We start from the raw sequence: 144,179 nt of genomic DNA, 5'->3' as shown, positions 1-144,179 counted from the left end.
ACACGCCTTTTGTTCTTCTCACCTGCGTGTATACACACTTTCATCAAGGTTAACCTGCGTATATCTCTCTCTTGACCTGCTATACTAAGATATGTCCTCTGATTGAGTTGCCACCAAGGACAACACCTGTATCATACCTTTGAGCGAGTTGCCATCAAGGACAACACCTACCAACACAAAGTAAAGCATAGCGGGCGCTTAAAATTAAGAACACTAGGACTATATGTCATAGTCAAAAGGCACAATCAAAGGGAACTTTGTGAAGCAAAGGGAAAGGGTGCAATGCTTAAGCCGCATGATGGTTATCAGATATGAAGGGATTCATTCCCCATGCTTTTATGTGAATGCCTTCCTTGTTCCATAGTCATGATTGACGCAAATATAAACAATATTAAATCCCACATCTGGGTGAATGAATCACATATGTATAAAACATCTTTGTATATGTAAATACATGTATGTAAATAAAGCTACCAACTTAATGGGAATTTTACTGAGTTCTCACTTTTTTAGAGGTTGCAAAATATCATTCAATTTTGAAAAGTGTTGATTCAAAATCAACCTTTTTTGTTTTGGAGTATATTTTTGACACTTTAAGTTTTCTTATGTATCAAGTATGAACATTTTTTTGAAATGTTAATGATTATCATGTTGATTTTGAAAAGTGTTATGCAACATCAACCCCTTTTTTGGAGGGTTATTTTTGACACTTTAAATTTTCTAATGTATTATGGATAATTATTTTTTAAATGTTGATTATTTAACAACTTTTGAAGTAGTCTTCTTCTTCTTCTTCTTCTTCTTCCCTGGTATGTTTGTTTTTTAAGCATTTTCTAGGTTTGTGTTTTCTTGTTTTTCTTTTCAAATTGTTTTGTAATGAAATCTTCGTTTTTTTTGCATAGTTTAAAAAAAGGGTCAATATTTTAAACTTAGGATTTGTTATATATTTATGTATCTTTAATTAATATTTCAATGCACATCAAATAATTGTCACTTAAAAACCAATAATTTTAAATATTTGACAAAAAATACACATTCTGAATATAGATACAATAAAAAAATACACATTTTGGGACTTTTTTGCTAAAAATGACATGTCAAATAAATGATTTTTATGAGAAAATTTTAACAAAAAAAGTTTAAAAATAGCAGTTTTTATGAATTTTATGTCAAAAAATAATAATATTCACATTTATTTTTTCAAAAAATAATTATTCACATAAAAATTAAAATGAAAATCAGATAATAAAAATATTAAACATATAACAACAATAATTGAATACTTATTCTTATCATAAAATTTCAAAGTCAAAACATTACAAGTATAACTAATGAACAGTTCTCAAAATTAAGCTTGATTTGCAAGCATAACTTAAATTTAATCAACAATATCATATAAGTCATGCTCATCATCTTCTAGAGCTTCATTATTATCTTCTAGAGATTCATTATTGTGTCCTTCCATGGTATTTTGTGCTTCAATTTGGTCATTTTATTTTTATGTTGGATCTTTGATGTCTGCAAATCTCCCAAAGTATCTCTTTCCAATCATTCCATCTAACAATGGTTGAGGTTCATTTGCCATTTTATCACAGGTGAGTCATTAAAATCTCATTTCCTCAAACCAACTTCTTGCATTGCATCTGGAAGAACCTGAATAACAGTAACTCTTTGTTGAATAAAATTGCATTATAGTGAGTCTTTTTCAATGTCTATGCAATTTTCTTCCTTTTCATAGACAATATGCTAGTGTTGCACCTAATCATCAAGTATAAAAAAATAATGAAGTAAATTAGTATAAACGCATAAAAACTAAAAATAAAAATATTGAAATTCAATTTCATATTATAAAACTTACCTGAACACAAGAACAAATCCAAAACCCAATCTCCTTTATTTGAACATAAATCTATAAGATAATTAGTCAATTCTTGTGGTTTTTGATAAATGTTAACTATCTCTCCTTTTGCATCTTTATCCTCATATGTTAGTTTTCTTACAGTAGCATCATGAACTAATACATGGTTATGACTATTTCCATCTACTGCATTCAGAAGAATGGGCTTATAGCTATCATCTTTTGTCCAATATGCAATATGTTTGAACTAACAATAACTTATAATTGGTTGATCTCTGCAACCAATAAGATTTAACTTTTGCCTGTAATATGCAATAGTAAAAAATCAACTAACTTGTACATAAATAATTTATTTAACATTAATCAAACAAACAATTTCAATGACTTACCATGTAAGATGCATCCTTGAGTTTATTTTTCCCTTGAAGCTTGATAATATCAATTCAAATTGTGTATCTAAATGAAGTGTCATAAGAAAACGGAAGATAAAAAATACTAGGAAATCGGTCTCAATATCATTGAGAATTGGCCAAATGGAGCTTCGATCAGGTGTAGCGATGGATTTTGGTTAAGGCTTAGGCTTCGTTTCACTCTCACTGCAGTTGCAGTTATCTCTGCCCTGCCCAATCTACATGGCGATCTCATCGTGATGATCTGCTGCATATTCCATCGACATTGTGATTAGCGCACCCTATGGCCCATTCCTACCGTTTTGTTTTTAGCTGCAGTATTTGTCGGCGATGGAGGAAGATGTTGTCAACTACTTGGAGGAGCCATTCCCCTATGAGCCCATTTGGACATACCCTAGCTCTCTGTCAGATGTGTTGTTTTCTAGGTCCCCAATTCATCCTCATTCGCCATGGTCGGGACTATCGCCTATCCGCTCAAACCCCGGTACCTTCGTGCCCAGCCCGTCGTTTTCATCTCTCTCAATTTCATCGTTGGGTCTCGATAGTCCTTCCTTCTCTCCAGCCTCCTTACAATTTCTTGCCTCCTACATTCCTCCATCTCCATCTTTCAACCATCCGCTCCCTGACCCACCCCTCTTGCCATCCAATTTCGCCCATCCCTTGTCTATGGGTATCGACTCTGGGGTAGATCCCCATTCACACATCTTGGCTTCATCATCATTTCCTACCTCTATTGTTGAACCTGGGTGGTCATCCATTTCATCTAGCTGTTTAGATGTCCCAGCCGTAAACCATAGGTCATATAACATTAGATCACAGGAGACTCCCTTGGGTACCCAGGACCCCCTACAGGATCATCCAATGACCCCTCGTTTGAGCAAAGCTAGAATATCTAAGTGCGTCAAAGCCTCACACAGGGACTTGTCCCTCTGTTTCGGAGGAGTACAAATGGGCGACGTAGTGGACATGACAAACAAGGTTCTGGTGGGAAGGGTCATAGGAAGGTCTTACTTGGTTGCCCAGCTCTGTCTTTGGGTCACTGATATTTGGGGGAACATCCTCAATGAACTCCCATCCGTTACCACTCCGTCTCATGGCTGGTTCGCTCTAACAAAGGGGGGATTATACATCATGGGTCCTCTCATGATATTGGCACATAGAATTGGAACAGGTGCTACTTAAAATATGGAGTCCTCTTTTTGACCCCAAGTGGGAGAAATTGGGTGTTGGGCCGCTTTGGGTCTACCTCCCAGGACTTCCCCTGCATTTCTGGTTTGAGGACATTTTTACTCACATTAGGAATGTATTGGGCACATTCCTTGATTATGATAAATATTTCATTACCTCAGGCAACAAATCGTTGGCACACATCTTGGTGTACCTAGACACCAGAGAAGGACTGGAGGAGAAGATCACTCTTCAGTGGAAAAGATTCACCCACATCTAGATTCTGGATTATGAAGGGGTCACGTTTAGATGTAGGAGGTGTCACAAGGTTGGCCATCTCTACAAGGAATTCCCATTGGTTATTATTGCCTCCTCTCCCATCAAATACACAGATGGCGTCGGCCTTGTGGCACAAGCACCCGCGGATAAGCAGCCTTCTCAGTCCTCTCGTCCAAAGCCACCGAATTAGAGTTCTGCACAAATGACTTCATCGGTGACCCCCTGGCCTCCTTCACCTCCCATGACAAGATCTCTGGAAGCTCCTGTGGCCACCCTTTATGTGAGTATTTCTTAATCTCTTTGCTCTGCATCTTCTTTATCGTTATCTACTTTTGCACCTCAATTGCATGTTGCATTTGCATCCTTTGCATGCATATCCACCACTCATGTTACTTGCCCTCTAAATCCCCCTCCCCCATCCTTTACTACCACCTCGCCATCTATACCTGGGCTGACCACTTTACCTCCCTCTCCTGGTGCATCGGTCTCCTCCTATCACTCTCACCCCTAAAATCTTCGTTCTTGGGCGAAACACCCCTTTGAGCCTTTTGGTATTGGCCTGATCCCTCCCCCCAAGATCTCCAAGCCTCTAAGGGGTTTTCATTCTTTCATTTCTTCCAAGAAGGGGTGGATGTGGCTCAAGGTAAGAAAACTACACTTGATAGGGTTCTTAGAGCATCGGACACCCTCCCCCAGCCTCATACATGAACTAGATCTCTTTCAACTATAGAGGGTTGGTTAGCCCTGCCAAAAAGCTAACCCTCAAAAGACTTCTAGATTCTGAGCAGATTGATATTATCTATCTACAAGAAACCCTTGGATTGGCTGAGTAGGTCATCTCTATGATGAACTCCCTGAAGTCGAGATGGACTTTCCATGCTCTGGATGTCAGTGGACGATTTGGGGGAATTGCACTTGGCATTAACCCCCGCATGATTAAGCTTCTTTCAACTGGAGGGGAGGCTGGTTTTATTGGTATGGATATATACTCCTTGGAGCTAGGCCTGGAATTCAGAATTATCAATGTTTATGCTCCCTGTCATAACAGGGAATAATTTTGGAATCACTTACTCAACCTATCTCTCACAAACTCTGACAATCTTATTCTGGGAGGGGATCTCAATTTCTCAATTGGACATGCGGAATCTTGGGGACACAATGCCCAGTTGGACCCCCTCTCGGACACTATGGAGCATCTTCTGGAGTAGCACCGTCTAGTAGATATCCCTATGAATAAGATGCAGTCGACTTGGCGTAACAAAAGAACTGGAGAGGCATCACTGGCCAGAAGACTAGATCGCTTCTTAATCAAGGAGAATTTGGTAAGGGCCTTGACAAATTTCTGAGAGTGGGTGGGATCTGGAGGCATTTCTAACCACTCCGCTATTTTTTTGGAGTTGTCGGGACCCTTTCAAAAATCAAGAGCTCCCTTTAAATTCAACTCCATCTGGTTGATGGACCTTGATTACATCAAATTGGTAAATGATTATTGGCGGGCTCACCTGTAGAAATTTTGAATAATATAACACTTATTCACAGAGATTATCCTGATTATACACTATTTGCAGAATGCATGCATAATACATGACCTCCTCTATGTTGATCATCAATTTGCAGAATCAAAACATTCGCATGCGCACATTGAAACACATCAATAACACATATCAACACAGTATGTAACCGAGGAAAGCATACAGCTGAAAACCCCCAACTATCTGTATATTATATTGATTGAGAACATGTAACAATACATAGTACAATACTCCTCACAAGTACTCAATACTATCTCCACCTGTTACACAAAAACTAGCTCAGATCTGAATCAATCACAGGTTCAAATCTCCTTCGCTGCTTGCCTGCCTCCACTGCGCAATCCTGCATGAGAATGGATGAGAATGGCTGATCCAAACTCATATTTCCCTTGGCTGAACCACACAATCCTCATTGGCAATACTCAATCCATTGATTGTGCAAATCTCATGCACAGCTATAGTCACAACTGATAGTAGTCTCCACCTCTAACACCTGTCTCCACTGAACTATCCATGCACTGAGTTAACTGATGCATTCTTTGGTTTCTTTATGAGTTAATAATTAGTGAATTAATTAATAATTAATTCACATCACTCATCACTAGTGTATTTGCAGTTAGACTAAATACAACTAGTTCAACTAAGTCAAACTGAACACAACTCCATCAACTCCTCAATCAACTCCACCAAACTCAATCACTTGAGTTCTAACTGAAGTCCATCATGAAATAGCTCAACTAACCCATAAGAAAAGCATATTTCCTTCTAGCAGTTGCATGCGCCACATCCGTAGCTCGAACTGAAGTCCTCCAAGAGGATAAGATAATTTTTATAATCCAAATATTATTAAGAGCTAATAATATTCGACTGTTCTATTTTTAGCCTGGCAGTCTAAAAATAGACTCCGCCCATATGTCTAAAAATAGAAGTCCATCTATTTTTACCAACATGACCAATCATCCACAAATAGCATCTTGCAACTCATAGACCATGATCCATATGTCTAAAAATAGACATAGTCTAAAAATAGACTTTGCGCCAAAAATAGCCTGCGGGCCCACTTAGTGAAGGCGACTCCTTTTCACTAAGCTCCATCATCTTGTTTCATTTTCAACACTCCCTCTCAACAAGATATGGATTATCTACAACCCCTATCCTGCAACTCTGGAATGTTCTGCATGCAACACATTTGCCCGGTCTACTTGCTCCAACAACACTTGGAACAAAAACACTCCCAATTGACCACTCTGTTGGGCTAAGAACATACTCTGATGCTAAAGCTCTACCTGCTGCTGACAAGTGCTCCCTCTCTGACATCTACGCTACTGCAACATCTCCATGCATCTCGCACCATTGCACACCTCTCTGTGCCACCTAGCACTGTGCAAAACACTTGTGCCTCTTGCATTGTTGTAGCCTGTTAGCTATGCGCTGTCCTAGGATTCCCTGCACTGTCGCTCTCTCTGCCGCTCCATCCGCATCTGTCTCTACCCAATCAATCAGTTCCTGCTACTCCACGTCGGGGCTCCCATAGCAAGGTCTCATCCAAGAGGTTGGGTACCTCAAGGATCTTGCCCCTCCTCCTTGGGACGATCAATCCACATCACCCCACCTCCTACTTGGAGGAATGGCTACATGCGATCCCTCGGCCCACCTGGCTTGAAGTTTCCCCCTACTGGAGGTCTCTGCATGAGTAGATGTCTCTACTCGATCTTCTCTTAGCTTCCCTTGTTGTGGCTGCTCCACAACCTCTTGAAGATGCTGCACCAATCGTGGCTCCTCCACAATCGTCTAAGACTTCTTCTGGCTCTGCATGTTGAGAGGTAATATACACTCCCTCTCAACCACCAAGTCTCCATCAGTTTCTTCGTTGCTCAAGGCTTTGCATGCATCTTGAACCTCAAGAGCATACAGGTTCTTGACCCGTGAACCAATCTGCTTCACCTATCTAGTGATGATGTGTCTAAGGAAAACCTTTCCCTTACTGAAAACAACATCATATCCCTTGTCTTCTAACATCGCCACAGAGATAAGATTCTTTTTCAATCCTGGAACATGCATCACTTCCTTCAATACGAAGGGTTTACCAGATTCCCTCTCAAAGGAAATGGTACCGATACTGGTCACACTGTATCTACCATCATTTCCCATCTCGATGTGCACTCCAAGATCTTTCTCATCCAGATCAGAAAACAAATCTCGATCTCCTGTCATGTGAAAAGACGCACCACTGTCCAAGAACCATACCGATCCCATCACACTTGAGACCAAGCATGTGATCAATGAAAAATCCAGCTCAAACTGCGAGACTAAGGCCTCTCCCGCTGCAGATCCAGCAACTTGCTTATTTTTCTTCTTCTGCGAACAATTTGTGGCATACTGTCCCACCTCATGACAACGAAAGCATCGCACTTTCGATTTGTCAACCTTCTTCCCATCATTGGAAGAACTAGATTTGGAAAGAGAAACCTTCTCCTTCCCCTTCTTTGCTTTGGTAGCCAAAGCGCAATTTTCTTCATCAGATGCCTTTGATGAAGATCCGTCCCTGGTATTCCGCCTGATCTCCTCTTGCACAAGATCCAACCAAAGTCTCTCCCATCCTGGCAATTTCTCCCGACCATTAACAGAGTCCTGGTATGAATGCCAACTCTTCAGAAGACCAAGGGGAGCCAAGCTCACCAAGTCCTCATCATCGATAGTCACCCCCACACTTCCCAGCTCATCCTGACATTGGGTGAACTTCGTGAGATACTTGGGCATACCGTATCCATTCTCACACTTAATGTTTCTGAGTTTATCCTTGAGCGCCAACTTCCTCTGGTCACTCTTGCTTTGGAATAAATCTATCAACGCTTTCCACATCAAGTATGGAGAAGCCTTCCCATGCAGGCTGGATACAATGTGATCCTTCATGCCCTCCAACAGAATCCGTCGACATTTTGCTGTCTTCTTTTTCAAAGCCTCAACGTGAGCAGCATCAGTAGGCTTTGGGACCTCAGCCTCTATGAATTCCTTCAGCCCATTGTCATCTAACACCGCCTCCATCATGTCTCTCCATGCAATATAATTCGAGCTGCCTTCAAGAGCATACTCCAATCGCAATCCGTTGAAAGACATTTCAACTTTGACACCAAGAAAACACTCCTACAAATTCGAATTCCACCAGCTCAAAAAACTCAACCGCTTCTAATATAAAATTCGTGAGAACAAGGTATTTCTCATACAGATATTGACTGTATGGGCTTTTACCGGATATCTCACCTTCCAAAAGAAGGATGAATCCAAAGGCTACCTGGCCCAATTACAGACTCTACCTGAAGAAATAAAATGTAATCACTTTCTGAATAATAGATCTGATGATCAACTCTGCTCTGATACCATGTAGAAATTTTGAATAATATAACACTTATTCACAGAGATTATCTTGATTATACACTATTTGCGGAATGCATGCATAATACATAACCTCCTCTACGTTGATCATCAATTTGCAGAATCAAAACATTCGCATGCGCACATTGAAACACATCAATAACACATATCAACACAGTATGTAACCGGGGAAAGCATACAGCTGAAAACCCCCAACTGACTGTATATTATATTGATTGAGAACATGTAACAATACATAGTACAATACTCCTCGCAAGTACTCAGTACTATCTCCACCTGTTACACACAAACTAGCTCAGATCTGAATCAATCACAGGTTCAAATCTCCTCCGCTGCTTGCCTGCCTCCACTGCACAATATTGCATGAGAATGGCTGATCCAAACTCGTATTTCCCTTGGATGAACCACACAATCCTCATTGGCAATACTCAATCCATTGATTGTGCAAATCTCATGCACAGCTATAGTCACAACTGATAGTAGTCTCCACCTCTAACACCTGTCTCCACTAAACTATCCATGCACTGAGTTAACTGATGTATTCTTTAGTTGCTTTATGAGTTAATAATTAGTGAATTAATTAATAATTAATTCACATCACTCATCACTAGTGTATTTGCAGTTAGACTAAGTACAACTAGTTCAACTAAGTCAAACTGAACACAACTCCATCAACTCCTCAATCAACTCCACCAAACTCAATCACTTGAGTTCTAACTGAAGTCCATCATGCAATAGCTCAACTAACCCATAAGAAATGTGTATTTCCTTCTGGCAGTTGCATGTGCCATATCCATAGCTCAAACTGAAGTGCTCCAAGAGGATAAGATAATGTTTATAGTCCAAATATTATTAAGAGCTAATAATATTCGACTGTTCTATTTTTAGCCTGGTAGTCTAAAAATAGACTCCGCCCATATGTCTAAAAATAGAAGTCCATCTATTTTTACCAACATGACCAATCATCCACAAATAGCATCCTGCAACTCATAGACCATGATCCATATGTCTAAAAATAGACATAGTCTAAAAATAGACTTTGTGCCAAAAATAGCCTGCGGGCCCACTTAGTGAAGGCGACTCCTTTTCACTAAGCTCCATCATCTTGTTGCATTTTCAACATCACCCTCCTGCACAGGGGAGGTCTATATCAGAAGGTTTTTTGTCACAATCTGAATGACCTAAAGATATTATCTATACGATGGGCTAAACATAAAAAAGATCGGGATGAGAAGACTCTAAGGCTCATCGAAGAAAAGCTGGCAGATCTGATGGACAAGAATGGGAGGGGGTTCTCCTCTGTAGAAGCTAAAAAAACCCTCATAGACCTGGAGGTACAGTGATTCAAAATTATTAAAGAATGAGAGGAGACTTGGCGCCTTAGAAGTAGGGCTATCTGGTTACAAGCAGGGGATGACAACAACAAATTCTTCCACAATTTTGCAAATGGGAGATGGGAAATTAATACTATCTAGTAGATGCCTAATGAGGATGGCCAACCTACTCACACTTTTCACCAACTGGCTCATCTTGGTACTAACCACTTCCAACATCTTTTCAAGGCTCCTCCCGAGGCCACTCTTGCTGAAATCGTTAGAGTTGCTAGACTATTTCCTCGATTTGTTGATCAGGATGCGGAAGCTGGCCTCATCAAGCTTTTTACAATGGGGGAACTCGAAATCACCCTCAAATGGTTTAAAAAGGATAAAAGCCCTGGCCCGGATGGATGGTCTGTTGAAATCTATTTGGATTTCTTCGAGATCATTGGTCAGGACCTACTTAAGGTTGTGGAGGAATGCAGATCATCTGGTCGAATGTATGAGGCCTTCAATTCCACCTTCATTTCCCTCATCCCCAAAGTGGACTCCCCACTTTCTTTCAATGATTTCAGGCCTATCTCCCTTTGCAATTTCCTCTGCAATATTATTTCCAAAATCATCACTAATCGACTAAAGTCATCCTATCTGCCCACATCCTATCTGAACAATTTTCCTTTCTGCATAAGAGACAAATTCATGAGGCCATTGGCACTGCACAGGAGGTCCTCCACTCCATCAAGACAAGGAATTTAAAACTCTCTATCCTCAATATCAACCTCTCTAAGGATTTTGATCGTGTCAATTGGTTATACTTAAAAATGCTTTTAACACACTTGGGCTTCCCCCTTCCTTTCATTCATTGGATCATGTGTTGTATTACTTTTGTTTCCTTCAGCGTTCTCATAAATGGATCAGCCTCCAATTTCTTCCATGCAGAGTGAGGACTCAGATAGGGATGTCCCCTTTCTCCACTCCTCTTCCTCCTTGTAATGGAAGGTTTGAGCAGATTAATACTGCAGGAAAGAAGAGAAGGGTGACTTCAAGGTATCAAGATTATAGACAGATGTATCATCTCCCACCTACTTTTTGTTGATGATGTCCTCATCTTCCTCAGTGGGGGTATTTGGGACTTCTCTATTTTCTCTGCTATCATGCAACTTTTTTGCCTTGCAACCGGAATGGAATCAAACCAGCTGAAATCCACCATCTCCTTCTCAGAATGATCCCCTCAGGAAATCCGTACCGCTCTTCAAAAGTTCCCTTTTTAGAGACTTTATTTGGAAGATGGACTCAAATATCTTGGGTTCCGCATCAAGCCACACAGTTACAAGATTGCAGATTGGATTTGGCTTGTGGCCAAGGTGGAAAAAAGACTACATAACTGGAATCATAGGTTCTTATCCAGAGCAGGGCATTTATTCTTATCAAATCATTCCTAGAGGCCACCCTGGTATATTAGATGTCCTTGGCTTGGATTCCCAAAGGAATCCTATCTCGGATAAAAAAAATCTATTGTAGATTCTTGTGGAATGGTTTCAAGGAGGGGACTCGGCCTTTTGCTTGGGTGGGCGGGAGTCACATCACCCTTCCAAAGAAATGGGGTGGCTGGGGAGTGAAGGACTATCATCCTTTGCACATCCTCTTACTACTAAGATGGGTTGGCATGTTCTCACGTCATGCAACCTTTAGACTGATGTGGTCCATCACAAATACATATGGCCTCTTCATATTATGGATTGGATTCGACTCCCGTCCTAGCATAGAGATGGTATTTCAATGATCTGGAGGGTTGTTCTCTGCACCCTTCCCACTATCAGAGATGGCCTTGTATGGCGTATTAAATTTGGCATATCAGTGCACATCAGCATGGACCCTTGGACAGGATGCGACAACATGTACAGGCTGCCCCTTGATCTTATTAATTTCCTAAATGATCAAGGCATCAACTCGATTGCCCATATTGTTGATTCAGAGAATTCCACCATATTTGCACAAGCTTGGAAATCAGTTGATCTTCTGGGAATCCCTGTCCAATGGAAACAGGATTGGGTGGGCTATATCTCCGCTTTGACTGAATCACATGTTCGTATCTCGGAGGATGAAGATGAACTCATTTGGGCACCTGCAGCGCATGGAAATTATTCCCCAAAAGAAGGCTATCCTATTATTTATGTTGCACACAAGCCACCTGAGTTGGTTGGGTGGTGGTGCACCCTTTGGAAGCTCAAAGCCCCCCCACGTACCAGGTTGTTTATGTGGAATGTTCTAATGAAAAAAATCCTAGGTTGTTTATGTGGAATGTTCTAATGAAAAAAACTCCTACTGGGGAAAATTTGAAGAAAATGTCTTTTTATGGTCCCTCCTGGTGCGTCCTCTGTCATCAAGCCAAAGAATCAAATGAACACCTCTTTCTTATCTGCCTCGCTACTGTCAATTTATGGGAACAGGTTCTCTCCTCACTAGCTATTACTCAGAGATGGCATGGAGACAACATTTTGGATGCTTGGAATCGTTGGTGGATTGAGTCCTCGAACCAGAAAGCACGCAACCTCCCCCTTCTTATCTGTTGGTCATTCTGGTTGAATAGGAATCGAATCATATTTAGAGATAAAGGTACCCATTGGCCTCTTTCAATCACCCAGATTATAAACTCATTCCACAAAATCCCCAACAAGGAACACACTCCTCCTATCCATGTTGTTACACTTGAAGATATAGACCGATATCACCCCTAGGCATACTTTGATGGATCTGCACAAGATCAAGGATGTGGGGGGTATTTATTGCATCTATCTAACATTCATATTTTCTGTATCCAAATGGGCTTGGGGGTTGGTACAAACAACTATGTTGAACTCATCACTCTTAGACATTTGCTTCATTTTGCTTTGAATCATGATTGCAGACACCTACAGATCTTCGGGGACTCCAAAATCATTATAAACTAGTTCAATAACACAATTATAAGTCATGTGCACTCACTCAGGAACATATTGGATTAAACCATACTTTTAAAATCACAATTTGATTATATTTCTTGCCATCATATTTACAAGGAACATAATCAAATTGTCGACCAGTTACCCAAGGAGTTCACAGTCTAGCCCAGGGGTTTATGGCTAATATAGGAACAATGGGAGGATGATCACTACCAGTATTAGCATCGGCCATACATAGATCAGATATTTCAGGGGGATGATAGGCCCTAATGCAATATTTTTTGCTAATATTATCAGACTCTTATATTATGCTCTTTATTTCCCTGTATATATATATATATATATATATATATATATATATATATATATATATATATATATATATATATATATATATATATATATATATATATATATATATATATATATATAGATATATATTTGATCAGCTACAGTATACCCTCTTGGGTAATTTTGTACAGACATATATATTTTTTGAAGGCTTTCGCCTAACCTTCTGCATATGTCTGGTTGGCATCTACAACATGTAATTTTCTCAAATTAATAGAAAATTACGATTTTTCCTCATGGAAAAAGAAATGTCATAAATCTCCAAAGTGGTGATGTTGTGACTTCTTGAAATCTTGTAACCACTTTATTAAAATCTTGATAACTATAAGGCTCACTATCATATCCAATGTTTGGGAAATTGAAACCATGAGGGATATCTGCAATAACGAGGGAATATTCCCTTTTAGCTATGATATTTGAAATGCCTTCACAATCACCTCGTATTATTTGATATTGGACAGTGTTATTCCCATTCCAAATGCAGTGATTAATGTTAGGATCAAGTTCAACATTCTAAAGATGTTGCTTTCTCTGTCTTTCCAACTTAATTTTTTGAATAAATATTTTGAAAGTATTTGGTACAAAAGTATTTGGTACTCCATCTGCATCCTTCTTCAACATATTTAATGAAATAAACAAATATATGTATAATTAATAAAATAAAAATAGTTTACATGTGAATAAAATGAATGTATTAAATCAATATACATTTTTGAATTCAAGATAAAAACATTTTAGTGTTTTTGTAGAACTTAAGTGTGGGTAGTTGTGTACAACATCATCCCAACTCTCTTCATTCAACATTTTAACCATCTATTCTTGTATTTTCATATAAACCTTATGATTGAATAAATAAGGTAAAAAATGTTAATATAGTGATATGTATAACAAATACTACCAACAATAATATGTTATATTTAAAATATAATTATAATCCAAAAATAAGTAAAAATAATTCAAAAATATTTCAACAAACTTACTTTTGAAATTTCTTTCATATTTCGTCCAATGATAATTCGTCTGAATTCACACAAGATAATAATCATTTGACAAGTCTATCATCCTTCACTCCTTGGATTTCTCTCCAAGGTGTGATAGTCATATCATCTAGAAGATTCTTGATTTCAGGTATTGTCTTACTACTGGTACATATTAAGGGTTTAGACTTTCTAACCTTCTAATTTTTTATGCCAAATTTTTCCCACATGTTGAAAATATCATCAATCAAATCCCATATATCCTCAGTTCTAAATTCCAACTGGAAAATGTTATCCATGCCTCTAATACATCACTTAATCTGCCACTTTTTACAATGATTTTTTCCTCAATTTGATAACTCATTTCCATACAACATTACTTTTGAAATATTTGAGTAACATTTGTCTTATCCCCACCATATTTTTCTTCCAATTCACTATGAATAAATTTGACTCTTTGGATGAAAGTCATAGACATCCTATACTCATTATTTTTATTATGATCTCATGACAATAAATTTTCTTTTGTATCTGTTAAACCAGCACAAATGATACATTTCATTGTTTCAAAAAGTGGGTTATTAGGATTTTCCTACATCAATTATCTCCTAGCCTTTGCAGAATGGTATCCCCTAATTACATAATATTTGCAGTCAAAACATCTTGACCTGTCAAATGCCTCTTTGTTGGGAACTTAAATTGAATCAACATGAACCACATAATCAGCCACATGTGCATATGGATTGTACCTAATCAATGTTTTCAAGTTATGAACATGCAAGTGGCATAGCTTTCTAATTTGATATTTATATTGTTCTTTATTTGTGATCCAAAATTGGATCCTGGATAAACCTCTAAGTCTACAAGACTTCATGAAAGAGGTAAAAGGTGCCAAATGGCACAAATCCTTTGTAAATCAGAGGAAAATGAAAGTTGCAGGCTACTCTTAGAAATAGTCTCATTGCAGAGATCTCCTCATTCTGAATCCAACGCAACTTGAATGGGCCAAAATGGACTCTGAATAAAGGAGTTATTGTAAAATGAAAATTTCCCAATGTCCTCAGAAAAGGAGGCAATTTCATTAAATTTTGAACTACATTGAAAATTTTGATTATAGGCTCACGGGCCAATCCACAGCTGACACATGGCAGGCCAGGATTGGGCCATGTGGCCCACTTGGATTGGTCTAAGAAGCATTGATATCGCATCAGTGGATGGCTATATAAAGGAGGAACCTCAGGTCTTAAGGCATCGCGACATGCGATTGCTGAAATATCGCATCGCTTAAATCCAAAGGAAAAGGACTTACCCACAAGCACGGTGACTTGCCAATGTGCGATCGCCAATATCGGCAGATCGTAATTAGCGTTGGCATAGACCATTATATAAAGAGGCCTCAGACTTGTGCAATCTGCGATTGCGACTTGTTGCATTGCAATATCGCGTCAGCACAACACATGGAGTAGGGCCACATATATATGTATACGGGCGATTCAATGGCTAGACCCGATGGCGATATAAACTAGGTTTTATATATTTTAAAATCCGTTCGAAAGGCATTTCTAATGCATTTTCGTGTATTTCGCTATTAAACGAAAATACAAAGGGGAAGCGATATGCGATGTAAACTAGACCCGAAAGGGTTCCGAAATGAAAATGTATAACATTTGAAATCCGCCAAAGCCATTTTTATGTTAATTTTCATCGTTTCAATGTATTTTAAAATACAAAGGGAAAACCATGGAGCAAGCCAATTGCGATATGCGATAGGGAATCCTAGGCGGACCCGATGAGAGTTTAGGGTGCAATTATGAATATTTCAAGTCCGGATGGACAGTGTTTTGCAGATTTTTCTGTGTATTGTAGCGTTCTCTCTGTAAAACACAGAATGACTGTTACTAGGAATTTCAAGCATCAATTGCCCTCATCTATTGCAGAACCAGGTGGTCGTTTCCCCTGAGTGCGTTATACAATGATTATTGAATGCCAAAGAAGGGATTCAAGCAGACATGGCCAGAAGACAGAGAGCCCAAAAGGGAAAACCAACAGGCAGCGTGATTTGGCTTTTAAGCCATGAATGTCAAAGACACAGAGCTGTTGAGTTATTATTGGTGGCCAAGTTGTTGTTTGTTGTTGAAAGCTAAAAGTAATAGCAGCAGAGAAGCGAAAATAAGTTGAGGGAGCCTTTGGGGTCACTTGAAGTTCAACTGAAAAGCCAGAGAGCGTGAAGGTTGCAGAAGGCAGAAAGAAGCCAGAGCAGGAGAGCCAAAGAGCCAAGAGCCCAAGCCAAAGAGACAAGAGTCAGAGCCAAGAGCCAGAACCAAAGCCAAAGAGCCAGAGCCAAGAGCCAAGAGCCAAAATCCAGAGCTTCAAGAGCCAGAGGTGATTAAATGGCGTCTGGACCCACTGTTTATGTGTAGAACAATAGGAGTTGAGCCAAAGAGCTTGTAAAAAGACTTACACCATAATCCCAGAGAGCCTAGTTGAATTAACTAGAGCTCACGGAGACGTAGCCCAAGAGTTGTGAGTGAAATCCAAATTAATATTATTGTTTCTGTATGTGTTTTATTGCCGCATTATCTCTACTGCTTTATTTATATATATATATATACATATATATATATATATATATATATATATATATACACACACACATATATATATATATATATATATACATATATCTATATATACATATATATATATATACATATATCTATATATATATATATATATATATATATATATATATATATATATATATATATATATATATATATATACATATATATATATATACATATATCTATATATATATATATATATATATATATATATATATATATATATATATATATATATATATATATATATATATATATATATATATATCAGTTTCAACACATTAATTTACAGCACTTAACAGTAAAAAACAAATACAAGCATAGACCCATATTTTCAAGCATTTCTTAATTCCGCATTGGTTAATCATAAAAGACCTGGGAAAATTCAAGCTTTGGTAGTGGGAGAGGTTCTTGTAAGCTAGACAAGAAGCCTAAGAGCCCCATTTTCAGATCAGGTGGTATCAGAGCTTAAGTTTGGTTAACCACACCTTTAAGAAGTATTGTGTCAGAATTCTTGATTGACAGAGCAAAGACTACTTGTCTGAAAGGTGTTTGAACAGCAATAGGCAAATTGTATGCTTGTTTTGCAGACTGACTATTTTTTGAGCTTGTAGAGGTGAAAGGAAAGCTATTGATAGCTCAGTCTAGGGAGGATAAGAGGGAGAAGGGTTGAAAGCTTTCTTCTATCCCAAAGGACCTCAAGGCAACCAAAAGCACAAGAGGTTTGTTGCAAGAGGTTGCTTAAATAAGCTCTTTATTTATCTTGTTGAAGTTTTTTTGTTCATTGGCATAATGACAACTTCTACAAGTGGGTCCTCAAATTTTGCGTTCTTCACAAGATTCCTTGATGAAGACATGAAGCAAGAATTGTCCACCATGATGGATATGGTGAGAGAAATGTATGAGGATGGAAGGAAAAGTAGCATGCTTAGAAAGCAGCTGAATTCCATGAAGGAAGAGAAGCAGTTGCTTGCTGACAAATTGAAAGAAATGGAGAGGCAACTTCATATTGCAAATATGAACCTAAAGAGGATGCATGAATTGGAAACATAGCTCTTTGTTGCCCAAGAAGCCTTAGTCAAGTACCAGCTTGAAGAGAGGTAAGCCATTCCAGTTTGTCTACAAATTTCTCTGAGAATGCTTATATTGGTTCTTTTGAAAAACATACTAAAGGCATAGGTTCCAAATTAATGTCCAAGATGGGCTATGAAGGAAAGGGCTTGGGAAAGCATGCACAAGGTATTGTTGAACCAATAATGGTTGAGGAAAGGCCTAAATATTTGGGTCTTGGCTATGGACAGTCTTATGGAGAGAATTCCAAAGCTGCCATGAAAGCCATTGAAACAGTCCCAAGAAGGATTTTCATTTCATGTCCTCTGCCTCATAAGTGTGAAGGTTGTATCCAAGAGGAATACAATAGCTTAAAACATCAATTGCAGGATGCAGGTGTTCAGAAGCACACACTTGAACCAGAGAGTTGGGGAGACTCTAACAGCCTTGAAGAGTTTGATGGTGTTCCAAAGGGAGCCACTTCTTCATTTGCTTCACCTCCTCATGAAGGCAATAAAGGTGAAAGAGGCAGGTATAAATCTAGTTCTAATTATATTCCTTTTGATTTTGCAAAGCATGATAAATTTCCACATAAGTATGGGGAAAGAGTTGCATGTTCCTTTTGTGGTTTGGATAACCATGATGTTTCTAGATGTTGGAAGAGAATGGCCGCATACAGGAAGCAGAAGAAGGAAAAGAAGCAAGCAACCAAAGGTCCATTGGACAAGGAAAATCATGCTATCAAGAGGATGCACATGCAATGCACTTACTGCCATAAGCAAGGACATCTTGCTACAAAGTGTTGGACACTGAATCCAATAATGCTTCCACCAAAGCTAAAGAAAGTGGAAAGAGAAGATGGCAAAAATGGAAGTGAAGATTCCATGAACGATGTGTCTCAAAATGATTCACATGTTGATGTTGATGTGCAGGCAAGGGTAGTACCTTTGAAAAGAATTAGTAAGGAGCAGTTAGAGTTCTTATCAGATTGAGATAGCATGTCTATTGATGCATCTACATTATATTTCATTTCAGCTTCGAAAGTACAGTGTGCTTAAGTGAAAGTTGAGGGATGAAATTCATGCATTGCATGTGATGCCATGTTGACTTGAAAGAAGTTAACTTGGTCTCCAAATGGAGACAATGATGAAAGTTTCATCTTTTGGAAAAAGATTCCTAATGGTCTTTTTCTACATGCTTGACTTGAAGAGTCATTTGTTTAAAGGCATGTTTTGTGGGCTTGTATCTAGTCCATAATTTGTATGCAGATGTAAGACATGGAGGTGTTCACAAGATGTGAAAATCTGTTTCTTTTGTTGAAGCAGGAGTTTAGTCCATCCAGTTGTTGTCTATATGCCTGTTGTTGTTAACAGTTGTTGTTGGCAGCTTGTCAAATAAGTACAAATGAAAGCTTTGTGGAGAAGATGTACTTCACATTTGTTGAGCCACCTTGGATCAATGATCGAGGCAAAGAAGCTCAAACTACATTCTATGACCATTTCAGTAGAAGTTCTGCAGAAAGGCAAGGAGGAAGACAGTTCTTCTCAAGAAGACCAGCCCATCCAAAGGGAGGAAGTGGTTAGAAACTTTGGCTCAAAGGCACTATGCAAAGGCAAGTGTAGGGAGGCTGAAAGAAGAGAGTGAGTCACTCTCATTTACTGTTCAGATTAGTATATCGGTATTTTGGAAACCAAAAGTTCTTTTAGTGGGAAGGCGTGATCCAAAAATGGATCCTGGATAAACCTCTAAGCCTACAAGACTTCATGCAAGAGTTAAAAGGTTCCAAATGGCACAAATCCTTTTTAAATCAGAGGAAAATGAAAGTCGCAAGCTACTCTAAAAAATAGTCTCATTTTAGAGATCTCCTCATTCTGAATCCAACGCAACTTGAATGGGTGAAAACAAACTCCGGATGAAGGAGTTATTGTAAAATGAAAATTGCCCAATGTCCTTAGAAAAGGAGGAAATTTCATTAAATTTTGAACTATATTGAAAATTTTGATTATAGGCTCATGGGCCAATCCACAGCTGACACATGGCAGGCTAAGATTGGGCCACGTGGCCCACTTGGATTGGTCTAAGAAGCATTGATATCGCATCGACGAATGGTTATATAAAGGAGGAACCTCAGGTTTTAAGGCATTGCGACATGCGATTGCCGAAATATCGCATCGCTTAAATCCAAAGGAAAATGACTTACCCACAGTCATGGTGACTTGCCGATGTGCGATCGTCAATATCGGCGGATCGCAATTGGCGCTGGCATAGACCATTGTATAAAGAGGCCTCAAACTTGTGCGATCTGTGATTGTGACTTGTCGCACCACAGTATCGCATCGGCACAACACATGGAGCGGGACCACATATATGTATAGGGGCGATCCGATGGCTGGACATGACGGCGATATAAACCATGTTTTATATATTTTAAAATCCGTTTGAAAGGCATTTCTAATGCATTTTCGTGTATTTCGCTATTAAACAAAAATACAAAGGGGAAGCGATATGCGATGTAAATCGGACCCAAAAGGGTTCCAGAATGAAAATGTATAACATTTGAAATCCACCAAAGCCATTTTTATGTTAATTTTCACCGTTTCAATGTATTTTAAAATACAAAGGGAAAACCATGGAGCAGGCCAATTGCGATATGCGATAGCGATTCCCAGGTGGACCTCATGGGAGTTTAGGGCAGAGTCATGGATATTTCAAGTCTAGATGGACAGTGCTTTATGGATTTTTCCGTGTATTGCAGCGTTCTCTGTGTAAAACATAGAACGACTGTTACTAGGGATTTCAAGCGCCGATTGCCCTCATCTGTTGCAGAAATAGGTGGTCATTTCCCTTGAGTGTGTTATACAATGCTTATTGAACGCCAAAGCAGGGATTCGAGTAGACATGGCCGGAAGACAGAGAGCCTCAAAAGGGAAAACCAACATGCAGCGCGATTTGGCTTTTAAGATATGAATGTCAAAGACACAAAGCTGTTGAGTTATTGTTGGTGCCAAGTTGTTGTTTGTTGTTGAATGTTGAAAGTAATAGCAGCAGAGAAGCGAAAAGCAGCTGAGGGAGCCCTTGGGGTCACTTGAAGTTCAAGTGAAAAGCTAGAGAGCGTGAAGGTTGCAGAAGGCAGAAAGAAGCTAGAGCAGGAGAGCCAAAGAGCCAAGAGCCCAAGCCAATGAGCCAAGAGTCAGAGCCAAGAGCAGAGCTTTTCACTTAAAGTTCAAGTGAAAAGCTAGAGAGCGTGAAGGTTGCAGAAGGTAGAAAGAAGCTAGAGCAGGAGAGCCAAAGAGCCAAGAGCCCAAGCCAATGAGCCAAGAGTCAGAGCCAAGAGCCAGAACCCAAGCCAATGAGCCAAGAGTCAGAGCCAAGAGCCAGAACCAGAGCCAAAGAGCTAGAGTCAGAGCCAAGAGCCAAGAGCCAAAAGCCAGAGCTTCAAGAGCCAGAGGGGATTAAATGGTGTCTGAACCCACTGTTTATGTGTAGAAAAGCAGGAGTTGAGCCAAAGAGCTTGTAAAAAGACTTACACCATAATCCCAGAGAGCCTAGTTGAGTTAACTAGAGTTCACGGAGACGTAGCCCAAGAGTTGTGGGTGAACTCCAAATTAATATTGTTGTTTTTGTGTGTGTTTTATTGCCGCATTATCTCTGCTACTTTATTTACTGTTATATATATATATATATATATATATATATATATATATATATATATATATATATATATATATATATATTATATATATAGATATATATATATATATATACATATACACCCATATTTTCAAGCATTTCTTAATTCTGCATTGGTTAATCATAAAAAACTTGGGAAAATTCAAGCTTTGGTAGTGGGAGAGGTTCTTGTAAGCTAGACAAGAAGCCTGAGAGCTCCATTTTCAGATCAATTTGGCTTATAAAATTGTCTAACATTAAGTTGAAATGTATGGTCGCCATCAACCAAGTTGTTCTTCATCAACTAATTTTGAATGACAATTTTTTTATTAATAATGTCATCCTCTAAATGAGCACTTGTTATGATTTCCGTGCTACCTGTAGAGATTTCAATATGATATTTACTGGTACCCATGATTTTTTCAAAATGACCAACTTTTGATTTCTTCCTCCTATAATTTAACAATTTTTTTTGTAGATAAGTAATCTCCTCATCATCAACTGGAATAGAGACATTTGTGGGCATTCTTATTTTCTGTCTTTTATATCTCTTCTCATTTTCAATAGGAGATCTAATCTCATTGTCACTAATGGCAACATATTCTTCAACTTCATCTTCCACATCTTCAAAACTAATGTCTACTGTTACTAGTTTGATGCATTTTAGCTATTATTTCTTGATTCCCTATATCTACTCTTGTAGTTTTAGAATCTATTGTTTTTTCTCTTATTTGTATTGTCTTCTTCTATTGTATATATGTGGAAATTATTGATCACGTTCATAATATTTGTCTATGTATAATAAATTCTCTCCAACATAATTGAAAGACTCTTAGCAAAATCCTATCAAACAAAATATAATATGTCAATGATAAATAAGTTATAAAAAATATAATGATTATTACAATAATGCATAACACATAAATATAAATAAGCACACTTACAATGTTATTCACAATGTCGACTATGACTTCATGAAACATCTCTGTAGAATCTTTTGCCATGTCATAATTGGTCTTTGTAAAATGATATCTAACATTCTCATGTATTTTGGGTAGTTTCACATGAACATAAACAATATATGTATTCTGCACTAAACATATGCCTTGTACTTTGCCAACCACCTCATAAATTTTCACCATATTGAATCTTACCACAATATAGATATATGTGTACATATTCGTTTTTTTTTCTATCTTTAATATACCATGAAAATATCATTTTATTTACTTTTTGTGCCATCTTCTATTCTGAAATAATCTTCAATGATTTTAGGGGTTAGTTACTTGACTTTTACCATGTGTCTTAGTTCGGTTTCATTCAACAATATTCATATAGGGTCCAACTACAACTTTAAATGTTGTAATTGCTGCCCTTGATCCAAAAACATTCACAGATACCTTCTTTGATATATATATATATATATATATATATATATATATATATATATATATATATTATATAGGAAATTCTACTATTGTTATATTAAAAAATAAATAAAAATTCTTGACACCATAAATTTAAAAACAATTAATTATATTAGTAATTCTTTTTAAGTAAAGTTAACAAGAAAACATTATAACATCTAAGAAAAAAACATTATAAAAATGTAAATGAAAAATAAGTACAATAACAATAATAATAATTAAAACTAAAACAAAAAAATTAAATACAATAACATAAAAGTTTAATTAAAAACAAAACAAAACAAAACAACAACATCAATTTAAATGATAATAAAAATACCATAAGAGTAAAACAAGGGGTCACAGGTTCACAACCAGAGGGGGGTAGAGTATGTATGCCTTTGTAGACTTAACAGTCAAATCGCTATCCGGAGGTGGGTCCCTTGTCCCACAAACAAGGGGGTCTCATACACCAATTTAGTGTCTAGCTTGGCTGTGACCTTAAAAATAGATATTATTATTATTAAAAAAAAAAAAAAAAATTATATATATATAACTTTGTTTTAAAATGACAATAAAATTTTGAAATTAAAAAAAAAAAAAAACAAAACAAAACAAAATTAAAAATAATAAAAATTAAAAATATAAGTATTGAGAGGTTATTAAATTTTTCAACTAACAAATTTAATTAAAAATAAATAAAAATTTAAATTTAATATTAAAATAAATAAAAAGACATAAAGATATATAAATTTAAAATAAATTAAAATAAAAACAACAAAACTATAATTTAAATTTAAAAATTAAAAACAAATAAATAAAAGATTCAATTCTCCTCAACGCCCTTGGGGTTAGGCTCCGATTAGTTTGGCTAGCGTGTGGTCCCTTCGGATGGTCCTACCCCCTGATTTTTCGCCAGAAAAGAAAAAAAAATGCATTTAAAATTTAATAATAATAATAAATAAATATACTAGCAGTTGCCCCTAAAAGTGCAAAGGTACACTGAAGGAATAGAAATTTGGGAAGATCATCTTGAAAAATAAAATAACTAAAGATAAAAACTCTAATTTCTAATGGAATAAAAAATTTATTTTTAATTAGAAATAAACAACCCATAGGAAAAGAAAAAAAAAAGTAATTAAGAAAAAATAATAAATAATAATAAATAAATATACTAGCAATTGCCCTTAAAAGTTCAAAGGTACATTCAACGAATATAAATTTGGGGAAGATCATCTTGAAAAACAAAATCACTAAATATAAAAGCTCTAATTTCTAATGGAATAAGAAATTACGTTTAACTCGAAATAAATAATCAACAATCAACAACAATATCAGACTGTAATATTGTTAATTTTGTATTATTAATGGAAACTTTCTCCTTTATTGACCAAAACAAAATGCAGCATTAATTGAGATATTAAAGAAATATCCCTTTTTGATAAACCACAAATAATATGCGAGCTGTATATGTTTGTATTCTCTCAAATCATTTCACTGGATAAATTATAACTTATAACCCTAGGTTGGAAAAGAGCCAGATAAGAGTATGTAACAGGTAATGTAAGACACATGCATTACAAAACAACAAAGATACATGACAATTATGCAAGTACTCTACAAAGATCGTGATTGAACCATTATGTATAATAAATTCAATTATGTTGAGAAAGAGTTACCATGTCACTGGTGTTCATGATGACTAGTCTGAATTATGATGTGAGAAGGTATTCATATCTTGGTGCAACATATTTCTAGCTAGTAAGTAGGCTCAAACATCGACTAAACATAGCCACTAAAATAACAAAGTGAAACCTCATTGTTTTGGAGTGTATTTGTTTTAAAATTTTATTTCAAAGAAACGTGCATTATACAATGGCTAAATAGAACATAGAATAAACTTATATATCCCAATCTAGGAAACTCTCATCAAAATTTCTTTCAGGTCAATGGGAAACACAAAGCAAATAAGAAACATTAAAATTTGCTTCGTACTCAAGGATTGGACTCATAGATTTCCAAATCAGTGCAATTGTGGTTGCATTCGAAAAAAGACTATAAATGTCTAAATGCATATCAATATCAAATGATTAGGGAGATTACAATTTTGCAAAAAAATAATTTCAAAACTTTAGCTCAAAATCAACAACTTGAATGTTCCTATAATTTAAACCATGGAGAATTCTTTATATAATTCCATTCCTTTACAATGGAAAAGAAAGCCTTACCTCGTGTATGGTGTCAAAGGGATGTTAAGTGACCAACAGTTTGTGGTCAATTTTTCTAGACTTTCTATTAGAAGGAAGCATGTGGCGGAACCTCCGATGGCGCAGGAGATACAAAACAAAAACCTATGAAATTAATTAAAAGGGTGTGGTATACAAAACTATGGTAGCTATAAACAAAAACATGATAAATATGGTAGTGGTTGATGGATCTCTCCAGCTCATAAGATTTTGAAACCTTTCTCCTTGAGTATTTGTATCTCCCACCACATTTTTTATTCTCTCAACAACACTCTTGACTCAATCGTATCACATTCTCACAATGTCATGGGCTCTTCTAGTGGGGAATGGGTCAAATTCCTCATCCAGTTTGTCTGGGTGAACTAGTCCATCCAGGGAGAGGCGTGTGTTCTATAGGGTGGGTGTCGTGGATGGAAATGAAATTGTCATATGCCAATCAGGGACATGTAGAGGAAGATGGTAGGAAGAATGAGCTATAGGTACCAGATGAGAATGAAGAAGAGAATGTGTGAGAATGTGCACCGAGACAGTGGTTATAGTATTTTTCCAGAGGTATATATTGTTAAACCATTCCCCTACCAATGTAAGAGCAATCAGGACATTCATTATGTAGAAGAAATCCAGCTTACTATGGTGCACGCTCTACACATGTGAATCCATATCCAGCATATATCCACCACTTTGAGACTTAACTCGTCTTAGACGTATTGCCACTATTTGTGTTGCTTGTATTAGACCTTCAAGCTACGCTATAGAAAGGGGATGAAGATAATGCATTCTTGGCAGCAATGGTTGTGGGTAAATATGCATCATGTTCATTAAAAATGAATAGGATAAATTAATAAGCAAATGAATCTTTCCCATATTTTTTTCCTCAGGGGTGAAGCATCAAAAGCGGCAAGGTTGAGGCACACTTCAGGATGTTTGTAGGTTCCACATGTCACCTTTTATTTGGAGGGAGGGTGATGAAAATCCCGCACAAGATTCTTGCAACGTACAATCCGACCACATGATTCAGACTACCAAGTAGTAAAAACTTATTAGATGGAGGACAATGAAAATTGAAAGTTCTCATTAGCTAGATTTGCCTAGCCAAACCCATCCTAGGAACACCTTCGGTGTAATTACAAATTTAATCGCAAACTTTAAATAAAAACAATTATAAAAATAATTGATAAAAAGAATAATAACTATAATTTGTTCTTAGATCAAACTTTTTGACTCAAAAATTTAAAAGCCAAACTACTAAAATAATGGGTATTCAAGAATAAATTATGAGCTAAAGTTAGTCACTCACTTTCAACATAGCCTAATTATAAGGCAGAATTAAAAACCAATTCTTCAACACATTTGATTCTTCGGACTTTAAAATTTGCAGGAAAATACTTAACATTTTTTGTTGTTACCTACCAAAAATTTTCATGCTATCTTTCCCTTTAGACCATGGTGTATAACTCTCAACACTAAAAATTTATTTGTATATAAAGTGGAAGTGGACTTTCGAAAACTAATCACTTCATTTTTTATGGTTTGTTCTGCACTTATATCCCACCACACACCCAACATCCATGATAAGAACTTAGTGATGTGAGTAAGAATTTAATTGTGCTATTAACTATTGTATTAAATGAGAACAATTCACTATTGTATTAAATGAGAACAATTCAGGGCGACCGTGGCAGGATCCTGCGCACCTCGGAAAAATTATCATCGAGCATTCTCTACAAATCAGGGAAATTGGTTCTGACTGCAAGAGTTTATTACTATTTGGTGTTTTTATTCATCTCTCTCTCTCCTTTTTCTTTTATTAAAATTAAACATCGTAGGAACGGTTGGAACCAAAATCATTCGTGCACGAGGTTCTGTAGGAGATCTCCTATCAACCGAGTAGTAGAGAATTTTACTACAATGGCCATAATCAAGCTTGCCTCTCCGTATCTTTTAAAAAGGTGTTTGAGAGATCCTATTGAGCGAGTTACATAGTAGGCCATACAACATTTCCACATGTATTTTCTGTGCCAATTAAATGTTTGAAATCCAATTTTAAGTTCCAATGCTTAATACCTGAGAGTAGTTTATGCTGAAATGTTTCTAACTTGATCCATTTAAACTATAGCAATGACAGCAAGTGTGGGTGGAACGATATACATAGATAGAAAGTTGAGTCCCTAAACTACCTGTAGTGATAAACAAGGTGGAGAGGTGTAGTCTATGCATATTCTCACACCCAATACATTTCCTTTCATGGGTTTTCTTAGTTCTTTTGCAAAAACAAAGAACTAAAAATGTTGATTGCCACAAGGCAAGAAGTATAATTTATTGCATTGGTATCCAAGCTATGGGGAGCCTGGGGTATGTATTTTAATGATGGGAGGTACTAAGGCATTCGTCATATTACAACGACTATGAATTCATAGAGATCAACTTTAGTACAAGTGGATTATGCTATCGAAGATACCAGTGGGAGTTACAACATTTTCTCGAGAGAAAGACATGGAGGTGTCAACAACACAAAAATAGTGGTAAGTCACAACTGTATCATTGTGAACTTATAAGGTTAGGCATTTTGCAGAGTAGACATATTGTAAAGGCTAATCCTCATACTATAATGCAACATATATGAAATGTAACTCATTTTTATTGATTGGTCGGCTTTCTTGAAGTATGATTTGGACTACCCAAGTGAATCGTGACGAAGATTAGCGCTTTTGGACAGCTATCTTGCAGTATGATTTGAACTACTCAAGGGAGATCATGACAAAGATCAGTGGCTTTTACGATACTCATGTATATTGGTTTCAAAGTTGGGTTATAATAAAATCACCCGATGCAATGAGTGCTAAGTGAACTATTCAAAAATCATGAGAAATTAGTCAGTTACGACTACCTCTCATGGAAATGATCATACGTTTGAATGACTTACTTAACGCAGTTGAATCCCAAAAAAATGATATCTATAATAAAATCGTTAACTTTTCATGGGTCAGCTTTTATTTCGAGGGAGGATTTCACGTGTTAGTTTTTATTTGGAGGGAGGATGTCTAAAATCAAAAGATCTCATTCGCGGGATTTACCTAGCCAAACCCATCATACTAACACCTTCGGTTTAATTAATTAAAATGTAATTAAAAAAACAAAAACAAACCAACCGTCGTCGCCAATGTCATGACATGACCAGGGCAGCGACGTGTTCGCTGCTCTGCTAACCATGTCGTAGCCTTTTGATCCCTAGTTGGCCGAGAGTTAGTCTAGGAATCTGAATCTACCCTTCACCAACCGCCCGAGAGTTAGTCCAGGAATCTACCCTCCACCAGCCAGGGCAAAAGGTTGATGCACGTCCAGTGAAGCAGCAATTGAAATCAACCCTCCACTAATCGTGGGTCGAACGGTCGCGGCACAGACAGCAGAGTAACAAACATGTCGCTCTGGTGGTGGCCGTGTCACGGCCTTGTGGCCAAGCCATCATTGATTTTTTGTTTTGTTTTTTTGATTTTTTATTATAAAATTTTAAAATTAATTTCTTAATTTTTTTTAATTGATTTTTTAATTTTTTTTTTTTTAAATTTTTTTTTATTTTTTTAATTAAATTTTTTATTTTTTTAATTAAATTTTTTTATTTTAAATCTAAAAATTTTAATTAATTTATATTTTATTTTTTATTATTTAATTTTTAATTTTGAAAATTCTATTCTCTCTTTTAAATGATTTTTTTCAAAATAACAATTTGAAAACTGGTATTTGCATTTCAAAGCCCTAAAATATATTATTTTTCTTTTTTTTCTCGTAAAAATCCTAGAAATAAGGGTTTTTTTGTATTTTTCCCTATAAAAATCTTTAAAATGTAATTTTTTTTTGTGCTTTTCCTCTTAAAATGTGATATTAAAAAAAAAAAAAAAAAAACTTTGAAAAAAAAAATTAGTTAAAAAATATTTTTCAACATAAACACAATCAAACATATTTTACTAGCCCATGAGGCTTTGGATTGATGGTGAATGGGTGCACTGTTAAGGCACTCCTTGCGATAGGTCATTGTTAAGTTAAGGCACTCCTTCATTGGTTCAAATGTTAAGTTAAGGCACTCCTTCATTGGTTCAAATCCCTCTCCTTGCGATAGGTCATTGTTAAGTTAAGGAGGCACTCCTTGCGATAGGTCATTGTTAAGTTAAGGAGGCACTCCTTGCGATAGGTCGTTGGTTCAAATCCCTCGTGGGTGCTTACCTATAAAAAAAAAACAATTTACCCAAATTTTGGTTCAATTTTTGGTTCAAATCCCTCGTGGGTGCTTACCTATCAAAAAAAAAAACAATTTACCCAAGGGTGCTTGCCTATCAAAAAAAAAACAATTTACCCAAATTCTTTTTTAAATCGTCAATATAGAAAGAAAACTAACCTTTTAAATGTGAAAGCTTTTCAACTAACCTTTTAAATGTGAAAGCTTTTCATTGAATGTCTTCTCCGAAAGTTATTATATAGTGAATATTGTAGGATTACTTTAACATTTGTTGAATGTGGGATTAAAATTAAAATTAAGAAAAAAATAATATATACTTAATATTATAGGTTTAGATTAACTTTTGTGAAATGTGGAATAAAAAATAAATTATAAATTATAAAAATTAACTTAATTAACAAATTGATGTTAAATAATTAAAATAAAAGATTTATTTTATTTTTGAAGGAAAGTATTGAAAGAGAATTTGTGTGAAATTTTTTAATAGAAAGTAAGGTCAAAATTTTCAAAACAAAATTTTAGTTGAATATTTTAAAATAAATTTTGGAGGGAAATTTTTGCGGGGAACTTTGGAGTGATTTTTTTCAAGTGAAATTTTTGGGGAGAAACTTTGGAGGGATGTTTTCATTTTCTAAGTTATAAATTGTCATTGGGAGAGAGTGCATTTGTATCATTCAACATCTTCTATGAAATATCATGGATTTTGTGATAAGGAAGTTTCTCTTTCTTTAGCATCAACATCTTCTTCACACAACAACTCTATTCATATTGATTAATATAACAGGGATTATTCTACTATGAATAGAGAGTTAATTTTTTCACATAAGGAGTTTGATGAGTGTACAAGTAATGATATTGGTCATATTAATCAAGAAAGTCTTAATCCTAAGGATTATGAGAGCACCATTGACAAAGGGAAGGATGAAGAATTTCCTCCAAATGATAATTTTAGAGCCACAGATGAGGATAATTTTTTTTCTCCAAGTCAATATTTCAAAGACACTCATGATGATGATGAATTTCCTACCAGCGAGGATTTCAAAAGAACAAATGAGGATGGTGAATGATTTACCTCCAATAAATTATATGAAAGGCACAAAAAATGATGATGAATTTCTTCCAAGAGAAAATTTTAGAAGCACAGATGATGATGGTGAAAGATTTCTTCTGAGCGAGGATTTCAATGGAAGAAATGAGGATGTGAAGAATTCCCCCGAGTGATGATTTCAAAAGAATTGATGATGATGATGGATTTCCTTTGAGCGAGGGTTACAAAAGCACAGATGATGATAGTGAAGGATTTCCTCTGAGTGAGGATTTCAACAGAAAAAATGAGGATGGTGAAGAATTTCCTCTGAGCAAGAATTTCAAAAGTGCCAATGATGATGATGGATTTCCTCCAAGTGAGGATTTCAAAATCATAGATGAGGATGGTGAAGTATTTCCTCCAAACAAAGATTTCAAAGGCACAAACAATGATGATGAATTTCCTCCAAGCGAAGATTTCAAAAGCACAAATGATAATGGTGAAGGATTTCCTCCGTCAAGGATTTCAATGGAAGAAATGAGGAAGGTGAATAATTTCCCCCGAGTAAGGATTTCAAAAGAACTGATGATGATGATGATTTATTTTCTCCGAGCAAGGATTACAAAAGAAAAACTGATGATGGTGAAGGAATCCCTCAGAGTGAGGATTTCAGCAGAAGAAATGAGGATGGTAAACAATTTCCTCTAAGTGAGGATTTCAAAAGCACCGATGATGATGATGGATTTCCTCCAACTGAGGATTACAAAATCACAAATGATGGTGGTGAAGGATTTCCTCTGAGTGATGATTTCAATGGAAGAGATGATGATGGTGAAGAATTTCCTCCAAGCAAGGATTTCAAAAGCACAGATGAAGATAGTGAAGAATTTCTTCTGAGCAAGGATTTCAAAAGCACAGATGATAATAGTGAAAAAATTCCTACAAGTGACGATGGTAATGAATATTTTCTAAGCAAAGATGGTGACGAATTTCCTGACTATAGAGAGGATAAAGAAATGGTGGAGACGTTGTAGGAAAATTTTGTATCTAGGCCTGTAGGACTAGACCATTTCATATCAATGCAATATATTACAGTTATACAAGGTATAGGACAGAATATCTCACGGGGAGTTCTATCACTGATCTCATTTCAAGTGAATTTTGTCAAAGGGGTTGCTTGAAACACATGGATTTCAAGTTTGGATTGGAGCAAAGGAAGAGATATTTGTCATTGAATAAAATCATGCAAAATTCATATTTAGTGGGGTGCATGCAATCTAATTGGCAGGTTATGATTATCATATTCTGAATTTATTGCTTTAAAGAAAGGTTGTCAAAAAATTTCATTCAATTGGTAATTTCATATATCCTGAATCCAAACAAGATTGGAAAAAGGCCCCACATTTTATTCAAAAGTACATCATAGACGAGAGATTGGGCCATTAGCAAATACTGCAATGTCATGGATGCAAGACTTGTTTTCAAATCATGGAGAGTGTATGCCAAATAAAGGTGCAATACACATTCCAAATAATTTCTCAAAACAAGAAATCTACAACCTATACAAAAAGTATGTGGAAGGTGCTGAAGGAGATGGTAATTTTATTGCATATCCATATTTTATGAGGATATGGAGGAAACTATTCAACAAGGCTCATATTCCTAAGAAGTCAAGGATGGGGTTTTGCAGTACGTGTGTTTCTCCTAAATAAAAAATCGATCAATTTCAAGGGGAAGAAAGGGGTATACATTCATAACATTATTTTTTTTAACTGGATTGTTATCAACTATGAAAATGTGTTTATTAATAGGTTTATTTTATCTTATGTGCGGATTCCATTTTCAAAGCACTTCAAGAGCATTGTAATCACAAACAAGTGAAAGGAAAACATTGTATAAGCATCAAAAGGAGTGTTATGATAATCCAAATAAATATTTGGGTTTGATAATTGATTGTATGGACCAGAAGAAAACACTTCTACCACATGTTGTGTGCACACCGAAAGATTCATAGGAGGAAAATTTTATTCAATTTCACTTGGTCGGTTGTATAGTCTTTAATGGAAAAATATGTCCCAGGTTTTACTTCACAACTCTAAATATTCATAATGATGCAAATTTGACCTTAATCATAATTCATGATGTGCTTTCCCATTGGACCGATAATATTCCTGAAGTTTTGTATTAGCAATTAGACAACACTAGTCATGAAAATAAAAATCAAATTGTTTTTTGATATCTAATCATGCTTATTGAATAGCCAATTTTTCAAAAGGTAAAGGTTGGTGTCCTTTTTGTTGGGCACACACGTGACCATATTGATCAAATGTTCAATAATTTTTTAGTAACATTGAGGAGGAAGGATGTTGGGAGTATGTCATAATGAATTGAATGTATTAAGAAATAATATATTCCAAAGCCTATTTTTCACCTGTTGGAAGAAACTATTGACATGCGAAAGTTTATTTTTGGATCGCATGGTGAAGAGAAATGCATTGAACAACTTAATGGCATTGGCTTCCAACATTAATTTTGTATCCAAAAAATTGATGGAAAAACACTTAAATGGAGAAAGAAGTATTAAATTACTACAGAATGGGGGGTCATCATGAGGTTTAGCATTTTTTAATGTCATTCTAAATAATCCAATATTTGCATCATATTGTTATTTAAATCCATAATGCACGAAGGCATAAGAGAGATATAAATTATTCTAAATGCTTGGAAGAAATAAAAAAATCTATTAGAGATACATATGATTACTTTGATGTTGTTAATTCAATTTGGCGGGATTCTTTTTCCAATAATCAAAGTGATATAATTTCAAGATCAAGAAATGAAGATACACTTTTGAAGACTCCATTTATTTTGCCACAAAAGATGTCAAATGAACATGAAGAAAGAAACATTGTTTAAAAACAACAATCTCAACGTATTAATTAATTCTTCACTGGTAAAGGAAAGAGAAACGTATCTTGGTTCTATAAGATCACGTGCACAATGTGAAGCCATGGAAGACTTTTACAAGGGTTTTTTGCATGATGTTAAGGAGGGTTGCATGATCACAGTGTTAGCAGATGAAGATCAACATGGTTATCCATTCTGGGTTGCTAAGGTTATAAAGGTCATTAAAGAAAATGAAGATGTTATAGTTGTTGAAGTACATTAGTATGCCATAGATAGACACCCATTCAATGTTGTGTACAAGCCAGAGATGGTAGTTGATAAAAAATTTGGTAGAAAGAGAAAAAGAAAGGGTACAAATATAAATCGTCATTGCACATACCTCTTAAAATTGGAGGATGTTGACATACTTGTTTATGACTTCAATTTAACAAAGATAAGAACTCTTCACTTTAGGACCATAGATATTATGAAGAGGTTGCTACCACAAGAAACAATGTTAAGATGGGATTTTGTTGAACCCATACATAGATATAGAATACTTTTGAAACTTGAAATGGCAAGCTTGCATGTTGACTCGTATGGGGTACTAGTTGATAAAAGAGAAGAATATGGATCATATTCATCTGCATCTAGTCATTCATCTGAATATGTTCTAGATTATGATGGTGTGCAAGAACCTATGAGTGATTTTGAATAATTTTTTAAGACATTTTATGTAAATCATGTTTGCATGTTAACTTGAAATAAATATTTTAACTTCCATAGGATCTTACATGGAGTTATGAATCATTTTTATTTTTGTTGGATTATATGTTTAAATTATGAAGAATTTATTTGTTTAAAATATCCACAATGAAATAATGAACTTTGAGAAATAATTTATGTTTCATTCAATCTACTAGTATTGATATTTTGATTAAAAGTAAAAAAACTATTAGAAACTAATGTTGAATTTTTAAATTATATGGTGATATTATCATGATATTATTTACTATTATCATTTCATATACCATAGTTACAAAAAAAATGTTGCAATTTTAATGCCCCATTAAAAAGGGATACTTCGTTTTGATTGTTGATAAGTTTTTGTTGTAATGGGACCAAGTTGTCTTAGGCTAAGATTTGAAAATAGTTATACTTTTAACCTCTAAAATAAAAATTATTCTTGGTATAATGACTCTTTCATTCATATGTTCATTTTTAAAGTTTTTTTAGTCATATAATTTGTCCATAATGCCTTGGTTGAAATATGTTGAAAACTTAAGGTTTTTTATAGTCATAATATTTGGTTTTAATTCCATGGTTGAAAAATTGTCAAAATTTTAAAGTTTTTTTGAGTCATGATATTTTATCTTTAATGCTAAGGTTGAAAACATTAAGAATTTTAGGGCTTTTAGAGTCATGATACTTTATCTTTAATACCATGGATGAAAAATGTTTGAATTTTAAGGCTTTTCAGAGACGTGGTATTTTATCTTTAACATTATGCTTGAAAATTGTTGGAATTTTAAGGTTTTTTCGTGTCCTGATATTTTATCTTTAACGCCATTGCTAAAAAATGTTGAAAATTTACCTCGAAAAAAAATGTTGTTCGAGCATCAACACTTTTTGGTTTCAGGGTGTTTTTTCATGTTTTTTGTGCAACAGAAAATGGTTTTTATTGTCTTTTTTAAAAAATGTTGAAAATTCACCTCAAGAAAAAGAAAAAAAAATTGTTCTAACATCAACACTTTTCGTTTTCGAGATGTTTTTTTGGGGGTTTTTTGGCCAAATTTTTCATTTTGAGGTTACAATTCTCATTAAGTCTGTAAGTTTGTTTCTAAAATACATACACGTGAAAGTTAACCTTCCTGAGCTTGCAAATAATGGAACGAGGCTTAATAGTTGGTTCCATAAACAATATAGTGAATAGAACAGGTATTTACCCCTTCATAATCACTAAGGCCCATGCCCCAAATTTCACCTAGGAAAATATCATTATGTAGGTCAACGGTAAATACTAGTCCTAGTTCAACTCACAGACATGAAACACACACATTTGAGGATTAAATTTAACATCATTACAAGAATTTAGCCCACACAACATTTATAAAACTAACATAAGCAAGAATCAACACTCCTCGACATTAGCGTGCATTATGTTGATGCAATAACAAAGACAGTATAGAATTCATAAGCACAAACATAAGATCATACTTATCTTATAAAAGTTCTAGCAACTGAGAGTGGGACTCTAACTCTCCACCCAAACATAGACAAGTTACAACCAAGTCTTTCTTGCAATTGTCATACCTAAGCCAGATTCCAGTGCTTGAGATGGAGTGATTTTGAGGTCTTTTTACCAACAGAACAGATAAAACAGGATACCATAAGGCCACATTTTCTTCATCCACCGGCTACACACATGATCATTCAAATATTTCAGGCATAATCACATTTAAGCTAGGATACCATAACGTAGATATCTTCAACTTAGTTTTCAAAAGAAGTGATCCCACAATAAGGAACATTCTCAGTGTTTACGATCTTGATGGGTAAAGAAATCACTCTCCATGTGGTTCATCCATGAGTCAAGCACTAGAGCTTTAGCCCCAAGGAAACTCATGGTGGCTCTTTAGCCCTCACAAGCACCTGAGTGAATCTTCCCAGTCTAGCAGGTTCATCAAGCCATAAGCTTCTAGTGGTTTCTTTAGCCTTACAGGCGAGCCACTTCTCTCTCTCTATGATGATGTTTACCCAAAAATCCTCTTGTCAAAGGATTCCTCAGTGGGTATTTTGATCTAGAACTCAAAATTAAAGATAGGGATCACCTCTCCTTCCCTTTAGCTATGCACTCTCTTGTTGATTTCATGTTTTCCCAAGAGAGTGTGTCAGAGACCCCCAAAAAGTCCCCTCCATTGATTTTTCCTTGCCCATTCAACAGCCAACTGCATACCTCTTCTTGAGGTTCCATGCAACCCCCTCCTTAGACAGTGCAACCCATTATATTCCATTAAATTTTTGTCCTATCTTGCTTATTGTTAGAGTTTAAGGACACCTGGGCCTTTCCTTTTCTAGCTGGTTAAACTTATTGCACATTCAGCCCATTTAACACCACTTCAACCAACCCACGACTGTCATTTAAAAATCCATTCCCTCAAGCATTCTCCTACCTCAAGTAATGGAATTTGTGTCCCTTTCTCAATCAATTAACATAATTAAAATTATTTAGATTGAGAGAAATGTTTACCTAGGGGATATCATAGTCCCCTCCCCCTTGAGGGGAACACCGTCCTCAGTGTTCAATATCCATATACAATAAAATATGCTTTAGACCAAGCATTGATGTTTAGGGAGCTTTATATCTACAACTATGTACAAAATTTACAATGTATTTACATTTTCTTTATTCATCAATTAAGAAAGTATATATTGACCTCATCTTGTCAGCCATTCCTAATTTGTTTCCACTCCACTTTGACTTGCTCGATTCCAGAGCATGAGATTCCTCCATTTTAGGATGCGTAGAGGTTCTGACTAGAACTCTCCCTCTGGTTCCACTTGTAGCACAATCCAATCAATAACATGATCAATGTCCTGCACATATGTTTTAATCAATGAAACATCGAAAACATCATGGACTTTCACTGATGGTGGTAAGGCTAATCAATAGGCCACTATGCCTATCTTTTCAAGTATTTCAAAACAACCACAAAACCATGGCACCAACTTAGCACATGACCCAATCTTCAAGGAACTCTTCTTGGGTTTAATCCTCAAATAAACATGTTCCCTAACTTGGAATTCCTTATGCACCCTATGCTAATCCACGTAGTTTTTTTGCATGTCTTGTGCCACCTTTGGATCCTGTTTAATGATATGCATTTGTTGCTCCATTTCTTTTAACTTATCAGGCACAATAAGGACCCTATTCACTAGATCACTCTAGTTGATAGGATTATTGCAACTCCTTCCATAAAGTGCCTCAAATAGGCTCATTTGTAGAGATTCTTGGTATTTTTTTTTGTATGCAAACTCTACAAGTGGAAGATATTTTTCTCACTTCCTTGGCTAGTACATCATATACATCATCAACATATCCTTGAGGATTCTATTTTTCCTCTCTATTTTCCCATCTATCTACGGATGATAAGCTGTACTAAATACCAATTATGTCCCCAAACCTGCAAATAGCTTTTTCCAAAACCTTGAGGTGAACTTGGCATCTCTATCCAAAATTATCTTCTTGGGAACTCCATGCAATCTCACAATCTCCTATATGAATATTTGAGACACCTCACTAACTGAATTGGTGGATTTGACTGCTACAAAATGAGTCACTTTTCTAAGCATATCAATGACCATTATAATGGCATCATGATGTTTGGAGGTTCTTATAAAACCGATAATGAAATCCATGGAGATCACTTCCCACTTCCATTTCGGAATGGGAATAGGTTTCAATAACCATGTTGGTTGATTACACTAAGATTTCACCTACTAGCATTCCATGCATTTAGCAACAAACTCGGCTAATTTTTCATATTCGACCAATAGTAGAACTTTTTAATAGCCATGAGATTCTTTTGGTATCCTAGGTGGCTGGAATATGGATTAGTATGGAACTCTCTCATTATAAGCCTCTTCAACTCGTTATTTTTTGGCACATATATTCTATTCTTGAATCTAACTAGAAAATCATTTGATAGATGATATCCTTCATCCTTTCCACCCTCACCATCTTGTTGTATATTTTTATTTATTTGTTGATATATCTCATCATGTTTCCCTACATGCTTGACCTATTATCCTAGATCTAAACCATTAGAGCTTATGGCTACCAAGTGGTTTACTTGAATCATTTTATTGAGTGCATCGGCAACTCTATTTTCTTTTCCCTTTATGTACTTGATTTCAAATTTGAACTCGCTAAGTATGGCCAACCATCTATCTTGTCTTGCGTTCAACTTAGGTTGATTAAACAAATATTTGAGTCCCCCAAGATCTTTCATCATTGTGAATATCCGTCCGACGAGGTAGTGCCTCCACATTTTTAATGCATGGATAATTGTAGCAAACTCCAAAACATGAGTTACATAGTTTGCCTCATGCTTATTTATCTTTTGTGACTCATAGAAAACTACATGTCCTTCTTGCATCAAGACTCCACCAAACCCCTCCTTGCAATAATTTTTACAAACCATAAAATATTTGTCATGATCTACAATTCTCAACACTGGTGTATTAGTGAGAAATTGTTTCAACTTCTTAAAGCTTGTTGTACATTCAGTTGTCCATTTGAATTTATTCCCTTTCTTCTGCAAGGAAGTTATTAGCTGGCCTATCTTGGAGAAGATTTTGATGAATCTTATGTAGTATCTTTCCAACCCCAAGAATGATCTAAAAATGTTCATTTTTTTCAGTGTTAGCCACTCCATTAAGGCCTTGATATTTTCCAAATCAACTGTTATCCCCTCCTTGGATATGATGTGTCCCAAACAGTGTAATTGTGATTTTAAGAAATTGCACTTGTTGAGATTTGCATAAAACTTGTGTTTCCTTAGCAATTCAAGCATTGCATCTAGGTGCTTCACATGTCCTTCTTCAGCCTTTGAATATACCAAAATGTCATCAATGAAGGCAACCACAAATTTTTCCAAGTAAGGATGCACGACATCATTCACTAAGAACGTGAAGGTGGCAGGGGCATTAGTAAGCCCAAATGGTACCACTACAAAATCGTAATGCTGATACCTCATTTGAAAGGTTGACTTGTGGATATATTCCTCCTTAATGTGCACCTAATGATACCTTGACCTCAAATCAATCTTGGAAAATAACATTTCTCCCCTTAGTTAATCAAACAGGTCATCGATCCTTGGCAAAGGGTATCAGTTCATGGTGGTCGGTTTGTTTAGTTGCATGTATTCGATACATAGTCTGAGTGTACCATCCTTTTTCTTCACAAATAGAAATGGTTCTCCTCACATAGACATGCTCGGCCTTATGTAGCCCTTATCAAGCATTTCCTTGAGTTGTAGCTTCAGCTCAACCAACTCTAGAGTGCTCATTCGATATGGTACTTTTGATGTTAGGGTTACTCCTAATATCAATTCTATGGAGAAATTTTCCTCTTTATGAGGAGGTAATCTAGGAATTTCTTCACGGAAGACATCTTGGAACTACTTCCAAGATAGGATATCTAGTTAATATGTCACTTTCATTACTCTCAACGTTGTTGTTGGCTTCAACACTATTAGAAAATTGCATAGAAAATAAGGTGCATCCCTTCATGTTGCTTCTCTTAGCTTGCATGGTTGATATTAGCATCACGGATATGGGTTTATGCTTTCCATGCAACAATTTATTTCTCCATGCTCATCTAAGCACTCGATTTCCTTTTCAAAGCAATCTATCTTGGTGTGGTGCTTGTACAACCAATCCATTCCTAGTAGTATGCTATATACTCCTAGTGGTAGCACATTAAGTTCTGCCACTGTGGGCATTCCATTTAATTCAACTGGGCAAGCCTTCACCCAACACTCAACCATCTTCTTTACTCTCATGGCTAATTGAACTAACCAGGGTTCTTTGTATGGTTCTTAGTTCAATTGTAATCGTTCCACAAGCATTGGGCTTACATAGTTATAATTATAACCAATAAAAATATAAATAATTTGATAAAAAACCTTACCTTCCATCTCAATTATGGAAGCATGATGGTTTTCCTATCAGTTGTCTAGTGTTGCATAGATATTGAGAATCCCACGTGTCATATCTCCCACATTATGCACTTCCTGTGCATTATAAAGTTTTGGTCCAACGCTCTTATGTTGTGGGAAATCTTGTCTCAAATGATTTTCTCCACACGTCCAACACTTATATGGAACCCTCCCATAACTCTTATCTCCTTCTTGAGTAGAAAAATATTTTCCAACGTGTTAATCATTCATTGACTCTCTTAAGTAGTAGGGGTTGTATGTGATTCATTAATTTCATTATATGTTTCCCCTTTGAACTTAGCACTAATCTTAGACTTCCAATTAGATTTAAACTCAAGCCTATGCTTGGACAATGTTTTGCGCTCGTCAAACTCAATCCTATCCTTGAAGGATGGCTTAGTCCACTGAAATATATTTGAATCTTTGCTTTTTCCTCTTTGAGGTAAGGGACATACCTTAACAGCTCCAGAAATTTGGTGGTATATTCATCATCTAACATGTGACCCAATTTAAGCTCATATAATTCCTTTACCTTAATGTTGAAGTACCTCTCAGATAGATAATTTCTTTGGAAATATTCCTCGAACTCCCTCCAAGATAGCTCTTCTCCTCTTATCCCCTTTACATTCTTTAGGTCCTCCCACCAGATGTCAATGTTTCCCTTTAGGCTAAAGGTAGCGATCTTGGCTTTCATATTTTCTAAATAATCATGAATTTAGAAGAATTTCTTCATCCCCAACAGCTAGACTTATGCATTCTATAACGTATTTAATTCACCATCAAATGTGGGAGGTTTGGCCTTCTTGAACTCTTTTGGCACAATTTATCTTCCTCTCTTGTCTTCATGATGATGATGGTGGTGGTGATGACGATGATGTGGCCTTCTAAACTTATCTTCATACTACAGTGGATGTTTGACTTCCTTTCGAGGGCTTGCAACAAAGTGCCTCCCTTCACTATGTCTTCACTTGACACCATGTGCCTCTTCCTTGACCAACTTTCATATACTCCATTAGTCCTTTCTTCTATGAGTAAGGGACTCTACCTCTCCCCATGACTAGTACCCAAGACTTGGTGCCTTTGTCTTTACAAGTCTAACAAGCTTTGCAATATGACTACTTTAACTTTTGTTTGTTTCTCCTATGCTTGGAAAACCCTCTCACAACTCCTTATTTCTGCCCTCAAACTCCTCACGGTATCCATTAAGTCAGGAGAGTTTTCCCCTTCCCCTTGTTCAATTGATCTTTCTCCTTGCCCATGTTGTGCGTGGTCTAAACTATATTCTACCATCTAGTTGTTCATTTCTTGGTATTAAGGATTTATGTCATACCATCTTTTGTTGTTCTTGGTGATCTTCATGTGTTGACATGCACACACACCCCTGTTAGACTTAATAAGATCCAATATACATATGTAAGGTTAGAACATTGATTACTCTTAGGAGGTTGTTGATATGTGGTTGGATGAGGCCACTCATATCAGGTTAGAACATAAAAACCACAACATATCATTAGCATATATCATAGTAGGTCACACATTGGTATTATGCTACATAATTAAATCAAAAGGTAAGCATATCAACCATACATGCCATCAATTCAATCATTTATGGTCTTTTAACACCTTAACATTAATTTGATCCATTTTCTAAAATTCAATATGAAATCCTCTTGATCTATTAACACTCTTAACAGAATACCAACTGATTACCGATGGTTTTGTAGGAACCTTGCCACTATATTTCCCATGATATATCCCATCCAGTCCAAGTGTTAAACCTATATTCTTTGATACCACTCTGTAACATAACCCCCACTATTCCCCACCCAAGAAGGAGGTAGACACTATGATGATCCAACTCCTATAGTCACATGATGGAAATGGGGTCTAAATTTTTTTTTCACTTTCTTCTACCCTTTCAAAACTCAAAACAAACAATGTCATTGCACTCATCTTATCGAGACAATTTCGGGGATATAAGATTTGTGACAATCCAACTCCTAGATCAACAAATATGACCAATTGAAGCCATGGCCAATTAAATAATGACATGACATCAGGCATGCCACATGATGTCCATGTGGCTAACATAAGCCACCTATCATCCACTGACTTATTCATACTCCAGGTCATGGGTAGACCCATGTCACCGGCTCATACAACCCAATGGATGAATCTCTCTCTCTCTCTCTCTCATACACACACACACACACACACACATGTATATTCACTTAACAAGCACATGCACGGGCCACCCTTTCCACCTCACCCTAGGGCTTCAATCCCGAGCATTACTTTTATGCTCTTCGTCCCAACACGTTGGGATGACGAGGACCCAGATGACATGGACTTGCAGGGGGACGTGGCAGTATTAACAAAAACGCTAGGGTGATGTGCGTAAATATGTTCTAGTAGGTCATTACATCATGGAAACATGACCTTTCTTGTTTCCTGGAGTCTGTCTCCCAACAAGTTCATAGGAGTGCATCAAATGAATGAGCCAGGATGACTTAGCACCATGAGACATGGCATGAGGACCCACTTGAGTATGGGAAGGTAAAAGAACGGACTCCACTTGGATACGGGCCCACATAAATTGATCCAAGAGATATGTCATCCTTGAAGGGAGATCCCCAAGAGAAAATAAAGGGCACACACCAAGAAATAGCCCTAGCTAACGAGGCTCTGGGATTACATGGAGGCAGAATCTGAACACCCAATAAGGACCACCGAGAGCGACCATGTGATTATTGATCTGTCTCGACACTTGAAGGAGTAGTGAGGTCGGGATGACGTGTCCCAGAGGACCATGGTCATAATCCCTCGTCGCATGCAGCGCAATGTAAAGCATAGCAAGCATTGAAATTAAAAACACCATGACTATATGTCGCAGTCAAAAGGCACCATCGAAGGGAACTTTGTGAAGGAAAGGGAAAGGGAATAACGCTTAAGTCGTGCAATGGTTATCATATATGAAGGGATTCCTTCCCCCTGATTTTATGGGAATGCCTTCCCCATTCCAAAATCATGATTGATATAATATAGATGGGATTCAATCCCACAACTAAGCGAAGGAAGCATATATGCATAGAACATTTGTATGTGTAAATACTTGTATGTGACCTACATACACGTGAACACTATCCTTCCTGAGCTTGAAAATAATGGAACACGACTTAATAGTTGGTTCCATAAGCGATATAATGAATAGAACATGGATTTTCCCCTTCATAATCACTAAGGCACATGCCATAAACTTCACCTAGGAAATCAGCATTCTGCACGTAGATAGGAAATCCTAGTCCTAATTCAATTCACAAGCATCAAACACACACATTTGAGCATTAAATTTAACATCGCTACAAGCCTATAGACCAAGCGAGATTTATATAACTGACATATGCAAGAACCAACACTCCTCAACATTAGCCTACCATTATCCTGACTCAGTAATAGAGACAATATAGCAGTTACAAGAAAAAAAAATAAGATCATACTTATCTTATAAAAGTTCAGGCAACTAAGAGTGGGACTCTAACTCTCCACCCAACCATAGACAAGTTACAACCAAGTCTTTCTTGCAACTATCACCCCCAAGCTAGATTCTAGTGGTTGAGGTGGAGTGATTTTGAGGTCTTTTTACCAACAAAACAACTAAAACGGGATGCCATAAGGCCACATTGTCTTCATCCACTAGCCACACACATGATCATTCAAATATTTTAGGCATAATCACATTTAGGATAGGATACCACCATGCAGAGAACTTCAACTTACTTTTTAGGGGAAGAGATCCCACAATAAGGAAGGTTCATCAGTGGTTAAGTTTTTGATGGGTAAATAAATCACTCTCCAAGTGGTTCATTAGTGAGTCAAGCACCATATCTTTAGCCCCAATACAACTCTTGGTGGTTTTTCAACCCTCAAAAGCACCTAAGTGAATCTTCCCAATCCAACAAGTTCATCAAGCCACAAGCTTCTAGTGGTTTCTTTAACCTTACAGGTAAGCCATTTCTCTCTCTTTGTGATGTTTTTTTACCCAACAAGCCTCATGTCATAGGATTCCTCAACTAGTGCTCTGATCCAGAATTCAAACTTAGATATAAGTATCACCTCTCCTTCCCTTCAACTATACACTCTCTTACTACTTTTGCATGCCCCTGAGAGAGTGTGCCAGAGTCCCCCAAAAAGTCCCCTCCACTAATTTTTCCTTTCCTGTTCAACAACCAACTGCATGCCTCTTCCCGAGGTTCCATGCAACCCCCTCCTTGGACAATGCAGCCCATTCTATTCCATTAAATTTTTGTCTTAGCTTGCTTGTTGTTAGAGGCTAAGGACACTTGGGCCTATCCTTTCTTGGTTGCTTAAACTTATTGCACAGTAAACCCATTTAAGACCAATTCATCCAACCCATGCATGCCATTTAAAACATCCATTCCCTCAAGCAATATCCTACCTCAGGTAAGGAATATGTGTCCCTTTCTCAACCAATTAACATAATTACAGTTATTTACATTAAGATAAATATTTACCCAAGGGATATCATAGTGTGAAACATGGCAATCAATGCATAAGACCCTCAACTTCTGGAGTTGAAACCTCTTTCTATATTTATCTCAACTCAGGATTTGAATAACTAGAATTACTCTTCTTGGTCCAATTCATTCAAGATATTTCCTTTCGCGCTTCAATTCATTCGTGAAATTGCATCCCTCATTAGACCTGAAAATCCTAATTTTATAGGTCTGAAGGATGGTGCCTAGCAGGGGAACACAGTAATTTTTGGAATGGAAAAAAGAACCTATAAGAATCAAAATTTCCTTAAAACAACACCCCATATTCGAGCTACAAAACTCAAAATTTCTCTTCATCCCATAGAAATCAAGTATAAATATATGCTTTTCAACACTAATTGCAAAGGCATACCCGAATAGTCCTTTTTTCTTGGAATACAGTTGTAACATAGTTACTGATCAAACGAGAAAATTACCTAGTACCCATTTTTTTGAGGTAGCAAAAAATCACTCGATTTTGAAAAGTGGTAATTCAGAATAAACATATTTTTTTGGAGCATATTTTTGGCAATATAAATTTTCTTATGTATAAAGTATGAACATTTTTTTAAATGTTAGTGATTTTAATGCTGATTTTGAAAAGTGTTGATGCAACATCAACACAAATTTTTTTAGAGGGCTTATTTTTGACACTTTAAATTTGTTTATGTATTTAGTATGAACATTTTTTCTTCTTAGTGATTTACATCTTGATTTTGAAACGTGCTAATGCAATATCAACTTTTTTTACACTTTAAATTTTCTAATGTGTTAAGTGTAGATTTTTTTTTTAATGTTGGTGATTTTCATGTTGATAATAAAACATACAAAAAAAAAACAAAATTAACTTGTAAAAAAACAAAAACAAAAAATAAAAAATAAAAAATATCAAAATATTCAAATATTCAAAAAAGTTATAAACAATAAAAAAACACAAAAAATAATACAAAATAAAACAGATTTTCAAATATTAAAAAAAAATAAAAACAATAAAAAAAACACAAAAAATAATACAAAATAAAACAAATTTTCAAATATTGAAAAAAATAAAAACACCAAATTTTAAAAATAATAATAACAAGTAATAAAACATAAAATTAAAATTAAAAAAGACATGAGCAAAAAAAAATCATATATATATATATATATATAAACAATAAAAACTAAAAACTAAAAAAAAAATCAAAATTTATTCATAAAATTAAAAAAATTTAAACAAAAAATAAAAATAAAATGGAAAATATTTCAAAAATATAACATATTTTAAGAAAAAAAAAAAATTGAAATTAAAATAAATAAATTAAACATTAAAATAAAAAATATTTGAAAAATAAATAAAAATTTAAAATAAAATATTATAATATAAATCATTGAAAAAAAATTGAAAAAAAACACCAAAAAATAAGGCCTCGGAATGGCAAGGGCCAATTCTGGAAATCCGCTTTTACCACCCTAGGCCTGTTGGGCCGCGGAGGTGGCAGGGGCCGACTCCTCTCCACGCACCACTTTTGTATGCAAGATTGACACTCCCACAATAATTTTCATGGTTCATGCATCATCAAGTAAAATACTTGTAGTCATATTACGTCAGCATACATTACATTCATAAAAAGCCTGCTAGTTTTGTAGTCTACGATGCATTCATTCTAAAATGAAACAATGAAAGTGAAGCCAGGTATCATCAACACTAAGGCAGGACTATTTCATTACAGATTATTGTTCCAGTAGCCATCCTTGGTAATTTTGTTGGAAAAATATTGATAGAGTTATTACCAAGGCACAAATTAGGATACAAGCTACCCATAATTTATTGTGCCTTTTAAACTATTGCATTCACAAATGAGAATAAGACACATTCCTCATGCAGTCTTGCATAGAGTTAGAGTTGCATTACTAAAATGGAATTAATCAAAAGCAGAAGTATTAAAAAATAATAGAAAATACAACATGCTTCCACATCATCGAATTTAAAGTCTGTCATGTTGGAGAGAATTTCCATTTTGGGCAGGGAGAACTACACATGCATAGAGTTAGAGTTGCATTACTAAAATGGAATTAATCAAAAGCAGAAGTATTAAAAAATAATAGAAAATACAACATGCTTCCACATCATCGAATTTAAAGTCTGTCATGTTGGAGAGAATTTCCATTTTGGGCAGGGAGAACTACACAAACATATATAGTAGGTCCATTAGATACAATTGTTTGCACATAAGAAAATTAAATTTGTTTCTTCTCTCACATGGCCAAGATGGGAATCGTAGCTTGGGCATTTCAGTAGGTTTATTCAAAAAGTTGAGATTCCACCATATGTAATTGTTAAAATCCAATCTTATCGGCAGTAATTAAAATCCAATACTGTCAGCAAATATATCATCTACCATGCAACCTTCTTTAGTTCTTATATTTGTATTATGCTCTATATTCCCACAAGTTATATTTATAGCTTTGTTAATACTTTTATTTTTAACTCAACCTTTTATATGTTCCAAAAATAAACTATATCCACAACAAGAATACCATTAATCTCAATCCCCACAATCATAATTAGTAGTACATCCTTTATTCCACATGAATTCAAATCTTATAAGTTTGTGATCTTCACATCTACAACCCTTAATAGTTTGCGGTATCCACAATGCAGTCTTTTTTATTCACAAGTCTAATTTGTGGTTCTAAATGACCTTCTAATATGGGATTTATTAGTATTTACCTCGTCGGGGTCTGGCGGTCAAAGTGCTTTGACGATGCATTATTTGGGTGTGTTTTTGCAATTTTAACCAAAGTTTAGGAAAATTGCTTAATGTTTATATTTTCCCTTAAATTCAAAAATGATTTTCTAATTTTCTGAAAATCTTATTTCTAATTTTCAATTGGTTGAGAGAGTATTGATAGGACATAATTCCTTAGGTGGAGAGCATTTTATTTTCGGTATTTATAAGTAATGACAATTCATTTAGTGGTTATTCCATCGATGAATGCTCTGACATTGACACTAAGACTGGCACTATTATGCTACAGCTCTACCCAATGATGCCAAAAATGACTTGGTTGCAAGTCCTTTACCTAGGCGAGGGGTGGGGGATGAACAATTGTGCGAAGCTTCCTTGTGTGAAAGAAGCTTAGAATTCATCACCACTATTCTGCATTCCTCACAGAGAAATTTAAATGTTTCACCATTATCTCCTCCTCTTCCACGCTTTGAAAGGCTGTGAATATTTTTAATTGTAGGCATAACCATCGTCATGGTCGGACCCATGCACCGGTTGGTCATGTCCATGAGAGGAACATGATTTACGATCAGCGAGGCAATGTGAATTACTACTAAGATGACATCAAAATTGGTGAGTAGACTGGATGATAGACAAATGACAGGGGGAGCTCTGCTTGGGTTAATTTCAAACCATTCTCTCTACTTCTGCAAGTGAATCTCAAGATAATCATCGATGACAGACAGATATACCACAATACTAGATTCATCTAGTTATGATACTCAACACCCAATATCACATCAATTTTACTGACCATCCATATATTTAAGATTATTGATATATTCTCTATAAAATCAGCTGTGATACGAGTAGTAGAGTTTTCATCAGGCGAATGAGAAAATGACACTAAATCTATGTTATGCCCGAAAGCAAAAAACTGACAAGCTTTTTCAATTTAACATCTAAAGGAGCAAAGTGCTTGTCTGTTGAGGGCAAGGATTTTAGCTACATGCATAAGTAGAAATAAGGAACTTGCTCTCAAGAGCCAAGATTGTACGAGCTCTTATGAAGTCGTATTCAAGTTACCATCCTCAATTACTACATCTGGTAGTGTGAGTTTAGACACTTCGGTGAAAAATGTTAAGAGCGATTAATGTTGGGCAAAAGTTTTTCGTTTTTTCTTTCCCTTTACATTTTTCAGAAAATTGTACTTTGAAAAGGTGAATAGTGGGGAGTACTAGGTAGAGCTAGTGATTCAACTAATTCGAGATCAACCCCAATGGATTCGGATGCTCACTCTATCATTTTCTTTGTCTCTAGCTTCGACTAACGAATTTCAAATATTTTCTGCATTATACAAAGATTTCAAGATTCCAAGATTTATCAAATGCAAAATCATGTTTGCAACTCATATCTTGATGAACAAGAATTGGTTTAGCGATAGATATGTTTGTATCAAAATTGTCTATAGATGGTAGACCATAGTAAGAAACTATAGATCAATTGTGGAGCTTTGCTTGTGTGGAGCTTTTTGTGTGCAGAAATCTCCGCACAAGCAAAGCTTTGAATGCCTACCCTCTACCTCGGAACTTCTACATGCTTTTGATTCAAAAATATTTAAAAAAAGGTCAAATATTTGCGGTTGTCATTGTGATTTAAAGGTTGCTAGATCAACAGCCTTCAATTTGTTGGAAAGACAGAGGAGACAACATAAATTCACCCAAAACACACAAGTTGCGGCTCTTCTATTGATCACACAAAACATGATCCTTACAATGAACCCGGTGAAGGGTATTTAACCTTTTCCAACTAGCGACTCACCTAAAATATCTTGACATGAACGCACTTAACTCAATTAACTCACACTCTAAATATGGACTGCACTTAACACTTCATCCATCACTCGACTTGACTTAACGCTTAGTTAACTGACTCTCTAATTTTAGCTAACTCCACATGCAGAAGTAATTACAATTTCTAACACTCCCCCTTAATTATGACCGTATGACTTAACTTGACTCAATTATCATTGAAACATGCCTGCTGGTCTATGTCTCAGCTAGGTTTACAATGACTCAAAACTTTTACAGTTTTGCATTTTCTTTTTCTCTTCTTCCAAGATATATATCCTCGATATTGCTTCATTCTCTATTGAACTTTCTTGTTGTAGGCTTTATTTACTTGTTGTAGCTGCAAGTTTTCTTTGACTTTTCTTGAACTTGTTCTGAAAAACAATTGGATCATTTCTTCTACACCTTCTTCTTCAAATATTCGTTCAACTATGGATTGTTTCCATAACATTGCATCTTCAAAATGTCTTATTTGCTCTGCTTCTTGCGCTTCATATTCCTGACTTTCTTTCTACCATATTTCTTGATAGCAAGATCTTCTCTCTTCTTGACTCCATTGTTGAAAAATGGTTTCAATACATTCATCTTTTTCTTTCAAATCATTCTTTTCACTTTCATCATCAGGTACTACTACTTTTTTCCTGTATTCTGCACACTCAAGATCAATATTCACCATTTCATTCAATTATTTATTCTAGCTGTTGTTTTAAGACTTGCATCAATTTTTTCTATTAGTTTCTAAATCCATTCTTCAATGAGCTTCAAATCTGCATCAAATTTATTAACAACCTTGCTTTCAACTTCTTCTCCCATGCTATTCTGAACATCTGCATATTCAAAAACAATGTTAAAAACATATTTAATATTACTCTCTTCAGTGAGAGCTTCTTGCTCTACATTTGCCATCTTTTCAACTGCATTAAGATTGTCTTCCACTGTTATGTTGTTAGTGGATATTCTCATAAAAAAAACTCTTCAATCAATTTATCTTGTTCTTGATCATCCACTGCTGTTAGATGACATGCTACTTCATGAGAAGTTGCAATGTTTCACAGTTATCTCCTCCTCTTCTATGGTTTGAAAGGTTGTGAATATTTTTAATTATAGGCATAACCATCATCATGGTCGAACCCCATGCACCAATTGGTCATGTCCATGAGAGGAACATGATTTCTGATTAGCAAGGCAATGTGAATTATTACTAAGATGACAAAAAAGTTGGTGAGTAGACTAGATGATAGACAAATGACAGGGGGAGCTCTACTTGGGTTAATTTCAAACCATTCTCTCTACTTCTGCAGTTGAAGCTCAAGATAATCACTGATGACAGACAGATATACCACAATACTAGATTCATCCAATTATGACACTCAACACCCAATATCACATCAATTTTATTGACCATCCATCTGTTTAAGATTATTGATATATTCTTTATAAAATCACCTGTGATACAAGTAGCAGAGTTTTCATCAGGTGAATGAGAAAATGACACTGAATCTATGTGATGCCCAAAACCAAAAAACTGACAAGCTCATTCAATTTAGCATCTAAAGGAGCAAAGTTACTTGTCCTTTGAGGGCAAGGACTTTAGCTACATCCATAAGTACAAATAAGAAACTTTCTCTCAAGAGAAAGGATTGTACGAGCTCTTATGAAGTCGTCTTCAAGTTACTATCCTCCTTTCCTGAATCTGGTAGTGTGAGTTTAGACGCTTTGGTGAAAAATGTTGAGAGTGATTGATGTTGGGCCCAAGTTTCTCGTTTTTGCTTTCCCTTTACATTTTTCAAAAGTTGGTACTTTGAAAAGGTGAATAAAGGTGAATAGTAGGGAGCGCTAGGTAGAGCTAGTGATTCAACTAATTTGAGATCAACCCCAATGGATTTGAATGCTCGCCCTATCGTTTTCTTTGTCTCTAGCTTCGACTAACGAATTTCAAATATTTTCTGCATTATACAAAGATTTAAAGATTCCAAGATTTATCAAATGTAAAATCATGTTTGCAACTCACATCTGGATGAACAAGAATTGGTTTAGCGATAGATGTTTTTGTATTGAAATTGTCTATATATGGTAGACCATAGTAAGAAACTATAGATCAATTGTGGAGCTTTGCTTGTGTGGAGCTTTTCGTGTGTGGAAAACTCCACACAAGCAAAGCTTTGCATGCCTACCCTCTATCTCGGAACTTCTACGTGCTTTTGATTCAAAAATATTTTTAAAAAAGGGGTCAAATATTTGTGGTTGTCATTATGATGTAAAGGTTGCTAGATCAACAACCTTCGATTTGTTGGAAAGGCAGAGGAGACAAAACATAAATTCACCCAAAACACACGAATTGTGGCTCTTCTATTGATAACACAAAACTTGATCCTCACAATGAACCCGGTGAAGGGTATTTAACCTTTTCCAACTAGCGATTTGCCTAAAATATCTTAACATGCACACACTTAACTCAGTTAACTCACACTCTAAATATGGACTGCACTTAACACTTCATCCATCACTCAACTTGACTTAACGCTTAGTTAACTGACTCTCTAATTTTAGCTAACTCCACATGCAGAAGTAATTACAATTTTTAACACTCCCCCCTTAATTACGACTGTATGACTTAACTTGACTTAACTTGACTCAATTATCATTGAAACATGCCTGCTGGTCTATGTCTCAGTTAAGCTTACAATGACTCGAAACTTTTACAATTTTGCATTTTCTTTTTCTCTTCTTCCAAGATCTATATCCTCGAAATTGCTTCATTCTTTGTTGAACTTTCTTGTTGTAGCCTTTATTTACTTGTTGCTGCTACAAGTTTTCTTTGACATATCTTGAATTTGTTCTGAAAAACAATTGGATCATTTCTTCTACACCTTCCTCTTCAAATATTCATTCAACTATGCATTGTTGCCATAACATTGCATCTTCAAATTGTTTTATTTGCTCTGCTTCTTGCGCTTCATATTCCTGACTTTATTTCTACCATATTTCTTGATAGAAAAATCTTATCTCTTCTTGAATCCATTGTTGAAAAATGGTTTCAATGCATTCATCTTTGTCTTTCATATTATTCTTTTCACTTTCATCATCAAGTACTACTGCTTTTTTTCTGTATTCTGCACACTCAAGATCAATATTCACCATTTCATTCAATTCTTTTATTCCAGTTGTTGTTTTAAAACTTGTATCAATTTGTTCTATTGGTTTCTTAATCCATTCTTCAATGAGTTTCAAATCTGCATCAAATTTATTAACAACCTTGCTTTCAACTTCTACTCCCATCCTATTCTGAACACCTGCATATTCAAAAACAATGTTAAAAACAAATTTAATATTACTCTCTTCAATGAGAGCTTCCTGCTCTACATTTGCCTTCTTGTCAACTGCATGGAGGTTGTCTTCCACTGCTATGTTGTTAGTGAATATTCTCATCAAAAACTCTTCAATCACTTTATCTTGTTCTTGATCATCAACTGCTGCTAGATGACAAGCTGCTTCATGAACAATTCCAACTGCTTCATATCTTGTTGCTACAGTGGCAGCTTCACCCTTCAATGCTTCATCAAACATTGTGCTTACCATATTGCCACAATCAATTTTTGTTTCAAAAAAGAAACCACACATAATATCAACATAATGTTCATCCACACTATGATGGGATATCCGAGCATTCTTGTGCTCATTGTCAATTTCATTGACAATTTCAACTTCACCAAATCCATCAACTGCGATTGGATTCACCAATTCACATATCACTTTGTAGACATCATCCACATGTGTCTTATCACAGTGGGATTCACAATCATCTGCATCATCCACGTTACAATGGATTCCTTGAGCATTTATATGCTCTTGCTCTGCTTCACATACAGAGGCTATTGCTTCTCTCTTTGCAATCTTTGTTGCATCTTCTTCATCCATATGCATGTTTGCATAATGGGTTTCAATTTTATGGTTTTGACAACCATCATCCACTTTTGAGTGGGATTCTCCAAGCCATGTTGTCCTCTCAAAGTCTTGCTCATCGGCTCTTGGATCTACGACTGACTTCTTTGCTTGTGACATAACCTGTTGTTGCATGTTACTCTCCCTTTCACCAAATTCTTCTTCGTCTTTTGCAAAACTTCTCAATTCCTCAGCTGCGGCCTAAACCTTTCTAAACATGGCAACCATCTCTGCCTCTTCTTTTCGATTCCTTTTCTTAGTCTTCTTCAGTCGCGTTTTGCGACCCATGATTGCGGTCATTCATCTGTTTTATACTTTATTTCCTGATTGCATGAGGTTGTCTTCCATATCACCCCGAAAAAAGTATGATTTTCAATATGTACCCCATGAGGCACAATCTTCTCCCAAAACACTATCATGCTTGATAAAAACCAAATAATTTTATAGACAGAAAATTGTTGACACTTTGTGTTTTTTTTAACCTATAAAAAAACCTTTGTCTCCAAAATTACCCACGCACTTCAAGATCTCTTCGCCATTTACCCAAAAATAAATTCTTTCGCATGCTTTGTTCAAACCATTTCAAAAGAGGCCCCTCTAAAAAATTACACAAGGCCTTTTAAACAATATCTTTGGAGCCCTTTTCAATATATATAAAAACTTTTGAACTAGCCCACGTATTTCTTTAACCTTGCCCACGTGCTCTTTCTTTGTTGACTTCTCATACGCTTTTCTTGCAACAGGGACGACGTCGTTCGATCAAGGCTATGACACCTCCTCAATATGGCAGGCAATCGGTGGCTACTGCAGCTTCTAAGTATAGCTGGCTGCTCTGCAAGCTATTGTTCACCTTCCAAATTAATTGCGATTTTTCAACCAACTCGCGGTGCTGCCTCACTCACGACGGGTTGTTTAAACCTTCGCGTTATGAAAACTTGAATTCGCCGTTCGTCTTATGATGCGCAGCGTGTAACGTTGTCCACAATAATGAAGACTGGCGTTAGCCCATGAGCATTATAACGCTCTGAAAATTTATTTATCTTTTCTCACAGATTATTGTTGATCCGTTCTCTGTGGCTCTTTTTAACTTTCTCTGATATTAATTTGTTGGAAAAGCAGAGGAGACAAAACATAAATTCACCCAAAACATACAAGCTGGGGCTTTTCTATTGATCACACAAAAGTTGATCCTTACAATGAACTGGTTGAAGGGTATTTAACCTTTTCCAACTAGGGACTGGCCTAAAATATCTCGACATACACACACTTAACTCAGTTAACTCACACTCTAAATATAAACTGCAGTTAATACTTCATCCATCACTGATTCTTTAATTTTAGCTAACTGAGTCTTTAATTTTAGCTAACTCCACCTTCCATAGATTACAATTTCTAGCAGATTTTCCCTCTGGACAGCATTTTCTCCCTCTGGACAGCATGACATGGAAATAAGTAGGGGAATAAGGAGGCCACTTTGAGGCATGTTTACACTTTATGGTAGGTGTGGCTTTCTATTTCACCATTGTAATGCAGCCAAGTGACTTCTTCCCACTTTTTGGCATTGTTTCTTATGCCGCCCAAGATAAAAGCTAGTTCAAGTTTCTCTTGCATTCACACTCATCTCTCTGCATTCATACTTTATATGGGTATTAAGAGCTACAGATTTGTTACAAACTTCTTTATCAATGTTCCTTATGCAGCTAGATTGTAGGAACCAATGTTCACAATGCATGATTGTAGGAACCAATGTTCACAATGCATTAAAATTATATTAAGAGGATTGGATTTACCATGAACTTCTTACATTTCTTTACAAATTTAGTTCTTTATATTTGTAAATGAACCAAAATGCTCTTATATTGGCTTTTTGGTACCTGCTTTGTAGTTAATCGCGTTGAATAAAATTCCAACTTTAATGTAACAAAAGCATTTGTGTATGAGAGAACAATGCAGCATCGCATATATGCATAAAAAAATGATCTTAAATGTGTTATTAATAGGAGGAGGTCATTGGTACTTAAATGTAATGTCCAACAGAATCTAACCACCATCCAGCGTGAAGAAATGGCTCTATACAGTTATATTTTCAAATGTTTGATTCTACAGTTCACAAGCTTTGATGACCAGCTAGGAACACTGACTTTCCTCTCTAGCCCGCCTAAGTTTCATAGTCTTTTTCATCCAATCCCACAGAATGGTGGTGCTTCATTTAACTGGAACCTGGCACGCAGTGCACAATCAGAAAGCAGAAAGAAAGAAGTGAGGACCCGGGTATACAATGGTTCATTGTGATACTTTTTGAACGGAGTTTTGCTTTTGTGGAACTTGTGTTCATTTATCACCATTTGTGCAGACGTTCATTGTGCGGAGGTCCTTGTACATAGGTCTTTATGGGAAAGTTTCACACAATAAACTTCCACACAATGCTAATCTAAAATTAAATTATCATTATTGCTTATTATGTAAGCATTATATTTATTTTCTAAATTTAAGCCCCATCCTAGTTGAAATATCGTTGAGGATTTGCACAGGAAATTGTTCTTCCCACGTCACAAGGTATACATCTATTGTAATTGTATGGCCCACCTATACCACAACATGCCCGTAAAACATTCTTCTACAGTCCTGTGTAGTCCACTGCCACTCATGGAAAAGACCACAAAAGAAGTAGAACAGTGACAAAATTATATTTTTGAAAATTCAACAAGAATATTTAAAGTTATCTCCCCTTTCTCTGGCTTACCGTAGGACTCAGGATAGTGTGAGGCTCTGAGAGTTTCTTTAAAAGTGTCTGGAAACACGAACTTAATGCTTCAATGTTGAGCTTGCAATTCCACTTCTCGCCCCCTCAAAAGATGGTTTGCCTTTTGAGCAAAAGTATTAAACCTCGGCATACACCCCATTTTGTCCAGTGGTTCTCCACGACCTGTTGCATATTTTGTTAAATACACCGTAGAACAGTCCATAGGCAAGTGCAAAACAGAAAAGCAAAGCAAGAAGATTACCGGAGTGATAAGTTAGAATTATTAATTTCTTCAATTTAGTTTAGCTTTCACGATACTGTAATCAATGTCTGCAGAAAAGCAAAGCAAGAAGATTACCGGAGTGATAAGTTAGAATTATTAATTTCTTTAATTTAGTTTAGCTTTCACGATACTGTAATCAATGTCTGCAGAAAAGCAAAGCAAGAAGATTACCGGCGTGATAAGTTAGAATTATTAATTTCTTTAATTTAGTTTAGCTTTCATGATACTGTAAGCAATGTTTGCAGAAAAGCAAAGAAATAAGATTACCGGAGTGATAAGTTAGAATTATTAATTTCTTTAATTAAGTTTAGCTTTCACGATACTGTAATCAATGCCTGCAGAAAAGCAAAGCAAGAAGAATAACGGGGCCAGAAGTTAAAATTATTAATTTCTTTAATTTAGTTTAGCTTAGCTCTCACAGGCTATCGTGAAGAAAACCTAAGATTTCAATGTTGTTTTAAGTTAATTTAACCTAGCCTTCATGGAACGCAAATAAAGACTCGCTTACCTTGAGCGCGTTCGATCTTATCAACAATTACAGGGAACAAAAGTTTCGAATTCTTGCAACGGCCGTCGTTGAAAAAATGCATCATTGTAGTAGTTTCCATCAATATCTACCATCAGAAACAATGAATTTGCAAAATTCTCATTACAGTCTGCAATTGAAAGACAAGATCAATGAAAGAGCCAAAAGTTCATAAGAAAGTCAAAGAAGTGAATAAAAGAATTCATAACTATTTTATTAAAAAGCAGAAGACGCACCTCCTCTGTAAGTTGCGCAAAATTTGTGTCTTTTCACTAAAAATCACTGGATCTGCGCGTCCAAAAAAAATGGAGTCATAAGCGGCCCGATCTTCCTGGATGCGAAGAAAAAAGGGTCCGACGTCGTGGCTCCTGCAACTGGGAAGTTTAAACCGCTCCTGAATATTGAATTATTGTTACTGAGATATGGAGCTCAAGCGGCATGCCAGAGGCTTGTGCTATACAATCAAAGGTAAAACAAAAGAAATAATGTAAGTCAGACAGACATTCAAGAACATGTAAAGCATTGGAATTTTTCTATCAATAGGCTTAAAACACATACCGATATAATCGAATACTAGTCGTCCATTCGAAAATTGGCTGGTTGGCTTGTGAAAATATGTAAAAACAATTCCGTTAGATGGGTAGGAGGATGCAGCAGCCGCAATTGTTAAAGAATCATGGACAGTGAGTTCAACGGTTCAAGAATCACTGTCCGCTCGCAAACTTCATTGTGTGATGTTTGCAGATGTTATTTTAATTGTTTCAATGATAAAGTTGCTTGGAGTTGTGCGAGTGTGAAGCAAAGGATGAAGTGCTCTGCCTCCCGGGTATGACAACATTTGCTTGGCCCCAAGGGGAATCGGAATTCGGTGACACTCACTAGCAATAAATACACCTAGTAAATATGTTTCTTAGAAAGGCTCTAAGTATGAATCGTTTTTACATATACAATATTAATATAACAGTGTTATAAATTAAAGCTCTCATTACCTTACCCACATGCCACTAAGATACCAAAGCATTCAATTATTAGCATAGTATTAGGTTAGAAAGATCTTATTGGCAAGATCCGAATTCAAGCTTGTTAGAGATAATGGAGAATATCTTAGAATAGTGAGTTGGTTCACGAGGCCTCGGAATAGGAATTAGTTTCTATTTCTTAGGGTATGGTTCTAACTTCTCTAAATCTGTGATTACTATATAATGTGTGATGTACATGAACAATGTAGAGCGTTCTGCAGAGCCAGACTCTCCTGGTTTAGACTCTCTTTCGTAGAGTTGACCAGTGGGTTTCATTTTATTTAATACAAAACATTGCATTTTTATCATGGTATCAGAGCGTCAAGGCTCAGGAACCTGTACGGTGAATGGAGGGCGTGACTGAACCGAAATCGTCGCAAGTTTTAAGTGCACAAACGCAACAATCCCACTGTAGACCTTTCACACGTTTTCATTTTGTCAATTGTCGCAGATATCAAGTGTACATGCGCGAAGACCTTCGCGAGTCCGTGTTACTAACTCGTGCCTACTGAGCAAAGGCTGCGTGGAAGCTGAGAGAAGGCATCGTCCTGGCAGAGGCTGACTACAGAAGGCTATCTGGAGGCTGTGAAGGAGGCCACGGTGATTTGCGAGTGTGCTGCGAGATCAAACAACATTGGAGATCAACGATCTCTGTCTTTGACACAGATCTGGGGTAAATCTAACATTTTTTTTACTTGTCAAACCTTTTTTTTAAATCGCCAAGATGAATAATCAAATGTTTGAAACATGCTTGAATGAGCATAACAAGCTCGATGGCTCCAATTATGCGAATTGGAAATTCAAGATGCAGACTCTGCTAGAAGTGCAGAGTGCTTAGACGATTGCAAATGGAGATGAGCAGAAGCCAACAGCTGGATCAGCATCAGTCCCAAATTGGCATAAGCATGAGGGTAAAGCAAGGAAACTGCTGAAGATGTCAGTGAAAAACTGCATCACACCACATCAGAGAATGTAAATCAGCAAGCGAAATTTGGGGAATTTTAAAGGATATGTATGAGATCAAGAATACAAATCGTCTTCTGTTCCTGAAGAGCAAGATCTTATCCCTGAAGATGGAGGAGAATGAAACAGTTGTTGCCTTCATAGCAAGGATCAAAGATCTGAAGAACAAATTGGCAGACATTGGTCATACAGTTGAAGATACAGATCTTGTAACAATTACCATGAATGGTGTGACCGATGACTACCAAATGTTCATCACTGGGATAAATGCGAGAGAGAAAATCCTGAAGTTTGAAGAACTGACAGGAATACTGATGCAAGAAGAAGAAAGAAGATCGACTCTGAAGCCCCAGAGTGTCAATCTTGCATTGATGGCGAAAAAGAACTTCTACAAAGGAAAAGGAAATCCACAACAACAAAACGAAGGAAGCTCACAGAAAAGACCAAATCCGACCCAAGGTATGAATCCGAATAGAAACAACTCTGTAATTAAATGTTTTTATTGCGGAAAACTTGGTCATATAGCTAGGGAGTGCAGGAAGAAGAAATATCATGAAGAACAACAGAGGCAGAAATGACATGCAGGTCATCTCATGAATGATAATCATGAGCGAAATTTTAGATTGTTCATGGCAGACCATGATGAGAATGTTGATGCAGACATCTAGTATGTAGATTCAGGAGCATCAACACATATGACAGGGAACAAGCAATGGTTTGAAGATTTTAAAGAAATCAACAACAGAGCACAAATCTACCTAGGTGATGATAGAAGTCATCAGATCAAAGGATGTGGGAAAATTTCTGTCATTTTACCTAATGGTAATGTAAGACAAATTTATAATGTTATGTATGTGCCTGGTATAACAAAGAACTTGATTTATGTATCCATGATTACAGATCAAGATCTTAAAGTTGAATTTTTTAAATCTAACCGCTATATTAAAGATTTGTTAGATGGCATGAAGACTATTGCTACAGGAATTCGAACAAGAGTTCTGTACAAATTGGATGTAAGACTAGCACCAGTTCGAGCTTTAACAGCAGCAGGTTTGACTACAGAAGAGCTATGGCATCAGAGATTTGGTCATATCAACTACAATGACTTGTTATTACTTCAGAAAAAGGAAATGGTAAGAGATCTTCATATGTTAAAACAAGCGCATAAAAATTGTGATGCCTGTACATTAGGAAAGATGCATAGAGAAGAATTCCCTGTTCGAGTAGAGAAGAAACAGAGAGATATACTTGAATTAGTGCACACAAATCTTTGTGGACCCATGCAAACAAAGTCATTAGGAGGTGCACTATATTTTTCACTGTTTATTGATGATTGCACAAAGTTTTCTTGGGTATATTTCTTGAGTAAGAAGAGTCACACATTTGAATACTTTAAGTAGTTCAGAAACATGATTGAAAAGCAAACAAGGAAGCAGATAAAAATTCTCCACTCTGATCAAGGGGGAGAATACAGGAAGGATGAGCTTATCAAGTATTGTAAATACCATGGAATATTACAGCAATTCACAGCACCCCATACTCCTCAGCAGAATGGAGTAACAGAAAGAAAGAATAGAACACTAGTGGAATGCACTAGAAGCATGTTGAAAGGTAAAAATCTGTCAAATGGTTTTTGGGCTGAAGCATTAAATATTGCAGTTTACTTAAAAAATAGGAGTCCTACAAAGAGTCTTGAGTTTAAAACTCCTTATGAAGCACTATATGGATTTAAGCCTGCAGTAAAACATTTAAGAGTATTTGGGTTTAAAGCATTTGCCCATATTCCAAAGGAAGACAGAAGAAAATAGATTCAAAAGCCATCAAATGTACCTTTATAGGGTATTGTTCACAATATAAAGCTTATAGATTATTTAATCCCTCTACTCAGAAGATTTTTCTTAGTAGAGATGTCATATTCCATGAGCAAGATCATGAAGAATTTGATAAGCACAATGAGGAATGGGATATTATGTATCTGGTGGAAGAAGAAAGTGAAGAAACAGGAAACAATCAGGATCAGCAGCAGACAAAGGTAGAAGATGAACAACAATAGATACAACAACAATAGCAGTAGCAGCAGCGGGAAGAAAAAGAAAATTATGATTAGACAAGGTTTGAAGCTACCCCACCACTTAGGAGATCAGGTAGGAATGCTCAATTGCTTACAAGATATAGGGAAAATGCTTTTATGACTAATATGATTAATGTTGTTGAAACTTCTAGTTATAAGGAAGAAAATGAATGTAGTGAATGGAAAACAGCTATGGAATAGGAATATGAATCTATAATCAGGAACAACACTTGGGAACTGGTTGAACTTCCTAGAGGGAAACAAACCATAGGTTGTAAATGGTTGTATAAACCCAAGATTAATGCAGATGGAACCATAGATAAATTAAAAGCTAGATTGGTAGCAAAGGGGTATTCACAAAAAGAAGGCATTGACTATGAAGAAACCTTTGCCCCTGTAGCTAAACTTAATACCATCAAAATGTTGATTGTTTTAGCTACTAAGAAACATTGGATGATTCACCAACTAGATGTAAAATCTGCATTTTTAATTGGAGAATTGAAAGAGGAGGTTTATTTAGAGCAACCTGAAGGGTTTTTCCATAAAGGGAAATAACATTTAGTCTGTAGATTAAAAAAATCCCTTTATGGACTAAAGAAAGCACCCAAGTCTTGGTATGAAAAGATTGATTCATTTTTTCTGCAATTTGGCTACAATAGAAGTAAAAACGACCCTAATCTTTATACCATGCAAGATGAACAAGGGTGCATAGTGTTGATTTCTTTGTATGTAGATGATTTGATTATTACAGGTGATGCTACATATCTAATCAAAGAAATCAAGCAACAGATGTCACAGGTGTTCGAAATGAAACACCTTGGTGAATTAAGATACTGTTTAGGTCTTGAGATCTAGAGAGATTTAGGAAAAACATTTTTGTCCCAAGGAAAGTATGTCAAAGGACTACTAGAAAGATTTAGGATGGATCAGTGTAAGCCTGCAATAGTACCATTATAGCAGAACATCAAACTGCAGAGTGAGGATGGCTTTAAAGAGGTAGATGTGAAACTTTACAGACAATTGGTTGGGAGCCTAATCTACCTAACCACTACTAGACCAGATTTGGCTTATGCAGTCAGTGTGCTAATTCAATACATGTCCAAGCCACTTGAAAGTCATTGGAATGCAGCGAAAAGTGTTTTGAGGTATCTACAAGGTACTGTAGATTATGGTATTATTTATACTGATTCCTCTGATGTTAGATTGACAAGATTTACAGATTCAGACTGGACTAGAATGTAGACAATCACAGATCCATAACAGGCTATGCATTCAGCATTGGATCCGGGGTGATTACATGGAGCAGTAAGAAACAGAACATAGTTTCCTTGTCTTCAGTAGAAGCAGAGTATCAAGCTATGTGTGCAGCAACATGTGAGGCAGTTTGGTTGTGGAGACTTCTCCAGGATGTTGGGGAAGAACAGAAAGATGCAACAACAATCAGATGTGACAATCAGAGTTCAATCAAACTTGCTAATAATCCGATGTTTCACAAAAACAATAAACACATTGATACATAGTTCCAATTTGTCAGGGAAAAAGTGCAATCAAAAGAAATCCATTTGGTATATTGTAATACATGTGATAATGTTGCAGACATTTTCACTAAGCCTCTTGGAAAAATCAAGTTTGAAATGTTTAGGGAGATGTTAGGCATATTTGTGAACCCCTTCTCCATTAAGGGGGAGTGTTAGAGATAATGGAGAATATCTTAGAATAGTGAGTTGGTTCACAAGACCTCGGGATAGGAATTAGTTTCTATTTCTTAGGTTATGGTTCTAACTTCCCTAAATCTGTGATTACTATATAATATGTGATGTACATGAACAATGTAGAGCGTTATATAGAGCCAGAATCTCCTGGTTCAAACTCTCTTTTGTAGAGCTGGCTAGTGGGTTTCATTTTATTTAGTATAGAACATTGCATTTTTATCAAAGCTCTCATTAGATTGGTTTATTTTGTAGTGTTTGTTTACTAACAAACACAATAAAATTAGTCCATTATGTGTTGGGGTAAGAGGTGGAGTTGAAAATGAATAATACAAATAATTGTCTAATCGCCATGGTGTGGTATGGAATGGCTCTCCATCGAGATCTTCAATAATCTACTTTATAAATGAGTGTGTTGTAATCTTTATGTGCACCTCATTTGGTATAAACTATGATATAAATCAAACTTTCAATAGCATGTGTCCAACATTATTTGTAAAAGGAATGTCAGATATTTCTGCAACATAAACTTGTTCTGAGATACTAATTTGTAGATCATTTTAAGTTTACAAAACTGAGGATATTAATAAATTTAAATTCTTCCCTAGTAAAAACATACTTTTAGACAGTGTTGATAATATCGCTGAAATATCAGCGATATTCGTAAATATCGCGATATTTTTGGCAAGCCGAAATATCGCCGAGAAAATATCGTGATATTTTTGGCTCCCACAAATATCGCAATATTTTGGCAAAATATCGCCAATATTTTGGCAAAATATTGCGCGACGATGCAATTTATCGCCGGGAGACAATAGAAAATATATGCGCGGGTTATAAAATTCGGATTTTGGGTTTTTATGAATCATTTTCATTTCTGATTGTTGGAGAAGGAAGGGGAGAGCTATGTGCTTGCTGCCAAGGAGTGTTTGAGCATTCCATAGCTATTATCGCCACCAACAACGAAGATTTCATTGATCTAAGCTTCAAGAACAGTGAGACAATTTCATTTCTTCCATTAACAGGTATGTTCAAATAAACCCCTATTTTAATGAATTTTTTGTTAGTTTTAGGATTGTTCTTGCTTGCCTATTTGCCTACAATCATTTTGCTTGATTTTTTTTTCCATTTGAAAAGATTTTCATGCCCATGAGCAAATGCAAGGGTTTTAAGTTTTTAAGTTTTCAAGTTTTCTCCATATTTGGAGAGCAAACTCCATTTTTTTTTAGTTCATAGCTGCAGAGGCTATTTATTAATTTTATTATATATTAGGGGTTCATCTCTATAAAATTTCTTCACCTTAGAAATTAGTTTCTTATTGTGCAATGTGAACAGTGAGGTAGGTTTACCGTTTGCCTATTTCTATGTATGAATTTATGAAATGATGTGCTCAATATTGGATGTTGTGTAATGCCTTCGAAGTGAAACGTATTCCTCCTCTTATTGACAGTGTTGTTTATTCATGTAGCCATGATTATCTACTTGGTGTTTCCCTTAAAGATTTCTTTGATATTCGAGAGCAAACTGCATTTTTTTTTTAACTTTCAAATACACCCTCTTATTGTCATTTATGGTTTTTCATTGAATTTTCAATTTTCAATTCACATTGCAAAATTGCAAATAATGTAGCAAAAAAACTATTTTGTAAAATGATGTGGTTATTACTTATTAAGTTACTAATTCCAATTTTTTTTTTGGTGCCCTAGGTTTGAGTTAGCCCACTACAAAATACAAATATGCCAAACGCCTTCGACCCATTTTGGGAGTATGGGAACCCTAGTGGTGGGACAAATCGTGCATATCTTACATGCAAATTGTGTGGAACCAAGATGACAGGTGGGGTTACACGACTGAAATACCATCTTTCTAGACTCAGTGGACATGATGTTGGGAATTTTACAGTTTCTAGTCCATAGCTTATACAAAAAGCTCTTGAGACAATTGATGAGAAAGACAGAAAGAAGGAAGAGGCAGAAAGAAACAAAGTTGAACGTGCAGGTAGATCTTTCGGGATATCTTCTCCTGATTTTGATGTTGAGGGTAGTGGGAGGGGCTCCACAGCTGGTACTAGCACATCATCACCTGCTACTACTAGTGCGAGGTCATAATTTTTTGTTCCACGAACAGGACTTGGAGCACAACCTGGCATAAAATCGCTTGTTAGAAAAAAGGAGAAGCAAGAAGCAGATAGAGTCATGGGGAGGTGTATTTTCTGGAGTGACTTACCTCTTAGCATCACCAAAACCAATCCATTTTGGTAGCCAATGTGTGATGCTATCGCTGTTGTGGGCCCAGGGTACAAAAGTGCCACATATGAGGAGTTGCGGGGGCCAATTCTTCAAGCAAAAAAGCAAGACATCAACTCTAAATTGGCGGAGTTAAAAAAGACATGGGAAGTTACTGGATGCACAGTGATGTCTGATGGTTGGACAGATAGGAAGGGTAGGACCCTTCTAATTTTCTTGGTACATTTTCCTAAAGGTACCATGTTTATTAAATCATTGGATGCATCAGAACATATCAAAGATGCAGCAACGATATGTGAGTTGTTAGATGGGTTCATTCAGGATATTGGTGTGCAGAATGTGGTGCAAGTCATAACAGACAATGCAACTAATTATGTGTCTGCCAGCAAGATGCTTATGGAGAGGCATCCCACATTGTTCTGGACTCTGTGTGCAGCACATTGTCTCGATTTGTCTCTTGAGGATATCGGGAAACTCTCCTTTATCAAGGAGGCAGTTGATATGGCTAGGAGTGTCCCCAAGTTTATTTATAACCATGCTTTTGTTCTTAGCCTCATGAGGAGGTTCACTAGAAACAAGGAGTTGCGGCGTCTTGTGATCACACGTATTGCCACAAACTTTATTACTCTTCAGTCTTTTCTTCGATGTCAGTTCGAGTTGAAGAAAATGTTTATGTCTGATGATTGGCATAATTGTAGATACAACAGGAGACAGGACGGGAAAGCCATTGCAAAAATGGTGTACTCTGAGACATTTTGGCATGAAGTAGAAGAAGCATGCGCAGTTAGTGAACCTATAGTAAAGGTTCTCAGATTGTTGGATGGGGAGAAGCTTGCAATGGCTTATTTGTATGAGGGCATGGATAGGGCCAAGGAGGCCATTCATTCTTATTATGCAGACAAGGGTTCTGTTGGCCTTAATAGGCAGATGATATTATGGGATGTGATTGATAGTTGGTCGACAGGGATGCTTCATCGACCCATTCATGCAGTAGCACTCTTCCTCAACCCCGCATTTTCATACAAATGCAACTTTTATTTTGATGGCGAGGTGATGGAAGGGCTCCATTCCTCTATTCAGAGGATGGTACCTGATCCTGAGCTTCGTAGCAAAATCAATCGCGAGATACAGTCTTATCGAGATTTTGTTGGCCTATTTGGCTTTGATGATGCTATTAGGGAAAGGACCCTCTTCATGCCATGTAAGTGACAAGTCATCACTCATTAGAAATTAGAATTTTCAATTTAGAATTTCCTTACTTATAATTCTATTTTTTTTAAATTCAATTACGTAACTTTTATTTGAAAGTTTAATCATGTTTTAAGTTTTTGAATTTTTTCTTTCATTATTTTGTTGTAGATATTTGGTGGCGAAGCTATGGTGCAAGGGCACCAAATTTGCAGAAATTGGCCATACGAATCTTGAGTCAAACATGTAGCTCTTCAGGGTGTGTGCAATTGGAGTGTATTTGAGAAAATACACACAAAAAACGCAACAAGTATAACTTTGAGCTCCAGTCTTCAGTTGAGCAATTACACTTATTGTAATTTTTAATTTTTAATTTATGACCTTCAAGTGTCAAGAGTCAAGAGTCAAGACTCATGACTTTTTTTGACACTCTTACAGGTTGGAGTTCGCATGCCTCAACGATTTGGTGTATGTGCATTATAACATCAGACTTCAAGTGAGGCAAATAGAATCACCAATGGATCCTGATGCCATTTCCTTAGACAATATTGATGTATTGTCTTAGTGGAGGGTGGAGTCTGAGGAGCCCATCTTGGAGGAGTCACCTTCATGGTTAGAGCCAATGGTAGATGATCCATTAGAATAGGGGTAGCAAGAGGAGGAGGACTCGGAGGAGCAGCAACACTCAAAGGAGGAGCAGGAGGAGGACACTGTGGGAGCATCAACATCAACACCATCTGCTATAGATATAGGAGAGCATAGCCCCATACCTAGCACTCATTATTTGACATTAGGTGCAGAGGCAGGGTTAGGACCTACTACTAGGGGCAGGCCTGGCAAACAACCCATCATGTTTTCTCGTAAATGGGGGAGAGGGCAGTGATTTTAGATAGATAGTTGCTAGCCTGCTAGTTTTATTTGTTATGGTACATATAACTCATGGTGATGAGATACTTTTATAAATGTGATGTTATTTTGTATTGGTTCTCCACATTTGAGTCCTTGAATGGACAATTATCAGGGATCAGCAGGATTTGGTATCGCCTTTGATGTATCATTTCTATTTGACATCATATATATCAGTGCTTTCTTCATATTTATGTGTCAATGTGTTTATTTCATGTTGTTATTGCTTTATAACAAAAAAAAAAAAAATGAATACATTATGCATTTTTTAAGCTTGCCGATATTTGCTGATATTTTCGCCAATATTGCCGATAAGATATTTTCTGGACCCTCGCCGATATTTTCAACACTGCTTTTAGATTTAAAATTTCAAAATAGATATATATATATATATATATTTTTTTAGAAAATTGAAGTCTAGTTATTAATTATCATTTTAAAGTTTAGCATCGTTTTCCAATTTCTTTTTGGAAGGATTCGTGTTTGGAATTGAAGAAATCCTTGGTTAAATACAAGTTTAGACATTTTTATCCATTAAAATTTAATTAAAATTTAAAGTTATGATCTACTATGTTTGTGTTGGATTTAGGAATTGACTTATCTTTATCATCATTTTTCCTTTTGTCCATTTTGTTTTTAATAATCACGTTCTTTGTACCTAATATCTCATTTTTTTATTAAGGTATGTAAATTTTTATGTCACTCTAATCTTCTAAGTTATGCTTTCATTTGAAAGGAGAATAACTATTTTGGGTGTTTCACTGATAGTATGCTGAGGAAAATTTCTATACGATGACCCAATTGACCTAAGATGTTGTTACTCCACCATTTTCATGATGTTGTTACTCCATGGTTTCACGATGTTATTACTCCAAAAATTCATTATGTTGCTACTCCAGGGTTTCACGATGTTATTACTCCAAAAATTCATTATGTTGTTACTCTAAGATTTCACAAGGTTGTTACTCTGGGATTCTACTTTATTGTTACTCTGGCAGACCTAGATGTCGTTATTCTACCAGGTCATTACTCTTAAAGTCTCGATATTGTTTTGATTTGTTATTATGAACAATGTCACTCAACATGATAAACACGGTTCGTTGTGACAACAAGGATTCGATTCATCCTAAATGACGTGGTTGACTTGGCCACAATGGTTATGATCCCTATCTTTTCCCTTATTCACTAACTAAAGTGATTGTTCTAGAAACAACTTTATTTGTATACAATATGTTTTAATCGGTTATTAAGAACCCTTAGTTGACTTTATTTGAATAGCTTGAGAATCGAAATATTCTCAAGACTGTTTATGTCTTGATTTATTACTAAGATCATATGTAAGGGAAAAACTTGGGATCTCCCTGCCCCGAGAAGGGGGTTATCATTATTTTTCTCAAACTATGCATTTGTATGTTTCTTTTACCATTAATGCAAGACCCAATAAGTTCGTGGATCATTTTATGATTTTTTGTGTAACCTGTAGGTTGTGACCTTTCCTTTACCTCCCTACTAAGAAGGAAGGGCCTTCCTCTTTAGCAGAGACTGTTGTGACTATATAGGTAGCATAGTTATTTCATTTCATTAGCTTGTGGGTTGTGAATTATATTTATCGAATTGAAGTTGATTGTTGTTACTGAATTCCTGTGTGATTAACACATTGTTGTTACTTATGATAGTTTACATAAATTCCTAAATGCAGGTCACTGTTACTCGACCATAGCCATCATATATTTTTACCAAATCGTATCATTATTATTGATATATATTGTTGTTACATATTGTTGTTATTTGTTATTGTTACAAAGTGTTGATTGGATTGTTGTTATAGATTGATGGTCTTTGCTTGTTGTTACTCGGTTATTTTTATTAATTGTTTCCATAGGTTACTATTATGCAGTGTTGTTAATGATAGTTGATATAGTTTAATAATGTTATCCTTCATTGTTTTAAACCTAAAATTATTAATGCAATTAAGTAGTAATATTTTATTTCTGATCAGTTATGATATTTGAAATTAGTGACCAATTTTTGATTGGTTGTGGTGTTGTTGTGATTTCATTTATGCAAGTGAGGATTTAGTTGCATGTTGAGAGTTATTTTGTTTTGGCAACAATGACTGAATGTTGTTTCCTTCCTACAAAGAGTGATTTATATTTTCAAAATTGTGTGCAAAGTGATTTTTTTTCATTCAAGTGTGGCTTTCAAACAGTGAATTTTTAATCCTAGAATTGAGTGAAGAGTGATTTCAATTCCTGCAATCAAGGAATAATTTATAGTAAGGATTGGGATTTCATTAAGGGTTATTTTATTGTTGAGGAAGTGTTATAGACATTTTTGGGCACTGCAACCCCAAGCATAAAATGTCCATAAACTAAGGGCTCCTAAGTCCCTAAAAGTGTTGTTCCAACCCCTAAAGGAACAAGGTCAACTGATTACAGCTTCTCGTAGAAGTTCCCCATGAAAAACTACTCAGAACTGGTCAAAACTGGATCATTTCACCTGCTTCATAGGCAAAGTGCGTTGCATCTCACCTAAGTACACTCAGTGGGTGCGTTGCATTTCAAAAAGCCCTTCTATGGGGTGGGATGGGCGAGAAGAGACAAATGGCAGTGTTAATCCGTGAGGTGGAGAAGCATGGAATCTTCCAGAAACTTCTCCTGTGACACTTGCCTCTATGAATTCGACCAAGGATGAGTAAGAGATCATCAATCTCCAAGTGTAAGAAAGAACTATCAGAGGGAAGACACTAATCAAATCACAAGCTTACTCATCTCCCTTACAGACATCTATATATGGATCCCTCATCCCAGAGATCCAGAGGCTAGAATTTTGCATCTTGTAAGGAATTGTTGTTGGTTTCTTGAGGCAACATCATAGTGTTGGGTGATCTAATCTTTGCATGAGGTGAAGAAGGGCTTACTTGCTGAGAGGATGATGCTGGGTTAGAACAACTGGTTGTAACTCTCTTGGCTCTTTCTTGATTATCAATAAAGCTATTCAAGTTTTCCTCCATACTCTTGTGTAATTTATGTTTTGTGCATTTGTATGGTCAATTTACATCTGATCCTAGATTGTTTATGATAATAGATCCATGTTCTCGTATAGTGTTATGCTGCTTTGATTCTACAAGTACTCTGTGAAGCTGGGTATACAAGAAAGCAAGTAGCAAAAGGCTATCAGAAGAGAGAGGAATCGAACAAGGAACCAAGCACAAGACAGAGGTTGGTCTCCTTTATTCTTCTTTCATCTATCTTTCATAAAGGAAAAAGAAAGTAGTTTTACTTTGTTTGTTTCTAAGGTAGCTACCCACCTTAGTGGGATTAGCAGTTCTGCATAGACACTTTTCCCTGTAACAAAATGGAGACTCTGCTGGGGAGAGACTAGGTTGTTTATTTATCTACATTTGTTTAATTTATAAACTTACAGACGGAGCCTGAAGTTGAGCCAGGTAGCAACTGCATTTGCTCTGCAAATGCAAAGTAGATAAATATCACTTCAGTCAATCTCCAGGTTTTTTTTATGAATTAAACGACTGATTTACAAACTCTCTAATTGCCCTTGTGGTGGCTCTAGTAACCTCCTTGGATCTACCCCTATGATTGATTTACTGACTACCACTTGCTCGGCCAAAATCCCTGAACTGAACTGAAAATTGTGACCCGGAACCCAAGCAAAGTCTCGTCCCTGGCCCAGCGCACTGTCTGTTCTGTGAATCTCAAATTCAGTGCACTTCCCGAGTGTAGTAGGTGCGCTGCATTTCAAATTCACTGTGTTATAGGTGCGCTGATCAGACTAGGCATTGTTCCTAAATTTTGGTTTCTGTGTTCACTCTTTTCAGATCTATTCAAGAATTTTGCTGCCTGTAGTCAGTACACCTCTGTTTGAAACCCCTTTCCTTGTTGTTATTCCGCCTCCATTGTGCAAAGAACTGTAAATGTTTTTGTGTATTTGTTGAGTCATTTTTAGTTCTCCTTTGCAAAAAAGTAACGTAATTGTACTGTCGTTTCTTGATTTGAAAGTGTCGCAAGTGTCATTTTCAGTCATAGAAGAGAGTCTGATTGCTCTTGATAGTCGATTACCCTGTTACTATTGTATTTGATCTGAATTAGTAGTTTTTCTAGTGTCGAAAGCAAGTTTTCATTTCCAAATCACAAAGTGTCGTCATTGTCTTCATTTTGATTTTGAAAAGAAACTTGTTAGTAATTGTCACTTTGAAAAGTAATTCAGATTTGCGCATTAGCTTTCTTTTTATCATTCACATATTAAGAAGGCTGAAACAAATACATGCATGTGCATTTGCATTTAGACTGTTTGATTGGTTTGATTTAGGACGGTGCATATAGTGTGTGCTCTTTGCTTTTTGGTGAAAGAATATTGTCTCTCTTTCCTTAGTAGCTAGGATTTTCATTGCACAAAGAAGATAAAAAGATTGTTTATCATCTTAGATTGCATTTTAGGAATTGTACATCTACATCACGCGGTGAACCTGAAAGGCAAATTTCTTAAGCAAGATCAACTATAAAATAAATTTAATGAATCTAACAACGCTTTGGAACCTAACGCACAACATCTAGAAGTCTAGGCTAGAGACATATTCCAGCGTCGTAAAGCCTGGTAACTATTGTTCTCACTGTTGGTTGGGTGATTCCTCCACTTTGAGATGATAAGTGCCAGTACGGACTTGTGCTCCCATGTACCGTCGAGTATATTTTGGGAGACCACAATAGGCTTAATCATTTATCCATAGGAAGCCGTGTCTGCCGCCTTATCGATCGCAATGCACTGAACACAACATTCGGGAAGATTGACTACCGTACCGTAAAAAGTATTCTGCAGTTTTGCAATTGGTTTGGTAATCCCTCTACCTAGATTTCCAGATCAGTCCATTTCGTTCCTTTTCAGACTCCTTAACAGAAAAGGTCCATCTGAGCACTTGTCACTTCAGGCTCATTAAAAATCGAAGGCGACTAGAGTCATCTTTTGTTTTTTCTCGACTCTTTAAAATTGAAAAACAAGTTGTGTCAAAGCGTCTAAAATTTATTTTAAATGGAATAATCATCACCTTTCCTATGTTGGTCTTAGGTTGAGAAAATGGAGTCCACCAACCAAGGAGTTCCCCTTGGAGGAAATCCTAGTCCCCTCTCCTCTTGGGGAGATGTTGGTGCACCCCATATGGCCAAATTGTCGCTTCCAAGATTGATAATTGGTTTGCCCGTATGGCTCTTCTCAACCTCCGTCATTTAGAACACCGCAATTCCTGAACAATCAAGTCAGCAACTAGACAATTACAGAGTTACCCTCCAACCCTCTACTTCGTCCAATTCTTCCTTTCTTCCTTCCTCTTCGCTTGATGGGGCTGGTAAAGCCAAAAATCAAGTACCAGAGAAGAAGTAAGAAAAGAAGAAGAAAGAGAAGAAGAAGAAGGAGCCAAAGGCGAAAAGGGGAAACCAAGCGTCGTCTAGCGAAATCCACACACTGCACCGACCAGGCCTAAATCACCATGTGTCATTTGTAAAGGAGACCACTATCATAGAGATTGTCCTTGCATCCCTCGGATCTTGAGGGACTGGTCTCCTCATTTGCACAACCCGGTGTCGTCAACCTCTGATGATCATGTTGAAAGCACACCGTCGACTAGTGAAAGTGAAGCCCCTGGACAAAAAGGAAAGTGCAAATTTCCTTGTAATCTATGTGAAGGCGATCACGCTGTCCACTGTTGTCCCTTCTTAGACGAGGCTAAAACATTTTTGGACAATCGTCCGGTTTCACCGTTACGACTTCCTCCTAGATATAAGAAACTCTTGCCGAGTCTGTCACTAGTTGAAAATCCGGCTGACCCGCCCAGGTGGTCGGTCGAAACATCTATCATTGAAGATAAACCATCTGAACCCATACCAGATGAAAGCCAAAAGGTCGAGGCGGCAGTTGACCCGGTCTTGCCTTCAGAGGTTCCATCTTCAGATGATACAGTCACCGAAGAGAACAAGGATGACACCGTCCAAATTCTTTTCGTAAACGCAGACTCTGATGAACATGGAGGCAATTTACCCATTCCTTTACCGCAAGAAGGAAGTTCGTCATAGTTGTACCCGGCCGTCTATTTGGTCCCACCTCCAAGCAACCTAGTTGTTTCCTTTGACTGGAATCAGCTAGGCAGACCCCGTTTACCAGCTAGTGTACCATTCCGAATCATTGCTCAAGTATATAGAATGGTTATGGCCGGTACCATCATAGATGAAGGGGCTTCTATGAGTATCCTTTCCTCGACTGCTTGGAAAGTGCTTGGTTCACCATCGCTTTTGCCTGAGATGAGAAATCTAACAGGCTTTGACAAAGGAACCAGTCGACAGTTAGGGATCCTTCCCAATGTGCCCATAACATTGAGAGGGAAAACCGTTCACATGAACGTAATGGTAGTCCAAGGACCCCTGGATTATAATCTACTCCTTAGACGAGACTATATTTATTGCATGGGAGCCATTGTCTCATCACTCTTTAGAGTAATGTGTTTTCCGCACGAAGGAAGAGTGGTCAATCTCATAGACCAGCTTTCATTCCCCGGTTCACGCATAGCAAATAGTCGTATACCATCCCTGAATGGTCTTTTCATGCAAGGAATGTCTCGTCAATCTCCAGTCCGTCCACCTGATGAGCGTGAGTAATTCGGGGGACATGACTGAAACCCAGGGGGCATGCACCCTGGTCTACTTCGGCAGGAAAACTTCAGGTATAGGATAGGTTTCCGCAAGAGATATATGACTAGTCTGACACTCCCGTCCGTGATTGGAAAAGGGGGTTAGACTGGAACAAGATTCCCATGTCAAAGTTATGTGGGTGGAGGCATCTGCGCCACTCGCCTTTGTCTATTTCGGTAGGCATCGCTGAAGAAGTGTTTTGTTTGTGGTGCAGATAAAACAATCTTTGGTAACCTAAAAGAGTAAACCTTTCCCGATAAAAAAAATGTTTTGTTGGTAGATTGAAGGGTGACCTTGAAACTCTATTTTATACCTGGGGGCATGCAAACCTTTTGGCGTGCAAGCAAAGAGCGACCATTTATTTTTTAAATTTGTAGGTCCTCTAACCCTTTAAACTCGTAGGATTGGTCGTTTCCTAACTTGCATAAAGAAAGGATGTGGGGCAAAGATTTGAAAAATTGTCGTTTTAATATATGAGACATCCTTATTATACGACTGGATATATCGAGCAGTTTTAACGCGGACTTCATGCTCGTTAAAAAATAAACATAAGCAATGAGCAAATGTTTCCCCCAGCGTTTAAGCTCAATAAAAAATGAACCAATTTTTGGTAAATAACCGTCGTGAATGTAGTACTTCAACCTTTGAAGCCGTGGTCGTGTTCTCATCATCACCTCCACTTGGTATTGGCCGATCATTCACCTCCATTTGATTGTTTACCCCTTTTGAGGAATAGCTGCGAAGAGTGATCCTGTTAGCCATCCTTGTAACACTGCCGTGATTGGAAAATTCCAAACCTTACCTGGAATCAACTGCTACCCAAATTTATCACTCGTTCCTCAAAGACGAGTCTCCTTTAAGCTCTTTTCAACTGACTCGTAAAATATGAAAAGATTGCCGAGACATTGGCCTCTCTAGCTCGTTAAAGGGACCGGAAGTGCTATCCCTCCTTTAGATTTTAATCTTTTTGGACCTGAGGGATTATTACACAAAAAGATCGAGCGCTTGTTTTGTTCGGCTCGTTAAAAGTATCGAAAATTCATCCCTTCTGTATTGTTTTATACTTTTTCGGACTTAAGGGATTAGATGACGAAAAAGGATTTTTTGGAGTCTCCTTTACATCCCTTTTCAGACTCTCTAAAATTGAAAAGGACCGAGTTATCTTTGTTGTTAAACTCGTTAAAACATAATAGCGACAAACTTGTCCATAGCAGACAAGAACGAGTTTCACTATTGCTAGGCTCGTTAAAACATAGCGATGGGTTTGCCCGAAGGAAAAATTATAGAACAAGCATATGTTATCCTCCTCAAGCTTGACAAAAATAAAGAGGTACCGGTCAGCAATGACTGGGGAAAAATTGGGAAGAAAACTTGAAGAAAATTTGTTGGTAACAAGTCGCTCTTGAACATGACACTTTCACTCCGCATCTAAGTCGAGTTGGGTTGTTTCATTCACTGGTCACATCACCATGGTCACATCACACCATCCACATTTGGGGTTAATGCTACCAATCCATCATGTCAGTGTTACCGGTATGTTCAAGAGAAGTCACTCAGAGAATTCACCTGTGTCTCGCCCGCTGCAATACATTTATGCTCCATTCTTTCATGACCGCCACCCTGAACCTTATATCACCAGACTGTTTTCACCTCCATTAAAATCATTTCCTCTGTTCCATGTCATTGATGTGGGATTCATTAAGGCCCTCCTATGACGGATCACTTCTTGTCGACATCAGCTCATTATCCAAGAAGTCGATCTAGGAACACCCATTTCAGTACTTTGAAGCTTGCATGCCTCAATGGCAAGTTTCTCACTTCCGGCAACAGGTTTACATCAATGACCTTCGACCGAAAGATTTTGCGTGGTGTTCGACGCCAAGTCCTTTATTCACACCACGTGAATTGTACTGCAGTACCTTGAGGGTCATTATCATTATCGGTGATTCCTCTCGTGCCTGTTAACAGCTTATATCATTGGCTGGTAATCAGGCGATGTCTTTCCATGTTCGACTCCAGAACATCTCTCACATGGATCGACTTGTACTTTGAGTGAAGATCGAACGAGATTGAAGACCCCGGATCTAGTTTCATCCATTCGGGCTGCGATATATATTCAGGAAAATAAAGACATCAAATGTACATCATTGCTGCACAAATAATCATCCAATCAAAGGGATGATGGCTCTACCAGAATCATCAGTCTACACTCAGACGATTGTCTGTCCTATGTACATGAAAATGAATTTATAAAGTTGAGCATGGGAATGCCCGCCTCAGCTAGATCATGAAAATATTATGAAGATAATGTATTGTATTGTATCTTATTACAGGTCTCCTTCCAGCTTGAAAGAACTTCGGATCCTCATGATAAATCATTTCACCCGACATCAAAAAAGATTAACGACCTCATGCTTTAGGGGGCAACTGTTATAGACATTTTTGGGCACTGCAACCCCAAGCATAAAATTTCCATAAACCAAGGGCTCCTAAGTCCCTAAAAGTGTTTTTCCAACCCCTAAAGGAACAAGGTCAACAGATTACAGCTTCTCCCAGAAGTTCTCCATGAAAAGCTACTCAGAACTGGTCAAAACTGGATCATTTCACCTGCTCCGTAGGCAAAGTGCATTGCATCTCACCTAAGTACACTCAGTGGGTGCATTGCATTTCAAAAATCCCTTCTATGGGGTGCGATGGGCGAGAAGAGACAAATGGCAGTGTCAATCCGTGAGGTGGAGGAGCATGGAATCTTCCAGAAACTTCTCATGTGACACTTACCTCTATGAATTCGACCAAGGATGAGTAAGAGATCATCAATCTCCAAGTGGAAGCAAGAACTATCAGAGGGAAGACACTAATCAAATCACAAGCTGACTCATCTCCCTTACAGACATCTATATATGGATCCCTCATCCCAGAGATCCAGAGGCTGGAATTTTGCATCTTGTAAGGAATTGTTGTTGGTTTCTTGAGGCAACATCATAGTGTTGGGTGATCTAAGCTTTGCATGAGGTGAAGAAGGGCTTACTTGCTGAGAGGATGATGCTAGGTCAGAACAACTGGTTGTAACTCTCTTAGCTCTTTCTTGATTATCATTAAAGCTATTCAAGTTTTCCTCCATACTCTTGTGTAATTTATGTTTTGTGCATTTGTATGGTCAATTTACATATGATCCTAGATTGTTTATGATAATAGATCCATGTTCTCATATAGTGTTATGCTGCTTTGATTCTACAGGCACTCTGTGAAGCTGGGTATACAAGAAAGCAAGTAGCAAAAGACTATCAGAAGAGAGAGGAATCGAATAAGGACCCAAGTGCAAGACAGAGGTTGGTCTCCTTTATTCTTCTTTCATCTATCTTTCATAAAGGAAAACAAAAGTAGTTTTACTTTGTTTGTTTCTAAGGTAGCTACCCGCCTTAGTGGGATTAGCAGTTCTGCGTAGACACTTTTCCCTGTAAAAGGAAGCATAATAGAAGGATGTACATTAGGAATAGTTAATGTCAATTAATTATCGCTACTTGCACATATTTTTCATGATAGCCTTGAAATAAAAAGTTTTATCTTGGTTGAATTTTTTTGTTAGCGTGGATGCATTATTTTTAAAATGGCAGTGAAAATCCCCAACATTTTGGTGTTGTTACCGAGGAGGTTATTAAAGGTGAAAAAACATAATACATTGTTTTTTATTTAAATAAAGGATGCATGAATAAAGAAGAATATAAATGTGGAGCCCCCAAAAATACTAACCATGTGGGAAGAAGGGGACGTGGATGAAGGACAAATAAACACATAAGATGGGTGGCATTTATCTAAGAACTAATTTTGAAAGTGGAAGTTTGGAACATTTTATTAGAGAACAGAATCTCAAGGGTCATATGCCTTGGGAAAAACATTTGGGAGACAAAATCCTATGAACCATCAACCTCAGAGGAAAGTATGAGGATATTTGAGTCATCTGCATCAGTAGTAAAAGGTTAATACCAAGACTTGTCAAATAGATAGGGTGATACAGACGGATAGAATTCAAAAGAACAAGACCCAAGTCCATAAAATGTGCGACCCCTTGATAAGTTTATGTTGGACTTAGGAAGTGGTATAGGGCAGCTTGAGCAACCACCAAAGGACCCTTCACAGTTAGGAAAACTTGTTGGTGGATAGAAAGTTCCTAAAGTAGCTTTACAGAACCTCCGAATTTTGTGGAAAAGCCAAATGGAAAATGAATATATAGTTAGCACATTTGAATTCCCTTTTGGGAACCTTCTAGGACAAGCTCTAATGAATAACATTCCTCTATCGTCCCTCACAAATTTACATGGCATGACTAGTGAAGACCCAGACACTTTTCTCTTTGAATTTGAAATTTTTTTCCAAAGATCTAAATACACCTCAGATGCCCAAAAAATGAAGTTGTTCCCTAATACTTTGAAGGAAGTTATGTTAATATAGTCCATGGGACTTGGTGGTGAGTCTATTTCTTCCTAGGATGGCATGAAGAAAACATTTTTGGAAAAACATCAAGACTATTGCAGGACCAAAGACCAAAGGGAGGAACTCTTTAGGATGTCCTAGAGAGAGGATGAAATTTTGGAAGATTATATTGAATGCCTCCAATACAATTTACAGAGGTTTAGACAGTGTGATTTGGATTAAGACATTTTAAAGACAATTTTGGTCCAGGGAATGAGGCATTAACGTGTGGATATGTTGAACCTAGTGGGAAATGGAGCTATATCAAAGGATCTATGTGATGACAAAGTCACACTCTGCTTGGCGAGCTTGAGAGGATTACCAAGGGGCGGGACTTTAGCTTGAGATGCTTCTACAAGGGTACATAAGTCGGCAATGGAAAAGTAATGAGGGCATAAATTAGTAATTTATTTGAAATTTTTAAATTTGACGTTATTAACCTTTTTTTTCACGTTGGATTTTTTGCAGGCAAAATAGAAGTAGACTAAAGTTGAAAATGCATTGGAAATATTATGCTCCAACTGTAGGAATAAAAATCGCCTCCGGAAGCACCTGCTCAATAATGTGGAAGTTTGTGGTATCTATGAGTAGGGACATTTAACAAAGGATTTCTCATAATTTCCATGGATAAAAGAAATATTCAAAGAATCAAGTGAGGATACCAAGCCAACCTATTATATTGGCTTAGAAAATCCATGGCAAGCCCTACCAAAAGGTATAACTTTAGGCCCATCATCATCTTTCAATACTTGGAGTAACATGTATAACTCTTAGCAGGTTTCATAGAAAATACATTATCCCCCAATCTCGTGGTAGTTTCCTAGCAGTCCTCCAATCTAGTACCCCACACCATGGCCATAATGGACCTCTTCTTAGAGTCAAACATTTCTATGGCCCCAAGGATGGTGTGGAGCCTATTTTCTAGGATAGTTCCCTATCCTAAAGCAGTTGTTTGTATAGCAACAACAGTTGCAATTGCTGTCCAATAGACCACCAAGTAATCCTCCCACGTGACCCTAACTACTTGTGTAACCTAACCCAAAAAAATTAAGGCCCTAACTACTTGTGATCAGGCAGAGTAATAAATTTGGGAACTTCCCCTCTCATTATATAACATGAAGAAGAGAACTCACTTTGGGAAGAAGTTGCAATTTATGTAAGTTTTAACCCTATGCAGAAATTACTTGCAAATGAACTCTTAAAATAGAAAAATAAACAATGGCGAAAACATAAAATGAATATACACAGATATTTTCCCCTGGATCCCAAACCCGAGACTACCAGATTGATTTTTCATTATATTCCTTTCAATGTTATAATACATATATATACATGTTGAAGCATTCATAAACCCCAATCTATTTTTGGAAATAATGATAATACTGAGAGGTAGGGGTGAATCAACATTAAGGCTAATTTTAACATTTTATGCCAATTTACTTTTCTAATTCAAACTTCACAACCATGCATATAATGAGAAGCAATATGAAATCAACAATCAAGCACACACCATGAGCATCATACATATGAGACACAAGGTTTTATGTGGAAACCCTTTTAGGAAAAAACCACCAAAGCATGTTGTTGTTATTGATGTAAATAAGAGCACCTACTCTATTACATTAATCTATTTTGTGAGCACCCACTCACAGGAGGCACTGACTCCCTATGATTGTTTTCTAACACCACCTAGCAAGAAGCACCAACTCCCTCCTTTTGTAGACACATGTCCAACTTACTAGAAGCACCATGTCAGGCACTGGCCTCACAGATTTTTTGCAACCACCAACTTGTATCTCCTTGTATTTTTGCAAGCCAACTTGCAGGAGGCACCAACCCCGAAGCCTTCTCAAGCACCCACTAGAGATGGAAGCACCAACTTCCTGTATGCAGGCACCAACCCACACTTAAATAGGAACCGTATGTTCACTGTAAATGGCAACCACTCTACCTAATCTCATATTTGTTCTTTACTCACTCTGCAGTAGCACCCTGATCTGCTCAATAGTAGTCATTCATCGCAATCCATGCAACTTTTTCCTCTACTCTCCATCAACATGCTCTGAGCTCTTGGCCTTTTAATCTCCTCAACACAGGATTAGCTCTCGGCCTTCTTTCACTTCACATACACCTTCTGCCTTTCTCACAACACAGGCAGTTTCAGCCTTTCTCACACAGCACAGGTGACTACGGCCTTGCTCACAATAGTGCAGAGACAACTTCTGCCTTACACACACACACACAGAAAACTTCCGCCTTTACTCACAATAGTGCATCTCTTGGGTTCTCTTACCTATGCATAGGCACTCTTGGCCTCACTCTACAGAACTGGATCTCACTCAGCCTTACACAGCAATGCACACACTTGGAGATTTTCCACTTAGGTCACTTGCAACTATGTTGCTTTCTCCCACATTGCTCATCTGAGCTCTTGGGTTTTGTTCCTTTGTTTCCCCCCCGACGATGTTGCCTCTTTGTCCAGCATTCAGACTACATGAGTGTACCTTGGCATGGCTCTTCCATTCTGTTGTGGTGTCTGACTTGGTCTCTACCACTGCATTAATCATGAGAATGGGCACCTAATAGTTTCTCCATATTGAATATGAATTCTCAATCCACCAGTTCACACCAACCAGGCACAGTCGTCTCTGTGTGCAACTCTCCCATCACTGAGGGTCTTCATGCTTATTCATGGTTTTGCATGGCTTGGTTGTACTTTGGCATGGCTTCTCAACTATACTCAGGCATGGTCTTCCTTTCCATTGTTGTGTCTCATGTATGTTTCTTGTCACAGTGCAGAAACAGTGATCGACCTTGCAGTCCTTCATCGCCTGACTACATGGAGCTCCATGCTGAGAAATTAATTCTCAAATGACCTCAAGGAAAACCCGACACTCTTTCCTTAAGATTGCGGTCCTTTCTTCCTTGACCCAGTGATCTTTAACCGTCACCATTTACTCCTAAGACCAACTCCTTTGCCTCTGCATTCAATCTCACAACTACCAACCCATACGTCTTTACCTCTCTATACTACAATATAGGAGAAATTCCACATCGCAACTTCATAGTAGTGCAATGTTCCTGTTGGAGCCAATCTTCCTTTGCTACATGTTGTGTGCTTGGCTCTATGGATTTACATGACCAAGATCCTACCCAATATCGGAAACTCCCTCTATCGGAACATTTTCAATAACCAACTATTCTAAAGTTCTGATATCCTAATCCTCTTATTTCCAAGCTCTTTTTGCTTAGCCCTCACATTGCACTTCTCACCATAGAACTACTGCATGTGACCTGTTGCTTTGCATTATGGGGCTTAATCCTTCAAACTCCTATCGAGGGCCATTCTCCTTTTGTTAACTACTCTGTGCCCTTGGTTCTTTGACCTCTCATGACCATGCGTTGGCCCAATATTGGAAGCTTGTCTATATCGGAACTTTTCCAAACTCCAACCATTGTAAATTTTTTATGTCTTCAACCTACGATTTTCGACTTTCGATATGACATCATCGCTCCACCTGGCGACACCTTAGTGGTGACATGTGTCACCCGGTTCTGGCCCATTAGCCTACCCAATAAGGTTGATATGCATGCCATGTGTCCTTTCGTACTGCCACGTTATGATGATGTCAACTGCCACTATACATTATCGAAGTCAATCATATGCTTCCATGTGTCCTTATCAGATCCAACCAGACACTGCCATGTGTCCTTATCGAAGCCAATCACATGCGGTCATGTCTCCTGCTAGAGGAGAGAGAGGAGGACTCGTCAACCTTGGTTTTGCACCGAAATCCTTTACCAATTCTCTTTTGGCATTCCTCGACACTTTGAAAGGCTTATCGACACTTATCTATATGGCAATATTTTAAAGTTTCCTAACTTGAAAAAGTTCTAATATTGCGATCTCTGATATGTCGATGTTCTGATATGCCAATCTCTAGGATTTCGATATCCTCCAACCTCCGATACGGCTTGCTCTGACGTATCGTGTTACTGTCGGTATTTGCATGCTTCCATCAAGGATCAAATTTGCTCTTTGCATTTTCATTTTAGGGGTCCCATACTGAAATTTCTACATCATTTCATTAGGTCATGTCAAACTGATCCACTGATGGTTGTCTTCTCTTCAGAAAATCTACTCTCTCCCTCATAAAGTATACTTGCTGACTCATCTTCAGGTTGTCTTCAGTCATGGTTTCATGGTCAAAATGCAATCATATTTTCATTAAATCATGGGGTATGTTTTCATTAGGTCTTAGGGTTTCATTTCCAAGGTCAAGAGCATGATTTAAAAGTATAAATAAAAGGCAGCAAGGGTATGAGGATGATAAATAAATCAAGAATGATGGCTAGTAAGTCATAGTCGCTATATAATTATCTTTTTAACTAATGTAATTTTCACCTCAAAAAACATGTTTTTGAGGTGAAAATAGAGCATTTTGAGTTAATTTGTATTTCTTATGTAATTTTAAGTCACTTTATGTAATAAATGATCCCGATTGCACCAATGCATCTCTCCTTGCTACAAGACAAAGAAACACTGCAAACATCACTTCAAATTGAGCATCGTCCATCTAAAAGGAACAAAAAAGAAAAGGCATTAAAAATAGAGATTTGAAAAAGGTCAAGAAACATTAGAAAGTGGGTTTTCTAGTGAAAAATCAAAATCTACTCCTATATAAGGTGTCACATTTCATTTTCAAATTCATCATTCTCATTTGGCAAAAAAGGAGTCAAAAAGTGAAGAAAAGAGGAGAGGTTGAGTGAGTTTTGGGCCAAGGAGAAGTGGCACTGCGCTTCTGGAGTTTGGCACTGTGCATTTTAGGCAATGGAGGTGGCACTACGCATTCAGGGGGTGGTGTTGCGCGTAGGGCGTTTTCAGTAGTCCAAAATAACACTGCGCTATGCATTTAGGAGGGCATTGCACGCCTGTTGCAGGTGCTACACGTTGAGCAGCAAAGACCAAAAAGGCCTTCAGCTTCATAAAAACTTCCAAGAGCACCCTCTCATCTCTCAAACAAGTAAGTGCCCTCACTATACCTCATCATTGAGTTTCAATTGAAGTGTTTGAAGGTAATTTACCATGACAAAAGTGAAACCCTAGATTCTCCCTCAATTACACCCTAGAAACCCTAATCCACTCTATTTCTCCCACCATCTATTACTAAAGCCCTGAAACTCTCCCCTATATCATTCCATAACATTCTATACCCCCTCATCCTTCATCTCACAAGTTATGTTTAAAAAAAAGGACCTAAGCCCCTCTCCCCCATTTTCATGATTCATACCCTCCCCTTCATTTTCAAGCCAAACAAAATAACCTCACAAGGTCATCTCCCATTCCCTCACTCCTAAATCATTCTCACTCACTCCCTTCATCCCTTTTCTAAGAGTGCACAACCTCAAACTTTGGAAACATGGATAGAGAAGACATGGACTGTGAGGAGGAGGAAAACACTGACAGTGAAAGTTCGAAAGATAAACCTCGGCATCGGAGAAAACCACAAAAAGGAGGAAAAATTATTAGGGAAGAGCCATCAAACCTCAGAGAATTTCAAGCCTCTCAGTTGGATGTCACTTGTTTCAGACATCTAGGGTGCTATGAGTTATGTGAGCAGGTAGAGAGAGTTCAACACGACCCTAATCTCACCAAGATTTTTGTAGTCAATCTTCGGGACAACAAGGTGACTCTTGTTGGGGTGACATTTATAGTTTCACCTTCCCTTATTGTGGATGCAACCAGGATTCTGAATGTAGGGGAGAGGTGGTACAAGGCACAGGACCTGGATTAACACTATTATGAGCCTTATATCAAACCCTGGTACAAAAATGAGGTGAAAAGACTATTTCCTTTCAGATTTCTTCAAGACAAGTATGTCCCCATGATGAAAATCATCATGAAATATTTCACTTGTGAGGGAAAATTTTCCAGACTATACACCTATCACATCAGGCTTCTCATGCATTTTACCAGGGTGAGGATGTTAAACCTCCCTTATTTCTTGCTCAAGAATATTGAGAAGATGGCCCACTTTGTATAGAAAAAGTCATACCCTCAGCAAATGAGTAGTCTTTATCATTATTCCCTGATCAAGAGGATTATGCTTCATCATCTTAGCCTCCTCAACATCTCCTAGGAGACATTTATTTCTCATGACATCTTTAGGGGTCCTCAAATTCCTCCACCAGTGTCTCAAAAATCAGGGGGACCTTCTAGCAGTGCTCAGGTGAAGATGGATGAGAAGGCTAAAGAGACTACAGCTAGTGAGGTGCCCGAGACCTACATGACATATCAGAGGGGCACAAGGAGATTGTTTGCAGCTAATAGGCAAGTGTTTTCTCCATAGGATGTGGAAGGGACCTTGCCTTCTTCATCAACTCATAGGCAAATGCTTGCTCCACGGGATGTGGAAGGGGCTTTTCCTTCTTCATCAACATAGTAGGTACAAGTGTAGCAGCTGCACAAAAGGAAGGAAAATATGCAGGTGGAAGATCTTGATGATGAGGAGGAAAGAGACTTTGATTTGACAGAGCATGATGATGCGAAGCAGCATTATACTCATCATGGCATGGAAACAATTGACTTAGAGGCTTAGGATGAAGAAACAATAAAGGACATCATCATACAAGAAAAGGAGGCTCAAGTCCAAGCATTGATGGAAAATTTGGAGAGAGCCAAGTATGTCATCACATATTTGGAACAAGAGAACAAGTAGTTGAGTGACAAGCAGGTCCTCATGGAGCTGGAACTTCTCAAGATAAAATGACAAGGTGACAAGGAGGCACTGGTCACTTTGACTCCTATTGAGAAGGAAATTGAGGATGATAGAGAGATTTGGCTTGAGAGAGTCAATTTCCACCTAGAGAAGCTATTGCAGAAGGAAAATAGGGACAACCATATGATCACGCACATGGCCTACCACTACAGGACCTGAAACAAAATTTGCAACATGAGGGTCAAAAAGGTGAAAGCTAGGCTAAGGCGGGCTCTAAAGGGAAAAAAAGAGGAGGATAGGCTTAGGTTGTTTGCTGAAGGTTCCTTGGCTCATCAAGATGCTTGAGGATGGTGGTTCTCACCAATTTTAGTCAAGTTTGGAGGAGATTTTGTTTTTTGCAAATTTTGGAAATTGCACACATAGAAAATCTGGATCAACGGTGGCGTTGCGCTTTTCCTAGGGGAATACAATGGACAAATGCTTGTATTTTTGGATTCATAGAGATGAGTACATGCACCCTATGGATTTGCTAAGTTTTTGGGGCAGAACTGGTCCACCAAAAAGTAAAAAAAACACCATAAAAATGACCTTTCTGCCACTTTTTGAACACACAGAAGCAGTCTTGGGAGAATCAACTTTTGAGGGGTCAAATGAGCTTCAAATGATGAAATTATAGGTTTTTTGGAAAGTAGACTTGAAGACCTTTCCAATGACCTATCATGAGCTCAATTTGGATGCTAGGAAGGCCTCCCAAAAGGACCTAAACGTGGCATTGCGTGTAGGGAAAATTTTGCACAGGATGGCTATTTTTCTGTGTTTCGATTGTGTTCATAGATTTTCTCTCATGGAGGATGTTTTAATATTGCAAATGATAACTTGGTTTGTAAATATGATGGATAATTAGTAGTATAGGGTAGATTCATTAGATTAAAAGTCAATTTGAACTCAAATGAATCCGTTTTTCACTTTTAGAGGCAAGTTGTTAAGATGCCTATATTCCAGTTTCTTGTTCAGTGTTGGTTAGATTAGTTCCTAATCTTAGGGATTCGACCGCTGAGGATGGGAGGAGGTTGAAATAATGCCTATATCTTCTTCTTCTTTCTCATTGTAAAGGGTTGGACTCAATTGGATGCTTATGCCTTGATTGTACATTTGTAGCAGTTTAATAGGAGATTAATAAAAATTGCAGATATTTCTTTCGGATTCATGTGGTATGGAGTTTAGTTCAGTTTCTTCTCTTGTGATCATATGTTAATATGTTTTGTGTACTTCATTAATCATTTCATAGCTTCTAAGTGAATGTTTTCAAGTTTATAGGCAGAATCCATAACATCACTGCTCTGCTTTAGGGAAATATTCACCATTATATGTTTTCTATAGTTTAGGAAGGATCCATGGTGATCACATGCTCTTCCTAGCTTCTCACCAGTCTTAAAACACATAACCCATCAAGTCCTAGAGTGCTAAACCTCATGCCTACCTTGCCCCATTAAACACCTTGCAATTTTGACCTAATTCCCTAGCCCTAACTGTCCAGCTTTTCCTGATCCAACAAAATCCCTTAAAAATCAAATCAAACTTTGTGCTACTATACCTAGCCTAATATCCTTTTCCTGATCTAGTCATCTTGGCTAAGATCCTTATGGAGAGAGCCCTCTCCTGGCCTAGTAGGGCTAGCTACTTGGCTAAGCGTGGTTTGTGGTTACCCTAGAATTGCCTCCCTTCACCCTAAGGTTAATCCAGGTGATAACATAGTGGCGACCATACTAGGGAGTGAAAGATTAATCACCCCGGTAGTATCTTTCATTTGAATTCTTAAGCTTGTGGATGATGAGTTTTAGAATTTACTAGGCTGAATTGGAAAGTTGTAAAGCAATATATAAAATTTTGAAATTGAGCATTATGGCTTCGCAAAAGTACTCCAAATCCGAATCCTCTAGCCATTGTTAGTGATCCTCACAAAATTAGGTGGAAATCTAAGAAAGCTGCAGAGAAATTCAGTGTAGCAGAAGAACAATCAAGTGAAGTTTTCATTCCTCATGTTCATTCACTCCCGGAAAGGTTAGACACTCTGCAAGATATTGATTTTGATGTCCATTTTGAGCAAAGATTATTTCGCAGTAAATCTTTGAGTTGGATTGATCAAATAGTTGTTGATTCCTTCATATCTCTTGAATACCCTGTTGAAGACTTGTTTACACAAAGTAAATCAAGGTCACAACTTATTCATGCTCTCGATCAGTTGTAGAACCTTTCTTCAAACGTAGACACTTGGGTGGAAAATAGGCCATCTTTTAATTTTCGAAATAGTTCCTTTACATCTACTGCAACTCAAACAATTCCTTACCCACTGCTTTCATCTTTACAGATAGTTCATACTACTCTAGTTGTTGTTAATTCCCCTTTGAATATACTGAGTACCCCAATCCTTGATTTAAATCCACCTCCCCCACCTCGAGTTATGGCTGCCCGGTATGTACCCCTTGTTTTATCTCAGAATCTTGGTGCCATGCCCGCTAATTATCAAACCAAAATACCTTTCTTTGATGCCACTCAAACCATTACAGCGCAACAACATGTAGATAAAATGAATGATTTCTTTGACCTCCATGAAGTAGAAATTGAAGATTTGATGATGAGATTGTTTGTACAAAGCTTTGGAGGTGAAGTTCAGAAATGGTTTAGAGCTTTAGCAGTAGCTTCTATCACCACTTTACCAATCCTCCATAAACAATTCCTGGATCGATGGTAGGTGAAGAAGAATCCACTTCATATTTTGTCCGAGTATGAGAACATCAAAAGAAATGTTGGTGAGAGTGTGCAAGACTATTATGTGAGGTTTAATGCAGTATATAATGCTATTCCTGCAAACATTAAACCATCGGAGGGATTGGCTTTGCTCAAGTTTCCGGATGGTTTCGATACTAACATGGCATATCAGTTGTGGGAACGTGATCCTATAACACTAAAAGACATGCAAAAGAATGTCGTGAGTGTAGAAGCAAACTTGTTGGCCAAAAGAGCAAGAATGAGATTTGAGAAAAGAGTGACCATGAAAGAAGAAGCATCTACTTCAGATGTAAAGTTGGATACATTGATTCAAATAGTGGAAAAGATGGTTGACTAGTTATCCATCACAGATAGACCTAAACCTCAAATCCAAAATCCAAATTTTAGAGGATAGCAGTAGCCCCAATTCTGAATCAAGCAAAGAGAACAAAAAGCACCAGGGAAACTAACACAACAACAACAGATCAAAACTCCCTTACAGCAGAATTATGTTCAAGGAATGGAAGAAGAAGATGAGGAAAATCTGGTAATTGGAACAAATCACTTTTTTACTGCTGATGGTATTCCTATATTTCTGACCAAAGATGAAGAATACGCAGAAGTTCTAGACATTCAAAGGGATGAGAATTACATCTTAGCAAATGATGTGGTTTTGGAGGCTGAATCTAATGATTGTCAGCATGCTTATATGAATGCTTTGACTGCACAGCAGAGGCAGTACTCTTTAAGGAGCAAAGATGTACCGGTCAATCCCATTCAGAAAAGAAAGGATGGGCAGTCAAAGAATGATTCCTCAAACACTCAGAAGAAAGGAAAAGAGATTGCGAATTTGAATCCTAGCAAGATACCATCAACAAGTACCAATGCAAACGAGAAGAACAATCAGCAAAAAGATAGTGCAGAAAGAGAAAATAGATAAGAGGGACATTGGTGTCAAAGAGGTAGATAAAGTTTCATCCTTTAATTTAGAAAGTGAAATTGCTAAATTAAAAGTGTCCATTCCTTTGACTGAGCTTGTTAAGAATAGCAACTATAAACACCATGTATCTATAATATTGCAAATAGATCCTTTGTCAGACATGGTGAATGTCGAGGATGATCATCCTGAACTCATTTTTGGTCTAGCCATAGAAGGTCAGCCAGAAGATAGTGAAGACCCTCCCTTTTATCTGAGTCTTAGATTGCATGAGTACATTCTCCATAATGCTATGTTAGATTTCGAAGCTTCTCATAATTTGATGCCCAAAGCTATTATGAAAAATTTGGGCCTAGATATCACTTGGAAATATCATGATTTGTACTCATTTGACTCTGGTAGAGTTCGTTGCATTAGTCTCATCAAAGATTTGGTGGTTTCTTTAGATCAAATCCCAGCCAAAATTGTCTTGATGGATGTGGTAGTTGCTAATATACCACTGCAATTTGGTATGCTCTTATTTATATCGTGGGGAGCTAAACTCAAAGGCACTTTACAACTTGACTTCTCTTATGCTACAATCCCTGTTTTCGATCAATTGAGGAAGTTGTACCGGGAAAAGAAAATGAAGTATATGATCACTAGTAAAGAGAAGCCCGTGAATCATCCGATAAATGTTGTACATATTGATTTAGAGTCCTTTGTTTTGTACTATGATAGTGGATTGAAAGATGTAGATATTCAGCTTGTAGAAGTAGATGATGTAGCAAAAATTTTCGAGAATTTTAGAGCAATTCTTAATCAAGAAAAAGAAAAAATAGCAATTTCTTCTGAGCAGCTTACACAACAGCAAAAGATCAGTGAAGAGCAGAAAAATGAAGTAATCAGCAAAGGTAAGGTTGAGAAAGAAACAAAATTCCAGCATCTAGAAGATGAAGCTGGCCTTTGGAGCATGGACTTCGATGGTGCTGTGGGTAAAGACGGTGCTGGTATTGGAATTTGGATTCGAAGCCCTACTTTCCAGCCTGCCAAGGTAACAAGTAATGTTAGGTATGTTCTTACAAGTTATCTTTTGATTGCTCTAATAATGAAGCAGAGTATGAGGCATTGATTACAGGTCTAAAAATTTTGAAGAAATTGGGCGCGAAAAGGATTTCTGTGTATGGTGATTCAGAGCTGGTGATTAAACAAGTAAAAGGAGAATATCAAGCAAAGCATCTGTGGATGAGAGCCTACAGAAATGAAGTTCTAGATATTTTGAAGATGTTTCCAGAATACACCTTAATAGCGGTACCCTAGACTCAAAACATCATTGCAGATTCACTAGCCACTGCAGCCAACAATTTGAAGATTCCCATGAACTCTAGCAATAAATTTGAAATTCATGTCAAAGATAGGCCTATTGTTCCTTATAGTTTGAGGTATTGGCAAGTTTTTTGGGATGACAATGAAATTAATTCCTTTTTGCAGAGTGAAGGAAAGTTTAAGAATGTTTTCATTGATGATGTTTGTGATTCCGATGAACAAGATATTGACGTAAATTAGATGGAGGTTTTATAGCTAAAGGATAATATTATTTGTAGAGGTCTCATACATTTAGAGGAGCTCTTTGATCAGGATGATGTGGCGAGAAAACTAACCTTAGTTCCTACGGACAAAGGAGTTGAAGATGTAAATCTTGGAACAGCTGACTAGCCCAGGATTGTAAAGTTATCAAAAACATTGTCTCCCGAAGTAAAAGCTAAGTATGTTAAGTTACTTTCTGAATTTTTTGATGTTTTTGCATGGGATTATTTAGATTTGAAAGTGTATGACAAGAATATCATTCAGCATACTATTCCTATCAAGCCAGATCAAAAACCTTTTGGACAAAAATTGATAAGAATCAATCCAAAGTTGTTGCCATCCATCGAGAAAGAGGTAAATAAATTGTTTAAAGATAGCATCATAGTTCCAATTAGATTTTCTGATTGGATTTCAAATTTGGTCCCGGTACGAAAGAAGACTGGAGAAATAAGGTTGTGCATAGATTTCTAGAACCTCAACAAAGTGTCCTTAAAGGATAATTACCCTCTTCCTAAGATGGACCATATTCTGCAAAGAGTAGTTGGAGCATCACGGATGTCACTACTAGATGGCTACTCAGGCTATAATCAGATCTTGGTGCATGAAAGAGACCAAGACAAAACTGCCTTCACAACACCATGGGGAACTTTTCAGTATGCCAAAATGCCATTTGGGTTGAAGAATGTCGGAGCCACTTTTCAGCGGGCGATGGACATAGCTTTTGCTAATGAGAAGGATGTTTTCTTGGTAGTTTATTTAGATGAATTGATGGTATTTTCTGGTTCTGGTGATGAGAATTTTCACCACTTAAGGATTGTCTTTCAGAAATGTAGGAAGTTCAGGATTTCTCTAAACCCGAAAAAGAGTCTTTTTGCCATGGATGAAGGTAAACTCCTTGGTCATATAATTTCTAAAGATGGTATTCGCATTGATCCTTCAAGGGTGGAGGCAATCCATTAAATAGACTTTCCATGCAACAAAAAGGAGATTCAAGCTTTCAATGGTAAGATGAATTTATCACGTAGATTTATACCAAATTTGGCTGAGCATTTACATGAATTAACTAATATGTTGAGAAAGGACAACACTGTGAAATGGACTAAGGATGCCATGAAATCGTTCAACTTGGTATAGTTTGCTTTGACCACAGCCCCAGTCTTGATCAGTCCTAATTATGCTCATGATTTTTTTATATTTTCATTTGTGTCTGAGCACACTATGGCTGCGGTGTTGATGCAAAAGAGGGATCAGGTGGAGCAACCCATTGCTTTCTTTAGTAGGGCTATTTGAGATGCTACCTTGTGTTACAATATCATTGAAAAACAAGCTATGGCTGATCCAGGTGGATATTGGTGGCCACCTGCCAAGTCCACTTGGACCCCCACCATTGTTTCTTTTAGCTTTTCAGTTTCCTTAATTGTAGCATAGTTTACTATTTTTAGCAATTTTTTGGGTCATGAACTTCCGGAGCCGTTTTGAGGCCCTAAACGATGTTTTTTGGGAAAATTGGGAGCAACATTGGTCCATGGACCATCTTTCTCTTCCCAAAGTTGTAGTTCTTGGATAGATCTTTCTAACGAGATACTTTGCGCGTCAAATGAAGATCGTATGCCAAAGTTACGACCCCGAGAAGTTGATGTACCAATTTACCCAAACGGGGCCCACAGTTTGTCGTTTCATCTTCTAGGGTTAGGTTTTTGGATGTTTAGGGTTTTCCATTGTTTCTCAACAATAAATAGGCCTTCGAGCCTCATTGTAACACAATTCAGAGGCATGTAGCCACCACATCTCTTCTCAAAGATAAGCTACCATCACCCTAGTTGGTTTATTTCCATTTCTGTTTGTAAGCATATTTCAGTATTTTACATTAATGAAATGAAGTATTATTTCCGCTGCATCTTTGTGTATATGGTTATCTTTGTATTTTTTTGCATTCCTGTTTAAATCTGGATCAATGGTATTAGAGCGGTCTGCTTTTTTTCTCTGTTTTTCTTTGCATGTCCCCAATGAGGTCAGGATATAAGGAGTTAGGGCTTGAACTGGTCGAACCTTTGCAAGACCAGCCTCGCAAATCCCGACGGCCTCCAATGGCATATGAAAAGAAAGAAGAGGGGGTAGGAGATCCTATCAAAATCTTGCTTGAAGAAGCCCTTGAGTGACAAAGTAACGCGATGATGGACAACTTTGCCCAAATCCTTCAGCGGCTACCTAGGAGCGACGCATCGGCTTCCAACAGCTACTCTGGAAACACCACACTGTTTAAGGTACAAGTTAATTTTGAAATGCCCATATTTGAGGGTCAGATAGACATAGATGCCGTTGATAAATGGTTAAATCTGCTAGAGGGTTATTTTTCTGTTCATGATTTTTCCAGTCGAGAAAAGATTATATTCACTCTTCTCAAAGCAGATACCCACATCAAGGACTGGTGGGAAACCTACTACAAGCATAAGGATGATTGTACAGGCTCACTATTTTTGGCCGTGCCCACTTGGAATTCATTTCGAGATGCCATCAAGGAGCAGTACTACCCTGTCGGAAGCTATGAGGATCAATACATAAAGTGGACCACGTTGTGGTAGGGAAGGGACCAAGATGTGCTGGAGTTCACCAATATTTTCCATACCCTTCGCACAAAGTTGGGTATCAAGGATTCAAAGAAACATTTGGTACTCAGGTACCACGACTTCCTGCACAAGTACATCCAAGAAGAAATAGAATTTCTAAACATCTCCTCACTTGGCACTGCATACCAATATGCCATCAGGGTCGAGAAAAAATTTAAACAGAAGAAGCAATACTTTGGATCTGTGAATCTGAAGCAAGGGAAAGGTGCCCCCAAACTGCAGAACAAAGGACAAAGCCAAGGTGGGGTAGCCCAAGACAACCCACCAAAGTTGCAAGCAAAGAAAAGCGCCGCAAAGCCGAAAAAGGACACAAGAAAGTGGTGTGAGTTCCATAAGAGCTCCACTCACAACACAAGTGAGTGTCAGGCCAAGCAGTCACTAGTGGTTGAGCTAAAGGTTTCGGAATCGGATGCAGGTTCTGACTCTGAGTTATAACCCAACAAGGGAAATGACAAAGGGAAGCAGATTATCGACACGGAGCCCAACGCCATCGTTGCCACCATGAAGATCCAGAAGGAGGAACCAAAAGATCCAGAGGAGGAGGAGCATCTCTTCCACTCCCAGATGTGGGTAAAAGGCTCCTTGCTACAATTCATTGTCGATAGCGGGAGCCAAAAGAACCTCATTTCGTTAGAGGTCATGAAGCGGCTGGGCTTACCAACCATAGCACATCCACAATCGTACACCATCAGGTGGCTTCACCAAGGACAGGATCTTCGCGTGAGCCAGCAATGTCGCCTTCCATACAACATCAAGCCCTTCACGGATGAGGTATTATGTGACATTGATCTCCTTGAAGTTTGTGATGTATTACTAGGACAACCATACTTGTGGAAGCGACATGCTGTGTATGAATCAAGGCCTCGTGTTGTTATTGTTACTTTAGGAACTAAGTTGTATAGGATACCGGAGGTAGTACTGCCTATCGCCATCTCTTTGATTACTGCAAAACAATGTAGTAAGCTTGTTTCCAAAACCGAGAAATTTATTTTCTTGATGATACGCCCTCAAGGAAAGAAGAAGACGATGGCCACAACCTCCAGACAGGGCCCCTCCACACAACAACTACAGATGGACAAGGTCATGGAGGAGTACAAGGACATCTTCACCTCCCCCGCAGGGGTTCCTCTGAACTGTCAGGTCAAGCACTCCATCGATCTGACCCCAAGTGCGTCGTTACCCATTGGACCAATATATCGGCGCTTCATTCTGGAGAATGATGAAATCAAGAGGTAGATTCAGGAGCTACTACAGAAAGGTCACATCCGTCCAAGTTCATCGCCCTATGGGAGCCCGATCATGTTGGTACAGAAGAAGGATGGGACTTGGAGACTCTATATTGACTATCGGGTGCTGAACAAGATCATTGCCCGTAATAGGTACCTGAGCCCACAGATTGATGACCTCTTGGACCAACTGAAGGGGGAAAATATTTTAGCAAGATCGATTTGAAGTCAGGATATCACCAGGTACCAATCGAACCCTCCGATGTGTGGAAGACTACCTTCAAAGCCAAGGAGGGCCTGTTCGAATGGTTGGTGATGCCTTTTGGATTGATGAATGCTCCTAAAACCTTCATGAGGATAATGGATGACATCTTGCAGCCATTCACCAACTCATTTGTAGTTGTATACTTGGATGACATCCTGATCTTCAGCCAAAGTTGGGAAGAGCACCTCCACCACATCTGACAGGTTCTCCAAACACTGTGGCAACACAAATTATGTGCCAATTTGGAGAAATGCACTTTTGGCATGACCCAGGTTCAGTATCTGGGATACATTATTGATGAACAGGGGGCGCATGTGGATCCATCCAAGATCCAAGTCATTCAAGATTGGCCATCTCAAACCACTCTAACAGAGCTCCGCAGCTTCCTAGGTCTTGCCAACCTCTATCGCAGGTTCATGTTGGGATTTTCTCATATCGCTTGACCCTTGAGTCAAGTCACCAAGGGAGGAGCGAAAGCAAAATTCTTTTGGTCTAAATCTCAACAGAGGGAATTCCCATAGTTGAAAGATCGCCTCTACACGGCACCCGTGCTCACATTACCAGACTTACAACAACCATTTGAGGTCAAGACAGATGCCTCTAACTATGTTGTTGGGGTAGTCCTTACTCAACACAGGCATCTAGTGGCATATCACAGTGAGACACTTTCAAACACAGTCTGGAAGTATCCCACTTATGACAAAGATATGTATTCCATTGTGCAGGCCTGCCGACAATGGAAGCATTACATTTTGGGGAAGGAAATGGTCATCCACACAAACCACCAACCCTTACAGTTCATACAGACCCAAGGGAAATTGCAGAATGATCGCCATCAGAAGTGGACCACATACCTATAACAATTCCATTTGAATATCAAATATAAGAAGGGTAGCACCAATAATGTTGTAGATTGCCTCATTCGACCACCGATAATGGCGTTAACCACTGTGCTCAACTCTTGTGGGCATGAGACTTCTAACTGGCCACTTCTCTACAAAAGCAACCCAGAATTTGGCCACACATACCAAACACTCTTGGAGGGTCAGCATGTTCCAGATTTTCACCTCCAGGATGCCCTGCTATGCCACCTGGGTCACCTTTGTGTTCCTTCAAGTGAGCGTGCCAAGATGATTTGGGAAGCATACTATAGTCAGGCTGCTGGACATTTCAGGGTCGAGAAAACGGTGGCAGTACTGCAGAAGTATTTCTACTGGCCGAATCTTTGACATGATTTCGGGAAGTACATCAGATCATGCATTGCCTGCACCATTGCTAAACCGACCATCAAGAAGCAAGGCCTCGATACCCCGCTGCCTACCCCTAATCGACCTTGGGAACCCATCTCCATGGATTACATGTCAGGTCTTCCTTCCACTAAGCATGGAAGCGACTTTGTTTTTGTGGTCGTTAATAGGTTCTTGAAGATGGCCATTATGGCTACCTGCAAGAAGAATATCATAGCCGAAGCCACTGCTAAACTCTTCTTTGAACGAGTGTGGGTACACTTTGGGATCCCATAGTCTATCATCTCAGATCAGGACAATAGGTTCCTTAGTACATTTTGGTCCAATCTCTGGTCGATGCTCGACACCAAACTCACTAAGTCCACAACCTTCCATCCTCAAACTGATGGCCAGATAGAGGTTGTCAACAGGATGATTGTACACATTCTGTGCATGTACAACTCAAAGCATCCATGCACATGGGATGAGAGCCTCCCCTATGTTCAACACAGCTACAACCGGGCTCTCCATAGCTCGACTGGCCACACCCTTTTTGAGGTGGGCTTGGGATTCCAGCCACTATGTCCCATTGATGTGGCCATGCCAGTTGCAACTACTCACGCAGATTCAGCTCATGTCCAGTTCGAAACAGATAAGGCAAACAACTTTATTGAGCACATCCAACATATTTTCCAGCAAATCCATGACATTCTGGAGAATCAAATGCCAAGTACAATCAGCGACATGATCAACATCAGGTGCCACACAAGTTTCAGGTGGGCGACAAAGTCTAGTTGCATTTGAAAAAGGAACGCCTTACCGGAGCCTATCGAAAACTCAGACCACTCTGATATGGTCCTTACACCATTACCAAGGTTGTGGGAGACAATTCATTTGAGCTCAGCATTCCCCCATTCCTTAGCCTGCACCCAGTGTTCAATGTGGACCGCCTTCGGCCATACTTTCCACCATTACTAGACACATCCAACATTGCAGAACAGCTCACACTCACAGAGTTAAATCCAGATTGCATAGAACAAGCTGCAATTGATCGGATCATGGACACATAGATCAAGCACACTCGCCAACAGAATATCCAATTGTATCGAGTTGTCAAAGCAAGCCAACTCCTTCACCAGGGCAAGTGGCTCACCAAGGACCAAGTTCAGCAGAAGTTTCCTCATCTCATGGAGGAACTCAACGCAATGGGGACCATTGCTTCCTAAGGGGGGAGGAATGATCCAAGTGGATATTGGTGGCCACCTACCAAGTCCACTTGGACCCCCACCATTGTTTCTTTCAGTTTTTCAGTTTCCTTAATTGTAGCACAGTTTACTATTTTTAGCAATTTTTTGGGTCCTGAACTTCTGGAGCTATTTTGAGGCCCTAAACGACGTTTTTTGGGAAAACTGGGAGCAACATGGGTCCATGGACCGATGTTTCTCTTCCCAAAGTTGTATTATTAGGATAGATCTTTCTAACAAGAAACTGTGCGCATCAAACAGAGATCATATGCCAAAGTTATGACCCCGGGAAGTTGATGTACCAATTTACCTAAACGGGGCCCACAGTTTGGCGTTTCATCTTCTAGGGTTAGGTTTTTGGATGTTTATGGTTTTCCATTGTTTCTCAACAATAAATAGGCCTTCGAGCTTCATTGTAACACAGTTCAGAGGCATGTAGCTGCTACATCTCTTCTCAGAGATAAGTTATCATCGCCCTAACTGGTTTATTTCCATTTTTGTTTGTAAGCATATTTTAGTATTTTACATTAATGAAATGAAGTATTATTTCCGCTGCATCTTTGTGTATATGGTTATCTCTACATTTTTTTGCGTTCCTGTTTAAATCTGGATCACTAGCTCTTATAAAAGCATTGAAGGATTTTAGAGTATACATTCTGCATTCACATACTATAGCATATGTTCCTAATGCAGCCGTCAAGGATGTTCTCATGCAAACTGATCCAGAGGGAAGAAGAGGTAAGTGGATCACAACAATGTTGGAGTATGATCTTGAGATTAAGCCTACCAAACTGATCAAAGGACAAGGCTTGGCAAAACTGATGGCTGAATCAAATTTGCACGCTCTAGACATAAATCTCATTGCAACAATGTCAGATGATGAAGATGGTGGCTCACTCATTCAAGTATCAGAAATGTTTCTCAAATTGCCTTGATATTCCGATATAGTTTATGTTCTTCAGCATCTTTCGCCACCTCCTGGAATTTCAAGAAGTAAAGGTAGATCATTAAAACTAAAGTTTGCAAAATTCTGCATTTTAAATAGTGCTCTCTATTGGAAAGATCCAAGAGGGGTTCTTCTTAATTGTTTGGTTGAAGATGAAGCTCAGCAGGTAATGAATGATTTTCATAGAGTTGATTGTGGCGGTCATTTGTTTTGGAAAACAACAGCTAACAAAGTGTTGAGAGCAGGTGTTGTGGCCACCAACAACCCCCCTCTTTGTTTAGTATTAGCAATAACACTAAGCAAATGGGGACCCTTAATAAAAAATTCAAAAAACATTTTATAAAACTTTTTGTATTCTACTCCTTGAAATTATGTCGCATTGTGTGGAGAAGATAAAACACCCCCTTATGAGCATAATAAAAACTGCGAAGAAGCGACGCGAAATTCATCGCATTGCACACATTAAGAAGCGCTCTTAAATGAAAATCTTAAGAAATCTCCGACGGCCGATGTGCGGCGTCGCATATCGCAATATCGCATAAGCAGCACACAATGATTTAATGACTCATGCAATCCGCGATGCTGCGATCTTGCGATATCCGCGATGCTGCGATCTTGCGATATCTGCAATCTGCGATAAACGTGATCTGCGATTTGCGATAATCCGATCTGAAAAAATTTGCGATGACACATCTAGGTAATGCGATGACGCGATGCTGCTATCGCCCATCGCAAATTTCCTCGGCTCAACATTCAAGAAAAGCTATCTATAAACCGAAATTAGGCGTGCGCCTTAAAGGAAATTAATGAACATATGCCAAAGTGTCAGTGAAGGACAATTTTGTGTTTTTCGAAGAGTCAGTTCACGATGGGTGTCATGATTTTATACATTCATAGAGGTTAGAGCTTTCGTATCAATATTTATTATCATTACTCTTTTCCTTTGCGTGAACTACAGGAATGAAAAACAGGAAACAATATGAAGCAATGAGCAGGAAACATCTAAGGAAAAGGGGAAAGCGTCAATGCTCGGAGAATAGAGAAGAGATGCCTTCATGAATGGATGTCGCATGCAACAGAACCACAGATTCCAGAGTATCACTCAACAGATGCTGAGGTCGATAGGTGATTCAACATTCAGGGTCAGAAAGCTCACAAAAGCAGCATGTTTACAAAAAATCCTGAAACTTCTACCCGGTAAAGGAAAAAGGCGCTAAAGAAGGAAAACGCACCAAAAAAGCCCGGATCAAAGAACAGAGGCAGTTTTCGACCCACGATTAGCGCCTAGTGCTAATCGCGCATCACTAAGAAAATTGTTCAGAAAGCAAAGTCCCTAACTTGCTTAGTCATTCGCAAGTCCGGAAACTGAAATAGCAAAAGCAGAAGCAGTTTGAGGGAAATTTGGGTTGTTGCCAAGTATATACGCAGTAAATTCGCCCAACCAGAAGATAGTTCTCAAAAATATCTTCTAGTGTACTAAAAAGTGGTGCCAGCGCTTGCCGTTTCTGTTTGCATAACTCAAACAAAAGCACAAGGCAACCAACCGACTCTTCCCAGGAAAATGTTGAATGCTCGCAAAATTTAAGGAGCAAATGCAGAAATAGTTAGGAATTAGATTCAGTTTTTAGAAATAGTTTTGCTTTAGAAGAAGGGCGGTCATTCAAACCGTATCCTAAATTTATGTAATTAATTTAATTAGTTAATAGTATTTAAACCCTTCTCATGCATTTAGAGAAGGGTCCAGAAATTTGTCAAAAAACTTGTCCTCAGAACATGCACTTTTGCACCCTCGGAGGGGGTCTTTGATGAATGGATGGATCAAGGTTTATTAATGTTTGCATTTGATATCTGCTACTGATGTTGCACTTCTGTACTCTTAGTAGATGTTAGAGCAAGGAGAGATAAATCATTGTTGCTTGAAGCTTATGAGTAGGATCAGTCATAAATGGTACTTTTATCTCTTGACCATTTCTGCTTATATTCTTAAAGTGATATACAGTTTTAGTTGTTTATATGTTATTGCATGAATGTGTGAGTTACCATTTGGCACTTTTGTATGGTGGAGCCATTTATTTATGTCTGATATATGAATAACTTATTATGCGATATGATGTTCACAACTGTTTTGCCTAATTTTTTATGCAAAGTAGTTCATCTTAATTGATTTCTATTCTTATGATAGCTGAATAATCTTTATTACCAGTTATTGTTTGAAATCTTTTTAGATCGCATAATAGAAGAAATACACCCCGGGTTAGCATAGATTAGATGTGCTGTTTTTCATTAGATTACAATAGCATAGATTTAGTTTAAAAGTTTGAATTAGATTAGCTTTAAGTATTCTTAGATCAGCAACATCCAACTCTGCACACACACACACACCCTTAGATTGGGAAACTGGTCCCATTATCCCTAGTCGGACTCGTTATACCAAACGGATAAGGAGTTGCCAACCAAGGTCCGGACCAGGTGGGTATCCCCCTTGTTGTCGACTAGATTTTCGGGGCTTCAACAGCAGGATATTATTGGCCAACTTTGTTTTCAGATTTATATAAGACAGTTATGAGTTGCCATGAATGCCAATCTTTTCAAGGAAAAAGGAAGTTGCTTCCTCTTCCTCTGAAGCCAGTTGAAATAAATGCACCTTTCTAGTAGTGGGGACTTGATTTCACAGGAGAAATCCATCCTACATCATCAACACAACACAGATGGATTTTGACAGCTACCGATTACTTCACCAAGTGGATTGAGGCCATTCCTATAAGGCAAGCCACGAACATGGTAATTATCCAGTTTTTAGAATCTAATATCTTGTCTCATTTTGGTTTCCCTCACAAGATTATAATTGATAATGTAGCAACATTTAAGTCAAAGATGATGATCAAGTTTTGCAACAAGTACAATATTACATTGGGTCACTCCACGGCATACTACCCGCGAGGTAATGGATTGGCTGAGTCATCAAATAAATCTGTGTTGAACATTTTCAAGAAAATGTTGGAGGCAAATAAGAAGAATTGGCATCAAAATCTTGTTAATGCCTTGTGGGCTGACAGAGTGAGCAACAAGAAATCAATAGGTATGTCACCTTTTGAGTAGGTTTATGGTACTGATACAGTATTTCCCACATCACTTGCAGTCCCGATCATGAGATTATTGCAGGAAGTTGGAAGTGAAGAGGATGATATTCAGCGCAGAATTAATCAAATGATTCACCTTCAGCAAACAAGGGAAGAGGTTTCCCATAATACTTTATGATTGCAAGAGAAGATAAATAAAATTTATGACCACAAAACCAAGGCATAAAAGTTTTAGCTGGAAGATGTAGTGTTGCAATGGGATGCACGAAATGAAGAAAAAGGAAAGCATGGTAAGTTTGACAATCTATGGAAAAGAATGTATAAGATCTCAGCCTATCGAGGACAGAATGCTTTTTTGTTAAAGGAAATGGATGGTCAAGAATGTTCAGGAGGACTAGTGAGTGGTAGGCTCCTGAAACACTACTAATTTTGATGTTGTTCCCTGAAGTTGTTTCACCGTCATTGTATATACCGGTTCACTTTTTATTGCAAGATTTCAAGTACACTGTCATCTGAGCTTGGGGCCCAAAGTGAAGGCTATAAAGCTTGAATGGTTTGTGTCAAGTTTGGTTGATTTGGTTTATAGTCAAGTTTTAGAGTCGGTTGTGAGTCAGTTTTTAGTGTGTATTGCGTCATTTTTCTTTAAAAATTGTAAAAAAATAGGGTTTTTCTTATTTTAGTCTTCTGTTTATTTGACCGTATTGGTCCAATCAGCTAGGCACTTGGTCTACAGTGTTCTTGACACCTCCAAGGAGCTACCATCCCCAATAAGGCCAAAGTTAGTGTCAGTATTTGCATGCTTCCATCAGGGATCAAATTTTCTCTTTGCATTTTCATTTTATGGGTCCCATACTGAAATTTTTACATCATTTCATTAGGTCATGTCAAACTGATCCACTGATGGCTATCATCTCTTCAGAAAATCTACTTTCTTCCTCATAAAGTATACTTGCTAACTCATCTTCAGGTTGTCTTCAATCATGGTTTCATGGTCAAAATGCAACCATATTTTCATTAGGTCATAGGGTATGTTTTCATTAGGTCTTAGGGTTTCATTTCCAAGGTCAATAGCATGACTTAAAAGTATAAATAAAAGGCAGCAAGGGTATGAGGATGATAAATAAATCAAGAATGATGGATAGTAAGTCATAGTCACTATATAATTATCTTTTTAACTAATGTAATTTTCACCTCAAAAAACATGTTTTTGAGGTGGAAACAGAGTATTTTGAGTTAATTTGTATTTCTTATGTAATTTTAAGTCGCTTTCGGTAGTGCAAAATAACACTGCGTTGTGCATTTAGGAGGGCGTTGCGCCCTTGTAGCAAGATCTGCGTGTTGAGCAGCAAAGACCAAAAAAGGATTCAACTTCATAAAAACTTCCAAGAGCACCGTCTCATCTCTCAAACAAGTTCCCTCACTATACCTCATCATTGACTTGCAATTGAAGTGTTTGAAGGTAATTTACCATGACAAATGTGAAACCCTATATTCTCCCTCAATTACACCCTAGAAACCCTAATACCCTCTATTTCTCCCACCATCTATTACTAAAGCCCTAAAACTCTCCCCTATATCATTCCATAACATTCTATACCCCCTCATCCTTCATCCCACAAGTTATGTTTAAAAAAAGGACCTAATCCCCTCTCCCCCATTTTCATGATTCATATCCTCCCCTTCATTTTCTAGATCACCAAATTACCTCACAAGGTCATCTCCCATTCCCTCACTCCTAAATCATTCTCACTCACTCCCTTCATCCCTTTTCTAGGAGTGCACAACCTCAAACTTTGTAAACATGGATAGAGAAGACAGAGACTATGAGGACAAGGAAAACACTGGTAGTGACAGTTCGACAGATAAACCTTGGCATCAGAGAAAACCACACAAGGGAGGCAGAATTATTAGGGAAGAGCCATCAAACCTCAGAGAATTGTAGGCCTCTCAGTTGGATGTCACTTGTTTCAGACATCTAGGGTGCTATGAGTTCTGTGAGCAGGTAGAGAAAATTCAACACTACCCTAAGCTCACCAGGCTTTTTGTAGCCAATCTTTGGGACAACAAGGTGACTCTTGATGAGATGACATTTACAGTTTCACCTTCCATTATTGCGAATGCAACCAGGATTCTGAATGCAGGGGAGAAGTGGTACAAGGCACAGGACCTGGATGAACACTATTATGAGCCTTATATCAAACCCTGGTACAGAAACGAGGTGAAAAGACTTTTTCCTTTCAGATTACTTGAAGACAAGTATGTCCCCATGATGAAAATCATCATGAAATATTTCACTTGTGACGGCAGATTTTCCAGACAGTACACCTATCACATCAGGCTTCTCATGCGTTTTACGAGGGTGAGGATGTTAAACCTCCCTTATTTCTTGTTCAGGAATATTGAGAAGATGGCCCACTTTGTACAGAAAAAGCCATACCCTTAGTAAATGAGTAGTCTTTATCATTATTCCCTAGTCAAGATGATTCTGCTTCATCTTCTTAGCCTCCTCAACATCTCCCGGGAGACATTTATTGCTCATGACATCTTTAGAGGTCCTCAAATTCCTCCACCAGTGTCTCAAAAATCAGGGGGACCTTCTAGCAGTGCTCAGGTGAAGACGGATGAGAAGGCTAAAGAGACTAGAGCTACTGAGGTGCCCAGGATCTACATGACATATCAGAGGGGCACAAGGAGATTGTTTGCAGTTGATAGGCAAGTGTTTGCTCCACGGATGTGGAAGGGATCTTGCCTTCTTCATCAACTCATAGGCAAATGCTTGCTCCACAGGATGTTGAAGGGGCTTTGCCTTCTTCATCAACACAGCAGGTACAGGTGCAGCAGCTGCACAAAAGGAAAGAAAAGATGTAGGTGGAATATCTTGATGATGAGGAGGAAAGAGACTTTGATTTGATAGAGCATGATGATGCAGAGCAGCATTATACTCATCATGGCATGGAAATAATTGACTTAGAGGCTCAAGATGAAGAAACAATAAATGACATCATCATACAGGAAAAGGAGGCTCAAGTCCAAGCATTGATGGACAATTTGGAGAGAGCCAAGTATGTCATCACATATTTGGAACAAGAGAACAAGAAGTTGAGTGACAAGCAGGTCCTCATGGAGCTGGAACTTCTCAAGATAAAACGACAAGGTGACAAGGAGGCACTGGTCACTTTGACTCCTATTGAGAAGGAAATTGAGGATGATGGAGAGATTTGGCTTGAGAGAGTCAATTTGCACCTAGATAAGTTGTTGCAGAAGGCCAATAGGGACAACCATATGATTAGGCACATGGCCTACCACTACATGACCTGAAACAAAATTTGCAACATGAGGGTCAAAAAGATGAAAGTTAGGCTAAGGCGGGCTCTAAAGGGCAAAAAAGAGGAGGATAGGCTTAGGTTGCTAGCTTAAGCTTCCTTGGCTCATCAATATGCTTGATGATGGTGCTGCTCACCAATTTTGGTCAGGCTTGGAGAATATTTTGTTTTTTTTTTAATTTTGGAAATTGCACACACAGAAAATCTGGCTCAACGCGTAGCGCCGCCGTCACTGCGCTTTTCCTAGGGGCATCCAATGGACAAATGGCTTGCATTTTTGGATTCATAGCGATGAGTACATGCACCCTATGGATTTGCTAAGTTTTTGGGGCAGAACTGGTCCACCAAAAAGTAAAAAAAAAACACCCTAAAATGACCTTTCTAACACTTTTTGGACACACAGAAGCAGTCTTGGGAGAATCAACTTTTGAGGGGTCAAATGAGCTTAAAATGACGAAATTCCAGGTTTTTTGGAAAGTAGACTTGGAGACCTTTCCAATGAGCTATCATGAGATCAATTTGGATGCTGGGAAGGCCTCCAAAGAGGACCTGAAATTGGCATTGCGCGTAGGGAAAATTTTGCACAGGATGGCTATTTTTCTGTGTTTTGATTGTGTTCATGGATTTTCTCTCATGGAGGATGTTTTACTATTGTAAATGATGAATTGGATTGTAAATATGATGGATAATTAGTAGTAGAGGGTAGATTATTTAGATTAAAAGTCAATTTGAGCTCAAATGAATTAGTTTTTCACTTTTAGAGGCAAGTTGTTAAGATGCCTATATTCCAGTTTCTTGTTCAGTGTTGGTTAGATTAGCTCCTCATCTTAGGGATTCGACCCCTGAGGATGGGAGGAGGTTGAAACAATTCCTATATCTTCTTCTTCTTTCTCATTGTAAAAGGTTGGACTCAGTTGGATGCTTATGCCTTGATTGTACATCATTTTGTAGCAATTTAGCAGGAGATTAATAAAAATTGCATCTATTTCTTTGGGATTCATGTGGTATGGAGTTTAGTTCAATTTCTTCTCTTGTGATCATATGTTAATATGTTTTGTGTACTTCATTAATCATTTCATAGCTTCTAAGTTAATGTTTTCAAGTTTATAGGCAGAATCCATAACATCACTGCTATGATTTGGGGAAATATTCACCATTATATGTTTTCTACAGTTTAGGAAGGATCCATGGTAATCACATGCTCTTCCTAGCTTCGCACCAGTCTTAAAACACCTCACCCATCAAATCCTAGAGTGCTAAACCTCATGCCTACCTTGCCCCATTAAACACCCTGCAATTTTTACCTAATTCTCTACCCCTAACTGTCCAACTCCTCTTGATCTAGCAAAACCCCTTCAAAATCAAATAAAACTTTGTGCTACTATACCTAGCCTAATATCCTTTTCCTGATCCAATCGTCTTGGCTGAGATCCTTACAAAGAGAGCCCTCTCCCAGCCTAGTAGGGCTAGCTACTTGGCTAAGCATGGTTTTTGGTTACCCTGGAATTGCGTCCCTTCAGCCTGAGGTTAATCCAGGTGATAAGATATCGCACCTCCGATATTTTGATATCGTTGATATGTCGACCTTTGACATTACAATGTGCTGATGTGCCAATCTTCTAGGTTCCGATATCCTGATGCATCGATACCCTGACCTCCAATATTCCTATCTCCTAATGCACTTATACGTTGACCTTCAATTGCCAATGCACCAATACATTGAACTCTAATCGTTGATGCATCAATATGTTGACCTTCAATCATCGATGCACCGATATGATGACCTCTAATCTTCCAATCTTCGATATGTTGAGCCTCCAATATTCCAACCTTCTTAGGACTTCAAGTCCATGATCATCGGTAGGCCATAACTTTTGAACCAAGAGTTCATTTTTGGACTTCCGCATATTACGGGAAAGCTCTTCGAGAGAACTTTCGATTAGAAAGGGTATAATGTAGGCTTTGAGCCCATATGTTACCTATAATATGGCTCCAAACTCTCTTCCATTATTTTTTTCCTTGACTCTCCGAACAGATGAACTCACAACCACCAAGGTGATCCTTTGCATGAAGCCTGTAGCTACCATGGACTTCCATTGGGTTCATCACTATAATCATCAGTTTATGGCTTCTCCAATAAGTCTGCTACTATGATGATTCTCTACATGAATCCTGTAGCTACCATGAGATTTCTCATGGTCCACTACTTCCAACATCTGATGTGACAAGCATCCAAGCTAGTCTGGTTGACATCAATGCCAACATTCCTCCCAATAGTTAGGTAATTCCAACTTCCCAACACATCTTCCCAGCATGACTATTGTCATCAATGCCAACACACTTGTAGATGCCTTCACTAGGCCACTAGACATCTAGACAATGCTAACTATCCAACAATCTCCCCCTTTGGCATTTATGGAAACACTCCATCCTTCTCTTCATGTGATAGCCAAACCTCATGCTTCTTCCACACATCTCATTACATGAGACACCAATGGCCTACTTTCTTCTACACTGACCATCACATCTTCTCCACAATTATCTCCCTCTTTGACATCAATGGCAAGGGGCTACAAGCTGCTTTTCTCTCCCCATGCAATCACTTGGTTGTGAAGACCAGAGCTTAGTTGTTTGAGATGTGTGTTCTTCTTCGTGGAAATCTCTTCTAGGACAGTTGTTGTTGCTACTCCAAAAAATGGGCATATTTGATATGCTCCCCCTGAACATATATGACCTCTTCTTTGTCCTTCCAGTTTGGACACCTTATGGATGCTTGTTGAGCACTCTCTCCACTAATGCATCTTTTGTATCAAAAATATTGATACCCATTAAATTGCACATGGTATTGTTGTTGCTGCAAATACCAATTAGTGATGATGCATTTCAGCTTGCACTTCTTCGTTGTTGTTGCTACTTCTGAGACTATGTTCAAATTATTTGAGCATCTCCACTTCTCCCCTTGAGATCATACACATACAATAGGGACTGTTTTTCAAATAATACCAATTGCTCCAAATGAAATGATACAATTGGAACAATGTACCAAGCAAACTCTAATATTTCTTTCTCAAAAAGAAATGTCCATTTGCACACAAGATTACTGAACATCAACCCAACACAACCAATTGACATAGCGATACCAATTGAGGGTTAAGGGACATGAAAACCTTGCACAAATTGTGTTTCATGAATACAATACTGCTATGCAGAATCAAACTTATAACTTAAATGAAGTAAGGGTATTTCACCAAAGATGCAAACCTTTCATTTTCTCAACAATCTTCCTTTTTGAGGTTGTCAGTTGTTGCCTACTACTGCTTATCAAATCAGTTCCCCCTGAGCCAATTCTCTTTTATCTCCTACAAAGACTTTCTTACCTTTGCATGGGGACTGATCTTGTGGACCTAACTTAACTGTGAGCTTCCTATCATTCCTCTTCACCCCATATTCTTCCCAAAACATAAGATATTTTTGTGTACTTTTCATGATGGCTGCACTCCTCCTTTCAATGTTGATACATTCAAAATAACCAATTCATTCTTGTAATCAGTGAGAAAATATAGCCATACCTTCATCAATCAGATGCACATTTTTGTTCATTCTTCTTGGCTTCCTGCATTTGACTTATTTAACCTATCTTGAGGCCCTTCTCTTCCTTTACTGAAAAGAAACAGAGGATCTACTCCCCCTAAGCAGATCATCCCCCTTCTTACTCCAGACCTTCAATGGTCGAGTCTTGATAGAAGCATTACCATCCTTCTTCTTCTTTACCCATGTTTGGGTCTTCTCTTGACTGTGCAAGACTAGAAGAAACTTCTCTTTCACCTCTTCTTTCTTTACCCAAATCCACTTGGAGCCTTTCTTCCTTATAGAGGGGTCCATTACACGAGTAGGAGGATCATTCTTCTAATTTCTTCCTCCTCTTTTCATCTTGCTCTTTTGACACATCACATTCAAGACACATTTGTATCTTTCAAGTCTATTCTTTCTCCTTGTCTTCAAATCCCAAGTTGTTGCATTTGCATGCATATGCTAAGAAGAATTTTGTTTCTTCTCATTTGTGCATCCATCTCTCTTGTGACTAAGATTGCCACAGTTGTATCATTCAACATGGATTAAGACCGAGGCAGAGGAGTTACTCTTTTTGACAACTCTTTTGTCAAAAATCCTCTTGTGGTCAGCATTCCTTCTCCTAGCCTTTATGTGCATTCTTGGGTTGCTACTACCCAACAAATCTTGTTTCCTTGCATGCCAACTATAGTCTATGGCTTTATGTCCAAAATTATTGCAAGAAAAACAAAACCCATAAAAAGGATTTTGATGATAGAGGTTACCTTTTCTTTGAAGGATTTTTCCTTAAGTAGGAAAGGACTTATGTTGGCTCTTCATGTGCCTTCGGTGACAGCTTGCATTGCTATCATACATTATCTCTTGCAGTTGCATTGCCCTCTTTTGTAGTTGCTTCTTAGCCTTTTGTTGCATTATCGTTTGTTGCTTCTTAGCCTTTTGTTGCATCCTAGCCTTTTGTTACTACCTTTCCTTCTTTCGTTGTTGTTGCTACTGTCCAACAACCCTTATTTCTTTGTTGTTGTTTGAACCTTGGAATCCCTTTAGCTTATGATATTGAGACAATTCTTTATTTGACTTTTCTAAGTCATGTCTCAATGAGACTACCTCAATTTGTAGTCTTTCACAGTAAGCTTCCTTCTCTCTTGGTAGATTGGTTAACATCCCAACCAGTTTTCTAGCATCTTCTTGTTGAGCATTTATTTCAACCATTGTTTTTATCAACTTCTCATTATCAAGCTCATAGATTTTCAGTTGCTCTTCTCTCTTGATATTTTCCTGTGATATGTCCTTGATCTCCTTTAGAGTCGAGATCAACATATTTTCAGAAAAGATCCTTTCATCTAGATCCTTTTCTTTAATACAAGAGGTGATAGCTTTTGAGCAGCCTGGTCTCTCTTCTGATAATTTTTCTCATCAATAGGAGTGTGATGAGTAGCAACTTCTCCATGTTCTAGTTCATTGCTAGGGTAGCGGGGCTCCTCAACCTCTTCTTTAGCCACATGGCTATCTCCACCATACAAATATTGTAGTTTGTCCAGTACTTCCATTGTTGACACACAATGCCTCACTTTATCAACATCCGTCTTAGCTAGCCCTTTCATGATGAAACCTTGGCTTTTTCATTATCCTTGTTCATTTCTCCATTCAATACAGAGAGCCACATATCAGCATCCAAGGCCATTAAGTAGGTTACCATTATGATATTCTATAGTTCATACAAGAGCTCATGGCCTAATCTATATAAAAATGGAACTCCTTCTGTTGTTATCCAAGGTCGATTATCCATTGTTTCCCTTTGATCTACCTTCTAGCGATTAAGTTATTTATGAAGGAACGTGGCTCTGATAGCAATTTTTGCAAACAATGATAATACTGAGAGGTGGGGTGAATCAGTATTAAGGATAATTTTAACTTTTTATGCCAATTTACTTTTATGATTCAAACATTGCAACCATGCATATAATGACCAGCAATATTAAATCAATAATCAAGAACACACCATGAGCATCATACATATTAGATACAAGGTTTTACATGGAAACCCTTTTGGGAAAAAACCACCAAAGCTTGTTGTTGTTATTGATGTAAATAAGAGCACCTACTCTATTACATCAATCTGGTTTGTGAGCACCCACTCACAGGAAGCACCAAATCCATTTGATTGTTTGCTAGCACCGACTAGCAGGAAGCACCAATTCTCTCTTTTTGTATACACATGTCCAGCTTACTAGAAGCACCATGTGAGGCACTGACCTCACGAATTTTTTGCAAGAACTAACTTGCAGCTCCTTGGATTTTTGCAAGCCAACTTGCAGGAGGAACCAACCTCCAAGCCTTCCCAAGCACCCAGTACATATGGAAGCACCAACTTCCTGTATGAAGGCACCAACCCACACTCAAATAGGAACTGTATGTTCATTGTAAATGAAAACCACTCTACCTGATCTCAGCTTTGTTCTTTGCTCACTCTATAGTAGCACCCTGATCTTCTCAACAGTAGCCACTCATCGCAGTCCATCCAGCTTTTTCCTCTGCTCTCCATCAACATGCTCTCAACTCTCGGCCTTTTTCTCTCCTCAGCACAACCTAATCTCTCGGCCTTATTTCTCTACACAGACACCTTTGCCCTTTCTCACCGCACAGGCACCTTCGACCTTTCTTACACAGCATAGGCAACTACTGCCTTGCTCACAGTAGCGCACAAGCAACTTTTGCCTTACACACAGCACACAAGAAACTTCCACCTTTACTCATAGTAGTGAATATCTTGGGGTCTCTTACCTATGCATAGGCACTCTTGGCCTCACTCTGTAGAACTGGCTCTCACTCAACTTTACATAGTAGTGCACACACTCATAGATTTTCCACTTAGCTCACTTGCAACTATGATGCTTTCCTCGACATTGCTCATCTGAGCTCCTGGGTTTAGCTCCTTTGTTTCCCCACGAGTGATGTTGCCACTCTATCCTGCATTTACACTACGCGAGTGTACCTCAGCATGGCCTTCCATTCTACTATTACATCTGACTTGGTTTGTGCCACTGCATTAACCATGAGAATGGGCACCTGACAGTTTCTCCATATTGAGAATGAATTTGCATTCCACCTGCTCACAACAACCAGGCACAGTCCTCTCTATGTGCAACTCTCACATCACTGAGGCTCTCCATGCTTATTCATGGTTTCGGACAGCTTGGTTGTACTTTGGCATGGCTTCTGAACTATACTCTGGCATGGCCTTCCTTGTTGTTGTTGTGTCTCCTGTATGTTTCCTGTCACAGTGCAGAAACAGTGATCAGCCTTGTAGTCCTTCATCAGCTGACTGCATGGAGCTCCATGCTGATAAATTAATTCTCAAATGACCTCAAGGAAAACCCAACACTCTTTCCTGAAAATTGTGGTCCTTTCTACCTTGACCCAGCAATCTCTGACAATCACCATTTACTCTTGATACCAACTCCTATGCCTCTACATTCAATCTCACAGTTGTCGACCCATACGCCTTTACCTCTTTGTATTGCACTATAGAAGAACTTCCACATCGCAACTTCACAGTAGGGCCATGTTCCTGTTAAGGCCAATCTTCCTTTGCTACGCTCTACGCACTTGACTCTATGAATTTACAAGACCCAGATCCTACCAAATATCGAAAGCTTCCTCTATCATAATTTTTTCAATAACCAATTGCTCTTAAGTTCCAATATCCTAATCCTATGATTTTCGTGCTACTTCTGCTTAGCCCTCACAGTGCACTTCTCACCATAGGACCATTTCATGTGACATGTCGCTTAGCATTATGGTGCTTAAGCCTTCAAACTTCTATCAAGGGCTATTCTCCCTTTGTTAATTGCTCTACACCCTTGGTTCTTTGACCTCTCATGACCATGCGCTGGCCCAATATTGGAAGCCCTTCTATATCAGAACTTTTCCAAACTCCAAGCATTCTAAAGTTTTGATGTCTTCAACCTCTGATTGTCGAATTCCAATATTATGTCTTCCCTCCATGTGCCTACCACATTTTTGACCGTACTGCCACATCATGTTGACATTAGCTGCCACTGTACTTTATCGGAGCCAATCAGATGTTGTCATGTGTCCTTATCGAAGCCAACTAGACGTTGCCATGTGTCCTTATTGAAGCCAACCTGATCTTGCCATGTGTCCTTATTAGATCCAATCACATGCAGACATGTGTCCTGCTAGACGAGAGAGAGCAGGACCCGTCAACCTTATTTTTTCACCGAAATCCTTTGTTAATTCTCTTTTGGCATTCCTCAGTGCTTTTAAAGGCTTATCAACACTTATCGATATCGCAATATTTTAAAGGTTCCTCACTTGAGAAAGTTTTGATATTGTGATCATTGATATGTCGATGTTTCAAAACGCTGATCTTTAGGATTTCAATATCCTCCACCCTCCAATATATCCTGCTTTGATGTATCGCACCTCTGATATTCTAATTTCACCAATATGTTGACCTCTGACATTCCAATGTGTCGATACATTTACCTCTGATCATCGATGCATCGATATGTTGACCTTTGATCGCCAATGGCTGATATGTTGACCTTCGATCTTCTGATCTCTAATATGCTAGACCTCTGATATTCCATCCTTCTTAGGACTTCAAGTCTCTTATCATCGATAGGCTATAACCTTTGAACCAGGAGTCCATTTTTGGACTTTTGCATATCGTTGGAAAGATATTCCAGAGAACTCTCTAATGGAGACGGTCCGATGTAGGATTTGAGCTCTTATGTTACCTCTAAGATGGCTCCAAACTCTCTGCCATTATTTTTCTCCTTGACTCTTCAGAAAGATGAAGTCACAACCACCAAGGTGATCCTTTGCATGAAGCCTGCAGCTACCATGGACTTCCATTTGTTCTATCACTATAATCATCTGTTTATGGCTTCTATAATAAGTCTGCTACTGTGATGGTTCTCTACATGAAGCCTGCAACTACCATGAGATTCCTCTTGGGCCATTACTTCCAACATCTGTGGTGACAAGCATCCAAGCTAGTATGGTTAACATTAATGCCAACACTCCTACCAACAGTTAGGAAATTCCAACTGCCCAACACATCTCCCCAGCATGACTATTGTCATCAATTCCAACACACTTGCAATACCTTCAATAGGCCACTGGTCATCCAAACAATGCCAACTATCCAACATCCATAACCTTAGATTAGAACATAATAATAGTTCCCTTGACAAATCTAGAAAATACCATGGGCAGAAAACCATCATGCCCATACCATGTGCAAAACCCATGAAAAAAACCATGGATAGGTTTTCCCACTATCTGTGGGTCTTCCCCCCATCCTTCGGTCCACCCAACTATTATTAGGTTCGCATAAAAAATTCTTGGGGCGCTACCTTGAACCCGTGCAAGGGGGTTGTCACCCCCCTACAAACCTCCAACAAGGGGGCCTACTGCCCCCCTGTAACCCCCCCATTGTGCCCGGTGCAATGTACGACACATCTATCTAGTCATGGAAGGAATATAACACACACCCAACAATTTAGAAAACACTAGAGGAATAACATGTTGAAACTATTGTGGTAGTTGATGCTTCTGTTATTTCTAGAATACATGATAGAACCCTTGTATCATTCGATGTTGTTGTTGCTTCTAAAATTATTTTGAATCCACCTTACCCAAAGCGATTGGAAATGGCCAAGACCACTCCACAACCTAAGACTAATTTCTTGAAGGATTTAAAATTTTGTATGTTAGAACTCCATTGTTGTAAGAAATTAGAGAAGTTCGAATTTATGCAAAGACAATGAGGGAACTTTGTGTTAAAATTCTTAGGAGGAAACCCTTAGACCCTCCCACCATTCATGTGGTAGGAAAATTATCAAAATTAATGAATTCTAAAACCCAACCTACCAAATATGACGACCCTGGAATCCAACAACAGTTGTCCAGATTGGGAAAAAAATTATCCCAAATATATTGGTCAGTCTGGGTGCTAAAATAAATATGATGACTAGAGAAACCCCAAATTTTCTTGGATTCACCAACCTAAGGCAAACCCCCACCATGCTTGAACTAGTTGATCAATCCAAAATGTGATCAGAGGGATCCTAGAGGATTTTGTCATTTCTATAGACTCCTAGGAATATCTGGATGAGTTTTTATTGTTACATCCCAAGACTCACTTAAGAGGGAACCCCTTAATTTTGGGCATCCCATGGTTGTTCATTGGTTGTAAGTTACGCTTTATGACATTTTTTATGGAAACACCACAAAGAACCTTGTCCTCTATCCTCCTACCAAACCAAATATGAAGAATGAAAATCCTTTGTGGGTTGAATTTGAACCAGAAGAGGATGGCACACAACCACTTCTCACCATTGGTAAGGCTCTCTACTTCAAGGATGAGACGAGGAATGATACTATTAGTAGTTTTATTAGTGGTCCCTTAGCTATTACTATACCAACATTTCAACTGATGAGATCTATAATGAATGAATTGATCAGGATAATCATTTTGACAAATTAATACCCATTGTCCCCAACCACAGAAGTATCCCAATTGAAATTGATCCCAAAAATACTTTGAATATAAATCAAAATCTATCCCTTCTAGAAACAAAATGATTAATTCAGTTGTTGTGAGACAAAAAACAGGATTTTGTGTGGGACTATATGGATATAAGGGCATTCCCCCTAATCTATGTACCCACCACATTAACATAAAATACAATTGTTGCCATCTTCCCCAACCATAATTCCAAATGAATCCAACATTTAAGGATGTCATCAAAGAACTCCAAAAAATATTAAATGCTAATTTCATTTATTTGATCTCTAAGAATCACTTGGTTTCCCCACTACTCATTGTTCGCCAAAAAATGGTAAGTGGATACAACCAAATCCAAATCACTCCTAAGGACCAGGATAAGACCACCATTTGTTGCCCCTAAGGCATGTCTGCATACCAAGTCCTTTTTTTGGACTTTGTAATGCACCTGCCACTTTCTAGCAAGCTCTATTGGGAATATTCTTAGACTTTCTTAATGATTGTATTGAGTTATATATGTATGATCTTATGCCATATGGTGACATATTTGAAAAATCTATAGCTAATCTTGAGAAAGTGCTCAAGAATTACATGTAAGCTCATTTGGCCTTAAGCACAAAAAAATGTCTTATGATGATGAAGGAAGGAGTTGTACTCAACCATTATCTTCCATCTTTAGGGATCAAAATTGATCTAGTGAAAAGGTAATCTTAAAAATTCATCCTCCAAAATAAAATTAAAAAAGGAGGTGCATAGCTTCCTAAGGCATGCAGGTTATTACCATCATTTTACTAAAAAAATTTCTAACTTGCATCCCATTTGTTTTTGCTACTTTCAAAAGGTAAGGAATTTATATGGTCTGAGAAGTGTCAAAATCCCTTTGTAGGTCTAAAAAGTGCATGTCTGAAGCTCCAATCTTAAGAGGACCCAATTGGACCTTCCCATTCCATATTTATATAGATTCCTTTGACACTAATATTGGGGTTGTATTGGGACAACAAGAGGAGAAAAAGCCAATTTACATTAGCATGAATTTGACCCCCACAAAGCTAAATTACACAGTAACTAAAAAATAATTTATGTTGTTATGCATGATATCAATCAATTATGGCATTATATTATAGTTTATTATGTTTTTGTACATAATAACCACTCCACCATCAAATTTCTTATGAATAAACCTGTTACTAATGGTAGAGTTACTAGGTTGTTACTTTTAGTACAAGAACTTGATATCAATATTGTGGATAAACTTGGGAAGGACAATGTCATTGTAGACTTCCTTTCTAGGCTTATCAACAACAATGATAGTGTGATCTATTGAGGACTCTTTTCTAGATGAGAACCTTTTTGCAGTATCTACTTACTTGTTGTAGTATGCATATCTCACTAATTATATTTTTGTAGGAAAGCTCCTACACCACCTCTCTTCTAGGGAAGAGTGAAATATTATTTAGAAGAGTGCTCAATACTCTTGGGTATATGCTTATCTCTTTTTCACTAGGCCATATCATGAGATCTGGTGTTGTGTAAGGGAAGATGGAGTCTATGACATTTTGAAGGCTTGACATGATGATCCTTGTAGTGTACACTTTGTTGATAAAAGAACAGGGTATAAAGTGCTTCACATGGGCTATTTTTTGCCTACATTGTTCCAAGATGCAAAGAATCATGTACAGGGGTGTGACAACTGCCAACGGATGGTCAATCAATTAAATTAGATGAAATTTTGTTGCAAACTCAAATGGCCATTGAACCCTTTGAGAAGTGGGCTCTTAACTTTGTGGGGCATATCAATCCCCCATATTGTTAGAAGTCCTACGTTTTGGTTTGTACAAATTATGTCACCAAGTGGATCAAGGTCAAAGAACTCACTAAAGTCGTTGAGCAAGACGTTTTATGCTTCCTATTTGAAGACATCTTTGTTCATTATGTGGTGTTGACAGAGATAGTTACAGATGGATGGCCACAATTTGCTTCCTAGTTGTTTGAAGAGCTTGTTAAGAAGAACAATATTTTCCACTAGATCACTTGACCTTACCATATGCAAGCCAATATACAAGTGCAAAGCACAAACAAAGTCGTTGAATTTATCCTTACCAAGAATGTGGCTAGTCAATATCAAGATTGGGTTGAGCGACTTCTAGAGGTGTTTTGGGCCTATAGAACTACATGGCAGAACACCACATGTTTTTCTCCATATGAGCTTGTGTATGGAGAGGATCCTATGTTTCATATTGAGTTCGAAGGAAATACACTTAGGACTTCTCTAGAATTGAATTTGGATTTAACTGCAGCACAGAAAAATTTCTCAGACCAACGCAATGAGTTGAATGAAATGCGCTTGGCTACCATCCAACACACTAACATTATTCGGCAACAATGCACCAAGTGGCATGATAGATTTATCAAAAAGAAGGTGTTCCAAAAGGGATATTGGGCATTATTGTATGACTCAAGATTCAAGGATTTTAAGAGGAATCTTCGCACCATGTGGCTAGGTCCTTACGAAATGGACACGGTTTTTAACAATGGGATTGTTAAGTTCAAAATCATAGATGGATCGCAAAACCTTTTGTTTACTAATGGACATTATATTTGGTCATATTATAAACCACTCTCTAAGGATTCATTTTCTCACATTTTCTCATATTCAAGTCTCAAAATTGTTGGGGTGGGGGAGTATCATCACGCAACCACATGATTTATTTTCTGAGATATATATAGATATATTGGTGAAACCCCTTTAGGTGTGGTTAGAAAATTTTCAACTAAAAACCATCTTGCTAGCGGTTGACAACCTTTTCTTTTCTACATTATATCTTGTTTTTCCTAACAGTAACCTTCATATTCAAATCATCGGATATTACCCAATTGTTGTTACACTACTTGTTTTTGTTGTGGGCACAATTACTTCAACTTACTATTACTGTAGTTGTTGTTACACTGGTTACTGCTACACTGGTTGTTGTTTTTGATAACACAGTTACTCCAACTTTTTTTTATTGTAGTTGTTACTAGACTGGTTACTGTTACTGAGGACACAGTTACTCCAACTTGTTGTTACTACAGTTGTTATTACATCGGTTGTTGGTACACTAGTTGTTGTTATTGTGGACATGGTTACTCCAACTTGTTACTATGTCTACCACTGTTGTTTTTTTTGTTACTACTATAACCACACATTAAATTCCATCATTTTCACCGAAGGTACTAGTTGATGTTGTTTTCCATGAATCTTGCTAGCATTGTATTTTTTCTATCACATCATCATTGTTGTAGTCATATCTTCTATTTCATACATGTCACATGGTTACATCATATGGTAAGCACCCGACAAGTAAGCCCCTTCTCCATTTGCTTGCATAACGATGGTTTGAGTGACAATTAAATAAGTTTATGTGACCCTCCTACCATGTTGGTTGAAGACGACCTCCACTTCAATTGGGGGGTGCATCATAACATCATCACCTAGCACCACAACATATATCATGACTTGGCATGACACATCCTTACTTCGAATATGCACTTTATGGTTTTCTTTTCACATCATTTCACCATTTATTGCATTTTTTCATCCTATCGACACATCATACTTCCTTTGTCTTGACATAATCCTCTTTAAATCTCTGACCCATATCACTATTATTTATGTTTATGGCATATGTATCGAAACCAACAACCTGCTAATTCTTCCAAAATCAACAATCCTACTAATTCTTCCAAAGTCAACAATGCCCCCCTCGTGAATATATGTTGCTTATGTTGCAACAATAATTGCACTCAAAAATTCAGCTCTGGGGGAGGGGGTTATTTTTCGACATGAACCAGACTCACTTGACTTACTACACAACCACTAGAAAGTTTATCAAATTTTCTAGGATGCAATATGGTGGGTGTATCTCGAGATATTGAAAGGGTTTGATGACATCTTCAGCCTAAACTTTTCTCAAATTTGACTAAACAAAGTTTGAAAATGAAGGGGATGATGGTTGTAGTCATAGAGGAGGTAATTTCTAGGGTGACTAGTTTTCCACAAACAAGGATGAGATAGTTTAGTAGAAAGGCATTGATCTTGATAGAGAAATCTAATTTTCTAGAAGGAAATAAATAGGTAAAGAGTAAGGGAGGCAGAGGAGAGAGGACTTCATTTCCGCCCCCTTGTCAGGCATTATTTATTTTTTGAAAAAGTACATTACTTGTGAAGGTGGGTTCGGGGTGATCTTCAACTACCATTTCATGTTGTTGGCTCACCTTCATCATGGATAATTGGTTAAACTCCCACACTTCCTATTGGAGTCCCTAAAACATATGGCTAATTTGGTTTGAAATTCTAAGAATCTAGGTAGTTTTGTAACAAACCATGGGTTGATAAAGCTCATGGTTTTTATGAACTAGAACAACAAGGGAAAGTATGGTCAAAATTCGTGATCCCTATTGCAAGTTTAGTCCAGGAGAGTTGCAAGAAGGAATCATAGAATGAAGAGAAGCGAATAAATAGAATTGTGGATGATGATCCAAAGATGATCAGGATGAGTGGGAAGGATAGTGCAAAGATAGATAATATCCATGTTGATACATTTCGAAGTCCTTCATGCTAATACAATGATTGAGGTGACCAACGAATAATATAGGAGCCCGAGAATTAAGGCCTTCCCCATAGAGGAGGAGGATCAACTACAACATATGAATGGAAAAAAGTGGTTGTCAAAGGAATATGTGTCGGTCGTCTCCCAAGAATGAGGACTAGATTTTTTGTAATAGTAACAACAACCCAGCCATTGGAAGCCTCAATCACTTCCAAGGAATTGATGGAGTAAGTTATTATTGAAAGGAATAATCCTAAAAAGAAGAAGGTTGATAGCTCTTTACTCAAAAATCGTAAATCCAATTATCTTTCTAAATATCATGTTTGTTTGAAAGAAGAAAACACTAAACATAAAATACATCTTACAAACCTGAAAAATAAATCTCTAAATGAGGAATCCCGAAGATTGGGAGCCCCCACTAAGGCTACCCAAATGATGGGTACATCATTATCCTCTCATAAGACTAAGAAGTGTAAAACTAGGGAGCCTGAAAACAAGTTATGTATATTTTGTGGAGAACTCCTTGCTGAGTCAGGATATCTGTAGGACATCACAAGAAAACCATATCTTATCTTAGTCGAGGTACAAATAGATGATTAGGATGCTACTATTCCACAAGAACTAGTAGCATCTAACCAGGAGAACCTGGTTTCAAGAGAAGTTGTTAACTTGTTGATATTGAGGGGTAGAGTAATGAGAATGAAATGCAAGATGATACACAAGAAATTGTCGATGGTGTTGTTATTACTCAAGTAGCAATAGCTGAGGTAGTCCAACTTGAGGAGGAACAAATCATGGATAATACACAAGAACTTGTTAACAACATTGTTAACACACAAGAACCAACAGTTGAGGTAATCTAGCCTGAGAAGGAAAAAATCATGGTTGACATAAAAGAACCTTCAAACAACATTGTTGACACACAAGAACCAGTAGTTGAGGTAGTTCAACCTATAGAAGAAGAAGAAGAAACTCAAACTAACCCGGAAGAACCAATAGCTGGGGCAGTTTAGCCTGTAGTAGAAGAAGAGACCCTGGTGGATTCACAAAAACCTAACAGTTATGTTGTTGTTACTGAAGTGACAACAACTAAGGTAGTCTAAGCCAGCAAAGAAGAAGCCTAGGATGTCAACTCTAATATTGATGCTTTGGTCACTGAAAGATATGAATGGAAGAAATTAGCTCTATTATTTTAGTCATATATAATCCCCCTTAGTGAGCATACGAAGATCATTTGTGATCTTAGGGAGGCTTGGGTAGAAAAATTCACATTTAGAGGTTCAAATCAGAGGAGCTCAAAGAGAAGAGAAGGTAGGAAAAATTGAAGGAGATCAAGAATGAAAATCGGGGACTACAGTAAGAGAAGAAAAAATGTATGATATTGCACATGAGTTTATAAGTTGCAAAGGACCTTTCCTTTCCTATCCCTATTTCTTCATGAACATTATGATTTTTTCCCAAATGGCAATGATAAAGGAGAAAAGATCTTATGAGCTCACTACTATCATGATCTTTTTAGAAACTTTTTCTCAAAGAAACACAATACAAAAACATTTATTATGTGATTTATATATGCATGAGTATGTTTGGTACAAAGAGAGGAAGTTTAACCTCTCACTATATGTCGAATATATTCAATTACAAGCCTTTTTCTCATTTGTTGATAACTAGATAAAATGGGAATTGGCTCATAATACTGTAACAAAAGACTAGGAACAAAATAAGTTATGGATTAGAGGAGAAGCAACTCATATTTATGTAGTGACAAGGACTTATGATGGTTTTCTTGGATCCACAAAGCAAGTTAATACTATGGACATTGTTCGGTAGAAATTCTTGAGCCTTTGCTCTCAATCTATTGACCTTCAAAAACAGGATGTTGTAGAGGGTATCAAATTCATATAGGAGGTCTCCCAAGAGTGACAAGGTATATTAATTATATTAGGAGATGAAGAATTAATTGGCTTTGTATTATACTATAGTTTCCTTTAATATGGCTCCTTGTGGCAAAGTATCAACATTACTACAAGCTTAAGCCAAGAGATGTAGAAATTTGGTGGCCAGAGTTAATTGTTTCCAATGGATATAGAGTTGTTGTGGATGATACTGCAAATGCCTACGATTTCACATAACTTCATTTACAACACTCCCATTTCGAAGAAGAGTTTGATTGATTAATTAGTCTACATGGGGACACGCAATTGCTTCAGCTGGGGGGAGATATTGGGTTCATGAATTGGCCTATATTTATCACATTTTCCTTATCTTTTTGTCTATTTTGTCTTCAATAGTCACATTATTTCTAGCTAATATTCGATCTTTTGATTCAAGTATTCCAAATATTTATGTCACTCTAATCCAGTAAGTTTTTCTTGCATTTGAAAGGAGAATACCTATTTTAGGTGTTTTATAGACAATATGTTGAGGAAAATTTCTATAAGATGACCCTGCTAACCCAAGATGTTGTTACTCTAGTGTTTCACGATGTTGTTACACCATAAATACATTATGTTGTTACTCTAAGATTTCACGATGTTGTTACTCCAACATTCTAGTTTTTTGTTACTCTGACATACACATATGTCGTTATGCTGTCATGTCATTACTACCAAAGTCTAGATTTTGTTTCATGTTGTTGTTATGAACATTGTTACTCAACTAGTCAACATGGTTCATTATAACAACACAGATTTGATTCTTCCTAAATGACGTGGTCAATTTGGCCATGGTGGTTATGATCCCCAACTTTTCAACCATTCACTAACCGAGGCAGTTGTTCTTGAAACAACTTTATTTGCATTCAATATGTTATAATTGGTTATTAAGAACCCTTCATTAACTTTATTTGAATCGATCAGGAATCAAAATATTCTTAAAATTGTTCATGTTTTGATTTATTACCAATATTGGATGTAAGGAAAAAACCTATAAAAGGGGATATCCCTACCCTGAGAATAGGGTTGGCATTATTTTTCTCAAGTTATGCATCTGTATCTTTCTTTTACCATTAATTCAAGACCCAACAAGTTCGTGGCTCATTTTATGAATTATTGTGTGACCTGAAGGCTATAATATTTCCTCCATCTACCTACTAAAGAAGGAGAGCCCTTCTCTTTAGGAAGGATTGTTGTGAATGTACAGGCAACATAGTTGTTTCATTTCATTAACCTATGTGTTGTGAATTAGATTTCTAGAGTTGAAGTTGATTATTGTAACTGATTTCTTGTGCGATTAGTGCATTATTGTTAGTCGTGATATTTTGTAGAAATTCTTGAATGCAAGTTACTGTTACATTTTTAACAAATTGTATTGTTATTGTAGATATATATTGTTGTTACATATTGTTGTGATTTGTTAACATTATAGAGAGTTGATTATATTGTTATTATAGATTGATAATCATTGCTTATTAGTACTTGATTCATGTTATTAATTGTTGTCATAGGTTATTATTATGCAGTGTTGTTATGGATAGTTGATGTAGTTTAACAATGTTATCCTTTATTCTTTCCATCATGACATTATTAATATAATTATAATAGTAACATTTCATGTTCTGATTAGTTATGATATTTGAAATTAGTGATTGATTTCTGATTGGTTGTGGTGTTGAGTGATTTCATTTATGCAAGTGAGGATATGATTGTGTTGAGTGTTATTTTCTTTCTGCAAGAGTGGTCGAGTGTTGTTTCCTTCCTACAAAGAGTGATTTACATTGTCAGAATTGTATGTAGAGTGTTTTTTTCATGAAAGTGTTCCTTTCAAACAATGAGGTTTTAATTCTATAATTGAGTGAAGAGTGATTTCAATTCCTACAAGTGTGGAATAATTTATAGTAAGCATTTGGATTTGATTGAGGCTTGTGCTCTTGTTGAGGAAGCATAATAGAAGGAAGTACATTAGGAAGTAGATAATGTTAGTTAATGATTACTTCATGCACATATTGTGCACGATAGCCTTGAAATAAAAAGAGTTACCATGGCTGATAATTTTTGTTAGAGTGGATGAATTATTTTTAAGAAGACAATAATAATCCCCAACAGTTTGTCTTTCTTGTGTTTTTGAAAATCACATGTATTAGATAGTAAGGTTACATGTGCATGGTCCTTTTATCATGTTAGCCACATATTTATTTGCAAATTCTATTGACATTCAAGCATGGACTAGATTGTTATTGTAATATTTGTAATTTTGATTTGTTATCTTGATTAGTTATATTATTATCCAATTAGGATTATGTATGAATAATTAATGTACATCATTAATTGGTAATTAATGTGCAACATTAGTAGCTAATTAATGTACTCAACCATTGTTTGTTGATGGTTAACCCTAATGGTCCTACCAATTAGGCTGAAAGCTTGCTAATCAAAGTCTAATACTTATATGTTGGGATAATATGCTTAGTGATTAGAACAAAGGTGAGGACATGCAAATATCCTAGATTAAAACCATGACACATGTAGAGCACTTTTGGGTATGTCTGTAAGGAACAGTTATGACCTCTCAAAGTTGGTTTCCCTCATCATTAAAGGGCTTAACACATGTTAAACATAACAAATTAGTATACGTGAATGTCAATATGATACTTTATCCGTTGCATTGACTTATTTTTCCAAAGAAAATATCATGCAAAAACCTGAGGGATGTTTACACATAATTGTGGATGGAACCCCTAGTAAACCTATCAACATATACCGTTGCACCTCACCAAGGGCATTCAATTTGGCACTATTAATGTGGAACTTACCAAATACCTAACAACATCGGAAACAATTAGATGAACTAACCCCTTGGGATTAATTTATCCTTTACACACACAAATATGTATGTACATATATGTGTTTGTAAACACACACACAAATGTATGTACATAATCACATATGTATGTACATATATGTTTTCTATACACACACACACACACATATGCAACCCCAAGGATTAGTTGAAGTGGTTTGACTTGCCATGACAAAACTATATTGGCCAAGGAAGTCATGAAATCAAGTCCACTTAGGGAACTTGGGGTTACACATACAAGTTATTAGTCATCTAGATTGGCTAGCTCCAACAAAAAATCCCAAGCTTGGATTTGTCAATGACTAACTCTTCAATCTCTCTGCTTTTATTTTGATTTGCAAAAATTTTGCAACATGATTGACATGATTCTTATGGGACATGAAAGTGTATTCATTTATCTATTTCCCATAGAAACATATTTTCAAAACATCAATAATTGATATTTCAAACAAGCTAATAATAATATAAGATGAAATTTGCTTAGTATTGTAGAATTTAGGAATAACTAATTTCAAAATAACTTTATATATATATATATATATATATATATATATATATATATATATATATATGTATATGTATATATGTCTATATGTATATATACATATACATACATATACATACATATATATACATATATATACATATATCCATACACACACACACACACACACACACATATATATATATATATATATATATATATATATATATATATATATATATATATATATATATATATATATATATATATATATATATATATATATATATATATATATATATATATATACTCTGTATGATAACGTTGTTTTTTATTTGCAGCATGGACCAAAAATCTCTATTTTGAGTGCAAAATAGTCATATTTGCGCTCAAAATAGAGATTGTTGGTCCATGTTGCAAATAAAAAACAACTCTATCATACAGACTATTTTTTTAAATAAAAAATATTTTGTATAATAGAGATATTTTTAATTTGCAGCATGGACCAACAATCTCTATTTTGAGCACAATTACTATAACGATGCTAAAAACTCACATAAATATGGTTGTTCTATCGACCTTTGGGTGTGAAACACCATGGCTATTCCAACTCAATGGTATGCCCACACTAAACTTGGACTATGCATGCACTTCTTTCTTTGTTAGATTAAGTATTATTACAATAGTTCAACACTCAACCATTTATCCATGGCCATCACAAAGTGCATAACACAAATATGGAACAAAATTAGTTTTTATGTGTGGGTATTCCAACCAACATAACTGATGCAGGAGCATCAATCCACCTCCAAGAAAATCAGCAAGAACGAGTTACGGAAGGTGCAGCTATTAAAAAGCAGGGTACTGTCTATTTTGTAAGAGATTAAAAGTGTGAAAAATCCAGATCTATGAGAGATCTTAGGGATTATGTTGAGAGATTTATGGAGAAAATAATGGATCCAAAGTGATCCATGACAATGTATTTTCGTGTATAAATTTGTAATCCTTTGAATAATGAGAGGGGTGATTCATGATGTAGTCAAGCTGAGGAGCGGTCAGGCCCATAAAGGTCATATGTAATGTGATAGAGTTTGAATATTAATAAAATTAAACATTTTTTATGTATTTTTCAAGTGTATGTGCCCTTTAATCTTATGTGTGCAACCCTGATGATTCATAAATATACGTAAATTATGTTATCTAGTGAGGAGATTCATTGTCGATCGTTGAAATGATCGATGTTGATTGTAAGTTGTATTGGCATTGCATGTAAATTAATGACCATGTGAGTTCAGTGTGAGGAGAATCGTTGCGGCTCCTTTCAGCCTGTGGTGTTTGTTTTCTCCCTTGGAGACTGGTCCTCAGATAGAAAAGGATAAGGAAATCCTGATTTCTCCCACCCCAGTGAACTCTCCGAATCTTTCTCCCACCAACTCCATAGGGAGCGATTTGGATTTCTTGCTGTCAAAGAAGTCGTTAGAGCTAAAATTCCTCACCATCCATAAACCTGAATCAAAGAAATCTCCCCTCATCAGCCCAAACTCTGCCAGCAATATCACAGTAAGGAGGAAAAATGGTAGGGGCAGCAGACATTTTAGAGGAAGGGGCGAGAGTGCGGAAAGAGGTTTCCAGTCCTTGTCGCTTATTGATGTTCCAATAGTAGATATGAATGATGACAGGCCTCTTAGAGCATGAGGGGCGAGAATTTTCCAAAATGAATTTTGTGATATCATGCTGCTGAGGTTACTATATCTTACTTCAGGAAAATGTTTCCCTCATGGTACATTTCGGCTATAGAATCAAATGGAGTCTCGGGTGGCTTAGCAGTCCTATGGGATCCGGTCTGGATCATGGCAAAGACTTATAGTTGCATGGCGGGAATTTTAATCTCGGCCAAAATTAGGGGTCAAAAGTTTCCCATAAATATTTTAAATGTCTATGCTCCTTACAGGAATAGAGAGCCTTTCTGGGAGAAACTTTTTATTTCTGAAATTCTTGACATTGAAAATTTAATGTTTGCAGGGGACTTAAATTTCACTCTGAATATGGATGAAATCTGGAGTTTAAACAAGAGAAAGGATCCTTTGGCCGATAAAATAAAAAATGAGATGCTGTGTAGAAATTTTGTGGATGTTCTCCCAGCTCAGATGTTTCTAACATGGGAGAATGGAATATCGGATAAGGATTATATCGCAAAGAGGCTTGATCATTTTATACTTCATGTCAGCTTAATCGACAAGATGGGCATGCCTTTTTCCTCCATAGAAAAGGTTTTTATTTCAGATCATAGGCCGATAGTGTTGGGATGGAAGAATAAAGGTTTCAGGAAGGGTTATACCTTCAAATTCAATAGGACCTTTTTGGAAGACCCAGCTTTCAATGAACTCTTTAAAAACCTCTGGTGTGAGTGGCTGCCTTCCAATCCACACTATCTTTTTATGACTTTCAGAGAAAAAATGGATCTTGTAAGAAAAGAAGTTAAAGAATGGCAATATAAGAAAATACAGTCAAACAGGATGGACCTTAGGAAAATCCAAAAGGAATTGGACTATGTTGCGGACGTCATGGCATCAAACAACATATCTTTCAAACAGAGAAATCACATAAAGGAGCTTCAAAGGAAGAAGGAAAAAATTCTTGAACAAGAGGAATTATCTTGGAGGCTGAAGAGTAGGGCCTTATGGCTAAGAGAAGGGGACAAAAACACAAAGTTTTTCCAAAAATTCGCGAATGCAAGAAGGGAAAAAAATTCAATTTGGAAAATCAGTGATGGAAAAGGAGGGTTTTTGTATTCCCAAGAGGAAATCTCAAAGGAGGCTAAGAGGTTTTTTGAAAATCAGTATAAGAGAACAGGAACCAGGTCTTTTCAGGATATACTATGGGGCATCGATTTGTTTCCTCAGATGTTCAATGAGGACACAAATAATCAAATCTTTCAACCTGTTACGGAGGAGGAACTGTTGAGAACTCTAAAAGCTTTCAAAAAGGATAAATGTCCTGGCCCGGACGGGTGGACAATAGAGTTTTTCTGTCATTTTTTTGACTTCATCAAATCTGACCTGCTGAAAATGGTGGAGGGCTCCAGGTTATCAGGCAGCATAAATCAGAAAACTACATCTACCTACATAGCTCTCATCCCAAAAAATGAGAATGCCATCTCTTTCAAGGATTTCCACCCAATTTCTCTGTGTAATATATCCTACAAAATAATATAAAAAATAATCGCTGACAGGATCAAAGGTACTTTGTCTCAATATTTAACAAAGAACCAACATGCCTTCTTACAGGGGAGAAACATATTAGACGCAGTTGCTACAACACAGGAAGCTCTTTTTGCCTGTCAGGGGAAAAAATGCGATGCTGTCCTTCTAAAAATAGATCTCTATAAAGCCTACGATTGCATGGATTGGACCTTCTTGAGATGTATGCTAGCAAAGGTCGGGTTAAGAGCAAACATGATCAACTGGATCATGGCGTGCGTTGAACAGGTAAATTATGCAGTCATTGTAAATGGGATGCCATCGGCCTTCTTCCTAGCTTCGAGGGGCCTTCGACAGGGATGCCCTCTGTCTCCCCTGTTATTCATTTTGGCCATGAATTCTCTGAGTCTTCATATTAACAAGGCCGTTGATGAAAACAGATGCTCCCCCTTGAAATTATGCAGGAATATTTCTATCTCTCACAATCTTTTCGTCGATGATGTCATTTTTTTCGGCATTTTATGCAGAATAACATGGATGTGTTATCACGATATTCTTCAAAATTTCCAAAGGGCGTCTGGCCTTCAGATTAATAGTTCGAAGTCGGTTATTTATCACAGCGAGATTAACCAAGAAGAGCTGGACTGGTTAATAAATCTGTTTGGTTATGAAGTGCAATCCATCAGCGGGGGAATCAAGTACTTGGGTTATAGATTAAAATCAAATGGTTACTCAAAATCTGATTGGTTGTGGTTATCTGAGAGATATTTCAAGAAGATTTCAGCATGGGAGAACAGAAGCCTCTCTCTGGCCGGGAGAGTTGTTTTGGCCCAATCGGTTTTAAACCAGCTGGTGGTTTACTGGGCGCACCTGTTTTTTCTCCCAGCAAGCATCATTCAATCTATGAACAGACTCACCGCCAACTTCATCTGGGGTGGTCAGGCAGGGAAAAGAAAGTTTCACCTCTCGAAGCTTTCACATATATCTGCTCTGAAATCTATGGGTGGCTGGGATCTTATAGACCTTAAGTCCTTTGGAAAAGCTTTCCTTTGTAAAACGTTATGGCGGGGGATCTTCGAGAAAGGTATTTGGAGTAACATTATTCAGGAGAAGTATTTGCGCAGTAAGAGTTTATCCTTTTGGTTCAGAAGATGTAGCATAGGCCTTTCACGCAGATCTCCGATTTGGCTGAGCCTGAGAAAAATTGAAAATATGTTTCGGAAGAATCTCTTATGGCGTTTTCAAATGGGGGAGCAGATTCTGGTGGGAAAAGACTCTTTTTTATGTGGCAGTGAGGAGATCCATGTCCCTGTTCCCCTGTTAAAGTTCTTTCATAGGAAGGGTATCTTTTTTTGGGATGGGCTGATTGAGAGATGGCATGGCCCTATCCCAATATGGCGGGAAGCTGAGAGTATGGATATGCCGCAAGACATTGGTGGCTTGTGGATGCAGATCTTAACAATACTTAGAAATGGTGGCATCTTCCGCTCTGATGAACAGGACTGTCTCATCTGGGGAAACTCTCATGGAATGGACAGCATCAGGGTAAAGGACATATACCGTAACATGAATAGTGGTAGACAGCATTAAAATGAATGTTCCTTCCCGAGTATTTTCTAGAAAGCAGGGTGTCAATTAAAAATGGTCTTTTTTTCATGGCTATCGTTCCACAACAAAAATCTAACGTGGGACAATTTAAAAAAGCGTGGTTGGCAGGGTCCTGGTATATGCCCCATATGTTGATCGGCCGAGGAAGACAATTCTCATTTATTCTTGAATTGCAAGGGCTCCTGCCAAATTTGGATGCTCCTGGAGATCTGATATGATTTTAAATTCATGTCTCAGTTGTTAATCATGGATGCTTTTACTTGGTATAGTAAACAAAACGCCAAATGGAGATCCATCTTTATCATTAGTTTCTGGTGTATTTGGAGGTGGCAGAATAATTTCATCTTCAATGACAAAAATTCTCCGATGCTGGAAATTTTTTCCTCCATTTGTGATCTCTATGAGGAATTTCAGCCCTCCTCACCCATGCTCTCAATGCCTCCTGTTTCAAATTTTCCTCTGGCGTCCTCATCTCTGCCTAGAGCATTTTTTTGCGGTGCTTCATAGAATGGGGTTTGTGGCTATGGTTTCCATATTCTAGCAAATGAAGACGGTCTTTTCTTCGCTCACTGGAATGGGGGGAGGGGTTCTAATATGATGGCTGAGGCGATGGCCCTTGCTGGTCTCATGAGTTTCTGCCTTTTCCTAAATCTACAAGACATTCCCATTTATGGTGACTCAAAAGTTCTAGTGGATTATATGGCTGGGAAAATCTCCATTTCCAGGCCTCATCTTGAGGTTTGGCTTAATCACATCAGATTCTACTGGTCATCCTTTAAAGGTGCCTCAGTCAATTTCATTCGTAGGGAAAAAAATCAGACGACAGACTCCTTATCAAAAAAAGGCCTTCAATCTGCTCCGGGAGCATGGCATCTACAGGTTACCTCTGATGGGAAATGTTACTCCATCCAGGACTTTTACCCTCCCAATTTCTAGTTTTTTCTTGCAAGTTTCTCTATGTTTTGCTTCTGTGATTAAAGATGCTAGCTGATTCGATCAATATGCTATGGGCTTTCCGTTTTTTGAACAGGTCTACTTCGGAATGTAGTTTTGTTTTCTGTACAGGTTATTCTCTGGATGGTTTCTCCTTGCCTTCGGGCGAATGTTTGTTCCGAATCTGGTCTATGCGTCGGTCCTTGTGGATGGATACCTGATATATTTTTCTTCTTCTTTGGATCTGGCCTTCTGGCCTCTTTTCACCAGCTCATGGCTTCTTTGTTGTCACAGATCATTGGAACATTTCCTTTATTGTATATTTGGACTCTTTTATATTTCTGATATAAAAATATTATGCTTTTTCTGTTGAAAAAAATGTAGTTGTTCAGACCTTGCAGCTTTGAATGAGATCATGGTCATTTGTATGAGTGTGATCTGATGTCATGTGCGTAGGTCTAAATTTTACAAAGTTGTGTTATCTTTATTTGGAATTGATCGGTGTCATTATTAATATGTTTTCATGTTTAGTTAGAGGATCCAAGGTTAAATTTTGGCGACTAAGTACTTAGTCGCATGCATGAAGAAAATATGTGTTGCTCTTGAATCATGTACTTGAAACCAGAAAGTTGACCAGAGGTGAAGCATTAAATTCTAGGAATTTGGATGATGAGAGATTTAATGGTTGCACATTGTATAGGGTGAACAAATTTTGTGGGCTCATAACCCATAGGTCTAGGAGTGAGACTTGAAAAAGACTAAAAATGGAAGACACCGTAAATTGTTTTCATCAAGTGGTATCAGAGCATAGAAGATTCTTGCGTATAGTATAGAGGATAAGCAGTAAAAGAAGGTACAAGTTGATTGAAGATCTGGTAGGAGATTTTTTCTAGTGCATGTGACAGCAAAGGAAGGTGAGAAGATTTGTAGCAACCTAGTGTAAGAAGTGCGTGTAAGCTTCTAGAGAAGAGAATCGAGAATATTCCAAAAGCCCAAAAGTCAAGAGAATGTTTGGTGAGGTATCATGTAGCAAGGTGGAGACTTGTTACTGCAGAGGCATGTTGCAGCTCATGAATTAAATTTGTTACAAGAAGACCAGATGCATATAACCAAGAGGTCATAAATTTATGTACCTTGGGAGTCTGCTGCAAGATTATTTACCCACCTCCAATAAAATCAACGAGAACAAGTTATGGAAGGCATAGCTGTCAAAAGTCATGGTAATATTTATTTTGTAAAAGATTAAAAGTATGAAAGATCCAAATCCGTGAGGGATCTTAGGGATTGTGTTGAGATATTTATGGAAATAATGGATCCAAAGTGATCCATGACAATGTATTTTCCTCTATAAATTTGTAAGCCTTCGAATGATGAGAGGGACGAGTCATGGCGTAGTCAAGCCGAGGAGCATTCAAGCCCATAGAGGTTGTATGTAATATAGTAGAGTTTGAATATAAATGAAATTATTTATTTCTATGTATTCGTCAAGTGTATGCATCCTTTAATCTTGTGTGTGCAACCTTGTTTATTCATAAATATATGTGAATTGTGTTAGCTAGTGAGGAGATTCATTGTCGATCATTGAAAAGGTTGATGTTGATTGTAAGTTGTATTGGTGTTGCATGTAAATCAATGAATGTGTGAGTCTGATGTGAGGAGAATCATTGCAATGCCTTTGGACTTGTGGTGTCTTTTACCTGCACATATATGTGGTTGTTCGGACCTACAACTCTGAATGAAGGGGTCCCCCTTAGACCAATAGTTAATACTATTGGTTCCCCAACCTATGAGCTTGCGAAATATGTTGCAAAAATTCTTAAGCCCCTTGTCGGAAATATTGATTCCTTCATCAAGGACTCCTAGGACTTTGTGAATCTTATTAGAAATGAGAAGTTGGAACATGATGATATCCTTGTAAGCTTCGACGTGGTATCCTTATTCACTAAGATCCTTCTTGATGAAGCCATTCAGGTTATGATCCGGGGACTGCAAAGCTGGCTGAGATCTGCCTAAGGTCGACTGTGTTCACCTTCCAAGGAGTATTTTATGAACAAACATCCGGTGTGGCAATGGGGTCCCCCCTTTCGCCAATCGTGGCCAACCTATACATGGAATACTTTGAAAAGAAGGCCCTAAATTCATATCCTTTGAAACCAGCCTGGTGGAAGCGATTTGTCGATGACACCAATATAAAATGGACTCATGGTAAAGTAGAACTCAAAAAGTTTTTCACTCAATTAAATTCGATCTCTCCAGATATAAAGTTTACAATGGAACTTGAAGAAAACAAGAGCATTCCTTTTTTAGACGTCCTAATCATTAGAAAAGAGGATGGCTCTTTGGGTCATAAGGTTTTCAAGAAATCAACCCACACAGAAAGTTACCTCCATGCTGATTCCCACCATCACCCAGCCCAGAAGTTTGGTGTTCTAAACACGCTGGCCATCGGAGCCCTTCGAATTTCCGACTCAGAGCACCTGGACGAAGAGAAGAAGCATCTAATTTTAACTTTTAAAAGTATAGGCTACAAGGAGCAGGAAATTAAAAAGGCCATTGAGAAAGCTGAAAGAAAGATGTTGTCTCATGAGCCTAAGGCTCAAGACCAACCTAAATGTGGTATTGTTTTTCTACCGTATATCCATGGAATTACAGACAAAATCGCTAAAATCCTAAAAAAGAAAAACACTATCACACATTTCTCAGCTCCAGGTACTATCAGACAAAGTTTGAAGTCTGTTAAAGATGACATCGACAATCATCAGCTTAAAGGAGTATATAAAATAGAGTGTTCCTGCAGAAAAAGCTACATTGGTGAAACAGGTCGCTCCCTCCAGACAAGACTCAAGGAACATGGCGCTGATATTAAGAACGGAAGATCTCGTACTTCAGCCCTGGCAGAGCACTCCTTAAAGACTAAGCACCATATCTGTTTGGAAAGCGCATCAATTATCGCAAGGGAAGAGCAACATCAGAGACGAAAGATCAGAGAAGCGCTTGAAATCATCAAACATCCTCATAATTTGAACAGGGATAATGGTGTGGAGATTAGTGGGAGCTGGCTTCCCTTGATCAGGGAAATAAAAAGCGCAAGCACATCCCCTGGTAAAGGCCTCAGCAGGTAAGTTATCCCTCTCCCTTCTCGTGTCATTAGTCTATGTTTTCATTTAGATCTAGGTATAGAATTTCCATTAAATACTAGGATATATTAATTCCTATATTGCTATTAAGTAATATATTAATCATTATATTAATTAATTATAAATATTAATTATTTATAATGGTTAATATAATTTGATTAATATTTTAATTATATTTTAATTAAATTATATAAGAATTAATATTTCCCTAGTATTTAGTGATTTTTAGTTTCTTCAACCTATTTTTGTTTTAGTTATAGCCCTTAAAAATTTATTAGTTAGCATTATTTTCCTTAAAATAAAATAATTTCTATATAACAATTAATTAATATATTAATTATTATATTAATCAATTATAAATACTTATTATTTATAATTGTTAATATAAATTAGGTTAATACATTATTTTAATTTTATATTGAAATTATTTCTTCTTTTTAATTTATTAGGCTTTCTTTAGTCTTAGTTTAGTCCCTATTTAATCTTTAGGTTTGGTATTAATTTATGAACTTTTCCAAAAATTTAAAATAATAGTAATTTATTAAAACAAATTAATATTAAATTATATAAAATTAATTAAATTAATTAATGATTATTACAGCCGACAGTATGTTGTTCTAAAAATTTCACTATTTATTACTTCTTTGTTGCTCTTCTGTTATCATCATTCTCATATCCTGATGATGGATCCCATTTGGGATTTGAAACGTTGGTACAAAAATGTTAAAACTGTGGATTCTCCGGTCAATGATTCAAAAGATTCAAGCCACAGATCTCTGAAATCTGAATGAGATTGTAGTCATTTGTATGAGTGTGGTACGATGTCATGTGCATAGGTCTAAATTTTACAAACTTGTGATTATCGTTATTTGGAATTGACCAGGGTTATTCTAAATATGTCTGCATATATAACTATAGGAGTCGAGGTTGAATTTTTTCCACTGGGTACTCAATCGCATGCATGAAGAAAATATGTGTTGCTCTTGAATCATGTTGAAACCATGAAGATCGGAAAGTTGACTAGAGGAAAAGCATTAAATTCTAGGAACTTGGATGGTGAGCGATTTAATGGTTTCATAGTGGATAGGGTGAACAAATTTTGTGGGCTCATAACCCACAAGTTTAAGAGAGAGACTTGAAAAAAATTGAAAACGACAGGCCCCATAAATATTTTTTATCAATAACACCCAATAAATAGTTAAATAGTGTTACAAATTTTTCATGTGAAATAACCCTTTGAATGAGAAATGCACCAATATAACAATAACTTGACATGATTGTGTCAATACATCAAGTTATGTCAATATTTTGGCATGCACACACTGCTAGTCCACCTAGCTTAAATGATGAAAACCACAACCAATATGTTGTTTCCTTCTTGTGACCTACTCCAATTAAACCATGTGCTCTCATGTGCCTCACCATGTGACCAAGTCATGCAAACTTCTTCTCCATTTTATTTGCACACCCCTTGCAACCTATGGTACTACTATACCTCACTTGAGTCTCATCTCCTTGCGACCTCCACCTTGATTTGCTTCTTTGTCTACTTGAACTATGCAACACCTTTTATATATGTGCTTTGCCTCTTGCTTGGGTGATCATTTTTTTCTTAGGGATGAGTCAAAGTTCATTCCGTTGTGCATGATAGTTGGAAACATTTTTTTTTGTGTCCATTCCTAATTGATGTCTCACTAATGTGTGCATGCCCATCCATTTGTGATATGAGTTGATCTAACCCCCTTGCCTTGTGCTTTTGTCCATCTTGTTGTGCACTCTCACATATCTTGCCAACACAACCAAATTTTGGTAAAATTTGTCAATTTTGTGTGACTCTTTCCAACCAAAATGCAATGGGTGTGTCATTCTCATTGTGCATGCCATCCCAAAATTTATCCCACACCTTGTTTATGTGAACTATGTGTAACAGTCCTTTTTATTGCCCCTCTTGTAAGTATGACTATGAATTGTAATTCATGTAAATGGTTTGGAAATATAAATGATGCCTAGATTGAGGAGAGCACACATATTCAAAGTCTATGGAAGAGGAGTTTCTTAGGAAATGATTAAACCTAAGCCATTTCATTAACTTACCACCTATCTCCCTGTTGAATTTATGACCCTATTGATACAAGTAATGAAGGGGAGTATGGGTTTCCTGGTTGAGGAGGACAAGATCATGTAGTCCATGTCAAGGAGAGACATGTTGAGAAGTCAACACACAAAAAGAGAATATATATACAGATAAGGAATTCCAATATCAGGGGCATCGAATACATGAATGGGGGGATGTGTAGACAAGGAAACTGAGGAGAGTATGCATAGACATCTAAGGAAAGGGCTCACAAAGGAGAAAGGAATAACAAGTAGAGTCACTAGAAAGTGCTCTAGATTCTTGTGTCATTTATCAATTGGATACCCAAGCTCTATGTATTCCCGTGAAGCTTATCATGTGGAGGCATGGTGTGCTCTAGATTATTGTAGATAAACCCGTGGAGGTACCATGGGCTTTAGACTCTTAAAGTGTGGAATGGGTGTAGGCATTTTGGGCTTTGAATTCCTATGCCATTTAGTAGGTGAAGTCACTGAAAAGTGCTCTAGTTTCATGTGTCGTTTATTAGGTTCAGTCACTAAAAACTGCTCGGGATTCTTATGTTTCTTATTAGGTGGAGAACCAATTTCTTTGGATTCTTGTGAACCCTATCAAGTGGAGACATAGTGTGTTCTCGATTCCTGCAAGTTGACAAGTGGAGGCATTGTGTGCTATGAAAACCTAAAGTGTGAAGTGGGTGGAGGAATTTTATGCTCTATATTCCTATTATTTTTGGTTGGTGGAGACATTTTTTACTATGGACTCTTGATTTCAGGTGGAGGCACTATGTTCTCTAGATTCTAGTGCGATATGATTGTCCTATATTGGTGTGAATTCCCTTGAGCACTTAACTCCGTAAACTCTATATCTGGCTCCAGTGTACAACTACGAAAGATTGTAGTGTGGTTGGTCTATGGTTGGGTGGAGAGTTGACGTTCATCCCTTAGTTTTCAATCATCAAATGGATCATATAAGTATATTTACATGCACATGTGTTACCTTATGAATAATGATTGATGATGGTGAATGTATCAGCATGATTGATGGAGGAATGTGATATTCCTATTTGTCTTTGATGAAATATCTTATGTGTATGATTTCATGATTAAGGGGGCCTTAGAGCCTCTGTAACTTTTGGTATTGCATGAGCTGCACAGCTATTCACATAGTTACATATGATTTCTTATAATTCTCAATTGATTTTCACTATAGGTGATTTACATTGTGTGATAAGTTGTAAATATCATGGAATTATTTGTTGCTTAAAATTTTTTGAAAGCCAATGGTCGGTGTTATGCATAACATGATATATATATATATATATGTCTGGAGCATTAGTTTCGGAATGAGAGTTTCATTCTGGTCGCGGATATTATTCTTAGCGATAATAGACTCTAATGACAGGGTCATCACAAATCCTCAGAATCTCTAAATCTCAGGGTTGTACAGATTTGGACTTGTATCTTTGCTGCACAAACCCTGGTTAGTTTTATACAAGGATACAAATTTTGACGTAAATTGGAGAATATCATTAATATCAATTAATTATCATTAAATGTTCGAGTTAACACTTAATGATAGTGAGTAGCGTTAATACATGTTACACCATCCTTGCCAAGTGATATGCATTGGTCGTTATGGAGACTTGGAACTATTGATGGAGGTCGTTGATGGGGAAACCTTAACAATTGGAGATGAATAGATGTCTCCATAGGACAGGTAAACCTTGACACTTGGAAACAATGATATGTTTAAGAGATGGAAAAATGTTTATCTCAGGCAATGGATACATAGAGTGTCGTATAATACGGAAATCACATTTTGACCCAAAATTGATTATAACGTAGAGACATTGAATTTCACAAAGGGGTGGAGCCCTAATGGGAATCCCTGAGTTAGTTTGAGGTGGCAAGTGCCACATGTGTTGGGTAAGGTTACATGGATGCCACATGGGATTTTTGGAGGACGTGGACATGTGACATGGAAAATTTGATGATGTGGCACAATAATGGTGTGATAGATGGGGGGGAAATAACTCCTTTGGATGGTAAAAGGAAAGGAATTTGGGTGACATGTGGCATTGTGAGGGGATGTCATGTGGCAGGGTGGCATCTCCTTTACATAAAAATGACATCAGGAATATGCATAGGAGATGGGTGATGAGGAATTGGATTACATGGATGTCAAGTGGCACCACGAGTCATGCCACGTCATTCTGAGACCATGCCTATCAGAGGATTCTTGAGGGTGTTCTTCGCATATGGGCACAGTCAACAGAAAGCACGATGCCAAATTTGGTGTCCATAGTTGAATAAGTTTTCATTTATGCCTTTTATCTAGCATCGGGTCATTTGTGGTGATTTTGAGTCAAGGGCACGGACTAACAAAGGTTCTAGATGGGGACTTCCCCAAGTAACTTAATGAAAATGTCTATATCGCACCATGGATGTTTGGAATGGAGAATAATTAAAGGTGTGGTGTGATGGTGAAAACATGTGATGACATGGTGGGAACCACATTGGACCACAAGTGATGTGGCAGTGTCACATTGACACTTAGGGTACCGCATGGTGGTACTTGCTAATGTTGCAAGTGTTAAGGGGCCAAATTTAAAATGGGCATAACTTTCAATCTAGAGGTAGGATTGAGGTAAAAGTTATGTCATCGAAAATATCTTAATGAGCTAGATGTAATGGTGTTATCCAAAGTGATATTTGCACAATTTGGGTGGGAAGGAATTTCGCAACCCCGCTTCCATAATCAGATCATGGAGGTTGGGTTAGTTAAAAGTAACACCTCCCATTCACCTTGGACTAATCCAAAGGGGGTGGGGACCTAGTATTATTGTGTGCTATTGGAGCACCCTGGGTTCAACACTTTGACTGAATGGGCTCAAGAGTAGATTAACTTAGAGCAATATTTAAATATAGGACCCTTGAGAGAACAAATTTGATCCATGTTACACTATGGAATGCCACAGTATGTGTTATTTAAAAGCTAATTGTTTATTTGTGCAATTGTGTATTGATTATAGAGTTTTGACTAGTGATGATGTGATGTATGCATAAGCATGTTAATCCCAAAATTGTGTATTAATAGAGACAGTTGGCATGGCAAATTTTCATATGTTAGTTTGTTCTCTAACTGGCATGCTAATCCAGATTGAATGTTTCAACTAGCTTCAGCATACCTATTGCAAACACACGAAGCTCACAGGTGATGAGAGAATATATTTAGTGTGATCAATTTCAACTAACAACTATATATGTGTAACAACATATACGAAGAGACCAAGAAACAACAAGAGAGTTAATGAATGAACTTCAAAATGATGCAGTACAACACCGATAAATTGTAGCATTACCAGGAAGGAGAGTTAGTTGGAAAAAGGAGAGAGGAATATTTTCCTGACTGGATGAACGCCCTTAGAAGTATAAAATATGAGGTGAAAAGTTAGAAGGCTGACAATGAGAGGATTATTGTACTCAAGAAAAGAGTTACATAGAAACAAGCTACCCATATTGAGTTTGATTTTATAGCTGAGCTTAAAAACATGTGTGTATGTATACTACTATAGGAAATCAAACATGCCCCTATATATTCAAAAGTGGTAAGGGAACTATTTCTAAGGAAATCTAGTAGAAAGAGAAAGGACACTTAAATTATTCATGTTATGGGCAAGCTATCAAACTTGATGATGGGGGGGGGGGGTGTGTGGTTCTCCCAACCAAATATTCAGACCCTGGAATCGTAGTGATCAATGTGCATAGTGATTGACCTCAATTCTTCCATGAATATGATGACTCGTGAATCCATGGAGTCCCTTTGAATTTCTAGTCTCAGGCAGACCCCCATGGTATTACAACTTTCCCATTGATCAATTATGAAATTAGATGGAATTTTAGAAGAGGTAATGATCTCAATCGATTCATCAGAATACCTCACCGACTTTATGGTCCTACAACCCAAATCCTCTCGGAGGATATCCTTTAATCGTGAGATGGCCATGGATGACTACTATAGACACTTAAGTTGGTTGCAAATCAAGTAACATGACCATTTCCCATGGGACCTCGACAAAACAACTCACCTTGTATCATCCTGCCAACCCCAATATAGATATTGAGACACCATTTTGGGTTGAATGGGAGGAAAGCAATGAACAAGAAGTTTCCCATCAAATCCTCACTATTAACCAATATCTGACCATGCGAGATAAAACTGAGGACAAGAAATTAGTGACTTCATAGGTTCATCCTCCTCTTCACTTGGCACACATGATCTTACTTGCATGTGACCCACAAGTCCATGATTTTATTGATTTGAATGAACCACTGCTAGAACATGAACCCTCTTCCACATAAAATATAGACCAACCATAGAGACTATAGAAATTAGCCCCAAAAGACCTTTGAAATTAATCAAGGTCTAATTGAATAATGAAAGGAATGATTGATAAAAGTCTTATGGAGGCATAGTGATGATTTCACTTGGGATAAACTAATATGAAGGGAATTTATCTTGACCTATGCAATCATAATATTTATATAGAGGAAGGATTAAGAGCCATTTAGCGACATATGAATTTGGCACTAAGGGACATACCTAAAGGGGAGTTGTAAAAACTATTATGATCCAACTTTATGTATCCAATTTATGACATCCAGTGGATATCTTGTAAATATACCAAATAAGATGGTAAATGGAAAATAGGTGTTGACTATCGGGAAATTGATAAATCAACACACAAAGACCATTTCCCATTGTCTTCATTGACCAAGTCTTAGATATATTGGCAAGAAAGAAATATTTTTCTTTCCTTGACATATTCAATGGATATAATAAAATATAAATCACTTTAGAATACAAAGATAACACATTATTCACCTAACCTTAGGGAATATTTACTTACCACATTTTACCCTTTAGGTTGTAATGCTCAAGCTACTTTCTAGTGATTTGTAATTAGGATATTATTTGATAACTACGTGGAAATATATATGGATGACTTCACAACATATGGTGATATATTCAAATTCCTTAATATTATTCAAGTTTTAATAAGATGTAAGGAAAACCATGTTTCCCTTAATAATGAAAAATGTAACATAAGTTTAACTAAAGGCATAGCGCTAGGGCATCACATCTCAGAAAAAGGCATTCAAGTGGATCCAACAAATACTAAGGTAATATTAAACTTTTTGATTCCACAAACAAAAAAAGAGGTATGGAGTTTTCTAGAACACATTGGTTACTATTGTTGTTTCATTGAAGAATTTTCACAAGTAGTTCTCCCCTTGTTTACTCTGCTTAATAAAAATGTTGAATTTGTGTGGGCAGAGAGTTGTTAGTGTGCCTTTGAAGAGCTAAAATCCTTAGTGTTCAAAGCCTCTTTTAAGAGGGACTAAATCATCCCTCTCATTCCATATATCCCTAGATGTGTTAGACACTGCCACTGAAGTTATCTTATGACCACAAGAAGTAAATTATTGATATGCAATTTATTTTATCAACAAAAATATATCACCCATAGAATTAAATTATACAGTGATAGAAAAAGAGTTTATTTTGATAATAAATGCAATTAAAAAATTCCAACATTATATAATAGGTTATATGTTAATCTTGCACACTGACCAATTTGGTATCAAACACTTATTGAATAAGCTAATCATAAATGGTAGAGTAACTAGGTGGTTATTATTATTACAAGAATTTGGTATAACCATCCTGAATAAACCAAGGAAGGAAAATGTAGTTTATTTTCTTCCAATACTAACATCAAATGAGAAAGAGCCTCCTATAGAAGATTATTTCCTTGATGAACATCCCTTTGCAGTATCTACTAACTTTCCTTGGTTTGCAAATATTTCTAATTACTTGGAGCAAGAAAACTTCCTCATCACTTGTCTTTGAAGGAGTGATAAACTACCATCAAATAGAGTTGGATATTCTCATGGATAAATTGTTGTCTTGTCTACACAAAACCATATCTCACTATCCAAATATGTGTATAAGTGAATGATTTCTATGAGATAATGAAGGCATGTCAATGGTCCTTGTGGAAGCCACTTTGTAGACAAGTGGACCAGGTATAAATTACTTCATCATGGGTACTACTAGCCCACTATCTTCAAAGATGTCAAGAAATATATGAAGATATGCGACAATTATCAATGCATGGGAAGACCGATGCAATCAAATGAGATGTCATTATGGCCACATATGGTGTTAGATTCCTTTGACAAATGGGCCATTGATTATATGGAATCTATTAATCCTCCTGTTGGAAATAATACTGAGAGGGGGGGTGAATCAGTATTATCTAATTCTTTTAATAAATCTTCTTTATTTGTTCTTTGAATTAGTTTTGCATGTCAGTACCATAAAATAATGAGCATGAACAAAGAAAACAGATAGTCACACCAAAGAACACAAGATGTAAGGTGGAAACCCAATGTGGGTGAAAACCACCTGCTGCAATATGTCTCTATCTTCTTTCAAATTAGAAACTCCTTTTACAATGGTTTTGTACTGGTGCAGTCCTTTACCAGTACGCAGGCTGCAACCTGCAGAGAGCTACAACTCTCTCTCGTTTTCCAGTCTCTCCTGGAAGGGAGCTACAACCCCCTACTTCTTTTCTTACAAGGACCACTTTTCATAAATTTTCAAACTGGATCCATAAGCATCAAATGATCATCAAGTATAAGAGAATCACCCAGTCAACTGTAGTAACCAGATCAACAATAATAGAACCAAACCCAGAACACAGCAATGATAAACAGAGATTTTAAGAGAAGTAAGCAGCTTCACCCATGTACTACCTGCTTACAGTAAGCACCCTGCTCAACTGCTCGCCTGCTTACGTACGCACCCTGCTCAACTGTTCGCCTGCTTATGTACGCACTCTGCTCAACTTCTCGCCTGCTTACATACACACTGTATCCATTGAACTGCCTGCGGACCTCCGCACCTGCAACCCTTCTGTGCCTGCGTACCGGCACACCTGAAACGCTTCGTTCCTGCGTATGTACGCACTTTTCTTTCACTGTACCTGCGTACCTTCGGGCATAGATGATTTCAAGACTTCAGAAATAACCCAGACAGTCAGATCTACAGATCTGAACATGCGCCGAAGAGATCTCAATCCATCAGTAGATTCGCCTTATTTAGATCTAGACATTACTCCCAAGAGATCATAATATTTCAGATCTAGCCCTCATAAGATATTCAACTCAAAACATGCTCAAGCCAAATGATCTCCTTTGCTTTATATAGGAAAGCTCTTCCTTAAATCATGGATCAATACCACGGGCCGACACCATAATAACACAAAACCGTCGGCTAAATACCAAAGGTTAAACATAAGAAACCCCACGTGTGCTTTTCTCTGCCTTGAAATGTGTGCACTGGGGGTACGCACCTCCTGAACGGGATAACTGCGGGTATGTACGCACTTTATGTAACACCGACCTGCGTATACGCACCTTATGTAAGGTGTACCTGCGTACCCCTTATTTTCTTCAATATTTGATAGCTGATCATCAATCTCTGCTACAGACTTGAAGTACTGTGATCTATCACCTGAATGGGTTGCCATCAAGGACAACACTTTAGCCATAATGCCAACAATCTCCCCCTTTGGACTTGATGGCAACCTCAAAACTTCAGCTTCATTCTCCCCCTTTGACATCAAGGGCAAAGGGTTATGCTCCCCCTAAGAACATGCTCGCCCTGAATATGAACCAGATCTACAACGAAGAACCATAATCCACCATGAAAGAGATAGAGACATATTGCAGCTACTTCCAAGATCTCCTTTTGCACATCCTCCATAATGCCAACAATGCATTATATGCTCCCCCTAACCTGTACCATCAATCAGAAGAGGTTCAGCAATAAGATGATGCATCAACAACCCCCAGCTTTTGCCTGAGGTATTCAAAAGTGTCCCTGGGCAATGGTTTGGTGAGAATATCAGCAACTTGTTCCTTAGAAGGAACATACTCCAACTTGACCTTCTGTTCAAGCACTTGTTCCTGGAGAAAATGGTACTTGATTGGTATGTGCTTGGTTTTTGAATGCATAACAGGATTCTTTGAGATGCTGATTGCACTTGTGTTATCACATAAGATGGGGATTGGTGGTGTACAAGTGATTTGAAAATCCTGCAAAGTCTGCATCATCCAAAGGAGTTGGGTGCAACAAGATGCAGCAGCAACATATTCCGCTTCAGCTGTAGACAAGGCAATTGAACTCTGTTTCTTGCTGAACCAAGATACCAGTCTGGAACCCATGAAGAACGCACCACCACTTGTGCTTTTCCTGTCATCCACGCTTCCGGCCCAATCTGCATCTGTATAAGCATGAAGTGTAAGATCTGTATCTCTAGGATACCATAAGCCATAATTTTGAGTCCCTTGAAGATATTTGAAAATTCTCTTCACTGCCTGAAGATGAGTCTCCTTTGGATTTGCCTGAAATCTTCCAACTATTCCAACTGCATGCATGATGTCCGGTCGGGTACCTATCAAATAAAGTAAACTTCCAATCATAGATCTATAGGTTGGTTGATGTACTGCTGCAGATTCATCATTTGCACTGAGGCTACATCCTGTGACCATGGGTGTACATACTGGTTTTGCATCTTCCATACCATATTTCTTCAAAATCTGTTTGAGATACTTGGTTTGAGATAAAAAGATTCCTCCTTCTTTTTGTTGGATTTGCAAACCAAGGAAATATGTCAGTTCTCCTAGCAAGGACATTTCAAATTCTTTCTGCATGACCAAGGCAAAGCTTTGACTCATAGCTTCTTCATTGCTCCCAAAAATAATGTCATCTACATACACAACAAGTATTAGCAATTTGTCATTTTCAACTTTTATATAAAGATTGCTATCTGCTGATCCTTTTGAAAAACCTTGTTGATGAAGATATTTGTCCAAACGGTAGTACCAAGCCCTTGGAGCTTGTTTGAGACCATAGAGAGCCTTTTTCAATCTGCATACAAGATTTGGATCATTTCCAAGAATGAACCCATCTGGTTGTTCAATGTATACTTCTTCTTCCAAGTCTCCATTCAGAAAGGCTGATTTCACGTCCATTTGAAATAATTTGAAGTTTTGAAAACTTGAGAGAGCAAGGAACATTCGGATGGCCTCAAGTCTTGCAACAGGAGCAAAGGTTTCTTCAAAGTCTATTCCTTCTTGTTGCGCATACCCTTTACAAACAAGTCTGGCTTTGTTTCTAATTACTTCTCCATTTTCATTCAATTTATTTTTGAAGACCCATTTTGTTCCGATAACATTCTTATCCTTTGGTCTAGGAACCAGCTCCCAA

This window comes from Pinus tabuliformis, chromosome 2_2 (assembly GCF_031772625.1).
Source record: "Pinus tabuliformis cultivar Carrire ecotype Pingquan chromosome 2_2, CPIR1, whole genome shotgun sequence".
In the NCBI taxonomy this organism is placed as follows: domain Eukaryota; kingdom Viridiplantae; phylum Streptophyta; class Pinopsida; order Pinales; family Pinaceae; genus Pinus; species Pinus tabuliformis.
Note: the sequence above shows the minus strand (reverse complement) of the source record.